The 144,179-nt window shown below is 42.3% G+C and overlaps 1 protein-coding gene across 2 annotated transcripts; it reads right to left on the bottom strand.

Moving 5' to 3' along the window:
* Positions 1-77,901: 77,901 nt before the first annotated feature.
* On the bottom strand, positions 77,902-123,183 carry GPATCH2L (G-patch domain containing 2 like). 2 transcript variants are annotated; one of them, XM_056492422.1, is made up of 11 exons: positions 123,113-123,183; positions 122,321-122,639; positions 121,541-122,211; positions 115,255-115,319; positions 111,744-111,920; positions 111,290-111,369; positions 109,177-109,244; positions 108,349-108,388; positions 106,162-106,247; positions 96,619-96,710; positions 77,902-91,605 (listed from the first exon to the last, which is right to left on the bottom strand). In XM_056492422.1, the coding sequence occupies exons 3-11, from the start codon at positions 122,197-122,199 to the stop codon at positions 91,433-91,435; spliced, it is 1,440 nt and encodes a 479-aa protein (XP_056348397.1). In that variant the 5' UTR covers positions 122,200-122,211; positions 122,321-122,639; positions 123,113-123,183; the 3' UTR covers positions 77,902-91,432. The 2 variants fall into 2 exon arrangements, with proteins under 2 accessions (XP_056348397.1, XP_056348398.1); XM_056492423.1 differs by having other exon boundaries at positions 121,541-122,208; positions 123,113-123,172.
* Positions 123,184-144,179: the final 20,996 nt, after the last annotated feature.

Raw genomic sequence — 144,179 nt, 5'->3', positions numbered from 1 at the left:
TGTGTGGTTTTTAAAACAGTTCCAGGACGAAGTTAGAAAGGACTGTAAGATTAAGCTGGTAGATCTGGAAGCAAGAGAGCTCTCAGGATAAATCCCTAAGGCAGAACTCCACAAGGAACAGAAGCACCAGGCTTGGTCTGTGAGCACAGACTTCATTTGCTGCCCTGACCAAATTCTCCTCTGGAATTGCTGCTCTCTCACTGCAGTCACCCTTTGGGATGACTTTCACAAGGCAGCCTCTGGCTTTTGAGGTCACCTGTTCTCCCCACACATTGTCCCAATGCAGAGCAACAATGTCCCATCAATATTACCTTGCACAGATCACAATCAGAGCACTACAGGTTGATGGAGTGATAGGCAATATCAGTTCTTTGAGACATGCAGTATGGAAAAAGAAAAAGAAAAAGAAAAAGAAAAAGAAAAAGAAAAAGAAAAAGAAAAAGAAAAAGAAAAAGAAAAAGAAAAAGAAAAAGAAAAAGAAAAAGAAAAAGAAAAAGAAAAAGAAAAAGAAAAAGAAAAAGAGAAAAAGAAAAAGAAAAAGAAAAAGAAAAAGAAAAAAAGAAAAAGGAAAAAGAAAAAGAAAAAGAAAAAGAAAAAGAAAAAGAAAAAGAAAAAGAAAAAGAAAAAGAAAAAGAAAAAGAAAAAGAAAAAGAAAAAGAAAAAGGAAAAAGAAAAAGAAAAAGAAAAAGAAAAAGAAAAAGAAAAAGAAAAAGGAAAAAGAAAAAGAAAAAGAGAAAAAAGGAAAAAGGAAAGGAGAAAAATAATTGTGATACATGTCTCTAATTTTCCTGGCTCTTCCAAGATATAATGGATAGAGACTTTCTTTAAAGACATTTCTCCAGCCTTTAGTGGCCAATCTGGCTTTGATAAATTAATGTTTTAGTTTTGGGTTTTTTTTCACTTTTATCATGGAATAATGATCAACTTCTAGCAAGTTGATGATTGATTGACAGAAATTTCATTTGGTCTAATATAGGAGTAACCTGGAAACCATGCCAAACAAACTTGATTTCACTTGTTGATAAGGTGCCTTTTTACTAAGGAAAATGCAAAAGAGGAAGAGATCTAGTTACTTTTAGGGTTTGGGACAGGTTTTTTCCCTCTTATGAAGGCTCTATTATTTTGTTTTCACAAGGAAGTGAATGAAATGCTGTCTGTACAGGGCAAAAAAAGATAATAATTAGGAGACCTAAGCTGGGCTGAGCAGTTTTGTGTATACACTTTTGAATCTTGTCTGCTGGGGGAAGAGGAGATTGATGACAAGAAATCTTTCCCAGCCTCTGTCTCATTTAAGTTACAGAGGGGTAATTGGGTTGAATTCAGGAGACAAGCCTTTCACACCTTTGAGGCCAAGAGAACTGCCTGACTTCACACAAGTCTCTGTGTTACATGCCCTGACCCCTCTGCTTTGCAGGGCTAGTAGCCCTAAAGAGAAACAGGCACTCTGAACATAGGTCCCTGATGCCTGGTAGGCTCTTAGAGAACAGCCTTCTTTATTTAGGGCTCTATTCTATTTTTCCTTACTCACCCAAACAAAGCAGTTTGTTCCCCCCACCAAAAACAATGTCTTCTACCAAACTTCAATACATTTTTTGTTCCGTAAAAATAGAATTTTCCTTGCAAACAATATGCTTCCATCTAAAGGTATCATGATGAAGCTCAACATCTATTTAAACAGAAAATAGTTTTTTTGTGTTGTGATTTTTAAACAATGAACACCCATTTGAACACCCTTAGATGTGCTTCAAACATTACCTAGTCTAGGGACATGTTTTAATTCACAACTTATAGACTGCCAAATCCTACCATAAAGAGGTTTTGTGGCTTGCCCCAGATCAGTCTGAGCAGATCTGTAGCACAAGAGTCTGAATATAAATATCTTAACCCTTACTGTCCTGCTTTAAATGAGAATTCTCTGTCCCAAAACTGTGACCTTAAATTATGTGCTTGGATATAACAGTGTTTGGAGCCCTGAGTTAAAACACGCACAGTCTCTACATTGCCAATGAAAGTCAAGGCTTTCTTTTAATTACCATTTATAACATTTTTGTGGGGTTTTTTTGGTATGTGGCCAGTGCTGTTTTGTGTGGCTGTAAACCCATTTTTGTCTATGCTAATGTTAATAGCAGTGTTAATAGCAGGACTCAGTTCTACAGCAGAACATGTTCATGCTGACACCTTTAATGAAAGTTCACTGCAGAAACACACATGCACAAAGACAAACCAGGTAAAGGAAATCTAACTTCAGTAAAATTAAAACAGAGTAAGAGGCAGGTGGAGAGTATTTTACCAAATGGGAAAGAATAAAAACAATCAGAAGAGAGGCATTTCTTTCCAGATTATGGAAGAATTTATAATAAGAAACATAGAGAGAGGCAGGAGAGGAAATTAAATAGATGGAATTACACCTTCTGCTCTTCCTTGCATCATCAGTTAGCTGGGGTATTTGATAAGAACTTCTATCCTACTTGCCCAGAAATATAGCAGTGTATCTTTTTTCATGTTTTGTCAACCTACTCCTTAGTCAGTCTCTGCCTAACTGTTGTTTAACTAAGTGGACAGAAACCTTCCTCAGAAAAGACAGGTAATTAGAGAGGTATGTTGATCTTGTAAGCTTAGAAGATTTCAATGGAGAGCTGTGATCCAGCTCCAAATTTGGACCGGTTGATGTTTTTTTTTCCATTATATATTACACTAATCCTCAGCTGGGCTACTGTGGTCAAGCAGAATATGGCCAGGACCTTGACTGGAAAGTGATTTTTATTCACACTCACAGCTACACATAATTTACTAGCACAGTAACTGATATTTCCTATACTCTTTCAGTTCCATTAAAGCAAAAATTAATCCTTCCCCTCCATGATCCTAGGATCCACAGGGCTATCTGCTCAGCTACCAGGAGGAAGGAGAACACAAGGCATTAAGGAATCTTTACCTCTGCTTAGCTGTTGCAAATCCTCCATCACAAGCATGGCCTTCCTAGAATGGTGGTTCATCCTGTCAGATGGGATATAAAATCAAAGAGCACCTTTTCAACTTCAGCTTTCCTAAAGTTACCCTAGCTTCAAGGACACTAGCTTCAAGTATTGCAAAAGGCCAAGGAGGAGGGTCAGTAGAACAGGGGTGCCTATTCATTGCTCTGACTTGGGGAGATGATCAGCTGGCTTCCTTTCCAAGCCCATGCACTCCAAGGCCATCCATTCTAATCACCCTAGGACCCTAATATTCACAGTATCAGCTTTCTCACTGAACTGATCAAAATAAATACCTGTCTTGTCAGGAGAAATAATAGTTACTTACTCTTATGCTGCATGCCAAAAATGAAAACTCTTTTGGCATGTGCATTGACAATGTTGAGAGTCTCAATCCAGAAAAGGAGTGGAGCTTAAAGAACCAAAATGCTTCAGAGTTACTATTGTTAAGAAAATATGGCTACTCAGGGTCAAGGAGAGCAAAGGGTAATTTTTCCTACTCTGTGATGGAAACATATGCAAGATAAGTTATTTCCCAGCAACAGCAATGAGGTGGCTGCAGTTTGAATACAATGATGTGACAAAAAACAGTGGGTAAGTGTGCAGGCTCCTCTTAGCTGGGTTCTCTGAGTAGGTAACAGAGTTACTTCAGAATATGAGGTAGGCCATTATGAAGAAGAAAAGCAGTGAAATTACTTTTCTTCCCAGGGTGTAAGGGATGAAGAAAGCAAGGATTAAAGACCTTCCTTTCCCTGCAGGAACCTCCATCTGGCCTCATCTGGGCACAGTTATAGAAGACTATTGACTTCACCAGGTCAGTCAGAGGAGCTCACCAACAGTGGATCTGTACAAAAGTATTTAACAGGGAGATGAACTTGCAGGTCCCAAGTGACATTAGCAAACTTGATATAGTTTCTGTCTGGAAAAAGCAGAGATGTCAGATAATCAGGACTGCTCTTCTGGTCACCATCTCCAGCCTCAGAATACTCCAGTTTCTAATAGTAAGTGACTACAGGTTTTGTCTAGAACCACACATGACAGGCCAGCTTCATTCTGATAGCCTGTATCAGCAGCACAACCACCTCAACTCTCCTCTGCTCTGAATCTCCAAACAGCTCAGTTAAGTACATGACATTTCTTAAGATTTGTTCTGTACTAACTTGAGTGTTTGAAGAACAATGCTAATTTTTTACACAGCTCCCTCTTGAGTTTATTTATTACTTGAATAACATTTATTTCACTTGTTGGACAGGACCAACTTGCTGTGGCAGATTATTTGATTAGACAGCTTTGCCAACAAACCCCATCTCAAACTTCTTAACATACTTTTAACTTTTAGGTACCACCATGAGATACATGTCTGCACCACATTCAGGCACCTTCAAGTAAAATGCATTAGGAAGCCACTGTTCTCTCTACAAATCATTAATATCCAAACACTTTGCCTACACACCATGAATGATCAAGTTTTTGCAGTACATTTTCAAAAAATAAAGAGGAAAAAATAACGAGAAAAATAATCCTTGCTTATACCACAAAGCATCACTTAGAAGAGGCAGGGCAGCTCAGGACCATATAAACCTGCCTGCTTTAGCTACACAATATATGAACATATAGTGTCAAAAGAGAAGCCAGTCATGAAGAGACAGGTGCTGGTTATCAGAAAAAAAAAGCTCTTCCATGCAAAGGAAAGGAAAGAAGTTTCACCAGCTCAGTTCTAATTCTCTTGTGCTGCTCTATGTATTCCTAAAGACAGTGATCTCTGTCATGTGTAGAAGTACAAGCCCCTGGATGTCTTTGAAAAGTTCTCATTGAATGAGTTACAAGTCTTAAAATTTCTCAGCACAGAGGCAGTTGTGGGCAGCAGTAAAGTCTTCTCCTGACAGACCTGAACATGTGTCACTGGATTTCAGCAAAAATACCTTCATCCTTCACAGTCACATGTTGCCAGTTTCACTGTTCCTATGGCAGCAGCAGAAAGGATTACTTTTCAGTATCATTGTTAAGGCAAACTCAAATCTCAGTCCCATGTGGGCAGAGGGTGACTTTGGTGCTGCAGCCTCCTAGCAACAGGTCTCCTTGGTCTCCACATCACTTACAAAAGATAATCCAGTATTGGTCTTCTGCTAATCTCTCAAACACCTTTATTTTAGTGCTGATCAATGACTACCAGTGCCTCCCCTCTCTGTTCCTCTGTTGAACATAGCAATCTTCCATTAAACATTTCCAGTCAGCTGAACTCAGTAGTACTCAACTCATGTTTTAGATCTTGCCCCTCAACATTTGGCAGTATTTCATAATACTTAACTACAGAAGCAATGCAGTAAAGGGTAGGCTTTTGTGACATATCTTCCAGAAGTTGTTGCTACCAGGTTTGTCCTTGGAACCATACAGTCTGGGGACAGCATTTCTTGTTAAACCCATTGCTTTTCCAGGGTACCAAGAAGTCAGACAGAAACAGAACAGAAGGGAGACAGTGGGAAAGACTGTCACTGCTTCAGATACAGAGTTTTTAACCACCCGTGATGTAGCACCCAGCAGACCCTGCCTTGCTAATGAGATAGAAGGTTCCAGGAAACAATAGCACCTTGAGATGCTACTTTGCTTCTAGGGGCTCATTTTATGAGCCATTCAACCATTTGGGTTGAATCTGCCCATTTGGCACTGCAACCCTAACAGGGCAGCTGCATTCCATCCAGACAGACTAGTGCCTCTTCCAAAGGCACTGTGGGGATGACAGTCATCAGCCTGCAACACCACACAAGGCTGTGCTAGCACACATCCCACAGGATACCTGGCCAGCTGTAAGGATGTCCAAAACATGCCTTGCATGTCCTACTGCCAGGCAGGCAGGTTCTGCTGCTGGAGGTAGTGCTAATACTTCTCTATAGACAAACCTAAATGACACCCATCAGAGGAGCAATAAATATTTCCAAGGGTTGCACTAGGATACAAACCAAGAACATTTAGATTTGACTACCTACTTGCTATTTAAGGAGCACTTTTTTAAAAATCTATTACAGTTTGTTCACACAAAGCACAAAAGCAACAATAAAAGGTCTAAATATTTGTCAAGCTGTCAAATGCCCATTAATGAAATGCTGTAAGTCAGCTGAACTGAAAAGTGAGAGCCTACACTTCTAACTTATGTTCCCAGACTTTTACCTACACATTGTGGAGCAAAGGATAAGCACTCAGATGTCTCAGTGATTAGCTCTCCCAACAGTAAAACACGTCCCAAAAATAAAGGGTCTTAAGAGTGGTGTAAGAGTTATTAAATGTTTGTGGGATGTCCATGAGAATGGCATGTGTCCAGTGCTCTCAAACAAGGGTTAATGCTATCTGCAATACCCTCAGAGGTGTCCTGTAGAGATTTATCAAAATAAGGTATGGGCAGCCTGAGAGAACCAGAGAACTGTGGCTTTGCTGGCACTGCTATACTATTGCACCCAGCCAAAACTCTTGACACAACATAAATATCCCCCAAGCCCCTCTCTCTAAAAGAAATTGTTCCTCTAAAACTAGGATGAGAAGCTGGGTCATCAGATGAGGGCAAAATTGGTTTAAAAGCCATTAAGAGGAAAGAAACCTAGGCATTCAGGAGCAATCACAGCTGCTTGGGCTGATCAGGAGAGACAGAGAGAATTATTTATTTATGGACTTCCTGCTCTCCCTGAGCGGATCTCTCCACTGGGGAAGCTTTAAGAGGAGTGGGGAGCAAAAGGCAGGTGCTGCTTGGAATCCTCCAGAGATTTTCCTGGTCTGGGCCTCAGGAGAGTTAAAGACAGTTCAAGCTCAAAGCATCCTGGAGCCATCAACTTATCTTTCTCAGAGCAGGAAGAGCATCACACAGATCTCTGCTGGGATGAAGCACATGGAGAGCCCCAGGCACCCAGACTGCCATGCAAGCTTTGCACAGCTTTCAGCAAGATCCCTTTAGAGCAACAGTGCTTGAGTACATAGCCATTTCTCTCTTCTTGTGGTTCAGCTGCTTCCCTTTAAACACAGACCAAGTGTCTCTAGGGACCCAGCAAGCATTTAACAGACCTGCCTGATGGAAGGACCTCCAATGAGAAAACCAAGACCTGAGACTCCCAATAGACATCCTCAATTCAATCCACGTCTGAGAAAGCAGCCCTGGAGTTACATGCAACCAGATTCTGACTGCACAGAAAGCACATCAGTCTAGTCTGTATCCAAAGCTCACTTAAACATTTTAAACTTAAAGGGGGGAAAAACTAGCAGAGTAAACATGAAGAAATATGTGAATTGAAAAAGGTCAGCATAGAAATACAGAATTATTGATATGGTATCAAGGATTCCTTTTCAAGATACAATACTGTCTTTCTCAATGCAATTTCTTACTGTTTCCCAAAACTGGAGGATGAGGAGGAGTTATTCCCTAAAATCAGAGTTGATAGTCTTCTATCAACTTTTAGTTCCCTAAAACAACACCATTCAGTATTCAGAGATGACTCTTCATAATGAACTAAAAAAAGCTGTAGAGACAGAGATCTGCCCAGTCAGCCAGATCTGGTGACAATCTTCTTGTTCTGGCTTTGGTCAGAGGGCCAGAGAGGGGTAGAAAGGTGTGTAAACTACCAACAACCACCAGAATCTTTCACTAGAAGATGCTGCAGAACTAGTGTTACAAGAGGTCACTGATGGGGACTGAACAGATTATGAGAGAGGTACAGCCTGCACTGTGTCAATTCATGTCTGCCTACAATTCATTACTGATGAAATGCCAGAGATTGAGATGAAAAGGGCAGGAGCAGATGGCAAACTACTGTTTTAGACACATCTCATTCAACTATCCCACTTTATTTCTGCTCAGCCTCTGCTAGTATATCTTGCATTACTCCACAGCAATAATGTTTTTCCTCCACTCTGGTCTCAAATTAGTACCGTCAAATCTACTGTGCCATCAAATCTACTGCAAAGGCAGTTCTGGTAGCAAAATACTCATTATGCATAAAGTGCTTTGGGAAACCTTTGAAAAGGAAAGGACTGAAGAAAAAGAGAGTATCATCTTCATCAAGATCAGTGATCCAAGATCAAAAATGCACAAAATCTAACCATGAGGGGTTTCAGCAAGTCCTAAGTGCCTCCTCCCCAGTCTGCTCCTCTCCACACATAAAGGGATTTCTGCTACTTGTAAATATATAAAACCAGATTTGTTCTTGCAGCTTATATTCCTCCAAAGGGCAGTATAAGAGAGATCCATTTTCCTTTCAATAAAACAGATCTTGGCCTCCCAAAAGAAAATTCTTCTGCTGCCCATTCAGAGACAGGCTGTGTTTTTAGAGTTGTGTAACCTTTGTTTCCTGCTCTGGGAAGCACATCATTAAGCACTGACAGCTACACAGCCCTGAGAGGGGAGTGCTCCAGAGATGGTTGCATCCCCCAGGGAGCTAGAACCAGCAAGCCAGGGCTCTCTGGGGAGCTGTTCTGCTTTGACCATTGGCTTGTGCCTTTACAGGGCCAAACCAAATACACTGCTAGTTCAAAAGTTCTGGGGTTATTCATTTGTGTGCTTTAACATACGTTGTTTGGGAAATTCAATTCATCCCTAGGTTTGCTAAATACAGTTTTAGGTTCTAAAAGCCTTCAGAGTCTGTAGTGTCCTTTGCCCCTTTATACCCATATGCCTTTTTTTATTTTCCTTCCAACTTGCTAAAACAAAAAAAATCCATTTTGATTCTGTTCCTGGCCACTCGACCTTGCTTTCAGAGCAACCAACTTCTCGTGATGCAATGGTCAGATTACAAAAACACAAGAACATTTTCCTCCCTACTGCCTGGGCAGCCCCTGATGGTATTAGTGATGCTCAGTGTTTACCTCCTCTCCTTGCAGGCTTTCTTTGCATGAGAATGTTACCACAGTATAATTCAAGGTACAATTTGAAATAAATTAACTTAAACTGCTGCAAGGGGCACTCATTACTATTGAAACTTAATCTATTTAGACAACAAATGAGCAAAAATAAAGCATTCTCAAACTGGCAGGAGAACATCCACAATTTGGATTTTCAGTAGTTTAAATGGATTGTTCCAAAATCAATGCAATTTAAAGTGCACATCTTACTTGTGTAGAAAAGACCTTCTCTGAACCAAGGAGACAACAGCACTGGTGGAATAAATGACTGCCTGTGCAAGGGTGCAACATGCATTAATGACTGCTACAAAGCAACATGAAGGAGCAGCTGAGGAGGAGGTAGGGTCACGTTCTTGCACACAACATGTTAGGAAACACTGCGTTCAAACTGACTGCCTACAAGCATCCAAGAAAGGGCATCCAGAAGTGACAGGTTACAAAAGTTTCAGAGACATCCCAGTATATTCAGGATCCTCCCTTGCCTGGGAAATAGGAGGGGAAAATAAAAATAAAAGCACACGTGGGTGCTCCTTTGGAATGTTTTCTGTCGCTCAGGCAGCACATGCATTACACAGAGTGCAGGGCTGCAGTCAGCAGAGGATGCAGATCAGTTCTTGTAAAGTGAGCAGTGGACAGAGCAATCATGCACATCTGCAGCCCTCCTGCCCTACATCCCTGCCATCCAGGACAGCCCACAGAGCCCTTTATGAAGGAAAACCTCTCAGAAGATGCAACAGCCTTTGTGAGAGGCTGTGGGCAGGATCCACTCCTGTCAAGCAGCTCTCCGGGCAGGATGTGACTGTGGCTGGCGAAACATGCTCGCTAATGAAGATTGAAGCAGGCAGGCAGAGACGATCCCTTCAGCCTGTTAATCCACTTAGGGAAGAGAAGGGAAACCTGAGCTGAATTCCTCTGTTCCTGCAAGGGACTGTACTGTCCTGGCTTCAGCACTCTAGGCAGAGCAAATCAGCCAGAGATGGGCCAGGGAAAGCTCTGAGTGCAAGACTAGAGCTTTTGGGAGACAGGAGCAAGAGCTGAGGCAGGAAACTGCAGTCCCTAGGGACAGAGCCAGGGCACGACTTTGTGTCCACTGGGAATTAATGAAGTAAATTGAGCTTTATTTGCCCTCTCATTGGGAGAAAGCAAGAAGGGCATGTAAGTGGGCTTTTACACAACAGCAGGGCAGGGAGAACAAACACATCTTACAGGCTTTTCACTGCGCTAAGAAGTGGTTCCTAAGAATCAGATTCCTGGGTTAGCAAATCAGAGTGAATATTTGCACCCCAAATACCCTTCCCAACAGTGACAGCAGGGCAGCATTGCCTCCTGTCCACCTTAACTGGCGGCTTGTAGGGACGATGGGCGCCAATCCCAGGAAATGTCAGATTATCCTTAACCACCAGAGGGTGCTCCCCATCTCAAAGACAGAGTCAATGTCACAGATGCACCCAGACAGCCAGAAGAACCCTGATTTCCAGCAGTCGTGGAATCTGAGCAAGGGAAAAATTAGAAAATTAATAATAAATAACAATTAGCGATTCCGATGCTGTGCCTCACTTCTGTTTTCCCATCCCTCCTGGCCAGGCAAGCTAAGGCCCCCTGTCCCATTTGTCCTCTGTGTCCTGCTCAGTCAGGTGATTTTCCTCACACTGAAGATTAAATCACTTTTATTCGTTCCTCCTGATCGTGGATCCAGAGCAGGAAATAAAAACTTTCTGCTTGGCAGGTCTGTAGGAGCGAGACTCCAGCTTGCCTGGCCCTGAGCAAGGTTAGGATCATACCCTCTGGTCAGACACAGTTTTTGCAAATGAAAGCCTGATCTTACCCTGCACTGCCACAATGGTGTGAGGGCCACTAGCCCTTATGGTCAGGCTCATTTACCCCCTCTGCCCTAAGCCAGTTTTCCAGAGAGCAGAGTGCCTGTTGCTTGGGATGCCTCAGGGTGGTGTTTTAAAACATCCTTTTGGGGGCACTAACACTGCCTAAATCTATCAGCAAGACACCTGTAGACTAAGACTGTTTACTTTGGTAATGCAGTGACCCACAGGCTCCCTTCCTGCTCTCGCTGAAGGAAAGCAGAGGTGTGTGACTGGGGCTGTACACTCATGAACTGTGCCCCTGGCAACCCACCACCCTGTGCCTCAGCTTCCAGCTTGCATAGATTAGGAGTAATACCCAAGAGTTGTATCATATGCGGAGAACAGAGCAGTTAGGATGAAATCATAATGGTTCTATTCCACCCTGAGATTCAGAAGAGAGCTTAAAGCATGCCAAGTAAGATCAGACACCTATGCAAAACAGACTAACTCTGCTGACGTGTCTGGCATAACATCTGTTTGTCCTAGCCCCAGCTTCCTTTGATAGCCCAGGTCTGTGTATCCCATGGGGAAATCAGCTCTCATTGATGGCTCCCACCCAGCAAACGTGCTGCCTCTTGCTGTCTGACCCCTACAAGAACAGACTGTTGTATTTTTTAAATTGTTCTTTCCTCTCCTTTTGCCACTAATGCCAGGCCCTGCCTAAGGAGATTTTTGTGAGAGTTCCTGCCTGGCATCACTTTTTTTGTGTTCTGTCTTTAAACCACACGGTACACTTATTTGATGAAACTGTTAAAACTCAGCAGTTAAGCCACTGCAAATGACTCATTCAGTCTCTTACACAGGTTAAAATATGTTTGATAAGTTTGCCTTACTTTATTTCCTGAATGAACCATTATCTGCAGCACATGTGGGAACCAGTGCTTTCCAAGTCATCAGCCAGCCAACAGTAATACTAGTCATCCTTGAGAGAAGCATCATATTCTGCAGCCTAAATAGGCAACAAATTCTTCTTCAAGTTTTTGAAATAGTTAATAACAGAGAAAAAGGGGAAAATATAAGACAAAAGATTTTATGTTACGTTTCTTAGACATCTTAGACATCTGCAATAGACAACCTAATTCTTACAAATAAAATGTAATGGGATGCATGACAGGGATACATGACAAAGGTCTGTTTCCTCTACTATTCATAACATTCTCTCTTCAAATTATAGCAAATATCAGACATGGCGTGGAAAGGTTAACCAGCATTAGGTTTGTACACTGATCATCTCAACACCACTAACCTTTTACTTCTCAACTTGATAGAGTTTAACACTTCTGCATTCCTAATACAGTCACTACATACTTCACAGAATCAAAGAATGGTTTGGGTTGGAAAGGACCTTGAAGATCACTTAATTCCACCCCACTGCTGGGCAGGGACACTTTCCATTAGACCAGGTTGCTTCAAGCCCCATCCAATCTGGCCATGAACACTTCCAAAGATGAGGCAGCCACAGCTTCTCTGGGTAACCTGCTCCAGTGCCTCACCACCCTCACAGTAAAGAATTTCCTCCTAAAATCTAATGTAAATCTACTCTCTTTCAGTTTGAAGCCACTCCCCCTTGTTCTATCGCTACATACCTTTGTAAAATATCCTTCTTATATTTGTTCTTAAACAAGCACATAAGTAGTCATCAAAAGAGTAGTTATTTAAAATTATGTACTTTGAATGTTATATTTCTGCATATTTTCTGTAAGACCTTAAGCTTTGCCATTCTTCCTGCACATGTTACAGCAAAGACTTCTAAAGAAATTTCCTAGCTTTAGTGACATTGTCCTCTTGCATACTGTTGCTGGGGGGGGTTATTGTTTTAATTACTGCTAGTAGGCTGTAAGTTCTCGAATATCCCAAACTCCTTCACTGTAAAGAACAAGAGCATCTGGGTGTCAGTTTTGCTCATGATGGCAAATTACAGGGTCAGATCTGCCTTTCTCACTCACACAAATCTGCACCTCAGTGGAGATTGCAACACGTGGAATACATAATATAGAAATGAGCATTTAGTTGATCTGCAACTGCATGAAATGACAGCACTTAATCCAAATGGAGGGGCTGGGACAAGATCATCTTAAGCTCACAGATCTGCAAAACTTGACAGGACTCATGAAACAAAGACAAAAACTGTGTGTTAAATAGAGCACGCTGCAAATGAAGTCAAGAGTTAGAAAAAACCACAATTGTGTTTACTTGTGAACAATACTCTTAACCCTCACGTACATATGCATTGTTTTCGAGTCTGTAATTACAGGATCATATTTTTTCACAGTACCCCATCTCAGACTGCCCTGGGAAGGGATTTTTCCTATGTAATGAGCAGCTGCTTTAGATGCAGGTTTTTGCTCATTGTTGAGGGTGTGGCCTCAGGCCTTATTTACTGCACATTATTCAAACCTGGCTCTAGAGATTTATTAATTTCCTTATGTGTTTTTCTATGGGCTTGTCATTACACTGTCCAAGAGCTTCGCTACCCCAAGATCATTTATTTCCACATACCTCTATGAGAGGAGAGGGTATTTTTATTCCCATTTTATGGCTGAATGACCAAAGATGGTGTTAAAACATATTTGCTAATTCTGGGTGCCTACTCCAAGACACCAACAGCCTGACTGATCTGAGCTTGTATAGCACCTTGGGTTTTGTGGACTCTCATTCAGTTAATTTGCAGCTTTAAGCACTCAGCATTTCTGTAAAGTAGGCCCTTTGGGATGAAAAGGTTCCCTATAAAATAAGGAGCACACAATTAAACAACCACTGGCATAGCAGCTGCTTCAAAAAAACCCTGAAAACTGTCATATAGAAATGGTCACATACAGAAAAGAAGTCAGGTCAGAATTTCACTGCCTCAGCTGTAAAAGCTTCCCTTTCTCTCCTGCAGCCCCTTGTCTCACTCAGTACACACCTGACAAATGAGGCAGGGGTCCTACAGATGGTCTCTTTCACTGTGCAACTCTGATTTACCTCAGAGCAGGTCCATCACATGAAGTGAATGAGGCAGGGGTCCTGCAAAGGAAACAGCACACAGTGATGTAGCTAAAACACGAGTTGTATCAGACACAGGCTGACAGAAGCACTTGTAGAGGATAACTGGTCTTTCTACATCATTCAGTTTTTGCATTAGTACCATGTGAAATGCCAGTTTTAGAGTTTGTTGTTACTTTTACAGCAAAGAAATCCTGTCAGGAAGCATCACAATGACACTTTTGTGGATTATCAGAAGGGACGAATCCATCACGTGGGCCACTACAACCAAGGTAATAGAGCAAACAGACTGCAAAGGTAGCTCATCCTCCTTTGTGAAAACTGTCATGAGGAGCATGAAACACTGAGAGAATTCCAAACCCTGGTGACAGCTGAGAAATAATGATGCAGAGGCTCTTCCAACCTTTCAATCCAAGTCATTTCATTCAATCCAGCCTCTGTCTTCTCTAGCCCACCTCCTTCTCTTCATTCTCTCTGCCTTCCCATGCTAACCCTTTCCTTTACCCTCATCTCACCCCTCCAAACACTATTCCCCCACACTCCATAGCCTTAGCCTCTTGCTCATCCACTGCTTTTAACTATTTGCTTCCCCCTCTCTCCTTTTTTGCCCAGTCCCCCTTGCCCTGTCTTTCCATTCCTGTTTGGTGGTCCCACTTACTGACACTACCTGATTTAAAGCTTAGTGAAAATAAAGCTTCTTGATTTGTTTTTAGAAGGAATGAAGGCATAATTCAGGACTTTTTCTTTAAAATATAAAAATTGCTGGTTTGGATAAAAATTTCCACAAAGAGTAGAAAGGGGCAGTGGAATGAGCAACTGAAATGAAACCCCACTGGATGCACTAGTAAAAAAAAAAAAAGTGCTACTAGTGCTGCTGCCATCTCTTTTGAAGACTTACTGTGGTTGGGTATATTAGCATTTGGATGGCAGGCCTGTGAAGGAATGTGGAGCACTTGTACTCCTTTGTGAACTACCCTGGTCCCTGATAGATGCTAGTGCTTATTTGATATAGGCACCTGCACACATCTCATGCTTGCATCAGCTGGACATACATGTCTTAACATCTCACAGTCACAAAAAAGAGGGCTAGGACCGGGTAATGTGTGAGATATATATTTCCATCCCAGTGGTTAATGCTATAGCAGCATTATTTTTTCAAAACAGGCTGGAAAAATATCTGTCAAAAATTTTAGCCTCTCTCAGACAATGTGTTCTAATGCTTCTGTATCAGTACCAGTTTGTAACATCAAACTGAAATCTCCCACATTGCAATCAAAGCCCATTTACTTCCAGCACTGTCAACATCAGACATAGCAAATGGCTTTAATCACTTCCTCTTGGACAAAGCCTCTTACTATTTGAAGATACATTCCCCAGATCTTGCCTAATATCTAGATTTCCAAGACAGAAATATTAACCTGTCTAAAAGAAACAAATTAGCACTTTAATTCCTAGGCATCCAAATTTATCATCTGAAAGGCCAGAAAGTTTATATGAACACCCAGAACAAGGCACAAGGTTGCAAGTATCCTGCTGGCTTGCACTAGACAAACCAAATTTCCCCTCACTTCCAGGGAAACTCACTGCAGTTTAAAAAAAAAAAAAAAAAAGGAAAGGGGAGGGTGGGGGAGAGGTAGGGAAAGGGAGAGTGCAGCAAATCTCACACCTGGATTCAATTTCTCACACTTTCAAAATCTTGATCTGGAATTTTGGGAAACTTGAGATATATTCTGATAAATCAAGTCTATCATGTGTTACATCCTCTATGCAGAACAGCAGAATTTCTTAGCAGTCTTTGATGAGGCTGAGAGCTGTTCCCATGGTCCTTATGTCCAGTGCTGTGCCTTGAGTACAAACCAGACAGATTTAATATAAAATGATTCCCTGGAAAACTGAAAGTCCACATCCATGGTGCATGTAGGCATGAGTATACACAATAGGCAGAATTGTGACCAGAAATGTCATAAACTCAAAAATGTGGGATTTAATATTAATGAGATTACACAGATTTGCCTCCAGTGTTACGAAGTGTGAGTTCTCAGAGAAGCCAGGAGCCATTCCATGAAGATAAGGAACAGAGGACCCTTCTCTGCCATAGGTGTTGTGATGGGGGAAGGTGAGCTGACAGCTCCAAGGCACAAGCAAAGGCTCTGTACTTTGTGTTTGCACAACTGCTGGGAGCACATCCCTCGGTGATGTTATTCACAGGCCTTGGCCCACAGTAAATAAGACAGTGGAGCTTGATTCATGAGGGATGACAGGAAATCTATAATGTGTGGGCTCTATAATCTGCTCGCTACTGCGTAGCAAAATGAAAGAACAACAGTCCAATTACCAAGTCCTTGCTGATCCCAAGCACATCCTCCAGATCTGGTTCTGCTCAGAGCAGTGGGAGTTTACTGGCAACAATGGAAACCAAGCTCTGGCATATACCATCTTCCATTTTGGGATGGCAACAGTATTTTGGGAGCATCAGACTGCCTTACAGTGGATGCAAATGCAGCCAAGACTGTGGCATGATCTTCAGAGAAAATTTGTGGAGGGTGACAGGTTGCAGAGTTTAGTTCACCAAAGGACTGCTCTCGGGAATACCATTGCTGCTTGGGCCAGGGAGCAGTGATCTACCCAGCTCTTGCTTTGGGGCACACTGGGAACTCCATCCCCTTGTCATAACACAGAACAAGCAAAATGTAGCTCTACAAAACTAAACAGGGCTGTGATCCAGCAGGACACAGCAGCCAGGACACAAATGATGACCAAACAGCACCTTAAGGGAAGGAGACAGAAGATGGGAAAGGTTGTGTATTCTGGGGCCAAACAGAAGAGGATTGGCTGAAGATAGTATTCATACAGGTGGAGAATTGGCCTGAAAGACAGCAGGGATGAAGTCCATGAGAGAAGCAGCCACAGAGCAGACTGCCCTCATACCAGTGCTGAAGGCACACGGAAATATGGAAGAAGGTTTATTTCAGACAAAACAGCCATGGTGGCAGTGGGAGGGAGGAGGGCTGATAGTTCCAGACAGGAGAAGAAAATAATTTTGCTTCCTACTGTGCAGTGTCAGAAAATCCACAGAAGCCCAGGGCTGGGAAGGCACAGCACCACTCAGGTGAGGATCCTGGTAGCTTAGAAGAGCCAGTTCTCTCATTTTTCTCTAACCAAATGTACGCTTCATTCCTTGGGTCTTTGGCCTTTAACACCTTTCAGATCTATCTTCTGCCCTCTAGGAAAGGGGCAAAGGGAACCTTTCCCACTCTGGCAACAGGTAAACAGCATGTCAGGGTGGGGAGAGCAGAACAATTTCCCCTGGATCCCTAGCAAAGGCCTTCTCTGCTGAGTACACACTCTGGGGACTGCTGTCCTTCCCCCCTTCCCCCTACAACAATCTCTGCTGCCACCTCCCCTCCCTTGTTATCTGTCAGTAAACAGTAATTAAAGAAGTGGCCTGCTTGATAAAGCTCCCGCCTGCCCTCACACGGTGCTGCCCTCTCGGACGTGTCTAATTAAAATCCTGATGAGAAGATGAAGAAATCCCAGCAGCTGGGAGTCTGCTGACTCTCTGCGCTCGGCCTCTTCATTACTGACGAGGCAGAGAGATATAAAGGACCCCGGGAAATGCTGGGGCAGGCCAATCGATGGAGCCTTTTGTGGGGCTGCAGCTCGGCTCAGGACTGCCTTTTGAACTGTGTGGATAATGAGGATGCTGGAGCGTGGCTGGCTGCACGGGGCTGGACTCCCCTATCCTGCTGCACTGCCGCTCCCAGGAACACACCACAGCCTGGCAGCCACTGCCACCATCACAACCCACACAGGTATAGTAACAGGGCACTTACCTGCCCCCACCAACCCAGGAATCATTGCAGTGCCAGAGCCCTGTCAAACCTCTAAGCACTCCATCAGTTCAGTGCGAACACAGGGCATGCATCTGTGCACATACAGCTGCAGAATCCTGGGAGCCAGCACAAACCTTCCCTAAGCAAAACCAGCACCACACACAACGTGCACACCAGTGTTTTAATGTGTGCTTATACAGGAGAATGCTGCGTTTCCACTGCTGGCCCAGGATTTTGTGCCAGAGTGAAAATGTTGGTGTGCACAAAATGGAACAGCAAAGATTTACATGATGTGCACAGCAATATCGTCATTGTGAATCACTCCAGCTATATTTAGACACACTTCACTTCATGCAAATATATCCACTACATGGTTTTATTCCTGTGGGAGTTTTTTAATGTGAGATCAACTTTACCTGGAAACAAGCCCATTTTCACTGTCCAATTCATGTTTATCTCAAACACTAGATATTTCCTTGCCCTTAGTTTCAAGATGAAAGGAATAGTAAAAAACAGAAGCAGATCTATACTTTCTAAAGTTTGAAAGCACATGTCAGGCACCTGCCTCTATGTCCCTTGTGAGACAGCAACAAGCCCACAGGAGGTACAGCACCTTGGGAATTAAGATCATGTGCAAGAGTGGGAGTGTGTACATGGTTTCAAATACAAGTGCAGTGTATGTGCATAAGGGACATGCACATTCCACATGTGAAATCAATAAAAGAGTGAGCTTTATTCTGTCTGAGTTCACACCTCTTGCTTCACAAACCACTACTGTTCAGGCAATCAAGTCCAGCAATAGAGTCCCATCTAAGTCCTTATATGCAGTTTACTCAACAGATTCGGTCACTTTGTTTCCCATTCCCTCAATTGCAATTACTTTTACAGACCTCATGTACTGGGAAAAAAAAACAAAAGCAAAAACAAAACAAACCAACCAAACAAAACAAAACAAACAAATAAGGAAAACCTTGAGAGAAACATATTTCATAAAAGTCTCATGAAGTAAAAAAATATTTGTCTCTTTACAATTTCTTTCTATTACAATTGCCATAATATCTCCTCACTGTCCTCCTTGTCTTGCCAGGTTCAAGGAAAAGGAACAAATCATTCCTGGACTGGTTTAACGCTAAGTTAAACTTGCCAAAAAACCCAAATAATCTCAAAACAAATAGTCAGTAGCAAAATACAATCAGCAACAGCAAGAAATGATCAGACAAATACAGAAGCTGTGGACTCAGTGTTAAAAGCCCTGGAATGCTACTGCAAAGGGGTTTTGGGGAGTCCACCGGGAAAGAGGAAGGAGGAGCAGCAGATGAGAGGTCCCATGGCAATGGTGACAGAAGCACTGTCACTGGGAAGCTCACAGCTTCTCTTGGCCCTCAGCCTCCCTTGGCAAGAGATGCTGTTGTGCAGATCCAGGCAGCAGCGCTGCACAGAGCTCCCCACGCAATCCCTCCTGTCCCACTACCTGTACTTGATGGAATGACACATTGCTGCAGCAGCTAATAAATAGAAGTAATTTGATTAGCTTTCCCTAACTAGCGATAAGATCCTGACAAACCCTTTTTAATGCGTTTCTGGAGCAGGATGAAATTGTTTCATTTGGCGAGCAGGGCCCCACGGGAGTTGCCTCCAAGCTCCTTTAGTGAGAGGTAAAAATATGCCAATCATTAATGAGGGGAGAATTACAGAGACTTTAATGCAATCAGAAAAGAGGAGCCCTGAGGCAGCTGGGGAATAAAACCTGCCCTTAAATCAGAGGCAGGCAGCCGGAGCATGGAAATAAAGGCATACACAAGCATGTACACGCACACACACACACCTACCACACACACACAGACCTTGCAGAGATGCTGTAAATACACTGGGAGCTTTGCCTGGGCAACAAACACCCATCTCAGCAAATGGTACCCATCTTCCCTCAAAAAGATTTTTAAAATCACAGTAAACTATATCTATTTGGCAGTCCCCTGCCTCTGCCAGGAGGGGACCACTGCCTGACAGAATTGCAGGTCCAAACATTTATAAAGGCAGAGCCTTTTGTGAAGGAAGCCTGTTGGCTGCTTGGCTGTCAAGCAGCAGCAGCGAAGCAGCTTTGCCAAGTGGAAAGGAGCCTCTCTCAGGGCCAGACTTGCTGCATGAACACAACATGTACAAACTGCTCACTGTCCTGCCCTCGTGCCAAAGGCAACATCTAGTACATGGATACAGGCAATTCCTCCCATCCCCTCTCCACTCCCTCCTCAACCACTTCAGTGAATTCCCTCCCTCATGCACAAATCATGTAATGTTTATTCCTTAGCTAAACAGAAGTCTTAAAGCTGCTGGCATTTTCTCTGGCACTGTGGCAGGCCCTAGTGGCCTGGCTGGTTCATATTTTGCAGGGGTGTGTGTGTTCTTTCAGGAACTCCTCCTATGAAAAAAAGCATTCCATCTTTCTGCAGCAATTCTCTAACCCTTGCTTGCATGATACAGACCATCAGCACAGACCATCTCAGAGAATGTTAGCTCCCAGTTTAATGGTATAAAAGTCAGGAGAGGAGTTTTCCCATATCTCTTTCAGATTCATCTTGTTTACTTGAAAATAATGAGCAAGAGTACTGGGATATCAAACACCAGACACCTTTTCTCTGCCAGATTCACAAAGCATGATGCTACAAAGGCTGGGCATGCAGTACCTCAGCCCTTTTCCCTAGTTTGGATTAGCACTAACATACAGAGAAGCAGCTGAACAGTGGCCGAAAACTCTAAGAGGAAAATCAGTTCTAATTTCTGGCTTTAATATACACTTGAGGGGATGTGAGACAGCTGTTTCTTCCTCCCATAACTCCTTCACTGTAGTGGGAGAGTGTGGCACCCCTGCCTTCTGCTAGGTGGAATTACTGTCCTGCTTAGCATGCACTGAAACAATGCACTCCTGCTCTGAGAAAGCAAGGCTGCTGCTTCTTCTGCCACTGAGATGTGTCAGACACCTCTGCCACAAAAAGGCTGTGCTTCTGCACTAGACAACTGTGGAACTCAAACACCAGGGCCAGTGACTGCCAGCCTCTAAAAACAGAGAAGTTACAAAGTCACCAAGACAGAGTGAAATATTAAGAACAAATAAAGAGGGAGTTGTCCTGAGACATGGAACTTGAAGCACAGCAGGTAAGTTAAGGTCCACAGCTAGCACAGTCCCAAATGTGTTAAGCACAGAGGTTCATGTCCCACTGCTAAATGATCATGGAATTCTGATCCCCAGGTAAGGAGGCCTGCACATCCCTCAGAAGCAACTTGAACCCTGTGATGATGGGCTCCCAAAGCAGTATTGCAAAGCTCTCTGTAGCTGAAATGAAAATTTTTCATTTTTGGAATGAAAACCATCTAACAAGCTAAGAAAACTACCAGGCTTCTCCCAAATTCTGTGTATCTAAGACTAAGAGATCAAAGCAATTGTTGGGTATATCACTCAGTAAAACAGAAACACAAACAAGTGAGAGGACTCTATCACAGAAATCATCAAGACTGCAAAAAAATAGCCAGCAGGAAATTCAGCATGCCTATAGCACAATGCTGTCTAGCATCTAGAAATTATATTTCTGCTCCTTTTGAGTCAGGGCCAATTTTGGTCCAAAGTTCCAGCTGAATTCAGTGATTTCTTCCAGCCAAGAGCTTTAGGCTATTCAAGACAGTTACTGTACCTCTTCCCTGGTTCCACTTCTAACGTGATCTAGGTTTTATTGTCACAGTCCAGCCTAGTTTGTGGTGGCACCCAAGCAAGCAGAGCAGCCTTGTGTCTCCCCTGAGCAGCAGGCAGAGGTCTGAGATGGTGCCACACACTGTGGCTCCACACTCAGGCCTGCCTTGCTGCAAGCAGCTCCTTCTCATTCTGGTTTGCTATGATTAAAAATGCACATCACCCAGCAAAGCCTTGGAGTGGAACTCAGCTGGAAATTGGATCATTAATATTCCTTCTCATGCCCACTGCCACAATTTCTTACCTCTCCACAAGCAATTGCTAACAATGCAACAATTGAGGGTCTCAGACTAAAAGTGAAGTCAAGACTAAAATACTCATTGTTACTTCAATTCATCAACCCTTGTCCCTACCCTGGCATCCCATCAAACTTAGGCCAGTGTGCTGCATGTCAGCTGTCATTCAACTCTTTGAACTGCCTTTCCCCAGTTTATCTACCAAAAGCTCTTAATATCCATATATTCTTGAACCATCAGAAACAGGATTCAAGATTATCCTCATTCCCAAGCACAAGGAAAGGAAACAATTAATTCAAAGAATCTGTCCACTCATGGTTTTAACTCTTGGTTGCCACACTTTCCACACAGTTAAGTACTCTAAATGGGTTGGAGAGATAAATTCAAAGCAAGGGTAGGACATACCACATGATGGAGAATCCCACAAATGTACAAAGGGGAATAATTTCTTATCTAGCAGAGTTATCTACATATTAATCCTATGTGCTGTTACTGCTTCAACTTAGTAACTGGGCAAACCAGGAGACATGCAAATCCCCCATCACTGCTAAAATAATCCTTTGACAAAAAGGATCCAGAGGCAGAGAAATGGCACAGGACACAGAGCAAGTCATTGAAATTCCCCATAAGTCTCATTGTATGCACTCATTGGCCTATTTGAATGTACCTTCCTGTATAGTCTTTACATCAGACAGCAAAAAGAACAACACAGTCAGGACTACAGCACTGATCATGGAAGAATAAAAATGAATAGGCATGTTTTCTCTGTGGACATTAGTACCAGGCAGAGGAAGTTTGTTCTTGCTTGTCAACTTTCTGAGCTGAAATTCCTTTGGCAGTGTGCAGCACAGTGTCCAAGAGGTTGAGTATCTGCTTGAGAAGTGGAGAAACCTGCTAGCCAGCAACTAGCATGAGGCAGCTGGGAAAACATCACTGCTCACAAGAATCTGGATGACAACAACTACAAATTCTGCTCCAAATATTTATTAATTCTCCATTACCTTACTCAACTATCTCCAAAATATCTCCCAGCAAACATTTTGTGTCTTGGGCAGATAAACTGTTTGGGACTCAAAGGATCTGTTACATATCACTGAAATGCCCCTCAGGCTGAGGACTTGCTTCATATCCCTCTCCACAACACAAATACAATACAAATATCTCCAGAATTAAGTGTTTGCTAATTATCACAAGGGCATGATTTAATTTCAAACTGCTCCTGCCACACACAAATTTGCATGTTTGGCACTTGTATTTTGATGTCACTGTTTCTTTAGTTTTATTTTATGTCAGAAATAATAATTTTCAATTTAAAAACTCTGACAGTAAAACATATAGCTTCATTGCCAGCCACTTCAGTGCAGAAACATGAATGGTGACCATCTCAGAGTGATGGGCTTCATGAATGTACCCAGCAGTATCAGCTCAAAGGAATTCAGAAAAGGAGCTGTCCCATCAGTCAGATGGAATAAACAAAACCCTGCCACACCAATTTGAGACAAGCACAAAGAAATAAAAGAAGAACTAGAGGGTCTGAAATTGTATAACTGGTCTTACCTGCTTAAAATATGCATACTTTTCAAAACCAAAAAACTTAATAAACTTACTGTGCCACATGACAGACACTTCCCTTCAAGGAAGGGGAAGTAGCCACCTCCACTGTCTGTTCCCTTTGGCAGCTCAGTCAGTCACTGGCATCTCAGCTTGGTGCTCTGCTCACAGGGGCAGAGCCTTGAGGCTCCTGGAAGCCAACAGAGCTCCAGCAAACACAAATCTGCAGCCCACAGAAGGACAGGCCAGTCTTACATACATTTAATGTATTTTAAAGAGACAACAGATAAGAACAAAGCTCTGCTACAGGATTTGTCAGCTCTGGACTCCTTTGAAGCTGTACAACATGCAATCTCCACACAAGGACCAGCGACTTCTTGTGTATCACTGAAAGCCACGAACTGTGGGTGCCTCAGTTACTCAGCCTCCTATCATTGCTTGAGTGTCAGCTTTTCCTGCTGAACTGAGAGGCAGCCCCTGAGTCTTCCCAGTCCTCCAAGCCTCAGCCTCCCCAGCACTCCTGGGGCCAACTTACACCCCTTTCTAGACATCCCTCTCTGTGACCATGGCAAGGGAAGAGCAGAGGGTGCTCGTGGCAGTCTTGCTCAGGGAGCACTGGCTACCATGCCACAAATTAACTTAACCCCAAATTTATTTAAGAGGGGGGCAGGCAGAAAAACCTTGAAAGGTTTCTTCTTTCCTGCCAGTTTTTCCCATCTTCTTCCTCTATTCTGGCTGGATTCCCCCTTCCCCCTGTCCTCAGCTAGCACTGCCAGGCTCAGTCCTCCTCACCCTAGCCCCCCCTCCCCAAGGACAAGCAAAGTTATTACAATAATGAATTAGCCAGGCTGCTTACTGCTGCCAGTGGCGAAGGCAATTATCCCACTCCACGTCCCCAGCCACCGCTCAGCTCCCTCATAAAGAGAGGCTTTTGGGGCCGCTTTGTGCTTTGATTGGAAATGAAGAGATTGCTAATTAGGGAACCCCTGCTGGGATCGGGCTGCCAGGAACAATGGTGAAGCGGACGGAGCACACGTCCATTTGGAGAGGGGGGAGAAGAGAGAAATGCGAGTCCCTCTGTAATGTAGTGCATCCTCTACTCACACCATAAACAACGGGGCAGACAATTTTATAGAGAATTTCACCTTTCAAAGTATGCTAATTTGTTTATAGAAAGCAATCATTTGCAGTGTGTTTGCATAGGTCAAAGCCTGTAGTTTTTGTGTACAGTACGCACTGACGCATGCGTGCGTACACTCACTCTTGAAGAAAACGCCTCTGGAAACAGCTGTGGGTATCTACTCAGCTGGCCATATCTTTCTTGTTATTCACTGGGCAGCAGGCATCAATCCTGCATTAACAGGGAAAGATGCTTAGAAAAGCCTGTTGATGAGTATTAACACAGAATTTTAATGCCTGAATTCACAAATCACCAAAGTTGAAAATGACTTACCAAATTAGTCAGTTCACCTGGGGCTTGCCCAGGAACCGCTTCCACTGCTTTGCCCAAGAGCTTTAAACAACAAGTGGACCTCCAGGAGGAGAAAATTTCACCATGAACACAATGTTTTCTTATACTCATCCTGAAATTTCTTCTTAATTCAATTGCTCTAAATGTCCATGGAGGGATAGAGGAGCTAAATTCACCTTTCTCATCTGACAAACTGTGCACCAAAAAATTAGAAAAGACCTCCCTGGCAGTGCACAAGCACACCTCAACAACTTCACAAAACTGCACCAACAGCCCTTATACACACAGCATGCTGTGGTGTTGGGGTGTAGCTACTTTTAACTCTTGTCAAAGAAAAAAATACCTCCCCCAACATTTCAACATGCAAATATCACCATTTATAAAATACAGCCTGACAACAAAAGCAAGTGTCTCACCTTTTTCTACTGAGCTGATAGAAAGCACTTGGAACCTCTCCTGCATTATTTGGTTAACTAAGTACTTGCATCAGGGGAATGTACAAATACCATGTTAAATTGAAAATACAGTTTTCAACCATATATTTGACTTGCCATGCAAAAAAAACTGCCTACTGTTAATTAGTGCAATGTCTAACTAGACACTAAGTGACTTATGTAAGCTAAAGCAAATTTCAAATTTGAAGACTGAATTTACATTTCAGAATTCCCTTGCAGATACAGAAGCATTTGAATATACAAGTGTGATATTCCCTGAAAATATTTTCAGTAAAGCACAGATCTTAACAAAAAGTGATCACTAAAGGCAGAAACACAGCTGAACTGAAAATGACTTTCAGATTCACAGACTATTTGTCCCTGCTGTTTGCTCACCTCTAGTGTTTATATCCTTCAAACAGTTGTAGGTAGTTTTCACGTTCCCTTCTTAGTCATCACTTAGCCAGCTTCACATATTTAGTTCTTTTGATCTTCCCTCATAAAAACAATCCCTCCAGCTCTGTTATCATTTTTGTTGTTCTTCTCTCACTACCTTCCAAGTTTCCTCTGCATTTTTGCTGCTAGTGCCCAGAGCTGAACATCTCACCAGAACACTCCCTCCCTGCTTCCTGGTGTCCTGCCTGCACACAACACAGTCCAGTCTCATACAAAGGCCACATTTGCAGCCCACCCTGCTCCCTTAGCCTGTCCTGCTACATTGCCAACACAGGTGAGACTTGTTTGTCACTACCATTCCCCCAGACTCTCTCATTCATTTTTCACCTGTGTTCCACTTACCCAATGGAAGTATTTCCTCTCGTGCAAGTATACAGCCAGAAAGTGAAACCCCGGCCTCAAACCATACTTATGGTTGCTTTAGGTTGCTGACAGCCCTGTAGTTACCTACTGCATGTATAAAACTTGACCACTTAAAAGCAAGGAAATATCTACCTAGTGACACCAGAAGCCAAACTGTAATGTGATGTGCAGTGGCAGAGCTCATTTACTTTCACTGCAGCTGTACCAGTTTACACCAGATGAGAAGCTATTTCCATAAGTCTTGGATTGCCCATATCACAAACAATCACAGTCAGAGAAAGTACAAAGAAGGGTACATTTCACTGCAGCAGCTGTTGCTCTGATGTATGAAGCCTCTTTACCTTGATTTCACAATCCAAGCATTTACATTGTAGAGATACAGCTACACTCAATGTACAAGCAATTCAATATACCTACCAATTGGTTCAGGAATTCTTTGGTAAAGCACTTACCATTGCACTCTTGATAATCAAATTCTTATTTAACAGAAAAGGAATAAAACTCATGGTAAAATTATGGATGGACATTTGAGGGGGATGAAAGAAAGTGGCTTTCTCATGAAATTTTAGCGGGCAGGGCAGGGGAACATGTTGGAAGAAATAACCAAATGTTCTGAAATCCTGAAAGACAGAAGAAAGCCCATTATCTCTCTTAGACTGATTCTATTGTGCCCTTAATAACATTCTACTGGTTCTGTCCTCATGTAAAACTCACTTTCTTTCAGAGCCCAACTTCCCTGCAGTAACTGTATTTTTAATACTCATGCCTGTGTAAACCCAGGAAAGTATGAACATAAAAGCACCCAAAGTAGGATCTCTTCCCCAAATTCTTCCTGAAGCAACATAACCACATTCTGCCACACAGAGTATGGGGAAACCCCAAAAGCTTTTGAGTGTATTGAATTTCTTTCTCTAGTGGATTTAAGTGTAAGATTTTGTATTTTAAATTACCAATGAATAACATCTCTTCCTGCCCTCTGCAGAAGTGTAGATTTTCCTTTAATTTGACACAAATATGTGTTACATTCACAGAGCATAAAACTGCTCTGTTCCTGCCTATTTGTTTCCTTTGGGAGCATAACTTTTACAGATTGAATTGTAGAAAAATGAAGTCCCTCTACATAAGCTCTGTAATGCAGCTCTGTTGCAGAAAGCAGAGATCCTACCATCCTTCTCAACTGAGCCACACTTGTCCTGCCTCCTCCTCCCTTGTGTTGTCACATGTGTTTACACAGCTCAGACTGAGGAACTGGTCTGGGTTCAAAATTCCACAAGGTTAGCTTAATTTAAACCAACCACAGGCAGGATTACTGGAAGTGGAGCTGAACACAAATACCTGTACATGGCATATGACATGCAGCAGTTGTGAAAGTTGTGAAACCATTAGCAGTGTCAAAGGGTTTCTTAAGAGCATTCATATATGGGGTATTTTTCTTGGAAAATGTCCCCATTTGTGTAGATAAATGATGACATGGTTGAGACAGAATGAGATTGAAAGACATAAGTTACTGAACTGGAAAGCATGGTGCTGTCAAACTAATACCTGCCTGAAACAAAACCTATCCAATGACAGATCTGAGAAGCATAATAAATTTAATTCCAAGAATAGGCTAAGGGTTGACCTGATCTAATTGTAAATGGGGGAAAATTTAATCATGGAAAGTTCTTTAATCTAGCTTTAAAAGAATATAAGACAAGATTATTCTTGGTATCTGAAACTAGACAAATTTCACTTAGCTGTAAAGACATTTTTAAACAGCCAGAACCAGCCAGGGGGATCACTTGTCATGAGGCATGCTGGTTATTCTATCTCAATGTCTCTAAATCAAGGTTGTATGTCTCCCTAGAAGATGTTGATGTTGAGAAACTGCCCAGACAAGTGCAGGAGTTACTAGGTGGATTTCAGATTTTAATGCAGTTAGGCTAAAACATGAGTAGTGTGGGTCTGCCTTAAAACCTGTTGAGACTCCTCATGGTTCTTTAGGAGTTGTAGAAAACAAAACAAGTGTTCAAAGACAGCATCTGCTTTGCTGAAGCTGTTCACTCAGTGTTTGAGCTGTTTGTTTGTTCCCAATAAGCTTCAGTTGAGACAAGTCATACATGGCTTTCATAAGGCAGGTTTTTAGGCATTATAGTAATGCTGCTATGAAAAATTACACATTTTTGCCAGAGGACATATGCTTTATCCACCAGAAAGTATAAAGTATATACAAAGAATGTGTAAAGGCTAATGGCAAATGCTGCAAACAAGAAAAGGGGTCAGTTAAATTCATCCATGTCTTGAATTCAATAATCTTTGGGTTGGTTAGAGGTGAGGAAAATGAGATCTAAGTTTCTCAAAATCTCCTTTACTGTTTTGAAATTTAGTTCAAGCTCCATAGAGCAAGTTGCCAATGAGAACAAATACTATAAATTTATCACATCATGGTTACAAAAGGTGAAGGGAGCTGCTTTGTCAATCAGTCAAGCCAACATGTTTGCCTTGCTATCAAGGTTTGCCTACACTCTACAGAACTCATTTTCAGTGTGGGTGCACTGAAGTCAAGCTGAGAACTCTGCTGTAACACATGCTCATAAACAAGAGAGGAAAAACTGTTCTTCCATTTCTCACATATTCTGCTAATTAACATGGCTCTAGTTTTAGGTAAAACAAATTCATCATTTCATTCAGATTCTTTCATAGTAGTGGGGGAAACACTGTTCTATTCTCCTCCATTCCATGTTCATTTAGTACTTTGTTGCCTACTGAAGGCTTCTCAAAGGCACACACTGCTGTTCCCCAACTCCCTCTGATTTGTGTCATTGCAGGCTGTGTTCAAAAACTGATCACCTGTCCCCTCTGCAACATCTCTCAAACATCAACCTTGCTTTCCTACCACAACTTACTGCCCTTGGCTCTCAGCAAGGAAAAGCTATATTGCCTTCTCTCTAATATGATCACACCAGCCTTTTTATCCTTCTGGATTCTATCTTTCCATAAGGATGACCCAGGACAATTTATGTTCACCTTATCAGGAAAGGCAAAGAGCTTACAAAAAGATATTTTGCATTTACTGAATATTTTTTAGAGTTTTCTTTACTCTGAAATGAAACTATTAAATACTCTGGCTGAATTCAGTGAGATGTCTTTTGAAATCACTTTCTGAAACAACTCATTGTAGGAGCAGGAGTTCTTGATTATATTATTAATTTTCAGGAAGCCAAGTCATACTTAACATCTGAAAAGCTACACTAGCATTGCTTGAGGAAAGAGAAGACAGCAACCATCAAAGTAATTTGTGGTCTCAGTTTCAAGTACCTGACTGAAGCAATCCCTGAATCCTGGCAGATGCAGACTGCCCTTACAGAGCCCCAGTGATGCACCCATGAAAGCTGCAGCAGGGCTGGCCCAGACCATAGGTGCAGGACTTGCCTCTTGAAAAGGTTCTTGTCCAGGCTTGAGAGAGAATGTCCTCCTGCACACAAAGAACTGCTGCCTTTGACTGGCCTTGAAGACAGGTTTAAAACAGAGAAAGGAGTCACCAAACCTAAAGAGTAAAATACTCTTAATAGAACCACAATAAGGATTATACAGCAGTTCAAGAGATGGATGCAAGGTTGTAGCAGGGGGAAAAAAACAACCCCACAGAGTCTACTGGAGGCAAAGAGCATTTAGAGACAGGACTTAAATCCAAAAAGAATCAAAGAGTGTAAACAGTGAGGAAGGAACTAGGCAACATGAGAGAGAATTAGGGAGAAGAAAAAAAATAGGAAGTCCTTTTAACTGTATAACTATGGAAATTTCTCTTGTAATAGAAGGAATTTACCTGCACAGCTGACATCCCAGAAGTGAACAGGAGTGAAAGAAAGCTATGCAAGAAAAACAAATCAAAGAGAACAAAAGAAATTGAATAACCCAAGAAGCTTTTTCACCTCTGACTGTTTTGATCTCACAACCTGGAATATTTGGTAAACTTAGGAGATTTGTAGCTACTGTCACAAAACACACATAGAAAATGGAGGACCAACACCTCCCTACCAAATCAATGGTATGTTACCTTTAAGAAACAGTTTTCCATGCTCAGAAGAGGTTATAGGCTCCTCCTTTAAGGGACATTTAACTATGGGACTATTGTTTCTTCCCTAATGATAGGAGAAGGAAGTGAAGGAGGTCAGAGTCCTGTAGACCTCTGTGCACTCCTATGGTCTAGTTTAGGAGACTTGAAAGGATTCAGACTAACTGGGGTGGCTTTGTTGATTACACACAGAGAGGAAAATGACCCCATATGGTAAGTGTTTCCAGGACAGCTGCTCCGTTGGTGAAACACTGCTGCATTCCAGAAATAAACTCCTACAGTCAAATTAGCAGCTCCAGCCCTCTCCACAGAAATGTGCCTTTACTGAAGTTGCAGCATTTCCCAGATGAATGGGAAACCAGCAGCATAAATTCCTGCTTAGCTCCGCTTTTAAATAGAAAATGATACAAAAAGATGTTTGTGCAATATTAAATCATTCTTCATAGTCACATAATTGCCCCACATTATTGATGGGCTCAAAAAAGAAAGGAAATTTGGAATATTTCTGGCTGAGTTGGAGAGCTAAACCTAGCATGGTTCCCCAATGCTTCAGGCCTGTCACAAGTTTCCCAGGTCTGGGGGTTTATCAAGACTTCAGCGTAAAAGATTTTGGGTTGATTTCCATGCACATCAGTACCTACCAGTGCAAAGTACTGAAATATGCAAAAGATTACAATCTACATGTGAAGCAGGATAGGAAGCACTGCTGCCCCTTCCCTGGCCTCTTCTAGCTCCCAAAAAGTAATGCTCAGCTGTCCTCTCACCACAGAGGTGAATTCTGGCCCACGAAAGTAAATGTGCTCAGGAGCCCCAAGGCATACTGAAGACATAAAGCAGCAAAACTACATGAGACTACATGAATTTCCAAGTTTACACAGGTTCACAAATACAAATTTATAGATGGCAGCATTGGTAAAGGCCCAAGAAATCCTGGGGGGAAAGAAGAAAAACAAAAAGCCAAAGCACCAAGCCAGAGTTTTCAGCAGATCAGAGGGCACATCATCAGGACTCTGGGCTCACAGGATAGATGGTGCACAAGAAACATGCTCCACCACATAACCACTGAGTGCAAGATGTTTGTGGTCCTTCCTCTCTCACACTGTCCTCTCATCTTAAAAGCAAAATATCTTCTTTGTGTCTCTGTCAGGTAAAACATGTTCCCATGTGCTGTGCTGCAGAAGAAGGCATTGAGGGCATATCACCCCCTCTCACTCACAGATGGTAAAGCTGAAGCCAGAAGCCATTGGCAAAGTGACAAGGAACAAGTCAAAGCCCTGCTGGCTGTTCTAATGAAGTGACCATTTGCTTCAAGAAACCTTGGCCAGCTGATGATACAGCAATGCAAACCTCCTCTGCCTCAACACACCCCCAGACCAAAACCCATCAGGTGACTAAACCTTCTGCAGAGCTCAGCCTTACAGGGCAAAGGATGTGACACAGAAACAAACTCCCAGCTGCTGCAGAATGTGGTCTTAAACATAAACACCTGAAAGGGTTCTCTCACCCACTGCCTCTTTCCCTCTGAGCCTAACTTCTGTCCTGAAAATGTTACCTCAAGAGCCATGCAGTGGGAGAGAGCACAGCACCATTCAGGAAGATTTGTTTCTGCTTAGCTCAGTCTTGCTCCATGGCTGCAATCTTCTCTTCACTGCTACTTTCAAAATGGCACAGCTCTTCTATCCTAGGGACTTTAGCAGCTTTAGAAATGCTAGCTATAGCAGGAGAAAAACATTCAGGGTAAGCAAGATGGGATGTCCCAAAATACAGATTCTACATGTCTGTAACAGAGCATCCTGTAAACAAACAACTGCAAAAAGTGACATCCAGTTGCAAGGAAAGTAATTAGCAGAGCTGCACAGGTCAAGTTAAGGTATCACTTAGTCCCATATTCTACCTCTGATATCAAACACTAACATGATCTCAGGGAAAGACTATAAGAAAGGAGAGTTTTCACCTGTTCTTAACCTTGGTGGACCTTTGCAGAGCTCACAATCAGTATGTTGGCAGCCTGTGGCTTAGAAAGTTCCCTCTAGACCACAACATGTACTTGCCACTAATGAGTCCACATGCCTAATAAATGCCTTTATGGGGATATCTTTTTGAATCCACCCATGGTTTGTCACTGAGTGACACAGAAAAAAAATCACAAGATTAATATTATGTGATACAGTGTTTCATTTGTTTTATTTAAATCACTCCTTTTTAGAGAGAAAGATGACTGCCTCATTGAAAAAAGTGATGAAAAGATGTATGTGTGTAAAGACACTGAGAACATGTAGCAGAGCTCTCTTCTTAACTAAGAAAGTGGAGGTGATAATTTTGCAAAGTAAAGAATTAGACAAATGTTACAGAGGAAAATATATGCCTATGTTCTTTCTGGTATCTTTTTGTTAAGTTCATATCAAGCAAAGCCACCTGTACTCCCAAGAAGCCACATTTTCAGCAATACATTACCACAAATTCCTATCTCAGTTGCTCTCATCTTTCCTCTAGCCACAGACTTCATGACTGACTGTACCCCTTGTAATCTCTTGTTTTGAATCAAATTGGAAGCTCTTTCAGACAGAAGCTGTCTCATGGCTAAATGCAGCAGCCCCAGATGTAGGGAATGTGTCATGATGCAAACAACAAGAGCAAAGCAGAAGCAACCTCCAAAGCTGCCAGTAGAACTCATCACTATAGTCTGAGAGCTAGTTTAAAAGAAGTAGAACAGTCACAGCATGAGATTTATTAAGTAGTAGATAATAATTTTGCATTACATAACATATGATGTTGCATACTATATTAAATTCATTATTGTGAGCCTCAAATGTTCAGCTACTGATCAAGTCCCAAAAGAAACATAATTATATATTCTATTATGCATTGGGGGTTATTAATATAACCTCTCTTTTTTTCTTTTTCTTTTTTTTTAAGAATATAGCTGGCATTGCTTTTTGGTTGTTCCCTGAAATCTTGTGGTATAGACACTTTTCTTCTTTAAAAAAAACCTGTAATTTTTCTCATCATCATGTTTCTCCTGGTCAAGATGTAAAGTCAAACATCAAGTGCTGCAATAAAGTTGTTGGCAACATCAAAGAGGATGAAGTACAGAAATGATATGTAGGGTAATTAAATGGCTCTGTATTTTATTTGCATATCTCTATATTTAAGCTGGTCTGACTTGACAAAGAAGCATTTCCCAATAGCCTTTTGGCCCTCCTAGCTTTGTACAAGATTTTGCAACATGCTCCAAATGGCCCCAAGATTTCTTGGTCTTCTGACCTTGCCATGGGAAACTGCAAAGACCTGCCTGAGTTCCTCAAAAGACAACAATACATCCAAAAAGAAAAACAGTGCAAAGCATGTTGAAGTACAAAGCAGAGAGAAGAGGAGATAGGGAGCATCATGAGCAATCTGCTCATTTATTTCCACAGGTGAGAGTCCAAAACTTGCAGTTATCAGCAGTGGTCCAGCTAACAGTGGGAGCCAAGCTCAGTTCATCAGTTGCTTGCAGCTGATGTCTCAGGGGCAGCAGAGTAAGGGCTTCCCCAGCCCACTGTGCTAAAAGGAAACTGAGAGCCCAGACAGCCAGGGCCTCCCCTTCTCACAGGCCCCTGGCTGTAGAAGCACCCAGCAGATGCTCAGAGCTGAATTCTGCAGTGCTGTGCCCCTGGAGCAGGTTTTGTCCCTCACAGGGGTGGTGTGGCTGAGTGACTGAAAGCACTGCTCCTCCAGCTGCCCCTGCAGCAGCTGGGTGCTCCTTCTTCTGCCACCCTGAGGCCAGAAAGAAATTCCTGACTTCTCAGGGCAGGTTTGGTGCATCAGTGCAAAGGAGGTGGGATGTTTCATCATCCACTTCCCATCGGCCCACACAAGTGGGCTGGCTCCTGGCTAGGAGCTGGCATTGGGATCACAGGATGAAAAGCACTTGGACCACCCTGGTTCAACTTAGGAGCAAGCCCAACTGAGTGGGGACTGCCAATTGACCAGAAAGGTGAAGGGAAGGGAAGGGATGGGAGAGATGGATATCCTGAGACATGATAGCCTGAGACTGGAGAATCACAGAACAGTTTGGGTTGGAAGGGACCTTGGAGACAATCTAGTCCCCCCAGTGCTTCAGACCAAGGCACTGCCAGCAAAGCTCAGTATGGCAATTCACAAGCTACCATCTGCAGCCAATCTCCATTGAGCACTGTAAAATACAAACATGTTCTGAGCTACTCTGCTCAGTCACCTCTCCCTGGGAGCAGACAGACAAGTGGCAAACTCAACATGTCTGGCATGGTTTTTTCCTGGAATGAGTTAGCAACAGTGCAGGTCTTCCTTTGCGCTGTCCTAGGTAAACAGAGGCTGTTGCTGGTACAAAGTGCCTCAAAGTGGCAGGAACAGCATTATCACTTCAGTGCTGTTTCCTGAAGGATCAATAAGCCAAGACAATCAATTCTTCTGGCTAGTCCTTATTCCCCAGGAGAAGCTGTGACTCTCATCCCCCGTCATTTAACTCTTCACAAACATAGCAGCAGCCCCATTAATTCTGTCCTCCTTAAACACACATTTCCCAAACCCATGTGCCAGGAGAGATTACAGGGCTAGAACTGCTGTATCCAGGCCAACATGGTATTACCAAGAGGTATGGCCCATCACTTCAGCACAGTAGCAACATGTCTAGATATACTTGGAGCACATGGAGGCATCCTCACATCTGATTCCTTTGTACAGGACAGAGGGCCCAAAGAAGCTGTAGCTCTCTATCCCCAACTACTTCTCTGTGCAGGGAGTATAAGGCAGCCCCAGAGCACCAGGTGACACTCACAGAAAGGGCTGCACAGGCAGTAGATGGCATGAACAGTCATTACAGAGAGTCACAAGAGCAGAGCCTATTTGCAGACACAAAAGTGAGGTTCAATCCAATGCAGCAAAAAGAGAGTAAGAAGGATGGGAAGAAAGTTCAGGAAGAATGGCAGAATAATGTGATTATCTGCAATGTGAAAAAGGAAATAGAGATTACAGGGGGCAAAACAGGACTGTACTTGAAGTCTGAAGTAACACAAAGCTTTTGCTGGGATCATGCAATTCTCCATAGACAACTGGGAATGGGGAAGCAGGAACCCAGTTAGAGATGGGAAAAACACATCTCATCAGTGAGGAGGCTCACCTTGAACTGAACAGGGAGCCTGTTAGGGCTAGACTTGAAGAACAGCAGTGATACAAACAGTCTAAAGATCAGCATGAACATGCTTAAAGCTGCACACAGCAGTTTCCACCTAAAAAGCAGTGGGACTTGAGATAGGCTCTTCGAATGTCTTTCTGAGCATTAGAGAGGATGCTGATGCAAGTAATCTCTTCCTAGCCAATGTTGTACTCAGAAAATCCTTGTCTCCCTTTCCCCTATGCAAAGATAGCATTCACCAATATTTATAACTTGAGTGTTGCCACACTCTCAGTGCTACAGACTGTAGATCAAAAAAAGCATGACTGAGAAAATCCTATTCACATGATCTCTTCACCAATCTACTTGAGTTCACATCACCAACAGGGAAAGTTTGAAACCCCCTGTACCAGGCCCTGGGGACATGATGCAACAGGAAAAAAAAATTCTTATTTAAAGGGAAGAAGTATAAAACTCTGCTAGTGATAATAACTGCAATTTTAAAAAGTCTAGGAAGCCTGGGGGGGTGGGGGTGTGGGGGAAGGTCTAAGGATGAATAAAAAAAGCAAACAAAAAAAAGGCAAGCCTGGTGGCAGACATACTCTCTTCTCCCCCAGAAAGTTACCCTCTAAGCCCTGTGAGCTTTAGGGGGATGTCGATTAAATGCCTATTTTAGTCATGGCTAAAATAGATGTCTACCAGCCATTGTTCAGGCCTACTACAAAGAGGTGATCACAGAAGACTGGAGGAAGAACTTGTGGAGTGTATTTCCTGCTGATGCAGCAAACACAATTATGAAGAAAAAGAGAATCCATTCTGAGAGCAGCGTGAAACTCTTGTGAGCAGGATCATTCGCATCTCACATGGTTGAGGGAAAGGAAAGGGCAGCAACTCCTTTATGAATAAAAATAGCCACTTATGCTTCCTTCTCATATATGCTGGGCATATGCTCTCCAGTATCCAAACAGCAAGAGTTAGTTGCAAGATTCACCCCTTCAAAAAAAAAAGTAATTTCCCCTAAAGATGCATCACTTTTTCTAGAGATTTTCAGGAGTGCTGAGACTTTAAAAGTGTCATTACTTTGAAGATATCATGTCAACTAAACTATGCGTTTAAAGTTTCAGAACTACAGTATCTCCTTCCTTGACATTTCCTATGCTACTATATTTTTAAAAGTAGTTTGTAGCATGCAAGAACACAGTAGCTTTCTTGGGAAAATTGAAGAATATTTTTCAGCTTCCCAGTTCTTCATAAACTGTATATATGCCTAGCAAAGCTTCACTGAAATGCAGCCACCTTTAGGGTAAACAGAAGCAAGTCATTCATAAGATTCAGCATAGCACTGGAAAGGACAAAAAGAGAAGAAGGAAGTGTATTTTGCCTGAAAGGTCAGCAAGGGAAATCTAAGTATAAACTGCTAATCTAAGTATAAACTGGCCACAGCAGAATAGTGCAGGAGAGGAAAAGGTTGAGGCAAAAAGAAAGGAAACTGCCATGGGAAGGAGAAGGCAGGAAAAAAACATGCTACACAGTTTTCAGCTCAGCCACAGAAAGCTTCTGTTTCAAAGTGATCTGCTGTAGATTCCAGTGATTAGAGGGAAAGAGCACAATTAATATGTATTTCAAATGCATTTGGTAAAGTACACTCTAGCTGATGGTGCTCTCCTCAGCAGATCCAGGCACAGAGCACAGAGAGAAAGGGGCCTCAGGCATTCACATCAGGTCGCAGTTTTAAATAATTTTAAAACTAGGGCAAGGTGCCAAATCTTACCTCAAGGTGCTACATCCAGATAGACATGTCAGCAAAAATGCCAAGTTTGGTGCATACAGGATGACCATTGATACACATGGCTCCAGATGAAACAGCAACTTACTTTTTTAGCCAGAGTTTACCACGGAGTAATAAACCTGGAGCTTCATCTCAGCAAGGGTCACTAAGACTAAACTCAGACCGAGTGTATAGGGTACCACCACTGAATGTTACATGAGATGTTAGTCTTCTATTTGCTTGTTATGCCAAAATCAGGAAACCTTATTGGTGGCTAGTACAAAATGTATTTTTAAAAGTGCAATCAAACAACGACAACAAATAAAGTGAAGGAGAGCAACTCTTGTTCCCAGTACAAATCCTCTTGCTTTCAACTATGCACCTATGTCAGTGATTTGCAGTTTTTCCCATGGGCAAATCAGCCACTTGGGATTTATACAAGATTGTTCTTTATAGATCTTGGAGTTATTTTGATGGCAGTCACATATCATTTTACAAACAGGGAAACTGAGGAACGCAGAGATATGACTTAGCCATGGGTCAGAAAACAACAGGTTTCCAACTCCATTCCTTTCCAGGAGTTCTTTTCAGAAAAGAGCAGGATCATGGCACAGTCTTGATTTTGTGCAGTTTGCCTGCTGCAGATTTTCTAAGTCCCAGCTCGGAAGACAAAGCTTATTGCTGGCTAGTTCACAACACAGCAGGCCTTAGCAGCACAGAGGTCCTGGGCTTGCTGCAGGCAGGCAGGCGTGCTCCTTTTCAGCAACAGAAAGGTCTGCCCGAGCTGCCCACGCATGTATGATGAACTCATCACAAAAGCAATCAGGCATTAATTTGGTCAATCATTCCTGTCACAGCAAATACAGTTCTTCAACTAGACTATTTGATGCTAGACTCCAGCTGAACTGAAGGACAGAAAAAATGCCTCAAAAGGTACCAGTCTACAGAACAGAAGTAGGACAATTTAGATATTGACCCACCCATACTCCCTTTTTAAAAAAAAAAAAAAAAAGAAAAGGTGACCCAAGAGTGAAGTAGAAACAAAAATAAAAAGCATGAAAAAATTAAATTGTGTCTTCCAGGCATTAATAATAAAAAGGCAACCCACCCTCCAATCCTTCTCATTTAGAAGAGTATTTATTTGGAGTTTCTGTTAGGCGGCTGCATGCACTGCATGCATCCTGCTTCACTGAAGAAGAGCCTTTTTGAAGCATCACTTGACTTTGTTTTAAATATCTTGCTACAGTTTCCATTTTAGCTCGTGAGATGATTATTTTCTCTCAAACTGAAGTTATACAGCAGTTGAAAATGCTGATGGCTTAACTGGTTTCCTTTTTTTTTTTCCCTCTCCACAGCAGCCCTGAGGGGTTTTAACTCTTTCTTGCAGCACTGAAATCCTGCTTTTAGAGTTCAATGTTTAACTCGCGCTGGGAGACTCATAAATATTCGGAGTCACTCTCTCCCTCTCTGTTTGATTAGGAAATGAGCCTTTAACTCAATGTAATCCCCAAGCCATTAACAAAAAAGCCCTCAACAGCTCCACTATTAGAATTTCACTCCTAGCCCACAGAGGATTGAATTAGATTAACATAACTACCCGCAATCTGAGTTTATTTTCTGTGCCAGATAGAAATGTGTCTTCAGGAAAGGAAAAGAAGAGAGCTGGAGAGCAAGCACAGCATAATGAAATGTAAAAATAGATGAGAAATAGATGGACAGATGTACAGGTAAAGAGATAAAGAAGGTAAGAGAGAGAGAGCTACACAGTCTGTAATAACTGGCTGCTGGCTTTGGGGGGTTTATGCAGAAGGCCCCTCAAAACACAGAATTGTTTCAGGAAGAGTATTTTTATCCTGCTTGTGTTTACTTCATATTCTCGGGGATTTACAGTGAGACACCTGAGCATGCTGTACTCCAGACACCTGTGCAGCAGATTTGGCACAGGTTTTATTTATAATTCCCAAGAGATGTCATACTCAGCAATGAAAGGAGAGGCGTGGAAAAGAGAATCTGCATGTCAATCATTACTTTGCAGTCAAAGAAACAAATAAACTGGGATGAAACAAAAGATGTTTGTTGGGGTTTTTTAAGGAATGAAGAAAAAAATCATGCAACAGCATATGTACAAGCATAAGAGAGTTTGGAGGTTAATAGGTGCTTAGTCCACAAAATGTGAATCATTAGTGAAGCAGAAACTAAATAACAAATAACAAACCCTTTCTACTACATAATGCATTGGTCTTCTCTTTAACCACAGGTCACTCCTTCCCTCCAAACAAAAGTGGCCCTATGAAGCTATATGCTATATAAAGTCCTATATGCTGCAGGACAGTAGGTGCCTGGTTATTTATTTCAAAAGCAGTAACAAAAAGATATGGCAGGTAAGAGAGCAAAACATATGGTTGAAAGATAAGGATAAAGTCCAGCAATTATGTGGACACAACTACAGAATAGTTGAAACAAATTCTTAAGATTGCCTAATCTTTTATATCTTTATATTTGTAAGACTTCTTTGGGAATGCTCAGATTTCTGTGAAAATGTATGGTAAATGAGCGGGGGGGGGTTGCAGTAATTTCCAGTCATGCTAATATTGGTTTTGTGTAGGGAAGAAAATAATGAAATCTTCTTTTTTTCAGTGATGTCTCTTGGTTTTTAATTCTTAGAGGGACTTCAGACCAGCTATATGATAGAGTCTCTGTTAGTTACAGAGTCAGCAATTTAGTCCTGTAATACTTTTCAGAAAAATCTGCTCTCCCTTTATTACAAAATAACATTGCATTATTACAGAGAAGCAATAAATGTAATATCATGGCAAAACAAACAGAAAAGGACTTAAATAATTTAAATATGTTCATTTTTAAGTAAAGCAAAAAGCTTTAATAATCAAAATGAAGCTTCATATGATGACAACGATCACAGTTTTGTGTTATTTGTGAGAAAAAAAGGTTCATAGCAGGTAGTGTGTTGTACTGATCTTTTGGGGCATTATTTGGGGCTTATTAATTCACCTGGTTTAACCATATTCTCCTAAAAGCCTTCCTTATATCAGAATGATGGAATATTTATATCAATGTTTAAAAACTTGAAAATTGTAAATATGTAGTCAATATTTTTTATTCCTAGTACTTAAGCTAAATGCTCCAAGTATTATAAAATATAAATTGAAGAAATGCAAAATAAAGAACTAAAGAAGAAACCTATTTGTCACCCTTCTACAATCAATCCAAGAAATTAATCTATCAAGTATTTCTCATAACCTGATGTTTTAACTGTGAGGCAGCTTTGATTTTATTATTCTGTTTTTATCAGACACTTTTTTCTCCAAATTATTTTAAGCTTAGCTTAATTTTATTTGTTGTTACCTTCAAAAGTGGTAAATTGTGGAGGGGGAAGGTTTTCTAGAACATATATTTAATGAGAAATTAATGCTAAAAAATTTGACGTACCAAAATTAAAATCATAATATTAAGGTTTTGGGGTAGACATAGCAAGGTTATTTTCCTAAACTTAGAAATAAACATTAACCTTAAATTTTGTAAAAAGATATAACACAAACCTCTGAAGGAAAAATATGCAATAAGAAAAACCTCTTATATTTTGACAAAAATATACTAAAACCTACAGACAAAAAAATTCAGAGTCCTTATTTCTTCCATCTCTTCATATTTCCACTAAAAGCCATTAATTAAACCTATTTCTGACTAATTATTGTTCTCCCTCTCTTAATATTTCTCTTAATAAAAATACTCCAAAAATATATCATTGTTGAAACATTTTACATCTTGGCTGCTTTAAAGCAAATATCTCGTTGGTGATGAGAGAGTAACTTCCCTCTTTGATTATCACTGTGCCAACTTTGCAAAGACTTGCACCCCTCTTTTGTCATTGAAGAACTTCAGTTGCTTTGGGACTTTTAAAATTAAAGAAACATCAAGTGCTCATGACAAATGTCTTCAGTAAAAGAAAAATTTCATTGCATGTGCCTGATAAGAAAATATTTGCTATGCAGCTGGGGGGAGGGTATTGGGTTTGGGGTTTTTTAATAGGGGAAGGTTGTCACTTGGTTCTTTTAAGACAGGGCTGCTAAAGTTTCCAGGTTTGCCTTTACCAGCATGGGATAAATAGCACCTGTCCTTGGTAAGCCCTTAAGCAGAGTTACGTTATACATTGACCTTTTTGGAATGCCAGCAAACCTGACTGTTTCTATTCCCAAAACAAAACTGTTCCACTCAAACTTTCATTTACTTATTTCCAGAGGAAAAAGCCACACACAGACAGAGAAACTGCCTGATTTCTACAAAGTTCTGAACCAACTCCTCTCCTTGTGGGTCGCACTGACCTTCCTTTAACAGAGTGAAAATCGAAAAAATTATTACCTTTAACTATATCAAGAAGCTGCCATAATTTTTAGACCAGATAAAGGGATTTGTGCAGAGCAATGCTTTGATTTAAAAAAAAAAAAAAAAAAATAGAAACAAAGCACAAGCCCATAACCGCAATAAAAGATAGAAGTTCGCTACTTACATGCTGCAGGCTGAGAGATGAGGCTCGAGGCTGGAGTAGAATTTCCCTTGCCCTCAGGTGTTTCTAATTGCTGATTAAATATCTTTTGGTTCTGCCTGCACCAGCCGACAGTCCCCTCTGCGTCTCTGCCTCTCTTTGTGACTAGGACACAGTACTCCGAGTCCCAACCTATAAATAGATCCCAGCTCTGTGATTGATATAACAGGCAGCTGACAAAAAAAAAAAAAAAAAAAAAAAAAAAAAGAAAAAAAAAAAAAAGGAAAGAAATAACCAGGTCTTAAGCAAGGCAGCAGCAAAAGCTGGGCTTTTAACTCTGCACTGTGCCCAGGGAGGAGTCCCCCACAGTCACCCGTGGGCATCAGAAAGAGAAAGTGCAAGGCAATTACTTTCCCAGCAGCATTACAGCAACTTGAGGCATGTAAAGCAAATGAACAAAATTCACTGCACAAAGAAGGAGAGGCAAAACACAACTAGCAGACTGCATCCAACTCTTTTGCAATTTAACAAAAATAAATGCCATTTTCAAAACAAGCTGGGAATTCTATCAGAACGAGAGAGGAGCTCAGAGCTGAGTTCTGGGGGTTGGTCCAGGCATGCTTGTATTTCTGCTGCAGAATAAACTATGGGTAGGTTGGCAATTTAACAGCTCAGCAGCCTACTTAGGGTCTCTGCCCACAAACATTATTTGATGAGGCTGTTCCTGCAAACAAAACTGAGGGCAGTGATGGTACCTCCCTATTGACTCAGCAGAAGTTGCTTAGCTCTCAAGGACCTGAACCTTCATTTCTGTTTAAGTCCTTGGCTGCCAGGAGAAAGTAGTGAGTTAGAGATATCAGCAAAACTCTTTTACAGAGGCTGAGCTGGGAGCCCACCATCTGGAGAGTGACGTGAGAGAACACATCACAAATTCTTCTGGTCTGGTCCTCATTACCTGACACAAGGGCAATGGTCCTGGATTTTCCCATATTTAGTCCCTACAGATTCTTCTGTTGGAGCCACAGTTAGGTAAGGCAAATTTCTCCAAGCCTTCATCAGCTTCTAGAATTCATGATCTCCAGTAGAACCTTAGTGATAGGGATCTTCATAGCAAATGTATTAAAAGGCAAGGCAGAAAATTATGAAGACAGTGGAAGAGTGAGGAAGAAGAGGGACAATAGCAGACAGGGAGAGGCAAAACAGCTTCCATGACACTGCTGTCTTTGGCAACATCTCCTACAATCAACCCAAGCACCACACTCACTTCTGCCAGAAGTTGTCCTAGTGCAGACAGGGTACCAGACCCACCAGGCTTCTTTTCAGAATATTGCTAGGCTTGCTTGAGCTGAGATGGTAAAGAAATTCTAAACCCATAAAGAACAGGATAAAATCCTCAGGCACCAAGCCCATGCTGAACTCCATGGTTCTTTGGCTCAGTGGCTAGCACTACCTGAACTATTTAAGCTAGTTTAGGCATGCCTACACCACACTGCAGCTGCTGCTCTTACTGGAGTAAAGAAAGTTAGTTCAACTAGAGCAGCTATCCCAAATGAAGGCAAGGACCCACCACATCAGAGCCATGGTCTCTTTCAATTTCAGCTACTGATTATATAGGAAGATATAGTGATTTCCTCTTTTTTGGCCAAATCATATTGCATGCTTAATTCACCTCATGTCAGTGTCCTTTGTGTCTGAGCTGGTAGGATTTAGTAAGGAGTTTTACCAAAATATGCTGTTTTCATTGGAGAGGGGTCTGATGGAGCACTGAGCAAAGACTCATGATGATTAGTCATTTTCCTCAGTTGAGCTACTGTCCTGTATGAAGTCTGGCTTGTCACTTTACCACAGCTGCATATCCCTCAGCTTTAAAAAAACAGAGATAACAATGCTTAACACTGTGCTTTAAAGCACTTTGATATCTACAGATGAAGACCTACAAATGAAGAGGGTGAAAAAAGTATGTGACAGGCTGAGCTCCAGCATGGAAACACACCCTCAATTACCTGCTGGATTCTGGTCCTTCACCTAGTTGAATGAGATCTCAGATCAAAAATTACCTGATAAACAAAGAAAAAATTTATTTTTGCCCTCTCATTTGGGCTGGCTAGTACAAGATATTTTGGGCTTTAATACTAAGAGCTGTAAAACCTTTCACACTACCCATTGCCATCAGAAGGAATTTTAGACACTCAGTACACAGAATAATCAGGCTGAGGCATGGCAGATGAAGGTCCCAAAACCTAAATCCAAAAGTCACTTTTGAAAAACTCGGCTTTAACTGTCAGACTGCTCTTTGCTGTTATACATTGCTGACATCTAAAGTTCTTCAAATACTACTCTGTCAAGCTTTGTGGAAAAGCATTCCCTGCCCCCTTACATTGTCATGGGCTAAACTGGTGCTCTGGTGGGAAAACCCATGATGTAGTCTGAGTCACAAGAACTTTTTGGGCACACCTCAAGCAGGTAGCTAGGAAGTTCTATTCAGTTCTCAGGTCCATGTCCAGTTATCACTATCATCTTGTACCTACACAGCAGAAGTAGTCCTGGGCATAAACTAGTACCCCATTCTTCCACTTTCTGCTTGCAGGGTGAAGGGAGGAGCTCTTGACAGCATGCCACAGTCAACTAGTATGAATGAACTTTGAATGGAGTCAGCATTCCTCCATCCTTCCTCTCTGCCTTTAGACAGCAGGATGTATGACTCTAATTGCACCCCAGTGGGGTACCCAGCAATGCAGAGAAGATCTGCTTTAGATAAAACTTCAAACACAAGTTCCCCACCCCACTATGCACAAACACCACCTAATTCCAGACTCCAGACTCAGGGCGAGGCAGGGAAAGGATCCAAGAGTGGAGGCCATGAGACTGAGTGCCCACTCAAAACACTGCAAAAAGAAATCCAGAAGGTTTCAAAAGCACCTTCAGATACAAAAAAATTTACAAAGATAAACATTAGTGACTTGTAGACCCTAGAAAGGTTCACCCCTTTCCTTGAGGAACTCAAGTACAAGGTATTACAGAGGAATGAAAAATATACTTCTCTTTTACAGACAAAAAACAAACAAAAATTCACAGATACCTTTTTTAGATAGGGCCAAACAGTGGAAGCTTGAAAATACTTGTCCAATCAATGTAATCTTCCAATTGCCTCCACCCCTACATTAAACCATACAGGTAATCTTTGTCCCTTCTCCTGTGTGCCCCAAATTGCCTTAGTGCAAATCTCATTTACAGGTTGTAAGTTTAGAGCTCAGAGTCACTGCTCCTTTTATATCAGGAAATGCAGGTATGAATACAAGTATTAAAAGATAAACTGAAAGTCAGCTTTGCAGTTTCCAAGGCTAGCCACAAACTATGAAGAATAATTATAACACACAATAAGAAGTTTCTTCATCAGTCATGCTACTTTGAAAGATCCTCACAAACCCAAAATTTCTAAACAGCTGCTTTAGTGCCCTGCTGGATTTAGGGTGGTGTGAATTGCACAGATTTCAAACAGGGACTACTTACACACCAAAAAATAACTCTTTAAAATGTTTGTTTGTTTGTTTGTTTATTCATAGTGGAAATTAATGTAAAAAACCCCAAACCAACAAACCTCTTCCAAGACTGTGAAAATTACAAGACAAGAAGTAAAAGATAAAAGAATGAAAAAGTTTGAGTAGCAACTCTCTTCTTGGCACATATAGTATGACTCATATCTAATAGGAGATTAAATATACTATGCATTTTGATACAAAGTAGTCTAAAAAACAGCGATTGCTCAAGAGGGAAATGCTGATATTATTGCAAGATTAGTGTTTTTTAATTCCTTATTTTATTTTAATGCCATAAACTTGATAGTGCTTCAATATTCTTTTCCTGTGCAACCAATAGCCATAGCAGGGCATTTTTCTTGCACACATTGAACACAAAGGTCATATGTTTGTATCCAGTTTTTTCATGTATCCTCCAGGATGGTTCATGCCATGTTACCATGTCAAGCCTCTGTCATCAGCAGGGTAAGTCACACTGTTCTGTTAATACACTTGCAAACTTTGCTCCTTCTTTAGTTCCTATGTATTTTGCTATTTTTCAGGAATATAAAAATTACTAAGATTTTAACACAGAGCCCCTACCAGATTTAACCATTCCAGCTAAAGACGTTAGCACTGTCCAGCTGCTGGCCAGCTGGAGATTAAGACTAACAGTTCTGTGGCAGGAGGGAATATGCAAACTTTCTGAATAGATACAAGTAAAGCACATCAGGCTAGGCCTAAGGAACTTCCCTGGATTAGGCAGCACCCAAATCAAGTCAAGAAAAGTCTTCACATGGCACAGCTATTTGTAGAATTAGACTGTGGAGAGGCACCATCTGTGGCTGCTCAAGCAGAGGTTATGCCGTTGGCTTGAAGAACAAGAGCAAGCACAGAAGAATGCTCCTCTCCCTTGTTTTTCTGAGACCACCAGTAATAACAATGCACTTATGAAAAATAGCTTGGCCTGAGCAACAAAACACATACCAGAGTGTGTTCAGAAACTACCCAGAGCAAGCATTCAGTTCTACATGTACACACAGAAATAAAATCTGTAGGGATTTAACTAAAGCCTGCAAGCACTGGGACAATCATATGCTGCATTACATTTAAATACACAGCCTTTGTCAGTCTATCACACACAGTATGAAAATACAGTCTCTTCTACCCTTACCTCACTTAGATCCATTCTAAACTTTCACTCCTACCACACAGCCTGTGTTTATATCCATGAAAAAAAAAAAATTAAAAAATCAAAAAACCAGAATAAGAATTCTTGGATGTACTCCTGCCTAAATTATGCAACCACAATATTCCCTCCCTGGAAACCAGCACCATCCCCTTCCAGCAGCACTGCACTCCTGCAGCGCTGGGCTCTCCACTGCATCATCTGGGGCAAGCGCCTTCTGCACTTTCCATTCTCTGCAGATGTTTGCAGAAACTCATCATGGCTGTTGTACCACTTGCTCAGGACCTTGTTTAGCACCAGCAAGTCCACACCTGTGCTGGCAGGGCATTAGCTGTGCTCTCAGACAAATCTCAAAGCAGCCTGGCAGCCCAGGGTCGGCTTCAGGCAGGAGATTCTGTTTCATGTTCCCAGTGACCTTGGAGTGGTGGGGAGGGAGAGGAGGCATGGTAAATGTCATAACAGGGCTAGTACCAATTCTGATGTCAGCACAAGGAGGACAAAGTGAGATTTAAATCAACTCTAGTGCCAGATCAAATAGAGACCAGGACTGGCAGAAACAGCTCCCCCTTGGGCTTTTGTTTTGTTCTTAGTTCAGATTCCATCAGACAACTTCTACAAAACCCAAACAACTACATTATAACCACAGACAGCCTAACCATGATGTCTGGCTCCAGATCTAAACTCCTTACAGCCAGACTGTTAGCTCAGCTTCCTTGTAAAATCATCACCATTTTCCAAATTTGTGAGTCAGGGGAGCTGTTGGTGCTCTCTCTTCACCTCTCCAGGGAAAAGCTCCATATTCTTTGTGCATCTTGCTTGATTAAAAGGTAATTTTTAAAAATAAAAATGATGGGAAATAACTGAAGTTCCTCAGAGGAAGAGGATACTCTGCCTGCAGACCCCCAGAGGAGGAATAAGCTTTTCCAGGAGAAGCCTGGAAGAAGGGGTGTCACCTGCCCCCATTCCCACTGAGGACATGCCAGCAGGCTGGAACATCTCAGCAGAGCTCTCAAAAGCAAGTCAGGTGCTGTGCAAATTCTGCAGCTTCTAAAGTGAGGAAAAACTAATTCTGCAATGGGTTCTACGTGAGTTCACTCCAAAGCAACACCACTGATCTCAGTCCTGCCTGACCTCCCAGCCACACTAATTGTGTCAGAAAGAGCCCTCATCTCTGCACCAAAAGAGGGACTCTCACCAGTCTAAGGAGAAGATGCAGCTCTTACCCCTCAAATACCATCAGCCAAGTGTCATTCAGCATCTCCACACCAGGTGTCTGTGGCCAGGTGCTGGCTGTGGGGTGCAGGGCACCCCAGTGAGGAGAGGCTGTTCTGAATGGCTCCAACCCACCCACCACGGGCACAGCAGAGCCGCTTGGACAAGCTGGTGCTGCCCAGGGGAAAACATGTTTAAGAAAGGGCAGAAAACCCTGCACAGCCCCACTGAGGTCAGAGCAGGAGGGGAGGAGGCACTCAGGTGCTGAAGCAGACAGGCCCCTCATGCCCCTGCTGAGGGCATGGTGCAGCAGGTGGATATTCCCTGAAGGAGCTGGAGCTCACAGTTGCCCAAGCTCAGCCCACCACAGTGTGTCACAATGCACAGAAAAAAAAAATAATCTGCTTCATTCAGTAACTCTCCCTCTGAATCCAAGACCTGACAGCAAGTGCTCCTGGCCAGGTGATCTCTGGGTGATATTCCTAGGGCTTTTGTGCCAGGCTGGATATGCCACAGGGACATGTAGGAGAAGACAGGCAACCAAAAATAACCCTGAACAGGATGAGAAACTGTCTTGATATTATGGGAGAGACTGTTCTCCCACACAGATCACACCAAACCCCTAACTACAACTCCTGACTGATGAGGACATGAAACAATTGTGTTTGGGAGGCACTTGAGGGCACACATGGCTTCCACAGACACAGCAAAGTGTATGCAGATGCCTGCCTCCATTCCCTTACTGGCAGTGAAGTTCTGCCACCATAAAACACTCCCTCACTGTGGGTAAATCAAACACAAAATGGCTGAAATCTCTCTAGCACATAAAGCTACTATAAGGTTCCCTTGCACCTCTAGGGGAACAGGAACCTGCATTTCCAACTAAAGCCTCTCAGCTCTGTGCCATCTAAAACCAATTCTGAGCCCAGTGTCTGGCTGCCAGGCCTTTGGCAGGGAGCTCTAAACCCTTTTAAAATGTTGAACAGGTACAGACCCAGGTACTATCCTTCTCTCCCTTGTCTCTCTTTCTTTCTTTAGGCTAACCACAGCAAGTTCTGCTGAACTTTGGCTCAGCTTTCTCTTAGAAAGTGAGGTGGTTTCTTCTTCTTCCCTGCAAATCTGTTGCAGTCTCCTTTGCCCACTCGTTCCATCACCTCAGGTCATTTTTCATCTCAGTGTTACCAGTCACATCTGAAAGCTCTCCCAGCCTGGACCTTCCTGCTCTGCAGCCTGGAACACCTCAAAACTCAGAGCATTTCCTTTCTTAAGAGAGTGGAGAGAGGGAAGGGGAAAATGGAGAGAGCCTTTTTTTAGGTGTGCAAGAAGGAATAGTTCCACAAAAGGAATTAGCATTCCTTTCCTCTACTCTCCAGGCAGCCAGAAACTCAGCTGCTCAGCATGGAGCTCATCCCACCTGAAGGAGCAAGGCCAGAGCACACAGAGGGGACAAGCTGCAGGGAAGCCTGTGCACTGCAGGGCTTTACTGTTCCTTCAGTCGCTCAGGATTTGGCCTGAGGATGCTTTGAGCTGAGAATGGGAAGGAAAGGACGCACACATGGGCCCAGCAGAGAGGTGGCAGTGCCAGGGGGTACCAGGACAAGGTGCCAGGTGCTCAGACAAGTGCACACAGCTGTCCCCACAGCCCAAAAGAGCCACGTGCTGCCAGCCAACAGAATGTGGCTGAGAAAGAGCCAAAACACCAACACCATCCCCCTTGTAATGCCTCTGTGGCCTTCTTCCCCCTCCTCCTCCCCTTCTGTGCCCCTGGAAGTGCTGTGGGTCACTTCTGGGCACAAAGCTGTCCTGCAGCTCATCACTAACTATGCAAAGCTGCTGGAACCTGAGCTGGAGGTCAGGTATAGCACAGCCCATAGCAAGCTATGCTGCCCTCCACACCCCCCTCCTCCTCCCCACCCCACCTACCCCCTGTAAAAAGATATTACATTCACCAAGGCTTAACAGTGAGAAGGGGGGAAAAAACATGTCAAATTCTTAACTGCAAGTGGATTTACCCAGAGCCCCTTGGAAACAGCAGCTTGAGGAAGGTTTCTGTCGAGCCTGTGTTCCAGATGCAGACATTTGGTTGCTCAGTCCCTTGCTGTTGCTTTAATCTGTGCTCTTGCCACACCTGGACATGTCCTCACCTGGAATAACCAGTCCCTTCCATCACTTCTGCCTAGGGCCCTGCTGCTGTTGGGAGGTGAGGCCAGCTGCTCTTCTGTTCCCTCCCTCAAGGAATGTGTCATGGGGTGGCCTCACACAGTCACAGGCTGCCCTGCTGTGACTGCCCACTGAGAACGGGCAGGAAGATCTAAAGCACTCCCAGCAGCTTCTGCCCTGACACATCATGTGCCACACAACTGCCCTGTGCTTACAAGCTTGGGGGAAAAAGCCCACCATGACATCACAGCCTTCCTTTATCACCTCTGTGCACAATAAACTCTGTGCCAGAAGTGTTGGATTTGCCCCACTCGTGTTTTCAAGGCTGGGCAGCAGAATCACTCTGCAGCTAGGTTACAGGAACTCCACTAGTCCTGTTTGATGCCACACAGCAAATAAAGGTACATTAGCAAAACAAAGCTGTTTAGGGCTATTTGAGCACACTTCTAACAAGCTGGTTTGGATTTCAGCAGAAAGTCAGCCTCATTCATTTGGATTTCATATCCAGATGAGATCCAGGCTGTATTCATTCAAATGCAAATCACCACGAGATTGTATCAAGGCTGAGTTATGACTGAGTTAATACAACTTAAGTAATATAGACAAGAACAGAACCTCTCTTTCTTGAATGTGTTATGTGCCTTGCCGTGAGATCCTGGGATTCATTTGCCTGGTGAAACCCCATGAAGGACAGAGCCTGTTCTTCAAAGCTGTTGAGCTACATATGTGTCATTCTCCCAAAAAATTTTTCTTTTTGCCACTTTATCAGATGACACAATTTACATTTTTAAATTTGTAATAATGGGATGTTAGAAAACATATAGCCTGCTGAAATGTTTTCATGTCTCCCTCCCTAAGTTTTCAAAGAAAACAGTTCCTGTTTGGGAAAGAAAAAATGTTAATTTCTTTTCCATTTTCTCACTGGTCATTAGGCAGAAAATGGCATGTGGACTGCTCTTTGTAATCATGGGGCATTTCATGTTTCTTGATGGTATTAGCAAATTCCTCAAGGAAATATTTTCCTAAATCTCTGTGGTTCTCTCACGAAATTTAACAAAACATTCGATTTTTAAAGAATTATTTGCAAGTCTTCTGTTAACTACTATTGTGCTGAGTGGTGGCAGTAACTTGGAGAAATTGTTACTCATTCTAGAAAATCTTAATCAAAGAGCAAACAAGCAAAGAAGACTTGATGCCCAAAGCCACAGGGAGGCAGTTCCTTGTCCTGCACTGCTCACTGATTCCCTCCTTCAAAGGTGATTTCTTCAGCCAGGTTCTCCATAAATGCAAACTCTTACTCAGGTCCTTCTTCAGGATGTATGAGACTGCAGAGAAACTGCTTCTGCATTGCTACATCATGTTTGCAAAATGTTCCCTGCTACCCTTGCAAACATTGTTAAGTGAGTCATGGGCAGCCTCAGTGCTCTATGAAATGCCAAGATTGCAAACAGAAGCTCTCCAGCCATTACCTTTATTTGGTCTTCAGAGCAGGCAAAAGTAAGGAAGTTCATGGACAAAAATGTCATTAAGGCTGTGCCAGGACAGAGATGACTACATAGGTACTGTTCTTCTCTGAGACAATGTTTCCAGATGCCTCATAAATGGTAATTTTTACTTCAACTAATTACAGACACGCTGTGGTGACTCCCCAGACTGACTTTTAGGTTATTGGTCTTATTATTATTATAAGCAGCATTCAGAACCTGTAGTCCTTTGACACTTAACACCACGCATATGTAAGTATGCAAACATAGTCTTTACTGCAAACACTTTGTAATTTGAGGCCTGGTCTGCATCAGTTTTGTGCAAGTGTAACTATCTCACTTCACAGGAATGATTTTACAAGAATATTTCACTGAAAAAAATTATGTAACTATAACCACATTTATGTTAGTCTAGCTTACTTCTCCAAAGAACCTATGCTGAACTAAGTATGTCGTACCAAAGTAATATTCAAGGCAGAACTGGACCAGGTTGACCATACTGGGATCCAAAATCACAGTGAAACCAGTACTCAAAGAGTCTGGTGGAAACTGGGGCACACATAAGTTGGGGGCAGAAGATACAGTCAGTACAGACATCAGCAAGTTTACATTTGCACTTCAACTTCTTTAAGAATCTTCTATCTGAAACAAAGATGCCTTGTTTGCAAGAGTTTTCTCTGTTGTGTTTGACTGGCTTTTTAACTCTCTTATACTGAGGCTGCACTGTTACTCACCTCGTACTAAATTCCAGGGAATCCACATGAATTAGCAGGATTATGAATGTCCAAAAAGAAGGAAGCTCATACCTTACTATTCACTAGAGAATCTGCAAGACACTGACCAAACAATGGATCCTCTGATGCACTCACAGTAAGATGTGAGCCTCAACTGAACTCTTCTGTAATTGGGGCATTTGGACAGTCCCTGTCCCATGTGGATTTCCTGAACTCTAATAAGCATGAGCTCATCCTGCAGTCTTTCCCTAAGGTATAATAACAAGGTCTCTACCTGTCACCTGTTTCATGAAACTTGTCTGAACTTAAAACCTTTCAGAGTCTGACTGGGAGAAAAATGCATTTGAAATTAGATAACAGATTAAAAAGCTACACAGACTTAACCAGTGCAATCACATACTCAGTATTCCCTTAGAAAAGCAGGCCTAATAATAAATTCAAAGCAAAGTGACAGGGCATTTTTCTAAGGAACACAATTATCTGTATTAATTTTCTTTGAAAACAAAACAAAACAAATCCAGACAGACAAGTGACACCCACAAGGAACCAAGGCCAAGAAGAGCTGGATGTGGAATCAGGAGCCCTCACCTGTGCAGTGCTCAGCTTCTTCCTGCTTCCCTCTTCTTGTGCTGCCATATCCCTCCTTGCTGGTGAGCATCATCCCACCTCAACCCTAGTCTGCCTTACAGGAAGCACAGGAAGAGAGTAGGCAAGGGCTTCATGAGCACTCCTGGATTCTGTAATTGGTGGCAGATTTGGGGCTAACAGTTTCCGTGGCCCCCGAAATGAGCATGGACTAACAACAATCTTTCACGTGCTGATAAATTGTCACCACTGTGCACAAACCTCTGAAACTGAAAGCCAAATTATTCTTCCAGATTTAGTGCTTCTTTTTACCAGTTGCTGTGTTTCAAACCACCCCTGTTCAGTCTAGATCTCTTGAGGATTTGAAGTGGTGATGGTATCTGCAATCTGGAGAGCTGTTTTCCTTCTGTGCTCTATTAGTCCAAGGAGGGTGGGTAGATCCTCTGCATGTTTCTTGGACATGTTTCTAGACAGGTTTCTTGGAAGAAAATGCAGCAGACAGCTACATTCTCTAGAGGCAGATCACAGGATAAATAGATCTGGATTGTGTTGGTCCCATATGAGGTATCAATTCTATGTCTTTGTCTTATCACTCCATTCCTCCTGCTTTGTAAACCCAAAACACTTTCTCTGAATAATCACAACTGCACTGATCTCTTCCCTCTGCCAGGGAGCCAAGAGCCTACACTGATATTTTTAGGTAACCCACTTGCTCCATTTTCTGTCCCCTCTGTGAATAGATCCTTCACTTATTCTAACCCATAATCTCACATACATTTCTCGTCTCTTTCTTGTTCTGGCACTCTCTCAGAACTGCAAATGCAGCACCTCCTGCTTACATACAGGGCTAAACTATTGCTTTCTGCTGGGGTTTGCTTGCATTCTGCCCTCTCCCAGGACAGAACCAGAAGTACATGATCAGAAGTACAGAGCTAGAGACTGCAGAAAGACCTTGATAAGAGTACTAAGTGGTTGGATATTATATAGAAAGCCAAGCAAAAATTCCAGTGAATATTATGATTATTCATCAAAGCTGATAAAGATCCCATTCCAAAGGAAGGGGGGTAAAAGACCCAGCCAGTAAAGGAAAGGAATCTACAGCCAAAGAAGTTTCTCATCTAAATTCTCTCTTGTTTCATAGTGACATTTGGCATAAAATATCACTGCTCTGACATGAGGAAGCCTTGGTGCCAAGTTTGTGGAAGCATGAACAACAAAACCAGTAACAAGGCAGGAGAGGATCAGTCAGTCCTTTTGTGGCTGTGTCCAACCCATGCTGCTGCTGTCTCAAAGGAGTTCCCCCTTTGATTCTAACCATATCCTGGTTTTTCATTTTTCTCATCTTCTGCTTTGGGAATCTTAGGAATGTCTTTTTACACATACCTCTTTCAGCCTGTGTGCTTTGTCCTACCCATCTCATTTTTTTTCCTCATGCTTTCCATTCTCGATCCCAGTCTTTCAGTTTCTCTTTCCTTTTTATTTTGGCCCACAAACAACCCCCTTCCCCTGCATGTCAACAGCAGTGGGAAGTAACCTAATTAATGGTTTCTTGATAGGCTACCCCACACATGCACACACCCATCCCCCCAGTATCCCACTGGCAATTCAACAGCCCTCTCTCAAGAAAGGAAAACATTTCCATACTAATTAATAACAACATTGGGTATTTCTGGGCGGAAGGATCTGGGATTCCCATCTGGGCCTACATCTCTCGAGCTGATGGAACAACTGTACCTCAGAGCATTTCCTTTGCCAAATCCTTGTGTTATTAACTGTTTACACTATTCTCTGTATCAAACATCTTTTCAGCCTGGCTTCTGTGTTAGCTGGTGCTGAGTTCAGGCTGAATTCCTTCAGCACTCAGACTGTGCCTCTCCTTTAGCACATGGTACTTCTTCAGAAACCTGCAGTGCTTCCCTTCTCTCTTCTCCATCAGGATTCACACAAGCCAAGCACCTTTACATGCTGTGGTTCTCAAAGGACACAGATGCCCCTGTATCCATTTAAAATGTCTTTGCTGCTTGACTTCCCCTGACATCCACTTTCTTGTCTCAGTTTCTGCCACAGCCACTTGCAAAAAAAAAAATTAAAAAAAAAAAAAATCAAGCACTGTTTCTGAAGTATTCTACAGAGAAGGAGTAGTTCTCAGTGCTGACTGAGCTACAGCACAGATTTTTTTCTCCAGATGTAGTAGGATAGTCCCACTTCTGCCCTCACCCAGGAGAGGGGAAAGGTAGCAAATGTGTCATTAAGGACTGTGCTCAGACATGGGCTTCCAGAGAAGAGAAGAAACATATGAGAATTTTACTGTCCTGTATTGGAATCACCAACAAGGGGGAGTTGTGTCTTCTCCTAGAGGTGACCTGCCACAACATGACTACTTGCTTCTTCTGCATCACAGGCCAGAAGAAAAAAAAAAAATAAAATAAAGTGTGAGAAACACTAGTGCTTCTGGAAAAAAATGCAAAAGACAGAACTCTTCCCAGTGAGAAAAAACAGTACAAGTGCTTTACCATCTACCAGCTCCTTAAAGCTATGACAAATATATTTCCTAGAAGCCCTGCACAGACAGCTTTGTGTTAGGGGATACAGTATTGAAGCAAGACAGCCATTCCCAGCACTGGAGGTTGTCTCCAGGGGCTGTTGAAGAAGCAGAAACACCAGCAGCAGCTACAGAAAGGTTCACAGTATGCAGGAAGACACCCACAAGAACAGGTCCTTCTCCTGTACAATGTGACCTGGAAAAATACTTCCAGAAAAATACTTAGATAAAAGAAATGTACAAGGAGAACATTTACCAAGAAGCAGTGGGCCAGTGAAAGGCATCTTCAAAACAGAGAAAATGAAGATAAGTGAGATAAGTGCAGTGCCCCCAGTTATTCTGTCCCAGCAGTGCTGCCTGCTCAGCCTTCACAGCATCACATCCTCACATATCCACTTCCCATGCCAGCCTTCTCCTGAAGAGCCTTTCACCCCTCAGCTGCTGTCCAAGCCCCAGTGCATTGTCACTATCCCCACTGCCTGCTTGGCCACAGTGTGGCCCAGTCTGCCCCATCTCCAGAAAGAGCCACCCTTGTACAGCAAAGCACACATGTCCATCCACAAGGCTGAAAGAAGGAAGGATGGAAGGAATGAAGGAAGAAAGGATCCCTCTTAAAGAAGGGGGAAGAAGGATGGAGACAGAGGCAAATAGGAGGGAGAGTGAGAGGGGCCATAAATTCCCTTCTAATTCCAAATAATTCCGATTACACGGATGAGTAGTTTTCAATCAGAAAGATAATCTCAAAGATAGATGGCAGGATAATTGCTCGTCGGCGCGACGTAAATATTGTGTCGTTTCTATTAATCTCAGCGAATCGGGTGTCAGGGTTGTCACTCATTCATCAAAACAAATTAAAAAAAAACATATTAAAAAAAGACAGAGATGCTGGAGGGAGGGGGATGTGTATCCAATAAGCAGCTGAAGGCGTGCAAGGTAATGAATGCTGCTTACAAGCTGTTTGCATTTTTTAGTTTATCAAAGCTAAAGGTAACTCAGGCAGTAGATCTTTATTAAACTCTTGGTAGGCACTGCAAGGGGCACTGCTGCATGCAGAAGTGAGCAATAGGGATGCAGAATGGGACTGTGGTTGTGAAACAAGGGAGACAAGGAAGTGGACAGCACACACTAGATATGGGGCTGAATAGTCTGGGCATTACAACAGGCAGGAGGTACTGCAGAATTATAGTATCTGGAAGAAAGGACAAGATCACAGCACAAAACAAAGGCAGTGCCTCCATTGCCAAGTATAGGAGTGGGCAGGCAATGGAGAGTGGAGAGGTCAGCTAGCAGGGCACAATTTTGCCACACTGTCTGCAGGATGACAGCAAGTCACTGTCCACTGTTGTATCAACCTGTCTGCCTAATATTTCATCCCCAGGCATCGTGCACCTCCTCTCCCTGCCCTTGCAAACCACCTGGCCTTAGGCATCTTTCTCACAGCCCTTTGTTCCCCTGGCTCTACCATGTTAGCTCATTACTGCTGACCCAGCAGGACTGACTCCCCTGTACCCCAGCACTCTCCCTCTCTCCTGAAACACACTCACTTGCCTGGGATAGTGTTCTGGTCTGGGACCTACAGGTAAGAGCTTTGGTCACACACTGGTCAGTCACCAGTGTTTCCCCACTGACTACACTGAAAATTCCTTGGGAAGACCCTAATTCCATTCTGACATCCCTTTCCTGAGGGCTGACACCACTTTCTCCAGGTCAGGAGCCCTAGACTCAGCTTCTGTACAAGAGACTTTCTGTAATGGATGCTGTGCTGAAACTACCACTCACATGACACAGCTGGCACAGCTTTACAGGTAGAGATCAGGTAGGAACAAATAACCTCAAAGAAAAGGCTCCCCATACAACTTCTACCTTACCTAAGGATAAAGTCATATCTTTCCAAGAGTGGAAAACTTCTGCTTGACATTAGCCTCCAGCCATGCCACACTTTGCTCCAGTCCACCAGAACTGGTGAACTGGTCAAGATTAGCATTTGAACAAATAACTTCCCCAGAAAATTCAGCCATGGGCAGGAGCAGTGGATAAGTGTGCAGGAAGGTTCTCTGAGCCAGGGCTGTTTGAACCTGCTGCTCACTGCTGTGATGCAACAGGGAGGCCTTTCAGTACATCATGGTCATCTGTAGTCACTGAAGTGATGCTCTTCAAACAAGTCACCTCACTTTGCTCTTGAACAAAACTCTCTCCTTTTCCTTGCCTGTAGTCTGGAGCAGCCAAAACACTACCTGAAGCTTGTGCTCTTGACTGGTGTATCCTAAGCACCTTGAGATGAAAGAAATGCAAAGCTATTAAGTTTTTAGACCAGACTTAGTTTGTCAACAAGTCAGACAAGTTTTGCCCTCCTGAGCTCCAGGAAGAAGCTGACAGATTTTGGCTGTAAGTTAGCTTAGTGCTTTGCAAACAGCCCCCTAACACAAGGACCTGAACCAGTGCCCGGGGGCTGTCTTCACTAAACGGATTTGAAAAATGCTAATATTTCATCCTTGGCCACATCAGTGTTCCTGTTCATTTACTGCTGCTGTTTGCTAAGTGAATTTATTTATTTAAAAAGCCATTCTATTGGTAGTTTCTGTTGAAATTTGGAAACAAATTCTCCATGAACATCCTCCTGCCAGGCTGTGACAGAACTGGTCCCAACGTAGGACAAGATTCATTAGGACTGAGTGCTGCTCTCACTGATTCTCACAATCCTCTGGGACAGAGGGAGCAGGGATACTTGTCCCAGCAGCACATTTAACCTGTCAATCCAGCCAGCAACGCAATATCCGCTGGGATTTCAGTTGCTTCTGTGATCCTGCCTTATCTCCCACATCCCCGGCGTGCCCACCGCTCGGTGAAATGTCACTTCTCTCTCCCCTTCTTCCAAGATGGAAGTGAACTTGTGTGCCTGGCAGGGGTCTGACAGACATGAGCTGAAAGGCTGTCAAGGACCCACTGAAAAGCAGGCAAGCCACACTGTGTCAGATTTCGGGGTGTAACACTGCAGCCTTCTGTCTGCTCTTGGGCTAGCTCTAAATGGAGCCTTTGATAGGCAGCCAAGCAGCTGTCATCACAGGGTGAGCCTCAGAAGCAGGAGGGTATGAGCACCTGGGAGGCACATGCCAGTGAGCAGAGAATAGCAGCAGTATTGTAAGGCTCAGTACTGCAGGGAACCAGGAGCACCAGAATGAAGGGAGAGTCAAGCATGGGATTATGAAATAGACCTAGGGCATCCATCCATAAGTCCTGAAAAAACCTCACTTCCAAAATGACTTCTCAGTGGTGAAGTGTCCCACAAAATCAACCTTCTACTAACTCCTGGCTGCTCATTTCCCTCAGAAATTAGCCTAAGGGAGACTCCTCAAGGAGAAAGACTGCAAAGATAAATCTCTTCAATAATCACCCAGTGTTATTTTTCACATCCCATGGGTGAGGACTATACCAGCCTCTGACTCCTCTGTGGCTGGTGTCAGAGCATCTAAACATGACTTAATGCTCAAGAAGAATTTGCCATTTCTCTGTATGTCACACCTTTCCCAGTGAGTCCCTGGATGGCTCTCTACAACAAATGACTGAGCTAACCCATGAAGGGTGTGAGGGAGGAGTCAATCCACACTGAAGGAAAGTTTTTCAGTTCCCTGACTCAATGGTCTGGTCCCTGTGTCCATGGAAATTGGAGTTAGAATTATGAGCTTAAAGAATTAGAACTGTATAGACTATACACAACAATATACAAATAATTAACTTACAGTACTAATTTAGTCAGTGCACTCACTCCTGGACAAGAGTTGGTCTTTTGTTTAGTGGACTTCTTTAAAAGTACCTCTGCAACAGCTTTGAGAGGTGACAATCTAGACCTCCAGGTAACACTTTTTTCAGAGACATTCTTGGAAAACCAAAATCTGTGGAGTGAAAGTTGTGCCACAAATGAGAAAGTGGATTAAACTGTAAATGTTAGTATAGAATGAACAGCTACTCTTCAGAACACATACAGCTGAAAAACTTAGTCACACCAGGGTCTGAGCTGGAGCTACTGAGGAATATTGTGAGTGACCCAGAAACTGAGAAGGATGGGGGGTAGAAAAATGCAGATGACAACTTCATTTAAATTAATCAAGATAGAAGTGAACTCACAAGAACCTCAGAGTGACAAAGCTGGATAGAAAAGCAGAAAACTGTTGGTGAAATTCAGCATCAATCAAAGCCAGGCAATGCTGACTGCCCTCAGAGAGCACTCCAATATGCCTGGAAGTTCAAAATTAATACAGGAAACATAGGCAGTAAAATGGAAATGACCTTTCACTTCACAATGGTGGCAAGGGAAAAGAAAAAAAGCAGGAAAAAAAACCCACTACTTATTCAGATACACCAGGAAGGAAATACTAAGTGTTAATAGACAGGAATGTTTGTCCCTGTGTTCTGTGCACTACAGTAGCACTGTCTCCAGTAGTATGCCAGGGGAATGTCTCAGGAGAAATGTTCTGTTCTCCATCTTTTTCCTTCCTTACACACCATCATAAAGAACAAAAGGGAACCATGCCCTGAGAGAGACCCATAATAACTGGTTAGCACTGAGTATCTTCTGGAAGAGAGCAGAAACAGGAATGCAAAGCTGAGAGAGAAAAGTTTCTGGAGAATATAGAACATATTAAACCACATTAACTCATGGGACTTACCCCACCAAGTAGCACTGAGTTAAGTAGCACAACTTAAGCAGGATTAAAAATGGTATCAGATAGATATTTGAATTATGGTGTGATCTATACAGGTTCTTCAGTCCTGCTCACTGACAGCAGCCAAAATTTGCTGCAAGAATATCACAGTAGTTTAGAACAATCTGCCTCCTCACATAAAATTATCATCAGGACAGTCAGAGATTCATTTAGAATTCATAAGTTGGTAAAACTCTGAACATCAGTGAGTAACAGTGCACCCAAGCCCACACCAGTGACTAGATGTCACCTGAGGGAATATTCCACAACCTCCATAGATAAATTGGGTGGCAGCTCTTTGGCTTAAGTGGTGATTTGTCTTTAGGGCTTGTGTACTGACAATAGCTGTTTCTATATCCAAGTACTTACAAAAAGAGACGAGAATATTCAAAGCTGTCCCCTGAGCTTGCCAATGTGCCACCAGCTGGACCCACCTTCTTGGAGAAAAGCCAAAGAATACCCAAAATTGGAGGCTGAAATAAACCTCAGACCAGCAGACAGAGAAAAACACCTTTCCCCCAAACTGGACTCTTCTGAAGCATCAGCCAGGCTGAGAAACAGGACTTAGGAGCAGGGAGATAATTGGTACAAATTGTCATGATAACTTGTATACTTGTACATGTCACTCCACCTAGCTTTATGTCAAGTGCTGGATGGCTCCCTTCTGTGTAACTCCCCTGCATCTCCTTATAGCTACACCACCCTCCTTTGTCTCTCTAGATGAGGAGAAAGGTGTGGTAAGGTAAGGTGTGGAAAGGTGTGCTGTGTTACCCAGAGGCAGAACAACTGCACTGGCCACAGATCCAGTTGCAGAGGTCAGGCTGGAAAGCACTGCAGGGTAGAAAGAGCCATCAAAGGAAAATTGATAGGCTTCCCTCTTTTCTCTCTCCATGGAGCACAGTCTCAGGTTTCCTCCAATGGACAGCAACTTACCAGCTTCCAGACACCAAATAAACACTCTGACATGCAGCATCTTCTTCTGGCACCATGTTTTTTTAGGTTTCTCGTCACACACCATGTTCAATGTAGTTTTCTTTTACTTCCACATGTTCTGGCAGCAGCGACCTTTCTTTCTTATTTTTGCTTCTAATTTCAAATCCTTTAATATCTCCACACTGCAGGCATTGGTTACAGTGCTCCAAATTTAGTATCCTTTGCACATTTAATTAATGGTCACTTTACCACCTCTTCCCTATCTAATCAAAAGGATTAATCATGGTGATTTGGTGATTCCTGTCCCACCTCATTGGCCAGTCAGGCTATTAAACAACCAGCTTTGCAATGGCAAAGACCAGATCTTTCTATCTCAAGCTTATATAATTCTTTTACAACCATCATCATAATTTGATGAGTTTTACCCCTTTCGTTCCTCCTCCTATCTGGAGAACAACCACATATTGCTAATGGGGTTTCATATATTTGAATCAAATGTTCACCAGTGATCAGATTCCTGTAAAATATTAGTCAATGAAAACATGAGTGAATAAGCAACAACACCTGAAAGCCAAAAGCACTTTCCCAACGCAGTTTGTTCTCCATGCAATCTTTGCAGATGCCCTTACCTGCCCCCAAGATGTTCTACATTATTCCTATTTCTTTTACACTTCAGTTTCCAAGGATATACCTCCACTGCAAGAACCCAAATCCTTCCACCATTCCTATGAGTAATCTCCATCTATCCTCCCTTGAGTACATTTTTCTTGTGGATGTTCTCTTACTGTGGGTGGAAATAAAATGGTTTTCAAAATATGTTAATTACAGAAGGCAGAGCAGAAATAACACTGGACAACTACAGAATGAGGACAGTCACCTCACATACAGGGACAGAGACAAGACAGAGGTGTTCAAGGCTTTTTTTGCTTCTGTCTTCAGCACTGATGATGGGCTAAGGGAAACACAGTGCCCTGAGCTGGAGAACCATGACTGGAGAACAATCAGCTTCAAGCTGACATTGAACTTGTGTGTGATCTGCTGTTCCAGCTGTATCCCTGCAAGTCTATAGGGCCTGACAGGATTCACTGAGAATACTCAAACAGCAGCTTGATGTCATTGCAAAGCCACTTTCAATGATTTTTTGAATGGTCTTGGGAATCTTCCAGTTGACTGGAAGCTGCTAACACTATAGCAATTTTTAAGTAGGGCAAAGAAGATGATGCTGGAAACTACAGGTCTATCAGTCTCTCTGCAGTGACTGATAAAATTATGGAGAAGATTATTCTGGAAGGTGCTGAAAAACACCTGAAATACAATGCAGTCATTGGTCACAGACAGTATGGCTTCACAAGAGTCCTGTTTGTCAAATCTGATTTCCTTTTATGAAGAGGCAAGCTACCTAGTTGATCAAGGGAAGCCACCCCAATCTTGTTGGATTTCAGTCAAGTTTTAGACTCTGTTTCTCACAGTATCTTTCTGGGAAAAATGTCCAGTATGCAGCTGGATAAACAAGTGATGAGATGGGTACACAACTGGCTCATGGATGAACCATAAAGGGTTATAGCAAATTAGTCTCACAGGGCTCCATCCTTGGTCCAGTCCTTTGACATCTTCAGGATGCTGAAGGTACAGGACTAGGAGGAGCTGTTGACTCCCTTGAAGGCAGAGAGGCTCCACAAAGAGACCTTGAAAATTATGGAGATTTTCAAGAGGTCCAAAATCCAATAAATTAAGGTCAATCACCCTCACCTGTGTCCTTGGGAAAATCATCAGTTAGCCCCCTTAGAATGTATTTTGGGGACACGAAAAAGGTGAAGGAGGTGATTAGGAACAGTCAGTGTGGATATTCCAAAAATAAATAATGCTTGATCAACCTGATTCTCTTCTATGATAAAATGATAGCACTTGAGGACAAGGGGAGAGGCATGGAAGGCATTTACCTTGACTTCAGCAAAACATTCAGCACTGTTTCCCAGAATGCCTCAAGACTGACAGTAAACCATTATGAGTGGACTATCAGATGAGTTAAAAACAGGTTGGATGATGAAGCTCAGAGGGCCAGGTTTATACCCTACCTGTAGGCCAGTAACAAGATACATGCAGGAGACCTGTCCTGTTTAACATCTATATCCATGACCTAGAGGATGCAACAAAGCACACTCTTATCAAGCTTGCCCATGACACCAAGCTGGGGAGACCAGATGATATGCTTAAGGCAGGGGTTGCCATCCAAAATGCCCCAGAGAGGCTGCAGGGCTAACATGAACCTTACAAAATTCAGCAAGGACAAATGCAAAGCCCTATACCTTGGACAAAATAATCTACTGTGACAGTGCATACTAGGGTTTGCCTGCCTGGGTACAGCTCTGCTGAACAGCACCTGGGGGCCTGATGAATCTTAAGCTGAATATGAGCCATCCGTGTGGCCTGGCAGCAAAAACAGCCAACAGTGCCCTGCATGGTGCTCAGGGGACCATAGCCACACAGGTTCAAGGGATGTAGTTGTTCCACTTCACCTGGCACTTGCCAAACTCCATTTAGAATATGTTATCTAGATTAGATGTCCCATTACAAGAGAGAGATTGATAAACTGCTCCAAGTAAATGAAGGGAGAGTGAGGGGATCAGCAGTTTGAAGCATTTGCCCTGTGATGAGAGACTGAGGGACCTAGGTTTGTTGAGCCTGGAGAAGGTTTTAGAGGGACCTAACATCAGGTTTTCAATAAGCACCTTATGGAGAACACAGAGACAGGCTCTTTACAGTGGGTTCTGCACTGGCAGTACACAGCACATACAACTGGAAACAAGAGAGGCTCAAAGTGGACAGAGGAAAAGCTTTTCCAGCCTGAGGTCAAGTAAGCATTGAAATGAGCTGCACAGACAGGTTGTACAGCCTTAGTTTTTGTAGACTCAAATAAAGATCTGAGCAACCAAGTCTGAATTCAGCATTGATTCTGCCTTAAGCAAGGGACTGTATCAGAAACCTCCTGAAATCCCTTCTAACCCAAATTATTTTGTAATTCGGTGATTCTACAAACAGATTGCAGAAGACATTAATCTGTTGCAGAGGTATTTCTGGAGTAGGAGCAGGTGAGGAAGTGACATGACCTGCCTGCTACTTCCCACCAGCTCTGCAATTACTGCCTCTGGAGCAGCTCTTCCCATGGCACCCATGAATAGATGGTCCAGGACCAGAGAGAAAAACAGCTGCTCTGAGATGATGGCCTGCCCTGGCCACCCCCAAACCCATCCAACTACTGCCATTTTTTCTAGTGTCAGTGAGGGAATGGCTCTTGCCTCATCAGAGGTACCACTGACCACTCTGCCAGCGTCCTGAATGCAGCATGCTCTACAAATACCAACTTCTTCACTATGTCTCTCCATAAGAACACAAATCCTTCAGGAGAAAACCCCTAAAAGGCTATTTGTACCAAGAAATATGCAAAGCTATTTCCATGAGAGCAAAGTAAACTGGGCCTTAAGCAGAACTGCATGACAAGAAAGTTTGAGCAGTTTATTTCTATCTTCATATCTTTTAAAAAAATTTATTTCCCAGCATCACACACATAGACTGTCTTCTTATAAAACTAAATATTGTGGTAGAAAGAATATCCTTTTCTAGGCCTAGACAGTTGGAGAGTTGGCAGAAATCTGTAGTTACCAATTCTCTCTAAAACGCAAAGAACACAAGATGGCTCATGCCATATATCTTATGATGAAGGAAATCCTTTGTTTTTTATATTCAAGACATGAGGAAGTATCTTTCAAAAGTAAAAACTTGCAATTGGAACAACTCAAAGAACTCCAAAGAACTCACTAGTGATATCACTTAACACCTTTTTAAAAACAAAAACCCCACACAACATGAAACATGACTGAAGTAATGATAGAGAAAATCCTGTAGCTTGAGAAGAACAAAGGGGATGTGGGCAGAGAATTCTAGATCAGTTAAACTTGATCTCAACCTGAACAAACAATGAAACAGTTAATACAGATTTATACAGGGAAAAATAAAATCAGAGGCTAAAAATATAGTGAAAAGTAGGTCTTGCTAGGCTGCTAGCCTCTCTCTCCAGTTCTTTCTTTTTTTGTTGATTGGGGCTTTTTTTTTTTTTTAACATGAATTCAGGCCTGTTAGGCAAAGGCAGCTGTGCTAGTGCAGCACACCTGGACATCTACAGCAAGGCTACAGCCATGGCCATTCAGGTGTCACTTCACATGTATTGTGCAGGTCCTAACATACTCCTGGCCCAGAAACCACCCTGTTGAGTGCATGCACCAAGGTCAGCCCCAGCTGTGGCAGTCTGATGACAGTGGCATGCTGGCTGCAGGGGGAAGGCACTGGGAGTGCTGCTTTCACTCAGTCTGCCCAGTGCATTCACTCTGCACATCCTGGAGCCACAACAAGCTCTGGGCTGGGCTGCAGGAGACAGGAACACAGCCCCTCTGTCAGAGGACTGACACACAAGAATGGCAGGGCAATCTATGTTCCCATGGAAGGAAAGGGATGGAGCTGGAGGTTTCTGGTTATGGGCAGGCTGAAGCCCCTGTCTCTGGAGAAACAAGTGTCATGACAGACTTGGAGCAATGTGACACAGAACAGGCAGGATACAAAAATGTGCCTTGGTCTGGGACAAGGAAGACACTGTGCTGAGTTTAAAAACAGGCTCCCCATTTGAGACTCAAGAGCAATTGTCAAGAGTAAGATGACATTACACACAGGCACGAGCAGAAGTCTGCACTGACCCATTGCAATTCCAGCTCATTTGGTATTTGTATAGGTTGTATTGGTACAACCTACAGATGGGTGGGATGAGTTAAAACAAGGAAAATAGGTTGCTTTCAATTACAAGACTCACATCATTCTCTATAACCCAGCAATGCACAGTCCAATGCAAAATACAAAGCTGGAGGGACAGATGGTGCAGGGGACTATTACAGAGATAAATTTGGGGCTCCCAAGCACAGCATGAGCTCTCATGTAACCCTAGGATCTACAATATGAGAAAGATTAAAAGCACTGTGTAAACATCTTGCTTACATCAATGAGACAGTTTCTAGAGCCCTTGTCCCCCATAGGTGCAAGCTTTTTATCCCCTTGACTAGTCAAGACTGAGAGAATGTGCTCACCATGGTAAAGCACCTGAGAGCACAGTGCCAGTCTTGTAGAAAGAACTGTAAAGAGATACAGAGCCAAAAAGCTGATGGATTCAGTTCAGAATGAAATACTGCCACACTGCCTCCTAATGGCAGGGGAATTATACACCAGCCAAGGGAGAGGAGAACTCACTTTTCTGTGGCTTGCATGAGGTAAGTTTTTTTTCATGAGATAAGTTACAACATAGAATTGTCTTCAAATACTGCTTACCAATCCTTGCAGATGTCCTGGAAGAAATTCTGTTGTAGGACTCTATTTTCACCTGATGAGAATACACCATCTTGGACTGCTGAAAGCCAAACTGTGTCCATCTGAGTACATATTAAAAGTCACCTATCTACAGAGGACCTGCAATTCTAGAGGACTCTAGAGATATGGAACAGATCACACAAGATTAGTAGAGACATGGCTGGATCACAACTGTATGGGAGGTTTCTGATACTTCAGCTCCCCAAAACACCCGTCATCATTAGCTTTCAGTAATCAAAGGACATGCAGACACTGTCCCAGAAAACGAAATAAAAGCTGTTTCATACAACAAATTTTATTTTTCCTTGAAGCCACCACAAATTGTCTGCAATGCAAGTCCTCTTTGATAGGTAGGCAAAGAGACAGAGTAGCTCTGAGTGCCCTAGCATCACTCCATAAAAGCACTGAAGTCTTAGGCTGCAGAAACTATCACTAGCTCTCTATTGCAACAGTTCCCATCCAATTTCCCCTGCTCCCTTTTGTCAGGAGGCATTGTCTATTCAATCCTTGTTGGGATGTTTTTTGGAGCACTGATCAGCACTGAACCAAAATGAACCAAAATCGTCCAACCCTTGTGGATCTTTTTTTCCTTCCTACTATCAGAATGAGATTTCATCTTGATGTTCAGAGCTTGGAGACCCAGAGGTCAGAGGCCACCACACGATCCACTGAGCCACCCAGTCCCTAGATCACAATGTTAACAAATCACCATTTATCTTTGTTACTGCAGCAAGTATCCAAGGCAAAATGGTGCCAAAGATCATATCTGTTGGGATAACCTATTGATTTGTGTCATATTCTGCCCAATCCCTATTTTATTCTTGCTCAGGCAGAGGTCAAGACAGGTTAAAAATAACTCCTTCAGTCTGAAGTGCAGGACTGAGGAATTTAAAGCCAGGCTATTCTTCCCAAGGTGGGGGGTTCAAAAATCTCCAAGACAAGCAACAGAATCAGAAATCTACAGCAGTTGTGAGCAAGACTTTGTAGTCAGGGAACTCAAGCCATGGCAAAAAGTTTTGCAGCTTTAACTATGAATTTTTTTTTTTTTTTTTTTTTTTTTTTTTTTGCTGTGAGAGGGAATAAATCAGTCATCTTAGTTCATTCAAGCAACTAAGCATTACAAAAGTTTACGTGATGTACATACACAGTAAATGCTTTGAAATACCAGTGTAGATTAATGCAGATGCTGTTACAGCATTCACATCTCCTAGCCAAAGTACACTGACCAACATCAGCATAATTCACTGCCCTTATTTGACAGTAAGTTAAAATTTTGACCTTTATTACAGGGGTAAAAAAAATCAAAAATATCAGAGTTGAAGCAGTTACTGCTGTTCCTAATGTTCATGTGCCATTTTTGTCAGAGAACTCTCTAGGTAGATGCAAATTTTTATTTAGATTATTTTATCCCATTTTCAAACCTTGGAGTAAAATTGCCAACACTTTAGAGATATTTTTCCTTCCATTAACATTATGCCCTCCAGAAAAAGAAAATTTAAACTAATACACATTTACTCTTCTTTTTCATTAAAGAAACATTAGGTACATGCAAAGCAAAAAACATTTCTTTATTGAATCTATATGATCTCCTGAAAATTTTGCCAAGTGATGCAAAAGAGGATCTTACTTTTACTCTGGCTTCATATTCCCTCTCATATATAGATTAGATGATTAAGAAAGGAACAGAGTTTGTTGCTGCATTTTCTAAAAAAAGAATTTCTGACACTTTGACTAAAGCTCAGCTGACTTTAAGGGCCCTAACAGGTGGACAAGTCCCTTTCTTCTCTCCACAGAGAGATTTACATTTGAGTATCATTAACTGAATGGCCACACTACTACAGGCCTTGGAAGTCCTCCATAGAAGAAAGAAAATTAAACCAATCCATGCTACCAGGTGATAAAAATATGGATTCTGAATGACAGACAGAATAAAACCTCCCACCAACTACCAGCACCTCACCTGTAGAAGAAGAGGGGATATCAGCTGTGCAACAGGTGTCAGAAAATTCACTCACTTTCCCAAGCAAAGGTCAAAAAAATATTGCTTCCTTTTCTATGTCATCCCTGGACCTGAAGAGACAGTATATTTTAGGAATATACATTAGTCATTAAGGATTATGGATTAAGGAGCAATTAAGGATTTCATTGCCCTGTGCAAAAGTAACATGGAAAGTGTGTGGCACCTCCATGGGAAGTGAACAGAACAGAGACTCCAGTTCTGCCAGGACAGCTCCCCTTATGGGATGAGAAAAATCTCTGTATAAAGTAGTTTACTGAAATAGAGCAGCAAAACCATCCTAATGTTGTAGCAAAAAGCAAAGGAAAATCAGGAGGGGCTGAAGTTTTCCTGGGCTTACAGACTGGCAGGGGAGGCAGGCTGGCTCTCTGCACACAGCATCCTGCAGTTTTGGCAGAGGAGGGCATGTGAGAGCAGGCAGGGGATACTGAGGCAAAACCTCACAGCACAGACACTACTGAGAAACACGAGCATGTTCATCTCTGCCCTGTCACAAAACTGACCTGCCCCATGGCAGGCTCAGAGATGACTAACCTTGCTTTCTCTCTGTAACAGCCAACAGGTGGAAGAGCCAAAGGGCAGTTTAAGTCTCAGCAATAGTGTTACTTGTATGATCCATTATCCAAAGCTGTCCCTTCCCTACTATGTTCTTTCACTGCCATTTCTGGAGCAGCAGGGCAGAGCCCCACCCTGGGCTGCAGGAGCTGGCCACAGGAGCCATCCAGCTGGGGCTGCACATTGGCAGGTGAAAGAGCAGACCAGCAGCACAGGCAGGAGTGGAGCAGGCAGGGCAGGAAGCAGCAGAGACCTGGCAAAGCCCTCGCCTCCCTGCTCGCTCTCTAGTGGTTCTGCAGGCGATTACTCCAGAGCATCCAGCCATACCAAAATCAATAAACAATTTATACGCAGCCCAGGGAATTTTGCCACACTTAATAAAAGTCTCCAGTCACAGTTATGGCTTCATTTCACCTTAACATCTTCTTTAACTGTCCCTTCTTTTCAAGATCAATTAGAGGCACGTGCAAAGAGAAAAACAAACAAAAACCACAACCATACAAACACACAAACCGAAAAATAGGGGAAAAGCTAAAAAGCAAGGTCAAACTGAGCAGTCCAGCTTCTCACCACTCTCCTGAGGCAAACAGAAATCCAGGGACTGACAGATAACACATTGGGACACCTTGTTTACACATGCTTCTTGCAGCCTTTGGCTCTGGGTACAGATCAGCAAGACAACAGCTTATTTAGGAGAGCTGGAGTATTTGGTAAGACTCAGTTCAGCCTACAGAAGACACCTGTGTTCCCTGCAATTTCAATGGAAATTCAGCACCTCTGGAAAATTCCAAATACAATGGGTGAAACTCTGCCTATCCTCAAAAGGGACACAGATCAGACACCTTCAAATAGCTCTTCATCTTTTGCTAGGATGATCCAGTCTCACTGTCCCAGGCATGCCTTGGCTTTTGATAAGACATCCAGAACCCTGCCACTGAATCATCTCTACTCCAGTGATTTGCAAGAGGAAAGGGGTAAGGAAGGAGGGTAATTTCCATTAATAGCAACTAGGGGAAAATAACTTTTGATCTCTTTTTCACTTTCTGCAATGAGGTGCTAATATTGCTTTGATGTTGTGTATTTTAAAGTATTAGAAAAGTTGCCTGTGTTTTCTTGGTAACTTGTTTGAAAAAACTGTCTCTGCACCTGGGATATTTGCTCTTGAACAAGACATAAAACAGTGGAGGGCCTGTCCCATTTGCCAGACTTTCAGTCTGTATAAAGCTTTTTGAGTTCAAGTGCTTCCTCAGATAGAACCTAAAGTTTCTGTCCTAGCTAAGCTGAGCCCATCAGCCACTATAGCTGTTGCAGACAAGAACAGCTGAAACATTTCTTTTCATTGTTTTACAACTTTCCAGACCCAGGCAGAGGAGGATTCAAGAGCTCCCTGCCCCTGATGCCAGCACTGCCTTTAGGTCCTTTACCAGAAATGTACAGCAGAAACTGGCAGAAATCATTACAACTCCTCAATTCTTCTCACAGCTGCAGGAATCAGCCAGGGAAGATTCACTTTGCTTTCCTGCCATCAGACACAGGAAGGAATCACCTGAGAGCAGCCCTGGCAATGCAACACCTGGGGCTACTGACCTCTTCAGGGAAGACCCTGCTGAACTGCTGCCACTCAATAGCATGGGCCCAGAAAATAATATTTCACAGGTAATAGTTTGGCCTCTTACACTGCTCTTAGAAAGAGGGACCTATTAATTGAAAGCAGTTTTGAAATGCAAATAATGGAGACCACAGAAAACAGAAAAACACTTACCACCATGCCACTGTCACCAGCAAAGCACCTCCCCAACTCAGGCCTCAAATCGGAGCAGGATCTATACTGAGTCTGGGTCTCCTCTTGTGCCTCCTTCACCAAAAGAAAGAACACAAGGGAGGAAGCCAAACACCATTCCCTAGGGGCTCCCACTGTTTTGGTAGGGCATACACAATGAAATGCATGCACACAGTCAGCAGGGCAGTCTGGCTTTCATGGTTAAAAAACCCAAAGAATATGACAATAGGTTAAGATATAAGGAACAAAAAATTACTCATCTTTTGACCCAAAGCATATTTCTCTGTTAACATCTCCAAAATGTGAGCTCTATTCTCCAGCTAGTTCTCTATTCAAAACATATCTCTCTCTTATCTTGGTTCTTCTTCCTGTGTGCACATATCTTCATACATGTATCTTCCCTGATCACTTTCAGTGTGCCTTAGCTAGCATCATAAGATGCTCTGGCTCAGCTCCTGAAGGTTAAGGACAATTAATTCAGCAATCAACAGTTTAGCAGTATCTCTTTTTTGCCATTTCATTCCACATTGATGTCATAACAGATCATGTATCATCCTGCCCTTCCTCACCTTTCTACTTGTGGCCTACATCCACATCCTTCTCTGCTTGGACAGTATGTTCTCTGAACAGAAAATGCTGCTATTCAAAGTCTGTAAAGGCTTAGGGGCAGATGGACTTCAATATTGACCAAAACCTTCTAGGGACTATAGGGGTACAGAAAGAGAGGAAAGACTGAGTTTACACTGGTCCCACAGGCTACAGCAGTAGCTCAGGGCACCTTGATCCTCAGATTCTTTGAAGTACTACTTTTCCAGAAGGCCAGTTTTCTTCAGACAATCTTTCTTGGAGGAGTTTAGAGCTCTTCATCCACCACTCACTTGATACCGTGCAGATTTTTCAGCACATTCACACTAAAATAACCTAAGTTTGGATTAGATGGAGTGAAGCATTTCAAAGAAGGTTATGCAAACCTGCACCTGTTATATCCTCATAATTTGAAGCCTCTCAGGGAACATCAAGATCACCAATATATTAAAGCACACATCAGAAACTAATAGGGTGTTAAATATTTCCAATTGAGAAGAGCCTGCATGTCTGGGAGAAGACATCTCCAGTAAAAAAACTGGATGCTGGTGCATCACAAGCCTTTGGCAAGACAAATAATTTTCTTACATGCAATATTTTACAGATTATTCAAAGCTAAAGAAAATCTATCTTCATTACTTAAATTCAAAATATCTCAGTGACAGCCTGAGATAGAGAACTGGTCATCACCTTGTGCCATGGTGCTACTGCCTGTGTCAGTGGGTACACAGCAAGAAGCCCTTTAAGCTGGGACTTTCAACAGAATGCAGTCACTAGCTACTGGATTGGTTGGGAATGTTTGGAGGAAGAGGAGGGGTCTAGACAGAGTAGACATGGAGAGCAAATAATGAATGGCCTAAGTTAGTCACTGCATAGAGCCACTAAAAGCTTGAAACAAAAGAATTCAGTCAGAGTATCAGCAGGACAAAGGTGACCAGAGAGATGAGGTCTCATAAACCATCCACTGGCAGGAGTCAGAAGGGAACCTTCTCCTCCACAAACACATTACTACACATTTGTTCCACAGCATGTTTATATCTGCCTGGAAAGCAGCAGCTAGAAGCAAGGCAATCTCCCAGGCTGTGACAAAGCAAGCTTTCCACTAATAATCTGTAATGCCACCAAGCAAAACAGAAGGACCACAGCGTTTTTAGAACCACTCAAAATTCTCACCTGCCCATGAAACCCAGTTTTGTAAACACAAGTAAGCTGATAAATTTTTTTGTTTTCACTTAATGTCCAAACACTTGGCTATATCCAGCCAAGGTCAGGAGGCAACCATGAGCAATAACAGTTTCTTAAACACTTTCAGGGACCTGATCCTATGGTGATTAAAAAAAAAATAAAAAAGGTAGCTTCAGGAAAAAAAGTAAGAGGCCACTAACCACAGGCTTTATAAGAATCAACTTCTGCAGCTGTGCAACAGTGAGACCTATCATGGCTGAAGCACTTTTTTGCTTTTTTTTTTTTTTTTTTTTTTTTTTTTGTATAATAAGCAGACATGCCATATAGAAGCTTCCTCCTTTTGTATATCCTGAGAATTTCCATATTCAATAGAAAATCCTTCTCAATGCTGAGCAACTAAGAGTGCTTATCTAGGGATGGAAATGGAGGCCTAGCAGGATGTGTAAATGGAGCTAGATCATGTAGCCAAACTGACACCCAGGTCATAATGACATGGTATAAACCTGTGCCAGAATACAAGGAAACAGACCAAATGGTTTCCCAAAGGGAGACATGCATTAGGCCTGGAATGGTGAAAAAAACAGACTGAGTCTAAGCTTCTAAGCACTGCATTGCATTCCAAGGGTACAAAAGGGAAATGGAGGGGCTGCTTGAGAAAAAAGGTCACTTTCCCCTGATTCCCCTACTGCTGGCAAAGCTGTGATTTTATACAGGAAAAACTGAGGTTCTGGAACAGAACAGGGCACAAGTCTTTTTCTCCCTGCCAAGATGACAGTCCTAAGGGTCCACCAAAGCAACATATTTGCTTTTTTACTCTTTCAAGGATCTCTTCAGCTGTAGCATTGCATTGGACCCTCCCATCCAATTGGGACTGCCTTCTATATCTTTAATTGAGAGGAAAAAGCATTTAATACAGGAATACTCTGATTTTATGCCTTGCCAGAGAGATGCATGAAGTACTCCAGGATGCAAAGAGGCCTGACAAATATACAGTGCCTTGGGACAAGGTGTTTTTTCCTCTTTACGGGCTGATGCAGTCTCCAGAGGTGGAAGTGGAACTGATAACCAGCAATACAGGTCATTATAGCAGCTGAAAATAAGACCATCCTGCCATTTAAATCAACCTGCTTATTCTTTCCTAGATGCAAAAATGTAGTCACATGCTCTTTCCTGAATCTCAGACCTCCAAGCCCCAGGAGTGGACAGTACCTGCACTTCTGCATCCAAGTATTACTCAGTGCAGCTCATCTCTGTCTCAGAATGGCAATTGCATTGCCTGGATTGCAGCTGTGACTACATCTGGGTGCACCCAGGCACACAGAGGTCGAACAGCACTGAAGCACTGGCACTGCTACCCTGGACCTGGGAGACAGGAGAAAACAGAGACCTTTCTGGATTGGTGTGCACACCCCAATCAATCAGATATATTTCAGACATTTGGTGTTTGTGTTTGTTTGTGGGGTAGTTTCTTGGGTTTGGTTGGTTGGTTGGTTGGTTGTTGGGGTTTTTTCATCCTTTATAAAAGGCAGTTCTTTTCCTTGTGGCTTCTTTTCCAGACCCCAGAATGCTTCAACACTCCCATCTGACAAATTTCCATCTATCTAACCTACTAAAAGGGAACAAGAAGAACAAAGCATTTGTGTTCAACAGGACAGATGGATTTGCAAAGTTAGATGGTGCAGGGCAAGCTGAGAGGTGTTTGTTGATGACAGAGAACTTGAGAGTGGGCTCAAGTGACAAAAATGTAAGAAAGTGATACCTGCATTACCCAATGTATCCCTCATTCTGTCTCAGACAAGTTTGTCACTCCTGTGAAATCCTCCCTTGGACATTCTGTCCTTTCCTGGTGACTCAAACACTTACCAAGCATCCCTGCTAGCAAACCCTAATGCTCTCTTTCACAAGTGGCAGACTGCTGTAGAAGGCCACTTTACCAGGCAATAACACCTGCTGGAAAGAAAATTCCTGTAAGCAGATTCCTTGTGACTGAAGCAGCAACCTTGACCAGTCACTTCAGAGCCCTGTTACATCCATAATGATACTGTCTCCACCTTTCCCTTCCCCCCTGCATGAAAGATGAGTGGCTGTGTGGAACGAGTCCCCGAGCTGTGATGGGAATCCGTCTCGCTTGGCTGCAAAAAATATATATATCCTGGTGTGGCTGTGATGAATCCTTTCATTATTCATCTGCAATTGCCCTGCTCCTGCTGCTGTTCTGTTCTCACTCTCTCTTTCTTTTATAAATAAAAATGGAAATAGATTAATGACAAATATTGACAGAGATTGCTTTTAAAGAGCCACACCTGAATGTGGGCTATGGGGAAGAAGCAGTGGCAGAGCAGCATCAGAGAGATGAGAAGACCAGGAAAGGCTAAGTAAGAGATGGGAAAAGATAAAGATGCTCACTCCAATTAGGCTAGGTGAGTACTGACTGGAGCAAGGTGTCCTTCTGGTGATTTGGACCTCAATTTGCTGCAACAAATGAGCTCTGGATTAACAGAGCTGTGCATCCAAAACACCTGAAGTAACTAGAAGCAGTCAGCTGCACTGTCAAAGATACTCTGGAGCAAAGTTTGCAGAGACTAAAGCAAAATATTTGCAGGACAAAACCACAAAACACTGAGAGGCAGTTACACACAGATGACCTGGTGATCAATAAACAGTACCTGAGAATGCTGCTTGTCCCACTTCACTCCAGGTGACCAGCTAACATCAAGGTTCTAGTTGGCTCAACTGCCAAAGATACCTGTATTTCAGTAGTGTGACTCAGATGGACCAAACAAATCTGTAACCAGTCAGGTCACAGGTTGACACAGTGAGTGAGTGCATCCAATGGAGGCAAACCTGGCCTCGTGCTACCCTTCCCCCTCAATTCCCACTGTGTGAAGAAACATGGTATGTGTTATAATCAAGTAGCACTCCAACAAGATTAATTGTTTACTCCTATTTAAAATTTCATCCCCCTATTGAAGAAAATAGGAAAGGAGTGACATAGATGGTACCTAGCTCCTAGAGAAAGAAAAATCAACTCACTATGGATTTCCTTCTCATCTTAGAATAACCTGTTGTAGCCATTCTGAGCAGATGGGCTGCAGGAGATAGAGCTCAAAGTCCTGGTCTCTTATAACCAAACTATACCTGTTTCTTGTAGATCCTGGCACATTTTATCTCATCACACAAACAGATGAAAGACCTGACCTACAAAATGGTCAACTGAGACTGCTTGTTGTGCCACACACTCCTGCAGTATCACAGAGAAGGGCAGAGATCTGCAGCCAATGCACTTGCCTTAGTATTTAAACCAGATGTCGCATCTTAAACCTCCTAGGTGCTGTGTAAAACCCACATATTGGAATAAGTCTGCTCTCCCAACTGGAGGGCTGATGCCACTCTCTTGTTCTACACACCTACTGATGCCCTTCAAATCAGCTGGGGGTTCAGAGATTACAGGGTTTTTTTCTCCATTCTTTCTGCTTTTAGTCTCTTTCTCATCCTCCACAGACAGCTTGAGTTCTCTATATATTTCTATCCCTATGGTGATCTCCACTAATTCCAGTCTCCTTCTCTTAGGTCCCATGCTTTCTAACTCAAGCACCATCTACGTACCTGCCTGAAGATATCATGCCTGCCAAAATCACCTTCTACCAAACCATTTCCAAGGCTATCTCCCCTTCCTGCCATCGATTACACTTCCTATCCAGCTCTTTATTCCCATCAAAGTGTTTGGCATTACATATGAGAGCAGAGATGTGCACAGACTCATTGCTGCTTGCTCCTTGCCAGCCTCCCACTTAACTAAACCCATTTTCATCCTTCCCTCACAATTGCTCCTGCTCTTTTGGTGCCAAGCCACTCTCCCACCCTCCTGTCCTCCTCAGAGCACACTGCTCCTTGGACTCCTTTCAACAGCAGCTAATTCAAGACATTACAGCACAGAAGCCTGTGCCAACATCCAGTGCATAAACAAAGATGAGATACATGAGAGGAGAGAACACACTGTCAGCATTTAATAACAAATACTAATTGCAAACAGGGGGATGGACTTCTCCATTCCTGTTCTCTCAGCAGCCTAAAGTGATCTGAGCCAAGGGACGTGCCCATTCACAAACAAGGATCCATTAATCACTAAATGACTCAGTAGCTGACTGGTTGCCACCAGCCTGCTCAGTGTCTCACTGATCTTCTGAATGGAGGGGATCTTGGAGTTTTATTTGCACCTCATTAGTGTAGGGACACAGAAATATAAGGCCTCTAGTGATGAAATTACGAAAGCCTTTCAGGTCTGTGACAGATCTGCCGTATAATCCTTGCAAAATTTTAACTTCTCTCTGTGCCTCCTGTTTTTCCTGAGAAAATTACCTTATATCAGATCCCAAAAACCTGCAGAGCAGGCTGTGGGCCTCACCATTTCAGTACTTCTACTGAAAGCTTTTGCAAAAGATGGATGGTGTTTTTAATAACATTCTCATTTACCAGAAATGCTGGTTCTCATCACATGCAACATGATGTAGAGAGACCAAGTATTTTCAATAATTTTGCCCCATTATTCATTGTGCTTCACAGATAAACAAATCAGACCCCAAATGAGAAGACATCCATGTAAATGTTGCTTTGGGTTCTCTAGAGCAGGCAAGTCCCTTTCAGCCATAATCCCTATTTAGGAAGCATCTGCAGTTATGTCACAGGAAATGTCCCTTCTCAACTAAAGAGTGTTAAAACCCTTAAGGAGCATCTGGGAGAAGAGGCATATGCAGTTTTTGGCCATGTGGCTTTAGAACCCCCTCAAAGCCCCTCTTGCAGCCTTGCACTGTGTGGATTTCCTATGAGCTGCTGGATCCCTGGAGACCATGGGGTGGTGGGCACAGACCTGTAAACAGTTGAGTCAAAGTTAAAACCTTGGTGCTTGCCAGTTGTGTGTCTCCCTCATTCAAACCATTATTGCCAGGACCTTCTGCCAGCCCACCCAACTCCCCAGTCCCAGTCCTGCCATCATGCCTTGGGCTGCCCCCAGCACTCTTCATGCACATAAATCAAGCCAAACCAACTGACAAAACCAGCAGAAATCAGGTTTAAGTGGTTGAAGTGGCTCAGAGGAGTCAAAGGAGGGAAAGGTAAGCAGCAGGAGCTTACAGCCAAGGATGCAGAAACAATGCAGTGGAGATGGAAGGATAAGGCTTTTCCTTCCATCAGTCATAAACTGTTTACTTCACTTCATGGCCTTGCATCCTGTACTTCCAACGAAAACAAAATCCCTGAAATTTCAGTCAACTGCAGACTTTTTAGGGTGTTTTAGAATGTGATTTGATTAAAAAGTAGTGCAGAAATAGAAATTTCCAAATTTCTACATTTCAGCTCCTACAGACACTCAAGGTGATGTTGGAAACCCTTTGAGTGCATCTGCACCCGGCCTCACTGTACCCTGATGTATCCAGCTGCACATGCATCATACACCCTGCTCTAGTCCTCATGGTACTTCTCCACGGATTTTGAGCTAGACAGCCCTTCAGAATTCAAAGTCTGTCTCCTCAGTACCCTCCCCTCCTCACGTTCTGGGGCCAGTAGTTGCAGTGTTACTTGTGTATGTACTTAGGGCAGGCTTATGAAAGAGTTTCAGCTGTTGTCTTGCCTTGAAAACTTTATTAGCTTTGATGTTGCTTTCCAAATGAACACCCTGCATTAACTCACATGATGTTTTAGCCTTTACAGCACTGAGCAGATTTGAACTCTGGAAAGACAGAAGATCTGGAGTTTACTGACCTTCACACCCCATTACAAAGTCCACCTTTCACTCAAGCTTATGTTTAATGAGATGACATGAAGGGCTTAAGTAATGGGGTATAGTATTCATATGGATATAAACTAGCCAAGCAAAAGCCTACTCCTGACTGTCTTTTCTTCCTCCTTTATCTTGCCCCTTGTGTCTCACAGCTTTGCCCCTTTGCCCTTGTTCTGACTCCTTCCTGATCCTCCCACCAGGTGACAATTTGAATTTTAAAGCCATTTACATTCCAAAATGTGCATAATCAGATTTTTACCCTGTACTTTTCTGATGTGACTTTTTTATTATGACATCAAGTACTGACCCATAATAAGGATGTAAATGCCCACTTTAATGTCTATTAGCAGTATCTGCAGATGCATATAAAATTATAGTATCATCACATAACTACATATTAACCTCTTGAGCTCCATGATGAACTCTCCAGGGAACACTGTATTCCAATTTTCAATTACCAGCAGTAGTTCAGTGACAAGCAGTAGAAGTCGTACTCATCCATATCCTAAACACTTGAGGTGCTTGCAGAATGACAGAGAGCAGACATATTCTAAATAGACCAGTTCTGATGCTTTCAGTTGCCAGTTATTTGTGACAAGCATTTGGGTTCTTCCCAGAAACAAATAAACACATTTAAGTATACACAGACGTGGGATGTAACTTACCTGAAATAAATTTGTGGCTTTCAGCAAAATTGTTTCTGAGTCATATGGTACCATGCATCATCATCACTTTATCCATAGCGATTAGCAGAGAGAAGGTAAGGTATACAGCAACATAACATGTGTCATCTTTTATGCTTCTGTTGAGCAAACAATGCACTTTGCTCAGAAAATGCCCACTTAGCACAGGTGTGAGGTGTAATGTGTGAGCAAGGAATGATGTGGACTGCAGTACTTCACTGCAAGGATAAGAAAATCACAATTGCAGCTATCTGTCTAGTCCCAAAATGGTATTAATGGAAATTCAAACATTCTGATTTTCATGTTTCAGCTTAATAGAATCTGTTTACATGAGAAAATGGGTATTCAGCTGCAAACAGAGCCTGCCAACCCACATCTAACAAACACACACAAGAAAGCTTGTAGAGGGAGGTTGTTTGTGTTTGTCTTTTTGGTTTTTTTTAAACATGTGCTAATTTCTCTAGAAGATGTAAACCAAGAGTCCATGGAGAGAACAGAACAAGACTGAGGATAATAAAGACAATAGTACCATTTTCTCTTTGTACCCTTCTCTTTTTTCCCAATACAGCACAGTCAGATGATTGATTCTGGTTCTAAGGGCATTCTTCCCAAACTAAACATTAAGACTTCTGATACTTTAAAACTTTGCTGAATTGGGCATTAGAAGGCAGCCTATCATTTGCTAAACAACAGTCAGGTTTACTTCACTAGATAATCATTACTCTGTGGTTTAGAGAAAAGAATCAAGAGGACAATACTTGAAGTATCACTGCAAGACATTCATCCTATGATGTTCAGGTAAAAATTTAGGAAGTGTGATTGTTCCATAGCAAGTTTTCACCTACCTATTCCTCTTTCTGGAGGTGTAGCAGACAAAGCAGCATAGCAGATTCTCAGCAGATTCTTTAGGATACTATGCATTTGGGGCTGCTCTTTCAATTCCTTTCAAATCCAGGAATCATAGTATTTCCAGAGACAAAACATATTTGGGGAAATTAAAATACCTTTGTAAGGAAACTCCAATACAAAGTGAATACACACCAAGAAGTCCTAGCTCAAAAATAAATAATATATATGCACAGATACACATATATCTGGTTACAGATTAAAATACTCAAAAGGGAAGAAATCCCTTTCCTGCCATCCTAAATTGTCCCTTGGTCCATACACTTTATAATAATGCTAAATCAAATGATTACACTGTTTATTTTTGAGACTCTAACTTTATACAGAGCATAGAAGGCATGTCTCCAGAGAGGTGAAGGGCAGGAACTGAAGGAGATGAGCACAAGGGAGTCAGACCCAATGACAGAAAGGACAAAGCAGGAGGCTGTCCAGGTTCTCATGATGAAAGTGACTGACCACCAGCCCTGGAGAGATCCTGCCTGCTGCCATCTCTCTGTCAGCTGAGAAGCCATGGAAAGACTTCAGCAATATGGACAATGCTCCTCACCTTATCAGTAATTGGGGCTGGATGTGCAGAAGCTCTGAGCACTTATAGCTGCTAAGGAAGTTTGTAGGAAATGTGATTTGAACCTACAAAAGGGTACAAAGTCAGTCCCTGAAAATTGCCAGTGTCTGCGTATCTCATCTCAGGCCCCTCAAATTCAGAGATAACTCCTGGGTTTTGCTTCAGTCCCAAATTCCTCATTTATGCAACACAAGTGATGATAACACCCAAATGCTCAGCACAGAAATTCATTAACATTCTAAGCTGTCATAGCAGGAGGTACCCTGATGACACTAACAAGGAAATTACTTCTTTCCTCTTCAGAGTGGAGTCTGGATGCTGTGCAGTAAATAAGGCTTGAAGTCAGCCTAAGTAAGGGGAAGAAAAAAAATCCAAGCCAGCAGCTGTACATTCAGAGAGTCTCAGCTGTCCTACACTAAGGCAGGAAGCTTGTGTGAAAGGGGGAGATGGACAGGCTGAGACACACAACCCTCAAACCCAACAAAAAATCATGCAAGTGCTTTATTGCATTGCACTGTCCATGCAGAAGGGCACTGGTTACAGCAACATGGGCCACTCAAATTGCAGCCTTGTCATCAGAGCACAAATCTTCTGATTTGTTTTATTTGCTACTTGAGGGGTGGGTGGGGGTGCTGAAGATGATTCTTGTTTAAATGTCTGAATACATATCCAAGCAGATGAAGCCCATGGTTTAGAGTCATGCAGCCTATCAGAGTAGGGAGGGGGGTGAAATGTCACCTTGCCCAGGTAGCCCCTGCACTGTTTGAGTGCAGGACAACAGCCACACCTCACAGCCCTTCTCCCCACCCAGCAATCAAACCCTGCATGTCAAGAACCAGCAAGGGATAAAAGATTGGCAAAAGCTCCCCTTGCTGTTTCACTGGGCAGCCAAGAAAGAAAACACAGGACTTCTTTCACTCACCATGCAACATTCAGCAGTAGGTGTCTGGCTCAAAACGGGAATGTGTTTCCCCATGGAGGAGGGCTAGGTGAGTCCAAGCACTTAAAAACTATGTTGTGAAGCAGGATGAAGATCCCTAAGGCAACACTGGTGAACCTCTCAGGAAGCTGGTGTCAAAATACCAGGGAAACATTGGTGTCAGTGCTGGCATTATCAGTTTATCAGAACCACTAGTCTGCCATCACTGCACCTGCAGGCAGTCTGTGAGTTATGGCACTTCTCAGAGGAAGATTTCTCCAATCTTTAGGTACAATTCTCCAACCTCCAGGTACAATTTTTAAAGTGTGTTTTGAAAACTCTGTTTGCTACATTTGCCCTATTGCAGCAACTCCTAAGATCTGCTCACGTTCTCATATCTAAACACCTCCCTGTCACTCCCCCAATAAAAATGAATTAACTTAATGTAGTTTACCACTTTGAAACCCTATACTATATTTCATTGAAAAACTAAGTATCTGTTATTACTGGGAAATTGCTCTATGCCAGTTGAGAACAAAATTTGTATCCCAGATTTGAAACAGTCTTTTATTAACATGTGAGAAGTTCTCCATTAATACATAGGAAATCTACTTGTATTCATCTGTAGTTTCAGTTGATTTTTATGAGCTGGAAAAGCATGAAGAAATGGTTTGAAAAATATCAAAATTGAAAAATACCATCACAGTCAGCACTGTTATCAAACTTGCCACCAGTTACTCAAGCTGAACTGAGAAAATTCTTAGCCCTGGGACATAAAATTAAGGACATGTAAAAAAACCCCACCATTCAGCTTTTCCTTTTGAAATAGAAATTAATCCAATTAGTAGATGAAATGCTTCATTACTCAAAATTTTAAAATTACAAAATTGCAAGTAGGTGTAAGACTGAAACAGCTAATTTTTAGACACGGCAATTTTTGACATTACCAACAGTTTGCCAAATCTGAGCCCTTCCCATAAAAAAACCTATTGCTCCTTGTTCCAACTCCTCATACCTAACAAAAATCAGCACATTTCACTGGGAACACTTGCCAATTCTCACAGGTGCAGCCTGTAGATGAGAAAGGAAAATAATCACTTTTAAAAATTGAATAGCCTTCTTCTCCCAACATGGAGTTAAAAACTTGAAGCCATTTCCAAAGGCTCTTGATCTTTTTGTTTAAAAACATTCAGTCCACTTTGGAACTAATTTTTACAGTTTATTCATTGGAACAGTTAAGGTAAAGGGATTCCTCTGTTGTTCCTACCACAAATATGCATAACTATTAATACTGGGACACAAAAAAAATTCTAAGGCAAAAAGAATTCTAAGTCCTCTGTTCATTTGATCTTTGAAGTCACTGTTATCATGGTAAAAACCAATGATGCCAGTCTATCTTAAAAGGATGTTAGTGTTGGCAAAATGAATTGATATCCATTAAACTATCAATTGAAACTGACCTGCTCATTTAAATGAAATCCCATTTGGGACTGGGCAGATCTGAAGCAGTGGCTTAGAAATGAAAGGCTATTTAAGAAACTCTGGAATTGTTTCAAATTCCAAACAGGGAGCATCTCACTTGTCTAGAGACAATGTCCTGGCAAACTGGGAAACAAAATCATTACAAAAAAAACTCCAAAGAACAGACATGATAAATTACCTCAAGTCCTTCACTCAAGTTTGCAATTCAAAGCAAGAAAAGCATAGTAACTCCCTAGAGACCTTCAGATTACAGTTTATACTTTCTACTTACAGGAACGGTCAAGGAAGTTTGCAGACTAATGGAGAGCCCAATACTGTAAATCTAGTCAGATGTCAGTGGAACCTCTCTTCCCCACTGTCAACTCAGTTCACTTCATATCAGATAAAACACTTCTTTCATATATTGATTTATTTCCAGTTTCTATAATCAGAACACAGATTCTCATTCAGAGAATAGACATCTTATTTAAAACAGAGGGATACAAGCAGGAATCTTTCTTATTTACATGTTATCCTTAAAATAGAGTCCCAAGAACCCAGAGTCCAACCCCTATCAAACAGCTAAATCTTATGACCTCATAAAATATTTGGGACATGCACAACTTAGCTCTTCACAGACTTTGAGTAGAGCTGTTTGTGGGCTATCTCTAGAAGAACCCTCTTTGACAGGAGGAAGAAGTTAAAATGCAACTGATGGTACCTTTGGCTCACTATCTGGTGTTGTCAACTCCTGAGGGAAAATTCAAGGACTTCAGTAGTGCCCAAGGGCTTTGGTCAAGCCAGACCAGACTCTGATCATGGCCCTCTTAGAAATGCCTCCATCAATGAAATCTCACATGCACAAATCTAGGCAATCTAGGCAACCTAGGCTTTAGCTCCAAGTTAATTTTTATGCCCATCTGCAAGACAAAAGATGGTTTATTACTTAGTATTTCCAATGTCATAAAAGGTTTTCTACCACACAGGCATGACACCTCTGATGCTCTTCTGATAAAACGAAACAGACTGAGCTCTTAAATATTTCAAATTATAAATATGATTGGTACAAAACTGTGCTATAATAGTGCTAAAGGAAATGCAAGAAATTTTTGAGTTTAAAGAAAATTTCTTACTTTCTAGGACTTTGTACATTGAAAAGCAGTGGTAAGAACTTTAGGTTCAGACTCAACTGCCTGAATATCACCTCCTATGGTAGTGTTACAGCAGTATGTGGGCAGCAGACTAGCAGCATATTTGGATATATGAGTATATGAAGCCTGAATAGCAATATTAGAACACTCTATAAGGAGTACCATAAGTGACTCTTACAGTTACTCTGTAACTCTGAATATTAATATAAAGTAAGAATACTTCAAATGTAGACACTAGAATTGAATGTATACAGATGTGGAATAGGGGATTTTCATGCAGGAGCACAATTAAAGGTTAAATGACAAGTTTTACAGTATGAAGCTTATGAAAAATGATTTATATGGGTTAGTGGATTACATAGGACTTGTTGACTGGGCATACAAATACACGTCAAAGAAGCCTCATTGTAAAGAAGGAAACTTTTCAACCTTGCTGGGGAAAAAAAAGCATTATAAGAAACAATGTCAGGATGTTGCTATTAAGGAAAAAAAAAATCCAAGAGAAGATGTTATTTACTTATAAAGAGGGTAATTAATAAGAAAACTCATTACAAACAAATATATGCTAATCCTTACTTGATGTTTTCATCATCAGGATGTGTCCTTGTAAAAATATATTTAAATCCAGTTGTAGGATAAATACTATAACCAGAAGTTCAAAAATTTTTTCCCCAGTCTTGAAGAAAGTTTGTACATCTTTCTGAGGCAGGATACTGGGCTAAGGGAACACAAAAAAAAATATCACTATATTACTGCTTCATCTTTACAGTACCCCCCAGGTATCCAAACCAGGTCACTGTGAGAGACAGACTATCCAAACAAACCTTTGGCCTGACACAGTACAGCCTTTCTCATGCTGTTCATCCCATTTCCTTCAGAGGTTACTTGGACAAGAGGGCAGCTTTGCACAACCCTGATCATCCTTGTAGTACTGGCATCTCTGCTTTAGCACACTGAATACTCTAGCTCATAACACACAGGGCTCAACAACACTTTTCCTGAATATTGTCTGCAAGTATATATATTTTGCATCCTTCTCTGATATAACAGGCTGTACCAGTCCACTTTCCAGTTTTACCAATTTTTAAGTTGGTACAAGAATTCTCTTCACACAGCATGCCAGTGAGCACTTCTTTTCAATTCACCAGACTCACAGACTGCCAATTGGGAAGGCATTCTAGCCACATTAAAGTTGAGAAGGATGTTGAAAGTTCCTTCTGTCTCTACAATGTAAATCTGTATTGTATGTCAAGTGACTGAGGCACAGCCACACGTGGGTCTCCAGGCACTGGTGCCAGTTTAGTCTCCCTGCACTTGCCTGTGGCACTATTTACTTTCTTTAAAAATGAGATGCTTTGGTATAATTAAGACATTATGCCCTCTGTGCTGAGTTCAAGCCTTGTACTGGGTAAATTTAATGGCCTAAAATAATCTTGTTTTACCTCCTGTATAGCAAGTGTCCCCTTATGCTTTCTGCCTTAAAAAGTATTACTGTAAAGTATCTTTCCTGCATTTGATGGTACAAAAGGATGTCACAGTCACAAAACACAAACTGGAACAGAATACAGGAAACAAAGACACAGTAATGAAGTACCACAATGAGAACAGAAGTTCATCTTCCTTGGATAGTCTCCTGAGAAACTATTAAAATACATATTCTGAACAAATGCAGTATCCTTCACTTTTGCTTCACTGAAAAGTTCCCTGGTTACAAACTGTTCCTCAAGACAATAAAGTTAAGTTCTTATCCATTTGACATAATTTCTTTTCAATATCTAGGCACACATACTGTTGTTTGTAGCATATTCCTTCTTCAGTGCAGAAGGGGTTACAATAAAAGAGGCACTCCATCATGCTTCTTGCTGCCCTTCTTACAATTTCCCTTCTCATCCTCTGCCCACTAAGCAAGTCTCTGCAACATCCACAAAATAATAGCAAGAGCATCTACAGTTTGAAGGACAGCACTAACCTACTCAATGTCATTATCCAAGAATGAAGCTGGCAAGACACACCTCTGCATACCACAATCACAAAGCTAATCTATCATTCAGTAGCACTAGTCCCAGCCTCTAACAAGCTTCTCTCCAGCTTCTGTTTTGCTGCTTTCTTCACCCATTACTGTACCTTAAAATCATAAATCCATCAGGACAGAAACTACACTCTTTTAATTCAGTCTTCTCCAGTACCTACCAAACTGGGCATTAAGAGCTCTAGAGCTCACTGGAACTACTGGAAATGTGAAAAGAACAACTAGAAAATGTGCTTCCCTCAGCTCTTGACTTCTCTTTCACAGAATGTCCATCTTCTCCCTATACACAGAAGTATATCATTTTGAGATTGGTCACTGCCATCTATGAAAAACTTTTGCAATTGCATGAGGTCCCCAGAGACAAGAAGGGGTATGTATATATACATCACCTATCTAAAAAGACAGGAAGGAGTATTGGTGGAGTCATAGGCTAGTCAGCCCTACTTCAGTCCCCTGTAGCTTTATGAAGCAAGTTTTGGAAGCCATTTCTAGGTGTCCAGAGGACAAAGAGGTGACTAGGAACGGACAGATTAAATAATGGAAAATCAAGCCTATGAACCTGTCTTCTGTGATGGAACAACAGGCTCTGAGGAGGCATAGAGGGCAGTGAATGATGTCTCCACTGACTTCAGTAAGCCTCTTGATGCAGTCTCTCATAGCACCCTTAGAGCCAGATGGGGAGGTATGGACTGGATAGCATCCAGTAAGAAAGATCAGAGAGAAGCTGGCCAGGCTAAGCAATCAATGGTTTGAAATCTGCATGACAGCCATTTATGAAAAGCATGCCTTAGAAGACAATACTGGGATTAATAGTGTTCAGACATCATTAGTGACCTGGTGGAAAAAGACAGAACATACTCTCAACAAGATCAGAAATAATGGCACGTTGAGAAAGAGAGCCACTGATATGCTGGAGGGTGGGGATACTACCAAGAGGGACTTGGACAGATTGGAGGAATGGAAAGACAATAACATCATGAAGTTATGATTAAAACAAAATAGTTCAACCTAAAATTAATAACTAGTGCGACTGATCATTTCAGGACTGAACAGAAATTAAAGTAAGGGCATTGTCCAAATGTCTCTTAAACCCCAGCAGGCTTGGGGCATCAACCATCTCTGTAGGAAGCCTGCTCCAGTGGTTAACCATCCTCTTGGTATAGAAGTGTTTCCTAATGCCATGTCTGAATGTCCCTTGGCACAGCTTTTAACCTTTTTCATATGCCCTGTGACTAGATACCAGGGAAAAGAGACCAGTGCCTCTCTTTCCACTTCACCCCTCAGGAAACTGTAGGGAGCAGTCTCTTTTCTCAAAACCAGACAAAACCAAATTCCTTCACCACTTCCCACATAATGCCTTCCAGGTCTTTCACCAACTTACTGTTTATTATTTGCTCTGATTTAAAATTTCATCATGATCTAGTAGAGGAGGGGATTATCCTGCTCTGCCCTACACTGGTGCAATCTCACCTTGAGTCCCATGTGTAGTTTGGGGTGTCACAATATAGGAAGAATGTAAAGCTATTAGAGAGCATCCAAAGCAGGACTAAGATGGTGCTGCTACTGAATATATTTAAGAAATCCCTTTTAAAGCATATCCAGCCTTCCCAGATTCCTCTGCCCTTCGGGTCTGACTCCCAAGGGATTCTGTCAATCTCCTAAACAGGTCAAAGTCTGCCCACTGGAAGTCCATAGTGGAAGTTCTGCTGGTGCCCTTCCTTACTTCACTCAGTATTGAAAACTCTAACATTTCATGGTCACTATGCCTAAGACAGCTGCCAACCATCACATCACCCACTAGACCTTTTTTGTTGGACTTGATGATCCCTGTGGGTCCCTTCCAACTCAGAATATTCTATGATTCTATGATTTTAAGGACTTGAAATGCCTTCAGCAGCCCCTAGTATGATCTCCTCTATAATTTTTCCAGGTACTAGGGCTAGACTAGCATGTCTGTGTTTCTTGGGTCTTGCTTCATGCACTTCTTGTAAACTGGTATAATGTTGAATAGTTTCTAGTAAGCATGGATCTTTCCCAGACTCCCAAACCTTTGGTAGGGACTGAGAGAGGTCATGCTACAACAACCACCAGCTCCTTCAGTACTCTGGGATGAATCCCACTGGGCCTCACAGACTTACATTCAACTGGTCCCTTATGGTCTTCATGTACACAAACAGAAAGTTACTATTCCCACAGTAACAGTCCTCCAAATCAGAAGACAGGGCAGCCCAAGATCTGTCAGTATTAGAAGAGACCAAGACAAAAAAATGTACTGAATGCCCCCACTTTTTCTTCAATCCAATTTGTCAGGTGATCATCTACAACAAATATCATTCCAGTATTTTCCTTAGACCTCCTCTTGCTATTTATGTACTTCAAAAAGCCTTGCTTATCTGACACAACACTGGCCAGTTTCAACTCTAATTAAGATTTGGTCTTTCATATCTTCTCCCTGCATATGTGAACTAAGGCTCTGGAATTTTTCTGTGAAACTTGACCTTGCTTCCAGAGGTCACACAATCTCCTTCTCTTCCTGAGATTCAAGAGGAATTCCTTGTTCAGCTAAGGTGGTCTTCTGCATGGCTTGTTTGACTTTCAACACAGAGAGATCATCTGCTCTCGTGCTTTTAAAAGGTGATTGCTAAAAACTGACCAGCACTCAAGGAACAGCCTGCTAGTAACAAGCTTGCTGCGTCACCTAAAATTAGCTCTGTTGAAATTCAGGGTAGCAACTTTACTGACTGTTTTCCTCATTACATCAAAAATTTTAAAATTACCCATTTCATGATTCTGTGTCAAAGGCAGGCACCTACCATCATATCTCTCAAAAGTCCTTCTTCATTAATAAACAACAGGTTTAGGAGGGAATCATTCCTAGTTGGCTCACTGAGTACTTGTGACTACAAGTTATCTTCAATCTACTTCAGGGACTTCCCAGACTTGCTTGTCACAGCAGTATGGTATTCCCTGTTCCTGTCTGCAAAGTTGAAGTCTCCCATAAGGACAAAGAGAAACACAACTGGAGAGAAGACAAAACTGAAACTGGGGAGTCCTAATGGACAAAAAGTGGAAAATGAGTGAGCTGTGTATCTTTGAAGCAATAATCACATACTGGACCACCTTCACAGAAGCACAGCTACCAAATCAAGCCATGTTATTACTCCTTTCTACTCAAGTAATCTACATGGGAAGCAGCATCCTTCACACTGAGTACTGTGCAACAGAGTTCATTCTAAGAAATCTGCCTTAGATGAAAAAAAGAGGCAAAAAATGGACTTATTTTATTCATCTAAGAATGCTGTAGATATTAAGTATCAAGTTACTGAAGTCTGAAGATATATTTTGTTAAATACCCTGGAGTAACAAGATACATGATCCATTTAGCTTGCCTACCACTCAGGAGAATCAAATTTGGTTGAGAATCTGACTGACTTGTAAATGGATTCTAACCTAGAAATAGGAAAGACAGGGCAGCTGAAATAATTGGAGTCTCCTGGAACTTCCAGAAAGTTGCCCTAGCAGGAAGTATGGCTTGCTTGTCAAGACAAGATCTGCCACAGCTGCTCTTCGGTACTGCCACAGGTACAATCAGCCTTTAAAGGCAAGAAATACCTCCTAGGAGCTTACAACCTAAGTAAGGGCTTAACCAGGTAACACTGCAACTGACCTCAATAGGATAATCTGATCAATTCTCTTTGCCTGCCCCCAGAGAAAAATCACATGAAGCACTGCAACCCACCCCTCCACCACCACAATGAGATGGAGGCTCTTGATTCCCTAACATCTTTCTTGGAAAAGATTTTAAAGCATCCTGAAATCACAGAAGAGGAAAAAACTACTGTAGACAATACTCAGAGTGTAGCAAGATATATCACAATTGATTTTTAAAGGGAATACAATGGCTAAAATATAAAATTTTAGCTGAATGATCAATAATCTGAGTAACTCTGTTGAATAGACTCAGACTAAGAGAGGTTGTGGAGGATACTCCAGATTAAATCACTCAATTTCACAAATGCTCTTTTAGGGAACCCTCCCTATCATCAGAGCAGCATGCAGTGTGGATTACAAGGCTTCAAACTCTAAATTTTATCTGCAAGTTGTCAGGAGAACGTGGCCACCTTTCCCATTCACTGTATTCATGAGTACTAGATAGTCAAGCTACTACTCTTCAGGTTTACCTTCTCTTCAGATGTTTTAGATTACAAGCCCTTCAGTGCTGAAAATTGCTGTGTTACCCCTTAGGCACCATTGTTCAAAATAGCTGCAAATAAGACAAAGCCATGACAACTTTAAAAACAGGAATACTTCTTCCTTCACAAACTGTTACAGCTTGTCCTGTATTCTAAAAGGACTACTGTATTCCTTCATTAAGGTAAAAAGGAATTTCCTGTTCTTATTACTTTTAAAATATACCACCCAAATAAAAAAAAAAAAAAAAAAAGAGAAAAGAAAAAAATAGTTTTGAGAAGGATTTATAGTGACAGATCTGACAGTTTGCTTGTGCTGCGAAATATAAATCCAATTTGGATGTCTCCCCAAGAATAAGTAGGTATTAGGGGATCAGACACAGTGTGCATGTAGTATAACTAACCATATTTGTCAATCATGATTTAGCAAGTAATTTAGTTTCTGTTTTGTGTATATTATGACCATTTCCTATTTTAATACACATAAATCACTGCTTCCTAGTCCCCCACTCAAATCTGTCCCTCAGTCATTTGACTCATAAGAGAGCAGAACACTGCAAAATCACTAAAATCACACAAATTTTGTTATGTGTTTAAGAGTGCTAGATGCACCGCCACAATCAAAATTGATTTTACAAGTTTAAATGCTCCTGTCTGAAAGCGCCACATGAGGAAAGCAAAAAGTTCCATTCATACAAATAGATCCCATTTTTAAAGGGCTTAAGAAGTTGTGAGGCCACCTTTTCCTTGGCACATGCTATACAGGTACATATTCTGAAAACAAGATAAGCTCCAGAGTTATTAAAGTGAGGGAAAAATCCCTGTCCATATATTGTGCAACACAGAAGGTAACAGCAGACCAAGTGGAAGTTCTATGAAGAGAATCTCTTTAGTGTACACTGCAGTGTAATGTGCAATCATCAGCATGTGGAGACACCTCCACTAGGTACAGCAGACAATACTTTTGAAGGGAGAGAAAGCATAATACAGAAGGAGTTTGATCTATACCCATAATGCTCTGAACTCAGGTGACACTTCAAATGGCTTTTTTGTTCAATGGCATGTTAACTTCAACAAGCATCCTTTAAAAACACTAACAGATATATTTTAATTTATATGCTAAGATATGGATGTTTTGTATAATTTTCTACCATACTGCAACAACATTCAAGAGTCCAGGTTTCTATCCAGGACACCAGCTTGCATATTTATGTCCAAGTAGTTCTCCCAAATCCTTATCCAGTAGGAGCTTTAGGAATGAACATGCAATACACAAGAAAGACTGAAGACATTCAGAACAAGGGAGAAGGAAAAGGTCTAATGGACAATGCTGCCAGTGAGCTGATGGCAATTTCTACGTGGACAAGCACCGTATTTGCTTTGCCAGAAGCAATGTGATTTGAGTCCATTAGCACATGGCCAGAAAACATTCTGCTAATACAGGATTCAGGTTCCATGTTTCAATGTGTTAGTATTCCCTCCTCATTCCCCACCCAAGAAATCCCTTTGGCCTGGAAGCAAGCAAAGGGAGACTCCTGCCTCCCTGAATAGCAGTGGGACTTTCACCCTGAAAATGCCAAATACACAAACAAGCAACATGTCCAGGGGGCAAAAAAAGATCTGAAAACCAGAAGAATCTGTACATGACCCATTACATGTGAGCTGTAATCAGGGAAAGAGATGAATTCATAATAAATACAGTGATAGCAGGAAAATTTCTAAAAGCCACTGCAGTCCCAACACTGATTACCTTTTCTTAAGCATAGATACACAAACATGACTTAGGTGTGTGAGGCACACAGACCAGCCTGGATGATGGCAGGCATCACGCACCAATACTGGAGATAGCACTACTGCCAAACAGGATGTTTGGTGCAGACAAACACCAGAATCAAACACTTCCAAAATCCAGCAAGCTTTTAGAGTTGCAATGCTTCCTTTTAGCTGTATCCAGGGCTCTTCTCTGGTGGCATTTTAAAAAAGTTACTGGAGGCAGCAATAGTAGATTTCTCAGCTGCTGGTGTTTTCCTAGTCCACTCAGAGTTCTGGGATCTCAAGGATGGTGTTGCTGGTAGCTCTGATTCTGCTGCATCCATGTGGACAGATAAAGTTGCTGGAATATAAAATTGCAGGAAAGGGGGAACAGAGGAAGATAGTAAGAAAGGGCAATAAAAAAAAAGTTAGAACAACTGACTTCATGGCAAACCCCTCATATATATAATTTTATTTATGAAGATATTATTTATGGAATTTCCAAAAGTTCTCCATCCAAATTCCTTTGAAATAGAGGTTCTCGATAGCATTAACAATTTTGCTCTAATGAATCACACATTCAAAACTCCAAATTCCCAGTCCACTAACTAGTTAGTTCCCTTAGTCAGAGCTCCTGTTGAAAATCAAAAGTTTTAGCTGTCCCATATTTAAAGTGAATCAATTCACAATCACTCATCTTAAAATAACTTGGACTCCTTGCAAAGACTCAATTAATTCTCTACTTGAGACTTTCAAAGTCTCTGAAGGTATGGCAAATTTCAGGTTGCTTAGCTCACCTAAAGAGTAAAACATACCTCTTCTCACCCAGTAAGGGCAGTACCATGAACCTCCACATATATCCAAAAGGGTACATCAGCATATTATGACAAGAAACTACTTGCCAAACTAGGTTGACATCCATTCTCACTGCTTCAAAATGAGACAGGCTATAAGAGCGAGAGAGATTTGCAGATCCATAGCTCAACCCATAGTCACCCAAATTTCCAGAAGGATTGCCAAAAACCTAGAGATATGAGAGTTTACTCCAATTCTCAGTATCCTGGATCACTCAATCCTCACAAGCAGAACAGGGCCAGGTAAATGAGTGTAATTGCCATAGGAGTCTTTGGGGAAAGTAGAATTTTTTTAATAACTACTTCAATATAAAACATATTCTTTATTGTAGTCCCACAATAGATAATAGCTGTTTGTATGTTTTAATTACAAGTTGCATCTGCTGTTCTGTAGTGGATGAAGGATAAAGAGGCCACAGCAAGCCTCAACTACAGAACAGATTGCTTTGAAGTTTAAATAAAAATTGGTTCATTTGAGGTTCCACACTCAGTAGATCTGGAACCCCAACAATGCTGCTTCTGTACATCCAAAACAGTGAGTCATTCCCATATAGCTACAACACAGCTGATAAAAGTACCTTGCAATTTTACATCCAGCCCATCATCTTCTTCCATCTCAAGGTCATATGAAACGTGAAAAAAACTCCAACAGCTAAGTCAGTCTTTAAACTCACAATCACCACCAATACTAAATAAACTATATGCTCTTTGCTAGCAGCCTCCCCACTCAGGCTCTCCATCTTTCCTTATAAAAAGAAAAGGACTGAAACTGGCTTCTTGTTTCTGGGTATGACAACAGTGAATAAATAGCAAGAACAGGAGAGGGAAAATTCACCAAATTGCTACTCCTCAGACTGTTCGCCAGTAAGCAGTTTCACAGGCTGCTAACTGTCATCTTTTTTACAAGCTATGTGTGAACACATGCCAAGGCTGACAAAAATCTATTTACACAGATTTTTACCCCAGACTCACTGTAATAGCTGATTAGGATGTCAGTTACCACGTGCACTGCTACATACATAGAGGATTGAACCACATGAACATTAAAAACATCAGTGTAGAGATCCGTAGTTGTTCACCATTTATTGTACAACCATCTGTACTTGTGGCCTATTCTGACAAAATGAAGACAGAGATGACAGTCTTCATCAGATTCCTTTCAAACCAGAGCACACCTTCCATAAGGATAACATTTTATGCAGTATTTCTCAGACAAGCTCTACTGTGCCACTGGGGATAGTATTCAAAATCTACTGTACTGCAATGGAAAGTAACACTAAACACAAGGACATTATCCATGCCATGGAAGTCTCAGATGAATGAAAAGTCAAAGGACTTCCACCACCACAGACCTTCTTCCTCCTTAGGCACTGGCTGTTGGTCACTGAGCTAGACAAATCTGTGGTCTAATCCAGTACAGTCAGCCTTAACTTCCTTCAGATTTCCTTACTCTACTGCCAAATTACACTAGCCAGAATTTTGTTCTTATCTGGTGAAGGCCTCATGCTTCAGGGCTCACACTGTTTGACTGTGTAGTATGGAGAACATTAAATTTTCAGTCTCTCTGAGTATTTGCTTAAGTTTGACCAACTTAATTTTGATAAAAGTCGTTTCCTGAAGTACAAATCAATTCTGAATTTTCTACCCACTTTTTGTTGTCCTCAACAGCTCAGTTATTTAGACCAGTTAGTCTCAAAGAGCAGGATAAATATCAGAACTTTAATAATATAGCAATACAATAGAGACCCAAGGCACTTCTACAGTAACACAGTTTTTTGATGTTCATACAAGGGTCTCTGGGAAAAGATACTTTACCAGAACTTATAAATACTCACATTCATGAAAGTATGTGAGAAGACATGGAATAAATTTAGTTGCTTGGTTCCCAAATAAACATTATCTCTAGCTGCCTTTTCTCATTCCTGCACTGAGGAGTGAAATAGCACCCACATCTCATCTGCCTTTTATTAGCATCTTCTGATTTCAGCCAAATTCAACTCAAAACTTTCTGCGGATGGTGGGGGGGGGGTGAGGCGACAGGGGAAGATTTGTAGCTGCATGTTTAAGAAAGAAGCTAAATTCATCACCATGACAGGGGATAGTGTTGGCAGAGATTTGAGCTATTTATTCTTTTAGGAAAATCCTATAAAGAATGACACGAGGAAGCCTCTATCTGCAGTCTTGTTCATCACACTGGTGAGGAGTCCGATAACAGATGTATGCAGTAGCGTGATTTAGTGCCGGGAGCTGGCCCCTGATGTGTATTAATACAGCGGCAAAGCGGAACGAGCCCCTCTTCATCACTCATCTCTATAAAAGAGGTGGAATCCGAGATGGCCCGATGTTCGCCAGAGCAAGCCCATTTGTTCTGCTGACTGATGAAGCCAGCTCAGGCTGTGTCCTTCACCTCCACGGGGCACTCAGGTTGCAAAAAAGGAGATCACTGAAGCAGGACCTGGTCAACAAGTGAGACGAGAGCAGTTGGACGCAGCGAAGAAGCTATTTAAAGGTGAAGAAATCCAGCACTCTGTGCCTGCATGACAGGCACAGGCCCTGCATTTTGATTTACATGTGCTTCACCTTTTGCAAAAGTAAAACACCAAAACATAAAAAGCCCCAGAAGCAAAAAAAATGAGGCTGCCATGACTCCTCAGGCACATGGAAACCCCAGTATATGACATTTATATGGGGGTGAGTAGATACATGCCAAAGGAGAAAAATCTTTATCTCATCAATATCCAACAAATGTAAGAGTGTCCAATTAATTCTACATGATTGCAGAATAATACTATGTATCATTTTAGGCATTGGTAATTCCATAGCAAAATCTCCTTTGACAGAAATGACATCAGATTCCAGAAGTTTCCAAGTTACATGTCCAGGTTTTGCTTCAGCTGTAATTGGGAGTCTGTAGTAGAACACTACTTAGGACACAGCTTCAGTCACCCAATCATAAAAGTTTCTTTCCACAAGCCAGTGGAAAACTTCTCTCCACAAATGCAGCAAACCCTGCCCATGGATGTTCACTTGGCTGAGGATATTTCTAAACAGGGTCTGAGGAAGAGATCTTTACCATTTCTTACCATTAAAGACTTTGCAGACCTTGTCTCTTGATGATCAGCATAAGCACACTGCCTTGTACTTTACTAACTACACTTCTTCCTTATTTTGTAACACATAATAATCCTCTCTCCCACATCCATAATAAGAAAGCTTTCCAAAGCCCTGTGCTATTTTCTAGAGCTAACTTCCACTTCAGATGCACTCTCAACTCTTCAAAAAGTGTTCACTATACAATTTGCTTAATCAGGTAAGTACAGCTTAAATAGTATTTTAAAACACATAGGCCTGGAAACAGAAGCTCTTCTTACAGAAAGTGACCAGCAATGCAGTACAGAATACATACTCTGAATTATAAATAAATAGACAGGTAACAGGGGACAGTGAGACATTAGCACTTATACCAAGAAAATCTAGTATTCTAGAGCTAAGATTCTGTGGTTTCAAATACTATCCCTTTTACTACAGAAGTTCAAACATCCCAAAATGGAAAACTTATAAGCCAGGAAAGAATAACTTAAATAATCAACAATAGAAGAGACTTCTGCTGAACAACAGATTATTAATGTTCTTTTCTCTTCTTTTTTAATACAGAACCTTTCTGACAGTTTGCAAACCAGATCAGTGGCCTGGAGAGGAAGTTCAGCTTTCTTCTCTACTTCATTACTGACTAGCCACCAGCCCAAGGAAGAAACACAAACTTCCTCCTATTAATCATCAGTTTATTTGGTCTTCCCCACTGTTTTCACATCTCCATTTTTTTCCCATCATCTTACCCACTATCTTGTTACTGGATTACAAGAATAGCTATCTAATAAACTTATTGTAAGAATATATGTCAGTGGATAGCCACAAGACAGGGTAATGTGAAAGGACAGAAAACCCACCATGGTCACCAGATTAAAGCTTTTTCATATTCTGGTGTCTAATCAGTGACTTTTCAGAGAATAGCCACATGAAAATTGACCAGCATTTTAATACTACATCCCCATAACAAGAAAACACTATTTTCATCCAGAAGAATAAGACAACTCCCAGGGAATAAGTGGTTTCACCCAGAGATGATACAAAAATTGCCAGATTTTTGCTCCTGTAAAATTGTCTACAAATACCCTGATAAAGGGCATCAGAGCCACCACCTAATGCCAGCCCAACACTGAAGGAACACACTGTGCATACTGATCAACTGCCTATTACCATGAACTACATAATTTAGGACAGTGGAAATAACGCCTCATGAAGAAGCAGATTACTATTCACAGTAAGGTGAAGGACTGCAAATTATATTAACTTAACATTGCTACACTGCCAAAAATTTTTTTGGTAGGCAGCTTTTGATGCCATGCAAAAACTCATGATATGCTCTCTCACACATTTCAATTTCAAACCAAAGTAACACTACTTTTGCCTATGGTGCTTTGCTCAAAAGGGACATGACTATAAAAATGCTGGCAGGTTACCTGATGTTGGGCTAGACATGGAGGCTGCTGCTGGCTTTCGTTTCCTCTTGATGTCCCTTGAACATGGAGGTCCCAGGTGCACATTTGCTTGCCTATGGAGAAATAAAACAAAATAAGTTCCATTCCAATCTCCCATTTCTGTAAGACTGACCACCCACCTCCAGCTCCTACCTTCCCATCAGCTTCTTAACTAGTAAGTAGCCCAACCCAAAAGTTTCTGAAGGAGTTTTGCTAAAATTCTTTGTCAACATAAATTATGCTTCCATTTCCTTTAAAAGCTTACACACAAAATGCTCAGAAGAGTAATTATTTCTCAGCTGTTAAAGGATCTGGTTTTATATTAACTCCAGACTAACTCATTGCATACATAAAGATGTGATCAAGCAGTGATATGACATACATCCTACCATTACTTCTATGCTAGAATAAGAAGTGTCTGCAAGATTGTTCTTTATATAAAATGTATGATACTTGCTCCTTCATCAGAAATTATTCTGCAATCTTTTTGGTACTGTAGAGTCATCTTAGAATGTACCTATAACGCCAAATGTCCATGCATATTGTTTCATTGTAGTAGTAAGTTCATAAACTTAGGAATGCAAAACTCCCTCATGTTTTTAAAATGATGATTTCCTTATCAAAGCAGTGTGCAAACAGCTGAATCTGACTAATGGCAATCTTGCTGCACCTCTAAACTGACTGAATCTATTCTGTTAATATCAACACTTAAGTCTGAAGCCTAGTGATGGATGTTTCAGTTTAATCATTTGCCAATTAAGAAAAAAAATCTGTATTTTTGGAACTGACTTGAGCTGAGAACTTCTCCAAGTCATATACCTGTAGGAAGCAGAGAAGTTTAATTCAGAAATAACAGTCTTTGCAGCAGACCAGAGAACTTCCTCAAATACTATCCATAATGAATATAAATGCATAATTTAGCAATGACATTGGGTTCAAATCCCTTCTTTGTCCAATATAACAGACTTCCTTTGGCAAGTTCCTTGGTCACTCTTATCATCACATTTGATGTGCAAAATGCAGAACTACAATGAACATAAAATCAGTTAACGACTGTGAGCAGCTTACATGGTGTAAAATTTGGAACCATATAAGTTTTGATGATTTAAGTGCTGAAATGCTTCAGTCTCTTCAAAGTTTGTTATTTTGATTTTTTTTTAAATCCTGAAAGTTTATTAAACACGTTTATTACGTACTAAAACCTTTGAAATATAACAAAGGAAAAACTTTATGTGTTTTTATTTCCATGACAAAATTCTACTAAAAAAAACTAAATCCACATATTTACAATATGCATCATTTTAAATGTTGTATTTTTGCAAAACCAAATGGTGCTATTGTATCTATACAGAACAGTGTAGGAACCACAAAGAAATTCCTATACTAGTCTTTAAATCGTTGAATGTTGCTGGGTCTATGTACTCACCTAAAAAAAAAGTGCAACCACAAAATAAAGGAAATACCTACTGTTCCATCTTCTCAACAAAATTCAAAAGTTCTACAAGAAGTCTCTAAGATCTGTCCTATAAATCTGACATTGAAGAACAGTTTCAAAAATTTCTAAATTGTGCTATGTTTCACAGACAGCCAGTTTTTCAAATCTGGGATCACATACTAATACAACCAGACAAAGAAGTCTCCTGAGGGGATCGAGTGCACTTTCACTTAAGCTCACCAAGACCAAGTGCAGGGTCCTTCACTTTGGCCACAACCCCATTCATTGCTGCAGGCTGGGGAAAGGTGGTGGGAAAGCAGCCCAGAGGAAAAGGGCCTGGGGTGCTGGTCAACACTCCCAGGTGATCATGGCTGAACAGGAGCCAGCCAACTCCCAGGTTGCCAAGGCAGTGGACCCATGGCTTGGATCAAGAATATTGTGTCCAGCTCGACCTGGGAAGGGATCCTTTCCCTGTACTCAGTGGAGCTGCACCTCAAGTCCTGTGTTCTCTTTTGTGCCCTTCACTACAAGAACACTGAGGTGCTGGAGCGTGTCCAGAGAAGGGCAATGGAGCTGCTGAAAGCTCTGGAGCACAAGCCCTATGAAGAGCAGCTGAGGGAGCTGGGCTTGTTTAGCCTGGGGAAAAGGGAGCTCAGGAAAGAACCTACTGCTCTCTACAAGGACCTGAAAGGAAGGTGTAGCCAGGTGGGGGTCGGTCTCTTCTCCCAGTCAACTGGCAGAAGAATGAGAAGACACGGTCTCATGCTGTGCCAGGGGAGGTTCAGGTCAGGTATCAGGAGGACTTTCTTCAAGGAAAGGGCTGTCAAACATTGGAATGAAATGCCCAGGAAGGTGGTTAGAGAAACCATCCCTGGAAGTGAAAAGCTTTCAAAAATACTGGCACAACTACAGAATGCACATAGAAATCCCATTTTTGTACACTGAAGGGACTCACCTCTAAGTAACTTTGTGGATGCTGAAAACTGCTTTTGTACATAACTATAATAGTGGCTATACAGTGTTTAACATAGCTGTAGCCAAGTATTCTGAAACATCTAAACACACAACTTGAAGAAAAGAAACAATTTTTTGTTTTGCATCAGTGACACATCATTAGATTACTAACTGCAAGACTGTATACTTGTATCTAAGAATCCAATTAATTTTAAATAACAATAACAACAGAAATAATTTTAAAATGTTCCCTTTTTAATTTTATGGATTTATACTAACCAGCTCATCCTTGGTAGAGAATCACTATGGACTAGGAAAGAAGTATGTACCATCATTTCCAAGAGGCTTTATGCAATTTTTCCCAAATCACAAATGTTACAGCTAGATTTTGTATAAGAGCTCCTGGTTCTCAGCTACATACTCAAACATATACCCTTACCTGATGATTACACAAGAGGTAAAAAAAAAGAAAAATGAAAATAAAAGAATCTCAGAATCCATTCTTGTAGTGAAAGTAAAAGCAAATAATCCTTCAGTTGAAGACTGCTATCAAGAATGCTGTATCTAGTAGCCCTGCCTCTAAGATACAAAGGCTTAGTGGTCATAAATTGTCTCTGTAACATGTTTTTCATTCAGGTTTATCCCTTATTGATCACTCTCACTTCAGTTAGTAAATCAGGAGCCTATTGATTACTCACTGGCTCTGACTGACCCAGTGGTAAAAGTGTCATCTCAAGTGGCTGGTGAACTTTATAGGCACCATAAATCTGCATGCAGGGAATCTCCAGGTGGTAAGTACCTTGGGAGAGAGAAGAGCAGAAGACTGCATTCAGGGATGACAGTCCTCATTAAGACATGAACAGAAAGGATGTCTGAGGTATAACCTGTGAAATATGCAGATTTTTGGTAGATATCACACTTTTCAATGTAAATTTCTAATCACTAGCTCGCATGAAGGTGAGATATCAGTGAGAAAATAGAATTAGTAAATCCCAATGTAACAGCAGACTCCTATAGACTCCTACAAACACCACCACCATTAGGAAAATCAAGTCATGGATATGCACAGCACGCAAAATAGTGGATAGGCTGAATTATAAAATGGGAAAATATCACAAGTTGCAATTATGAATTAGCTCTCCTTCCAAAGCTGAATTTTAATGTCTCTTCTGAACAGTTAAAAATTACTCTAAAGTGGACTAGAACAGGAAAGACTGACAGAAAAATGCATATTTGTGCATTGTCACAGCCCTCTCTGTGAAGAAGTGTGAGACCAGAACTTTGTGAGATGAAAGATCTGGGCCTAAACTTACAAACTAGAATTAAACTTACACTGTCCTTACTAGCCTTCAATCTCTTCTGCTAGGCCTCCATGCTTTCTTCAATGTTGCCTAAACATGTAATGAGAAAATAATTCCCTGGTTTCTTCTGGACTATGACAGGTTTATCATAAGAAAAAAACAAAGTCACAGTGCTTAGTTACAGGTGGATCAGTCAGATGACCAGAGACTAAGAAGAAAATGTGGTTTATAATCTAGAGATGACTGAAATTCTAACCCTGGAAGAGAAAAAGGAGAACATACTCAGAGAAACATATCAGGATCAAAAATGTGGCTGTTTTGTTGGCTGCAATATATTCAACTCACACAGCAGTCACTGCCAGGAGTTAGTGAATGAAAAATTACACATGTATAGGAAAAATAGCTTTCAACAATATGAAAAGTCTATAGTGTCTTTTTGACAGAGATAATATTTTTTGTAATCACAAACTAGAGGAATTATTCAGGAAATACTTGTTGTCTTTTGTTTTTGTTTTTAACACAGTACTTATGGTACCCAGTTCTGCATGCAGGTCATGCTGGAGAAAAAACAGGCTTTGTTATGCAGCAAGATGAAATTCATGGTACTCTCTAATGTGTCAGAAGTGATGCTTCCTTTCATTTATTTTCCACATATTTATTCTATGACTTGTTTACATGCTTTTTAATGACCATTACTTGCACATACAGGACTCCCATTGCACTTCTACAGTTTGAGATGACCATGCACTGGAGCTTGCCACTATTTTACATCTACTGTGGTATTTCAACAGAAAATTAGGATTGTCAATATAATCGGTGGGAGACGATACAGAGCACAAGCAGACACCAGCCCACCAAGAATCTTTCTGAACAGCATCAGGACCCTGAAAACTTCACTATCTATGAAGTCTAAATTGTAGCATAAAGGCCACTCTTTTAAAATTCAGGGTAAAAACCAGCTCAGTCTCCCAACAAAGGTCTCTGAAAAGACCATACAGAGCTAAATGTGACAACCTGTGGCCTTCTTGGAGGCAAGTGTCACATTGCACACGAGTGGTGTGTATGCCTCTTGCTGCCATCTCACATCATCCAGCTTGTCTGCTTACACTCTTTATTCCAACCCTATCCTCAGAAGAAGCAAAGCATGTGGATTATACAGTGAAAGTGAGAGCCAGTCATTAGTCTATACTATAAAAACAAGGGATGTTATTATCTTCATGTTAAAGTGAATGCTAATAGAGACTGCCTTTTAACAAAGATACTGCTACTAGAACTCCACACAGCCCAGCTGTTGCTGTTGTGATGCTGTATTCAGAGCAAACACAAACCAAATGAAAGGCTCTTTCTCTAAGCCCTGAGGTGTTACCTGAGGCTGTTGATGGTGGCTTCACAAAATTAATAGTAAAAGCAGAATTCTTCCTCCTCTTTGACTACAGAGCCAGATGGGCACCAGTCTAATCTGCACATAACATGTGTAAATCAATACAAGTTACTCATCCCATCTGCATGCAAAGCTCCCACACGCACAAGTGGTTCTTGCTATCACATCCCAGTGTAGATATTCCCGATGCACAGCAGTCTCCTATGCCCTGCAGAGCCTCTTGGGAAGGCTTGTAGAGCACATTTTCAGATTCCAAAATCTCTAATAGGTCAGCTCATTTCTTCAATCATCCAACACTCACAGATCTTCAACAGCAGCAGTCTGTTCCCCAAATAAGCATTATAATAATGTGGCAATTCCATTCCTAAAAGTCTGCATGTGGCAAATGCAAGTGAATGTGTTTTCTTCTTGTTTTCCATGTAAGCACTCTAAGCAGAGAAGATGTGATCCCATATATTATATTCCCTATTTTCACACTGAATCAGACTGTATCTGTGCCAGAAAGACTACACTGTTTGCCAGATTTGCTGAGTACACAGATTTAAAATAGGAAGTAAAAAAAAAAAATTCTGAAGCCAAGGAAAATTTATTTTTCACTCCAGAGAATTAGGTTTCATCAAAATGGGAATATTAGGCTCCAGTCAACTGCATGTGACACTACACTGATAGCTGCTGTTCACTGCATGCCTGTCAGAAGAATTCAGTTATATTCCCAACTGGAATATTAGCCAGCTTTAGCAAAGGAAGACATGAAAATCCTCCAATTAAATGGAAATAAGAGTAAAAAAAATAGGGAGAAAGGTTGCCTAGAATGAACTGGATACTGTCCTGCTCAAGCAGGAAAGTATGAAATTGCAGACATCTGTTCACTCCTTCAGTTGCCTCAGAAAAGAGCTGACATTGCAGGCAATTCCTGTATCTCCACATGCTTGGGTAAAAGGCACAAATATCAAGATCTCTGTGCACAGATACAGAAGTGACAGAATAATATTTATTTTCACATGAGTATTTCTAGAGCTGAAACTAGAATTTGAGACATTCAAGTTTGTTCAATTTAACAGCATCACCAAATCCAGAGCATGGGGCAACTTGGAGTAAATGAGGAGATCACTCACCCCTCTACATCTTTATCCCATGTTCCAGGCAAGATGACAGACTTGCTCCTAAATCAGATTAAACTCTAGATTTACAGTTAGTATTAACAGAGTATATGCAAAGCAATTTTCTTGTGTTGTTAAAAAGTCTAATACAATTTTTCCACCTTTAACATCTACCTGTCGTACAAGATCCACTTTTCCTATGATCTCCAGTGGGAATATTTAATTGTTTGGTGTTTTTTTTATTTTTTCACTCATAATCCTATTTTTGAGGCTAGGCAAATAATGAATGGCATTAAAGACAATTTATCTTCTACCTTCCTCTCTTATTCTGCCTATTCAAACTAAAGGGAACATTGGCTCTAGGCTCTTCTGAAACTCTTCCCCTGCCTCAAGGGAATAGCATTCCATCTACCAACAACCTACGACATCATCTCAGCTACAGAATATTGAATAACCAACATCTAATAAGATATTCCACTTCAGCCTATACAAAATTCTCTTAAGTAGAAGGAGCTCAACAACAAAATTCTGTTCAGACCGCTCCTCCCAGGGAGGCAAACAGGGAGAGGGGAAAGAGGGAAGGATCCCTTGAGTTGCCCATGTAAGTCTCTACTCACTTACTTTTAGCAGTCTGCATCATGAAGTCGAAACCTTAACAGACAAGACATGATTAGCAAACGTTTTGTGCTCTTAAAGGAGAGTAATTATAGGCATGTGAAAAAAGAAGAGATCCCTGAGGTACTCTTCCCTTGCATGCCTCCCGAGAGGCAGTAGAGCCATTAAAAATTCCATGATGAAGAGGAAAAACAGTCTGGGAACAGCCAGGAGGCAATACAGCAAATTAATACACCAGCCATCCCTTGAGAGGACTGCAAGAAAGCAGAAAACTCTCCTTGCTTCACAAAATAAAATTATACCACTAATGATAACAGTCACCACACACACAAAACTGCTTCTAATGATGGGTGTGAAATTCCCAGTGCTGTGCATACACTTTGAATGAAAGCTCTTCTCATCACAGACATAAATCAAGAAAGGTAGTGTACGATTTATACTGCCTTTCAAACAAGACTTCCCAAGGAACCTTCCACATAGGCTTGTCAGTGTCAAGGAGGAGGTTCTTTCTCAGCTGTGCTCAGTATTCTGGCCTTCAGCTCTGCCTAAACTAAAGTACTGGGTTACCAGTTTCCAGATAAACTGCACCAAAATCCACCATTGAGACAAAGAAAACAGTTCCATACCAGAAAAAAATACTCCACTTGGTAAATATACTCCACTGGACACACTCTGTGATAGCACAAACAAAGCAGAGCAAGGAGATTTGAATGGCACAGCAGACATCAGGTTGAAGAAACTGGATGGTCACATCAAGACCATTTCTAATATGTTTCATATTATTTCAGAGGATTTGCTTCCCACACACACGCATCCCATTATTTCGGCAAATTTCTGCTCGACAAATTTCAGAGCAGAATTGCTCCAGGATGAGGTGCAAACTGTTAGAAGCTTCCTAAAGCACAGACTACTAATATTGATTCCATACATGGCAAAAGCAGGAGATGTTAACTGGGGCAACAGCTTATCTGAGCTTAAAGAGAACAGCTGAACCTCCTGTAAGAAAATGGACTACTAACGAGTACATTTCGTATGTAAAGCTAAAGAACTACTATCAAGAAAATGTTTCTCTGAAGGAACATCCTCCTGTGCCCTTAGCAGCATCTTTACATAAAGCAAGCTCCTTGCTCCAAAGAGTTCAACCCTTGCCACATACATGGGGCCACAAAACACATTCAATCTTTTCATATTTCTTTCTCCTATAAAGGTTCTTGAGCACATTTCAGACTAAAACAGGAACTATTTTCTCAAATTTCAGGCATTTAAAAACAATACTGCAACTGGAATGGTAAAATTTTATGTCAACTCAGTAACAATTCATCAGTGATTATGTTTGTCAGGACACCAGCCACCTGTCCATTAGAGGAGTGAACCAAATATATATATTAACTGGTTAACTAGACTATACGCCCAGAAAAACTTAGCAAACACAATTTCTCCAGGTTTAGAAATCCCTTACAAAGAGCTTGGCTTTGGAAAGGGCCTTTACTGTCCATCAAAAAGGTAGAGATCTTGCCCAGTTTGAATTTGCAGGATCTGTCCAGCTCACCTTTCTGGAAGACAAACTTCTATAAAGCACCAAGTAAAACACTGGAGGTAAAAGAAAGGTTATCCTAGCTGAAAATGAAGAAACCTTTCAATCTTCTTGGTTCACAGGCAGAAAACATCCCCAGAGTGGGGCAAAAGCACAGAAAGGAATCAATTTGCTGATGCACAATCTTCTGAATTCTTTTCATTCTCATCTGTTGAACATTTAAGAGAGGATTTCTTCCTCCCTCCTCTTTTCCAGCTTTAACATGCTGGCTACAGCAGCATGAGGTCATGGTGCGACAGCACAAAATTCCCTGCAGAAGCCAGTGGGAAGAGAGGCTTTGCTGGGTGGGTGCCAAGCTTCTGTTCAGACACATACAACCTTAGCACATTTTTCATGCTCTATTTGCTAATTAACAAGGGAAAGAAAGCCATGAAGCTGAAAGTCCAGACATTTCCTTCAGATTGGGTCCCTGGTACAAGCACATAAGCGGCATTGTGTCCAAAGCAAGGCTTTGTCTACTTGCACAGAGAAAGAGCTCAAGGGCACATTACCTTTAGCTAGTCACCTGCAGCACAAAAACAGGAGTCACCTCTAAGGCCAACACTTGAATTTCATTTAGGCTTAGTCAGCAGAAGGTGCCTGAATAGTATATTAACCTGAACTATGCAGACTCAAATATACCTAACATCTGGTCAAACCAGATCTAAATTTCAGCTATTGCTATAGAGAGATATCAAGCCATTAGAGGTCACCTCAGGTGACTTCTTAATCTGCCCAGAGGGTCTATTTAAGACACCCAGGAGAGCAAAATGCTTCAGCGTGTCACCCACACCAGTTTGTCAGCATTTTCCCTCTCATCTTGTTCCAAATTTAATAATGGGTAATGATACCATGTCCATTTGTACCTATAAAACAGACTTGCAGCAACTCATCTTACACTTCAGAATACACTGCAGTTATTTCTAGAGGAACAGTACGTTCTGCCTGTCTGTTATACACTGTTTCATATACTGTAAGCACTAGTTCATTGAAACTCTCAAATAAGCTGCATTGCTACATTTTGTGCTAAGTTTGGACACGGACTGCCCAGGGAAAAGTGTGTTAAGTTCCAGGTTCATGAGTACTGTCCAGATCACACAGTACTACTGAAGACATCCAGGAGAAGGAAGTGAGACAACCCCAAGAGAGCAGTGCAAGGGAGTTACCTGGCAGTGCAGTGTGCTGGTGAGCATCTTCGGTGGGAAGCATCAGCAAGCACATCCAGAGAGTACAGAGGAGATAATGGATTGAACTGGAAAGTCAAGAGATTTTATTTAAGCAAAGCATTAAAAGAAATAGTGTCCAGATAAAGCTCCTCAGATCTGTTCTGTTCACACAGTGTAAGGAGACCTTTCTGGCACCTCAAGGGTTAAGACTAGATGAGAACAGACTCTCACTGCAGTCAAAAGGCTAGCACAAACAGCAAGTCTCATAACCACCTTCTCACAACAGACAGCCTCAGCACACTCCTCCTCTTCCAACCTACATTATTAAAAATGCTGGTTGACTAAGAGCATAAGTGCTCTATTGCTGCATGCCATGCTTCTCTTTCAGAAAGCCTCATGTCTACTTTCACATTGCAGAGAAAAAAAGTCACTGTTATGAATCGTGCAAGCACAGAAGTTTCCATGGAGCAGTTCCTGTATTCCCAAGGGTTGTGTATATCACTGAAATAGACCTCTAGAAGACTCAGATCCACCAGGTTAAGTTCACAATGAGCACCCAATTCATTCCCTGGTAAGTGAGTTGCTCCTTCCACGCTCCTCCAACCTCACAAGCTGTCTTTGCAAACTGCTTAAAACAAATTTTTGAAACAATGCATGGTCAGGCTAATCTAAGATATTCCATTAGACATACATTAGACAAATCTTGAAGGCATCAAACCTGCACAAGACTACAAGACTGTTGTAGAAGATGCAATGGTCAGGATTTCTAATGGTCAGCACAGAAATTGAATAATCTGGTTAATCGATGCATGGAACAAACTTTGCTTAATATGTAAACAGAAACTTTAGACTGGTAGTTTCTCTGGGGTACCTGCTTTATAGTTCCATTTGGCATTTCCTCTTTATTTATAATTAACACCTCAAGCAGGAAATGAATTTCAATCTGCTTTGCAAAGTGCTACACCAGTCTCCAGAACACTTTTCTTGTATTACTAGGATCACTGGTGCATTTTTAAATAAGGACAAAGGAACAATCCACACCTGTAACAGGACTCATCATACCAGCTATCTGTAACTTCAGAACTCAGTACTAGGACTTTTCCCTCCACCTTTCTGAGAAAGAAGATGCACCACAAAGCTGCTGCTATCAGGGAGCTCCTCTCAAGTGGGACTGCCCATTTACTGTCAGTGAAGTAACACTGCAACTGCACAGTACAGAGAATCACCAAGAGCCATCTCTTACTGGAATGGCTGATTCAAGTTCACTTAAGACAAACAAAAGTAAAAAACTTTTGGTAATTTTTAATTTTATGTAGTTACTCTTATCTTTAGCAATATAAAAGCAATCTGTAAAATGTTGCCACTAATGGAAAATACACAATTGCACAAAGGCTTAAAAATTATTTCTTGCCATATACACATTTTTAGTCACCTGAAAGGTAAAATAAATTTCAGTCCTACTGCTCACCAACCATAAAACAACTCACATAGTAATAGAAAGGAGTGTGCATGGCCAGGAGCACTGTTACAATATGCTGCTCAAATGGAAGAGTATTTTTTTGATCTTTGCTATTAAAAACCTGAGCTTCTATATCTTAAAGTAAAAAAAACTCCTAGCACTCAAGCTAAGAAAGACTCACTGGAAAATATAAAAGTGCACATGCAAGAGTTTCAGTTACAAGAATGCCTGTTTCTCTTGCTTATTACCTCTTATATTTTCCTGTTACAGCTGCTATTTAACTACATAATGTAAGATCACAATTTTTTCCCTTCTCTGTGAATGAGACTCTCGGGTAGAAGCCTCAGCCAAACAAGGCAAAACGAAGCATTTAAAAAGAGAAAAATGTTCCAATTCCTATGGAATTTTGAGAGGCCAAAGCTCCCCCTGTCAGGAGGCATTTTACCTCCCACTCACTGCCAGAAAGGATGGCCTACACTAACCTGAAACAGGGAGATAAATAAAAGGAGTTCCTGAGCTATTCAGTTTAAATAGACAATATGACGCCTGAGAAATGGGTTGTGTTCAAAGCCCAGAAGACATCAGTTAACAAAATGAGAAGGGACAGGTCTGCCTTACCTCAAGTGCACAGGCAACAGTGTGTGGGAAATCAGAAGCCAGCACTGTGCTCTTTCTAGAGAGAAGGAAACCAAGAAAATAATAAAAAAAGAAAAGCAGAGTGACCTTACCTGGTTGCGATCTCTCTTCCCCATGGATGGTAACCAAAAACTGGAAGGAGGCGGAGTCGAAAGGACAGGTGGGAGCAATGCCAAGGAATGAACATGGGGGGAAAAAATGGGAGGGTTGGGGATGAGAAGAACAAAGATGGAGGAAGAAGGAAAAAGATTAAATATCATCAGGAGTCATATTAAAAACAATAAATTTCACATCCAAGGAAGAAAATCAGGTATCAACAGCTGGTGAAGGCTGGACCCACTGCACTACAGTCAAGACATGCCATCCTTACCTACCCATTCCCCAGAAAAGCATTAGGGAGATGCCAAAGGATAAGCACCATGACTATTTCCAGCTCTGACTACAATTTAAATACACTACTTGGGGAAGGAGACATAACACCAAAGAAAGAAAAAGTAATTTCACAGCTGCCTTGTCAGCATCACTTCTGCAGTCTGGGTATGCGCCCATAGAATAGCTCCACAAAGAAGCATTTTTAAAAGTTAACACATGGGGCTCAGTCTTCTCTTAATGTTCAAAAGATCTGCAGTTACTGCAATGGCACATTTAAGGGAGGATGAAAAAAAAAGCTGACTGTAAAAAAAGGCATTTGAGTAGCACCTACACACTGAGGTATCTTTATATAAACATATACATAACAAAGGGGAAGTCAGCCAGCAATCGTGAGTAAGAAAACAGAGAAGCCATCAGTAGAATACTGTCTCCCATTCCACAGGTAATGTTTAAGTGTCCACCCAGCTCTTCACCCCCAGAAGAGAAGAGGATCCTATAGCTCTTCTTCCCCTCCCAAAGCTCTATACAACAGCTCTTAAGGGCCTTACTCTTTCTGGCGTGGATCATTAACAATATGACCAAGCCTCTCGGTGCCCAGAGTGCTCATGGAGGTCTCCTGAAACAAAGACAGGCAAAAGGTTGCAAACTCTCAGGCAGTGAGCAGAGAATAGCTTGCTGCTGCCAGTAAGAATAAATCTTACTCCCCTTGGTCACATCCTTTCCTTACCAGCCCACTCTCAGCTAAACAAGTTCACTCCTTTCTTTTAGAACTTTACCTGAGATGATTTAACTAATTAGAATGGCAGAAAATCATTCCATTTTATTTATGAGGCTTGTTTATTATTTTTAGCGATGATATTTGTTTGCAGAGGAGCACACCATAAACTGGACTAGAACAAAGTATGCAGCACAAGGATGCATGAGGGTAGGGGAGATGGCTGGGGAGTATTTCTTTCCGTGTTACTGGGCTAGAAACAGGCTGAGATAGGACACTACACTCTTCCATTAACAGTGGGGATTCACCAACCACCAGTGAATAAATTAGGAGTGAAAGCATGATGCTTTTGCCCTTTCTGAAAACAGCAATTCAGCAGCAGGACCTCTAGCAACTAAAGAACAGGTAGGTCCTAGGAGGAAGTATTTGCTCTAGGAGCATGTTGCTTCCTGCAAGACACTGCCCTGTGTATGTGCTCGATGCTGGCACACATGTACACACACAGCCTGAAGCACCAGCTGTTCACATCTGCATAGCAACTGCCTCCAAGAAAGAAGCATACTTTTCAGGAAGGGGCTGAAGATGAGGGCAAAAGTATTTCATAGGTAAGGTTAGTTTGTGCAAGGTATATAGGCAAAACACGCTTAAGATTTGGGGGCAGCTGTAGCAGCAGGGGTGAAAGATGGGCTATTTGTTACAGCAGGAAAATTATTAACTTAAAGTGCCATAATGTTTAAATTTACGGTTTATTACTGTGTAAATTACAAGCCGTACTTTTGGTAATTAGCAGCTCGCTGGCGGGGAGCTCTGAATGAAACTCATTATTTATGATTACAATTTCGAGAGAGATGGGGAAGGGGGAGCAGTGACCTCCACTGCAAATGACAAAGATCCCTTTAAGGTGATGAAGATGAATTAAACAAGTAAATATTATCCTTCTCATTTGGATCATTAGAGGTGTGCCGCCAGGCCCAGTCACTTGCAGGTGGCCTCGGGAACCCTACGTAGTCAGTTTCTTGCCAGCTGACGATTCATATTTTGAATGCCGGTTACAATTAAGCAAGGTGAGTGGAAGAAAGAAGGGGCAGACAAGGATCTTTCAAGTATGACTGAACAGAAGGCAGCTGTCACACTCCTCTAGACTCCAGGCCCCCCTAACACACCTTGTTAACAGACTACAGCCAGCCAGTTCAGAACTTATGCCAATGTTTTCAAAAGCACAGAGCACATTACAATGAAAAGAAAAGCCAAACACAGCCAAATACTTCCTTCTCAGAATCATCTTTTACACCAAACAGTAGTGCTCAATACTCCATGATGCAGACCAAACCAGGTGTAGCCCTCTCTTTTAGACAGACATCTGCAAAGTATTGTTTATTCTATCAGAAAAAGAACAAAATATTTTGTTTGGTGTTTGCCCTACATATAATAAAACTAGTCAATGACTTTGGGCAGCTTTGTCTGCATTTACTGCATATACCTTTATATGCTCCTGTCTTCCCACTAAAAATGCAAGTGATAAAACCACCTTCCTTTGCTGCCATTCATATCAGTCTTCCCTATATAAAATTTGGCCTTCCTTCACCTTTGAGGCACCTCTCTGCCCTTGTAGTCTCAGATGAGCATGCACAGGTCTCATGCCATCATCATTTTCTCCTACATTCTGTCTAAATCTTCTTGATATTTATGCTCCCTGTCATTCTTCTTCAGGCCTCCTTTCCTACTGCTTTCAGCACTGATCAGCTGTCTTGGTCATTCCAAATGTGCCTTAAAATTCACTTAGTCACTCAATCATCTTCTGACAGTCAAAGCAGTTAAACAAATCATGAAACAAAAAATATACAGGACCAGTTTCTGCAGAAAACAATTTACATGGTATCTTAGAATAGTACATCAGGACTGAACAGAATTTAAATATAAAATTACCATCTTTCAAAAGGGCATACCTTGCTAACCAGCCTCCTCCGACCTTTACGGAGACAACGGGCAGCAGCTCCTGGAAGGCGATTCAGGCGAGCATGAAATCCTGAAAACCAAATGCAGAAAAACCGAGCAATGAACACAGAATGTTCTTCCTGACAAAGCCACCAGGAAAACTCCTTAGTTCACTAATCAAATCACATCCTCTGTCTCTTCTTTTTCAGTCTCTAAGATGTAGATATGCCAATTTATTCACAAATCAAATAAAATCCTTACTTTTAAAAAAAGGAAGACTGCCAGTGGGCAGCTGGTATGACTATTTCAGTAAACTCACCAATAGTGCATCTTTTTCTTAACTTGATCTTAAAAAAAAATACCAAAACAGATCACCAATACCAGTTTAAATGCAACACCTATGAACAGAATTTATTCTTGCCATTATATCAAAAGTTCTCAAACACTATTCCTTATGGACCTCACCTCTCTGAGCTGGCCCTGAGGGCAAAAGGAAGGTGGAAACAGAGAGTTTGTCCAGGCCTGAGTCAATCCTCTCCACTTCAGATCGGTGATCAGCTCCCCACTTGGGAAGAAGGTTGGGGACAGTGAATCCTGGAACACATTCTCCTTCATAAAACCAATCACTTTGCTCATCATCTCCTAAAGAAATAGGATAGAATTAGCCACAAATAACATCAAGGTACCCTGTGACAGTCCCTCAAAATACAAGTAGGCATACCTGAATGTGAAACAGCTGAAGTCTCATTAGGAATTCTTGAAGAGCCTTATATTTGTATTCTGTTTCAATGATCCTCAGTAACTATGGGGCCTCACTAAATGCTTTAAACTATCCAACTCATCAGTCTCCACAATTTCCCTATAGAACAAAGCCTCTTTATGGACCTGCCTAAGGCAGGTTTAGCACTCTGTTGCTGCTGCATCTCATCAACCTTAGTTCAATGTTGTGTGATGTCTTATGCAGTACTCTTTCTCTGAAGTAATTACTGTGACACCGGTAGAGGCCAATCATTTGGCACATGTTACAGGCTGTCACAGGAGAGACTTCACAAGAGGGGAAGACCAGGCTCACAGAGTAAGCAAAAGAAACATACTGATGAGAAAGACCCCTGGTCTCCTAAGACAGCAGCTTAAGACGAAAACACATAACTATCAGAAATGGTCACTCTGAGTGTAAGTACTAACCATGCTGTGAGTTGCTCTCAATCAAAATTTCTTAGAATCTCTCAGAACTACAAACCCTCTGCAAAACTAAAGCAGCAGCAACAGAAGTCATGAGCAAAGTCTCCATGGAGATGGGTCGCTGTAGTTAATGCAGTTGCAGTCTAAAACTGAACTGCATCAGACACTGCTCATGTAAATCTGCCTGGCTAGAAATTCCTGAGAGCAGTAGCACACGAGCAGCATATGGAAAAAAGCATATGAAAAAAAAGAACCTGACACACATAGCATTACAGTAGCCCAACTCACAAACAGCCCATGTAATTGCAAGGTGCTTCATCTTGCCTTAAAAACTAACACACCTACCTTACAGAAAATTCTCATTTGCCTACCATTAAGTTTCAACTCAAGCATCCCCACTTACTCTCTTTTCCTCACTAAGTTACATTATTCCTTCCTTACCAAAGCCCATTATGCCTACTCATACATCTTGCTAGGAAAAAAAAAAAAAAAAAAAAAAAAAAGAAAAATAGAAAACAGAAAAAAAAGAAAACAAAACAAGAATACAAGAAAGTAAAAAAAACTCACCCTAGTAAGAATGCTGCAATCTTGCACATAACAGAAGCAGCAATGCACAAAACCAACTCTAATCAGCAACAGGTAGGACAGCCAGAACACTTTATCCCAAAGCTCTGACATTGTTTTTTCTGTCATGTATCAAGCTGACCTACCAGCTATAACTTAAAATATAAATATCTCCACTTCATTAAAACTAAGTAACATTGGATAGTTCTTCTAAGGGATCATAATTCATGCAAAACTACTCCTATAAATTTGGGTCTATGAGTATAGTCCCCTGTTCTACCTCAAATCACTGTTTTCACAAGAAAAACTTCAACAATCAGCATCATAAGCTAATATTCAGTAATTTTCACTGTGAGAAATCCCAATGCATTTAACAAATATAAAACCAAAAAACCCCCACTTTATAATGAAATTATGAACTAGGATCATTCTCTGCTCATAGAAGTATGCAGTTGCAAAGACGATTTATTTAGTTAGCAATGGGGAAAAAACTGCATTTCTTTAAGAATGCTGCCAGCTTAAATTTCGCATGATTCAGCCTGGAATTGTGCTGGAAAACTATTTATAAGCTGATCTGTGACCAAGAGCACTCTTTTTGTGCTCTCTCCATCTCAATACCATGGAAAGCCGTTGGTTTTTTTATTTACTTTATGACTAAGAATTGTCAAGAAAAAAAGAGAAATTAGATATTTTTTATTTAGTCTGAAATTGCAACAATATTTTTAACCATTTTAATATAACTGTAAGCTAAATCATCTTGGCCTGAAAGCTACCACAGTATAAATTGTTTGAACACAGAGAGACCCGATGACAAGGATGTCAAACCACTTCTCTTACCTAGAGAGGGAAGGCTGTTGGACTTTATTAATTTATCTAAGTCATATTTCTACATGTTCCCATATATTGAGCATCCTACTTCTAGTAGCAGCCAAAAATTACTGTCTAAAACAGGGTAAAAAAATCAGGGCAAGTATATAGGGCAAGCATATAGAAAAGTATGTATATACACTACCTAGTCTCCATCAATCTTGTCTCAGATGATGAAGTAAAACACTTCAGTCACCACTCTGCTTCATCATCTGATATAAAAGTGCTCACTAATTTCAGCTCCCCCTGAACAATCATCAATAAAAAGAGAGGGCGAAAGATTTTACTTTTCTGTTGCCTTTGAAGAACCAGAGTCTGGAAACACTTACTCTTTCAGCAATGGTCAAAGCTGATATTTGAAATCCCTACTCTCAAGGAAAGTTTTATTCCCCTAAGATCACAGATTGGTCCTACAGCCTAAAATACCATCAGAAAACACAGAAGCATGTTTGCTATCATTGTGCTGCTTCACACAGGTACCTGGGCCATTAACAAGCTAGTGGAAGCAGCATATCCTATTAAGCTACTGGTGCTACTTCCTTTAGCACTCATATATTCCCAGAAGAGACCTCATCCAAATCTTAGCTTGTGAAATGTGACAGAATCAGAGTGCAGAGAATTGCAGGTCTCTAGGGTCACATTCCACATGCTCCAAATGTAATAGTCCTCAATGCCCATGTGCCTACTACAACCTATTTCACACTTACTTCTGCCACATCCCCCACCAACTGAACACTGTGATGTGGCTGATAAATAAAACCAGATTGCACTTCACACTCAAAACTCTTAAGATACCATTTTTACAACAGACATTGAAAATACCATGTTCAACTAACACACACAAAAGCAAGGGAGGAACACATATTTAAAGAAATAAAACCTATCACGTGTTACCATCATCTTCTTAGCACAGTCTATTAAGTGACTTGTTAGTATTAAGTAATTTTTTTCCCCATCTTCTCTTCCTGCTCACAGAGAAAACAACTAACAGATTCAGGTACTAATGATGGGTAGACAAAATTTAAAACACCTACAGAAACAATCATAAGCTGTGCTTTTTCATTATGTAGAGCTCTCAAATTCCTCTTGTATGTCTGTGCCTTTCTACAAAAATAGCTTCTTATACAACAAATGTTATGGATCTGATATACAAAGTACTTCAACAGGAAAAATGTAGTGTTATGAAAATCATGTATTTGTAGCCTTCACCTCATTTCTTAACTACTAGCCACTCACTCCCACTGGTTTTTCCTCACATAAATCCCTCTCTGTCTCTCTTCAAACATAGATCTTTCTTAGCATTTGTAAAGAAAGTAAGAAACTCTCTAGCAGCACATGAGAAAAATCACAGGACACTTGTTACCTTGGCGGCCTTCATCATTGGTGAACAGGCCAGTATCACTGCTGCTGCAAACACTGCTGGTTTCACTGGAACAAAAACAGAGAAAAAAACCATGGTTACAATTGCATCAGGCACAATATAAAAACCACTCTGCTACATTTTACTAGCTTCTCCAAGATCAAAATGCTTTACATGTCTCACAAAAATTGCATTTCAGATACATAACTGGCTCTAGAACAGAACGTAACTGCTTTCCATTAAAACTTATCAATGCTGCATCACTTGAAAAAGAGTAGAATCCTGTATCTAGTCTAGTTCTAAGTTATCAAGAAGTCATTAATAAAATGGCATTTGCCTGGGGTACTAGAATTAATAACCTACCTATGGCATCATCTGGAATACTCACCAGGAAATCAAGCACAGTTAAAAAACTGTCCTTGGGTCACTTAACAGCTACTGAAAACCCTCTTAAGTTCAGATTCCTTTTCCTCAAAGATGTTACACTGTCACACAAACAGCCTCCCCACGCCCACAACTTTTATTTTATAAGGAGTAAAGAGCAGCTGCGACATCTACAACACTCCAGCTAAATACCTTAGCACAGACTTGCTGCTGCTGAACACAGCCTTGTCACAGCATGCTTAGCATTTGCTGAAGTAGTTAGAGGAGATTTCATTCTTGAACAAAAGAATAAAGCTAGAAATTAATGTGTAGAAAGCTATTAATTGACTGCAAAGCTAGATGAGTATTTGTAGCAGAAATACAAGCTCATGTCAGTCCCAAGCATCTGAAAGCTTTAATGCTGACCTGAAATCATTCCTTGGACACTTCAGGCAATACTTTCTCCGATTAAGCTGAGAGATATTAGGACAAGCAGAAACTACTTACTGCCTACTCCCTGAGCACTAAGACCTTAGATGTGAACAGCAGGTGTAAGTCAGCACTAGAATCAGTCTCCAGTCAGGGAAGGCTGTTTGAAAGTACCTCTGGATGCCGCTTCTCCAGGGAAACTGGATCACACTAGAGACCAGTATCAACTGGAAACTCCTTGATTGACAAGGCTGAATTATGAGGGACCACAAAATATGTCACTCCAAAGAGTGACACAGAAGAAAACTCTATTTTGTGAGCATATTGTTGTTCTTAGAAAATGCACTCTTAAAGTACAGCCAAGTTAACTCATCATGCTGGATATCTAAAACTCCACGTCTTCATCATTGTATAAAGGCCATTTATACTTAAAGGATGAACAATCTGTACAGCATTCTCACCTTTCAGCATGTAAGTTAATATCAAATTCCAAATTAATCCATTACAAAGCTTGGCCATGCATTCATCCTCCCACATATACACCACAGCAATTAAGGCCAAGGACTGAGAATCACCAAGTAATTGTTTCCTCCCAAGCTCTCCTACCAACTCACTGTACAACCCTAGGCCAATCTCTTAGCGTGCCTGCTTTCCCTTTGAAGCTTGGATAAATAATCCTTATAAGGTGCAGATGCAAGGACCAAGTGATTGCTTCATAAGGGTTTTAGCATCCTCAGAGGAAAAGTGCCTGAGAAAGGAAAAAGCACTGACAATAATCCAGGTCATATGAACAGTCCTTTAAGCATCCTGTTGCACTGAGAGCTCTTTAGTTCCTCATAGATAAGCATCGCTGCCAGTGCTTTACAGGAAAAAACTTTCAAAACTTTCAGGTATTTCACCCTCTTCACTCCCCCTTCTACACTGCAGGGCTGAACACAAACTAGACTCCTATGCAGGCCTTTCTGCAGGTCCAGTAAGCACTGATTAATGACCTCCACTTGCAAAGGAGGCTACTTACCTTAACCATGAAATAATGAATGCTATTGATCCGACAAGCTACTGCTATAGAGTGTTATTGATCACCCAATCTTTGGTTAAAATGGTCCTCATTTAGCAATTTCACTGTCGCAAACACCTGGAGCAAAGCATGCTTATAATTAAATAGTTTGGGGGAGTTAAACTGAGAGGTGATGGACAGAGATCTCAGGTTTCCCCCATTTATTCTTTTGCCTGAGCTATTGTTTGTGTCAGGAGGGATATTGATTTTCTATAAAAATAAGAAAACAAGAGGCACCGAGGGGCTGCAGAAGGTCAGGCTGGGCTGGAGAAGGAGGGGAAGCGGAACACTCTGTCTTTGTCACTTGCCTTCCAAGAGAGAGGAATTTTTTTCTTTTATGGAGAGATTGGCCTCCAATTCATCAGCTTAGCCAGACTCATGAATACAACTGCAGACTGTCATCAAAGTAGCTCCCTTCCAAAGGGTAAAGGAACTTGACTGGGCATTCAGGATGAGCGATGGTCACATTCTCGGGCCCGAACATTGTACTGGTTTTGGCTGGCACAGAGTTAAATTTTTCTCATAGTAGCACTTTGGTTCTATCTTTTGGATTTGTGACCAGTGTTGATAACACAGGGATGTTTTAGTTATTGCTGAGCAGCACTTACACAGTGCCAAGGCTGTCTCACACAGCCCTACCAGTGAACAGGCTGGGGTACAGAAGATGATGTGAGTGTACACAGGCTAGACAACTGACCCTAACTGACCACAGTGATATCCTTCCTACATCATATAATGTCATGCTCAGCAATAAAAGCTGGGAAAAAGAAGAATGAAGCCAGGGACATTTTGAGTTGTGGTGTTTGTGCTCCCAAATAATGTTAGAAATTATGGACTTCTGCATTCCTGGAGATGGCTGAACACCTGCCTGCCAATAGGAAGTAGTGAATTCCTTATTTTGCTTTGCTTGCACACACAGCTTTTGCTTTAGCTACTAAACCAACTTTACCTGGAGCTGAGAGTTTTCTCACTTTTACTCTTCCATTTTCCTCCCTCATCCCTGCAGGGGAGTGAGCAGGTGGCTTTATGGAGCCAAGCTGCATATTCAGGTTGAAGCACAACAAATACATCAGCATTAAGCCAACGAAATTTCACAGCATTGGTGGGGCAGTAGAATCCCAGGTGAAAACGTCACAGTAAGAGTTTTGCTACTTGAAAACACATGAGACCAACTGCATATCTTTCACAAGTAAATACAGTATTCAAAGGGATTTTTAGACAGCTCTTGTACTATAGTTTGTTCTGCCCAAACCCAGACCATTCTGGAAGTACTCAGCTTAGACCAACAAGAGAAAAAACTTCAGCACTCAATATATAATTTGCCTTTGTTTATTTATGGCTGGAGGGCATCTCAAAACATTTAGGAACAGAAAGGCATGTTACTTCTAACAGTCTTAGCAGCTAATTGTCACCTTTGTACAAATATACAAATGACTGCTTAAACTAAAACCACTTCTTTCCTTTGTTGTTTCCACAATTATTTATAGATCAGGCATTGAGTTATATCATTACCCAATTCAGAACCATCATCATTTCCTTATAGCATTCCTGCACATCCATCCTTCACTCAATTTATTTTCACCTTTTGCTATGTTTGGTAAACAATTTCAAAGTCTTCATTACATGCACACTTGAATCACAATACTGCAGCTCATCATCCTCCAGCAAAAAATTGGACACAGTCCCACAAGCAAGCTAGAAAAAAAAACATTTCCTCATTAAGAACCCATATCCAAGACAAGTTAATGAGAGTTTATCAACTGAATAAAAAGGTCTTTGACCTGACTTAGGATAAGAAGCCTTCTAGAAAGCAGATAAAGTTCTGAATATTCCTGCATTTACAGACTCATTCCTGCATAACAAACCAAAGAAATTGTCAGTGTAGGGGAGGAAAAATAAGGTTAAAAAATATCCATTCTGAATACACAACTTAGTTTGCCTGAAACCCCATTTCAATTTGTCACATTCCCTACTGTTAGAGGAGTGAACAGTAGTGGAACCAGTTCAGTATGAAAGTTTTGTAAATCACCAGATCACCACAGATTGCTTCCAAGTGCCACAAGCAGCATCAGTCACCTTTCGTCCCATCAGCTTATGATGACAACCACACCATTTGCTCTCCCAGGCATCCAATTTTCTTCTCCCTTCATCAGGATATGCCCTTGTCACACATCTGTGAAAAGTACTTCTCTTACTGTACCAGAAAAAACAGCTAGAGCACAGTGGGAGTGAGGTAACCACAGCCAGCTTCACTGTGCTGCCAGCAGCAAAGTGCTATATTTAGAGCAGGGGAGACCAAAGCATGATCCTGGACTGCTGTGAGGCATACTCTGCAGTGAAGAGGGCTGTATGTATTCCTCCCTCCAACTGTGGCCCTCCCCAGTGAGTCACAGCACAGATCACACATGTGGTGTTGGAGAGGTCAAATATTCCAAGCACTAGCTTTCCAGAGAGAATCCCAAGGATTTGGCAGCAGATGGTAAGTGTCATTTGATGCATACACTTGCACAATAATTAGTCTGAGAGCAAGGGACAACTGAGACAGAACAAAGCCATCTCCCAGCATGGTCCACAAGTAGCAGTCTGCACACAGCTCTTTATTTACTCTTTCCAAGGCTGGCACAAATAAAGGCTGGATGAAAGCCTGCTGGTTTAAGTTCAAGTTTAACATGATGGAGCAGACTCTGACTGGTGTTAAAAAAAAACAACTCAAGGAATACTGTCCATCCCTGCCACACAAGGGTATCTCTCAGTCCATCACCACTGACATGCACTATTCAGGAGCTAATCAGCACACTTATTTTCCTGGACTACTAGCAAACAGCTTTGAAAAGATAAAACTACTTTAACAACTACTAACAAAGTTTCCATGTACAACTCTCTTGTAAAGTTCCTCTTCACATCCACTTTTTAGCAACAGCCACTCAGAAAAGACAAAAGCAGCCACACTTAAAAGTTAAATGCTACAAATCACAACTGACCCAGTAAAAATGCAATAGTGGCTCCTTGGACCACAGGGAGGGCTTACTATAACCTAAGTTTTTTACAGGGGCCCAGAAAGCACCACTGAGAAGTTTGCAATTCCAGCTATTATCCACAAAGCAGTAATAATGAAGTGCCACATGTCCACTCTGACAAACTGCAGGAGCTAGACTGTCACAACACTTAATTGAACCTCAACATATGAACAATCATACTGTATCAAAGAGTTAGACTTCCCAAATCCACTAACCTTTCATAGTGATTATTACAGTGCTTGGGAAAAGAACATGAGAACATGACAAATGCAGACTTATCTGTATGTTCCTCTAGAAGTCAGCAATTTAAGGACTTTCTGAGCAGGACTTTTCATCTGGGCTGTAATGTTTAACAACCCCTGATATATCTATGCTCCACATCTCCCTTCTGAATGTATTTCAATTTTGACCTCTAAAATGTCCTGCAGTAGAGTTCCAGATCTCATGTTTTGTGAAAAAGAATACTTTTTGTTTGTTTGTTTTAAATGTCTCCTCAATGTCTGCTGTTCTTACACAATAATAATTAGAAAACCAGCAATCATGTTTGCTTTTTGGATGCCATTCATTAAGAAATTTCTTCCATTTGATTCTTAGCAGTTGCCTCTTTTCAAACCTGAAAAATCTCTTTGGACAGAAGCAACTTTATGATCCCAAACCTTTGACAGAGAGAATAAAGGTCACACTTGTGGGAAAAAAAATTCCCAAGGGCAACACAAATTTAAAGCATGACATTTACATGTCTCATTTTAATCCCTTGTATGTGATTCTGCCACAAATTCATCAAAATTCTCCAGAACTGGACATCAAGACATCAGACTCCACTGCTTGCACAGGTAACATATCCTGTAAGTAACACAAGTTCCCCTCAACTTCTTCATCATCTCACCACATTCTCCCCATAGCTAAGCTTTGATGATCACATCAGGAGTAGAAATGTAGAACTGCAAGCAAGGTTAAACAGGTTCACACAGTACCTGCAGAGAGGGTGAGCAGTAATGATGGGAGATCCAATCTGTTATCTACTACTACTTATAGTGAATGCTGAAAACAAGAAACTGAGATCAGTTCATATCAATCAGCCAACACAAGTGCCAGCTGTGGGTTTACTCCCCAAACCATAGGCCACAAGCATGCCACGTTGTGGCTGACAGGCCACAGACATTTCAGAGAACTCCTTGTGTAACAGAAGCCAGAAACCTACCAGCTTGCCAACTTTTCTATGGAGCATTCTGGGTCATCATACAGTACTTGGAAAGACTTGGAAAAAATCTACAGTTTAGAAGCAGCTGAGATATTTCTCATCTTCAAAAAAAAAGCAGCACTGAATAATTTTAAGAACTTCAAAAAGCAAGGCACAGCATTTACAAGCAGCTGCAAACAAGGCGGCCATCTGACTAGCATGGGGAAGAAACCGAGATCTCACCATTCTGACATGTTTTCATCTGAGCCCTGCTTCTGATCATCAGCTTCACACTCCATCCGCTCCTTCCTTCCCCCGCTGCTGAGGAAGGGCCTGTTCTCTCCTGATTCACAAAGGCCATGACTGGATGATGTCCAAGGGGCATTTTCTTTCCAGCGTGAAAGACGCTGTTTCTTGGCTGACTTGAACCTGCAGCCCCTCTCATAGTTCCACTCTGACACCCTGAGCTTCTGCTGGAGACTGGCAGCCACTTCTGATGTCACACGTTTGACCTTCCGTCGGCGCCTGAGAGGTCGACAGGGTGCATTCTCTGTAAAGGAGTCTGACTCATGCCACAAGTGTTGCTTGCTCCTCAGGGTGGCACTAAGAGCTGGATGTCGTTTGACCACTGCCATGTCATCAGAGTCACTGAAATTAGCTGTCAGCACCTCACGGCAATCCTTGACAGCTTCGTCCAAGCTGGACTCTGAGGCCTCGCTGTAGCAGCAGGCATGTTCTGCCTGATGTGTGAAGTCTGAGCGCCGTTTACGACCCCGTCTCTTGCGAAGCTGACGCCGCTGCTGCCGTGGGCTCAGCGCCATCTCTTCCCATAGCTCATCCAGTTTGTTTTGCTCTGAAGTCTGCTCTAAAGCTGAGGCCAAGTCGTGCACCAGCTCATCCATTGGCAATGCCTACTAAAAATGACAACAAACAATCAGCACTAGACATAAATGCTGCTGCCAACACATCACTGGACTGTAGTATGCTATAGCCTTTGTAACATTAACAGAGTTAGACACTTACTTTGAAGTTACCTGGGAGGAGCCAATGCAGGACAACTGCCACTTCCTGGGCTACCACTCACTTCTTTTTGCAAGAGTTAAATCCCTCTTCTAGCTATGGTGGCACAGGTCTCTCTCTCCTGCAGCAGCTGGGTTGAGTGCTCTGTGTCTGAAAAGGCCTTAAGGTTCATCTTTTGTGTTGAAGCAGCATGCTCAATTACACATCCCAAACGGTACGGAAGCCTGCAACTAGTTTTTGCTACTCGGCGTCAGTAAAGCCACAGAGAAGGGTCAGCCTGCTTGACAGATTGAGTCTTCCAAAAAGTAGACAAGCAGCAAAGCTAGGAGTAAAACAGATAGTAAAACAGGTAGTTTGCAAGCTAGCATCACTTCAGCAGCAAAGCAAGGCGCGCGGGACCCTGGGTCCTTAGAACAGGGCGTAGGAGACCAAGTCCCGACTCCTACTGCCGAAAAATACCACCCCTACCCCTCACGGCTGTCAGTGCGCCAATCCCGAAGTCCCGGCCAAACCCCTCACCTCACAACACCCCTCTCCCTACCCGTGCCTTGCAGGCGTGGGATTCTCTCCCCACCGGGCTCAGAAACGCCCGCACCCCCCAGCCCGGTGAACCACCCGCTGCCGCAGGCCGCCTCTCTTAGTCCTCAGCGACCCGGCCGCACTAACTCCCTCTTCTGGGGAGACGCCGCTGCTTCTGCCCGACACCCGCCAGCTCCACCAGGTGAAGCCGGGAAAACTGCCCTGACCGTCCCGCACGCGCAGCCTCCTGCCGGGCCTCCCCCCGACCCCGCTCACCGGCCAGCGCCCCGCTCCGCCAGCCCCTCCTCAGCGCCGCTTCCGGCCTCCCCGGGCCACTTCCTCCGCCCGCCCCGCCTGCGGGCGGGGCCGCCGAGCCCTGCCGGCCCGCCCGGGACAGCGCCGGCCCGCCCCCGAGCGGGGCCCGCCTCCGAGCCCGGCCAGCCCAGCGCCGGCTCGCCTCCGAGCCCGGCCAGCCCAGCGCCGGCTCGCCTCCGAGCCCGGCCAGGCCAGCGCCGGCCCGGCTCCGTGCTCCTCTGTGTGGTTGCACTGTGCTTGGTGCCGGCAGTGGAGCCATTCCGGATCCCTCACCTGCCAGCGGGGCAGCCCTCCCCATATACGTAACCTTTGGCTGCTTGGTTATCGTATCTTGTTTTTAATGGACAACAAATAAACTTGGTACCCGAACGCCTCCGTTTCGTTACTGCCGCGCTAGTTGTGCGCATCCTAAATTAAACTTCACAGTGCTACTCCCCCCTCCTTAAGGCTTGCATCTCTTTTCCTATCATGCCAATTTACACAGCAGCAGCAACCATCAGAATAAAGCTAGGTGTGAACCTGCCATCGTCCACTTTTGCGTAACATTCTCTTTTATTTCTCAGCTTTCACGATGCGTCCTCGGGGGATTTTGAGTGGGGTTTTTTCTTTTTTTTTTTTCTTTTTTTTTTTCTTTTTTTTTTTTTTTTTTTTTTTTGTTTTGTTTTGTTTTGTTTTGTTTTGTTTTCGGGGATTGTTTTGCTGGGATTTTTTGTTTGGGTGTTTTTTTGGCTTTTTGTTTTTTGCTTGTTTGTGGGTTTTGTTCGGTTTTTGGGTTTTTTTGGGTTTTTTTGGGGTTTTTTTTGGGTGTGGGTTGGAAGTGGTTTTTTTATTTGGGTTTGGTTTAGCTTTTTTGGGTTGTTTGTTTTTGTTTTTTTTTCAGAAGGGTGTTTGGGGTTTTCTTAAGTGACATAGCCGCACTCACATTCAAGCCAATACTAGCTCATTTTTCATGTAATGTTTTACAATGCAGCATATAAGGTTTTGCTTGAGTCCATATCTATATTATGTTCGAGGTATTCTCTGCATTAATTTTGTAAATCAAATCAAAAGAAAGTAATCAGACTTATTTCAATGTGATTTATTCTCTGTAAATATATACTGCTGCCTATTGCTCACAGATCTCTTGTCCTTTGTATTCTTACTTTTTCCCCCCATTTCTGTTTATTCCTTCACATTGCCAGGAAGAGAAGTTCCTCTTGCCAAGACCACTGCTGCCTCCCTGCTCCCACCACAGAAGACCAGCACTGTGTTTGCTCTTCCTCAGTCCTCTGGCACCCTCCCTAGTTTGTCAAGATACTTCAAAAATTCCTGAATCCTTGAGTTTGCCATTGATTCCTACACCCCAATAGGACAAGCTTCATTTAGCTTTGCTGAACTTTCTTCATGCTGTTTATCTAACCAGTCCTTTATGCCAGTCTGAGCTGTCACGTTAACATTTTCATTTCCTTGTAGTTCTCAATTATTTTCTTGGAAAAGAACTATTAAAAGAAGAAAAGAAGTCATTAGGTAGATTTTTTTTTTCCCATTTCCAGTAGCTGACTTGATTAAAGTTACTTTATGTGCACAAATTTGCCTGTAAAATTCTGTCCTTTTGGGTTTTTAACCCTTTCTGGGGCAGTAACTCGCTAGCAGCATTTTGTTTTCCCTGCCAGTTTCCTATTTCCAATACAGGGGTTTTCTTTTTACTCTCAGATCTGAGAGAAAATCCCTCCTAAAATCTAATCCTGTTTCACCGCTGCAATCCTTTTTCATGCTTCAGGATATAAAACAGCTACAAAATGTCTGGGTTAGAGAGAAACTCCCCTGATGGGAAGGTTATTCTGTAAACATCACTTCAGAGCTTCTTACCCCTTCATTTCAAGCACTCGATACTGGCTGCCGTTCCAGGCAGGATAACAAACCAGACAAACAATTGTGTACAATAAATCCTGTATTCAGATGTCCTGGGGAGATGGAAGCAGATGCCCACTCTGATTTCTTTTATTTTCCCCTCATTTCCCAACTAGTTCTCTGCCATTTCTGTAGGTCAACAAAATGTTTTGCAACTGCTATAAATTTTACTTCACCTGTCCATTATTTTTTTCCACATTCAATACTCAAACCCAAATTTCTGCAGATGTTGTCAGCATTTGGCCTGGGTAAATACAACATACTGACATGCAGGGTCTGTTTTCTATGAGAGAGATAGGGCAAAAGCAAGAGACAGGGTGAAAGTGCTCTTGCAGTTGCAAGAGTCCCAAGAACTAAAAGGGTGCCAAAAAGGAACACTGATGTGTATGGGGAAAAATCAGAAAATTTGGAATAGGAGTTCAAGAAATATAATGAGACAGTTGGGATAATCTGGTTTTGACCAGTTTATGGTATTTCTGTCCAGTCTTACAGTCTTACCCCTGACATGGGTCAGCAAAAGTAAATTTTGAATCCACATTCAACTTCATCCCACATCCCTGGCAAATTGTTTACTCTCTATGCACTTTGTAGGTTGCCTGAATGGGAACTACTTTTCAGCAGTAATTTTGCTCATTGAGTGCTCCAGGGATACAAAATGTTCATCACTCTTATCCCACGTGGATTGTTATCCACCACTGGGCTTTGTAAGGATGGGGTTTTTTCCTGCCCAGAGGCTGCGGTCACCCGTGCTGCACTGCTGCTGGGCCTGGAGGCAGGAGAGGGTGTGTTAGTGGTAAGGGACATTTCTGAGGCAAGCAGGAGAGGAAGCTTGGCTGATGCTCTCCTCTTGTCATGGCAGTGCCTTGGCCCAGCTCCCTCCCCAGCGGGCAGCGAGAGCCATACAGCCCAGCAGGATGGGGAGAGCAGCAGGGTCATTGCTCTACCCCAGCAAATGCTCTGCCTGGTCCCATGGCACTCCTCAGAAAAACCTTCCAGGGGTTAAAAGGAAAAAGAGAGACAGAAAGGGGACAAGAGACAAAGGGAGGAATAAAGTCAAAAAATGTGCCGTGAAGCTTCTTGCAGCAAAATGCGGAGAAAGTCATTTCCAACTTCTTTCATCTCAGAGATGAAGCCACTAAATAAAAGGGCAGCGCAGAACACAAGGGCTTTTAATCTGTCTCATCTCCTTCATAATAACTGCAAATTTTCCCTGGGCTCCTGGGAGTGAGCCTCTTTCCTCTGTCTTTGCCTTATCTCCCCCCTCCATATTTCACAGCCGGCTCGGCTCCCCTCACTCGGCTGCCCCCGGCCTAGTCTCCGAGAGGCCTGTGGGAGCCGCCAGCTCCCAGGGCCTCATTGTTCCCGGCTTGGGAGGAAGCTCAGGGAGGGAATTGAAGGCAAGTCAAAGGGAAACGGCATCATCGCTGCTTCATTAATGGGAACCTTTCAGCAGAAAACATATCAGAGCGAGGTCTTTTCAGAGGCAGTAATTAGCAATTTGGAGCCTTCCCCCCTCAGGAGATGCAGCTGCGATCTAACAAGTGGGAGCAGTGCTCGCCTCCTTTTACGCTTCATATTTATTGTTTTTCATTTTCTCCATCTTCCTTCCATTGTCCAGCCTCCTCCTCATGGCCAGATAAGGGCCCTTTATTAATCACTCTCTTTTAATTCTTCATTAATGATAATAACTTTCTCTGGTGTGCGAAGAGGAGTTAATCTTTCCTGGGTATTGAGAAAGGACAGGGCTGAAAGGGAGGGAGGGAGGGAGTGAGGAGGGAGAAGTGCACGGTGGACAAGGCTGTACTGCCACGCTTCCTTCCTGCCCCACCACCCGGAAGGAGTTTCTCAAGACTTTGGCTGTCAAGTTGAAAGTTGCCCGCTGGAAGATCTTGGGCTGTCAATCTGTGTGGGTGTGGTGGGATGTACCTTCTCTCAGAGATCCAGTCCTTACCAGAAATAGGTGTACATTGGCCAGAGGGAGAGACCTTCTCTGTGCATGTTTGCCAAACACTCCCCAGCATCTTGGCGTGACTAATCAGCTGTGTCTACTTGTCTTGGAAGAACACTCCCTCAGATGCCTTCAAAGCCCAGTTTCCCAAGTCCAAGTTGAAACAGCACCTGAAAGTAACAGAAATGGCATCTGGGAGGCTCTGCACCCTTCTAGGAACTTCTCCCAGGAGCTGGTACAGTCTGCCTTGGATTGCTCCCATTGGAGATGCCAGTCCACCAACGTGGACATTTGTGTGAGGTGATCAATGCCAGGCTGGCTCAGCATGGACAGCCCATGACAAAAGCTGGGTGAAAATGGCAAGGAAAGGACAAGGCTTTCATGGAGGCTCTGGCTATGTATGTAAGGCAACAGTCAGTGAATATCAGCCCCAAAAACATAGCTAGGGAGGACAATCCACACAGAGCTCAGCTTCTTTTCTGGTGTTTTGTACCATTGGGTTCATGCAAACCTCTGCAAGGAAAGGCCATGCAAATGGATCTAGTGATAGCTTTAGTGGTGAACCTCACAGTAACCCTTTCTATGCCACTATAAATTAAGAATATTTTAGTACTACCAAATATGATGAAAAAGGGGAAGAATTTCACTGTTACCAGGATAGGTGGCTTCACAACATCACTAAGGATTATCAGTTTGGCAACAGTGAGAAACGCTGATTGAGAACAAATAACATGCGGAGAACCCTGAGCTTCAATGAAGAAGCTCAAGCAAATCAGTCAATTGCAGAGACAGCTCTGTGTCCTTCCTTTACAGAGTGAGTCATATCCTAGCTTCACATTCCCATATCATTCCATGGGTGTTGCCAAAGTAGCCAGTAACAGTTCAAATTAGTGACTCCCATGGGCCTGGAAAAATGAGTCGCCACATGCTCCTGTGACACAGGTTACCCCAACACCACCAACATCACTGTGTGCTGATCTGAGGCAGTTGTTTGGCAGCACTGGGAATGGATGGAGAAAACAAGCTGCTGAGGGAGTCAGGGCAGGAGTGGAGAGAGACACTATGGGAAAAAAAAAAAAAGAAATTTGGTGTTTTCTCTTCTTTGGTGTCATTTTCAGGGCAAATATCCAATCTGCATTTTTTTACAGACCATGGAAGTATATACTTTTTTTCTCTACAGTCAAAGCTCTTGCTTTTGGCCCAACATCAGGATTCTTGCCAGAAGTTCTGGAACAGACAGGGTCAGTTTATTTCAGGTAACTGCTCTACAAGCACCAGATGGTGTTTTCCTAATATGCTCTGGTTCCCAAGCATCTTTGAGGGTGCAGTGAAACTCAGGCCTACATTTATGTAATCTGCTGCCAGCATCTTTGGTATCCATTTAGTGTGGACTTTAAGGATTCCTGATAGTCCAAATGATTAGGGATGATCATTTCAACATCCTTTGACAGGCCTGTGCTTAATTTCAACATCCTTTGACAGGCTTGTGCTTAATTTCCAGTGTCCTCAACAGACTCCATGGAGATATCTGAAAGAACTTCCTAGCGATGAACTTGAAGTAATACAGAAAGTGAGGCTGGCTTGTCTGCAAAAGTTGTTTTTTAATCTTGCAGTGAGTCAGTCTAGTCACATTAAATGTGGTCTGGATTTCAAGTTTTATTTTTTTTCCCACAGCACCTCTACATGAGGGCAAAAGACTTCACTTGTGCCTGGCAAAAGAAAAAGGTTTTCACACTGTACAGCAACAAATTGATTTTGTGTTTTAAAACATATATCTTTTCTTCAGACTCACCGAATCAGATCTTCTCTGGTCTAACACTGTTCCCCTGCACTGGAAGGCCAGTCGGGTCTACCAAATTTTCCTCCACCCTTTCTACCCCAGTAGGTGCTTTGGACCTTCTGGGACTGGTGCCTGTCTTCACACATGTGGCAGAGGATGGACAAAGTCTGCATGGTGGAGACAGAGTGAGCTGAGGTAAGGGGAGCCAGAAGGTTTGTGGGACCTGGTTTGTATCCTTCCAGTATTGTGTGCTGAGCATGAATAGCGATGCAGATCCTACCTCAGTGAGGATTCATGGGGACTCCATCACTGCTAGCAGTTGGCTGAGCAATTACCATGTGCAGGATACAGTGCTGGGACTTGTGACAAGGTGCCACTCCTGCTGATATGGCCAAGTCAAACTCCTGATTACTGTGAAGAGCACACTAAATATAGGTGTGAGGCAACATAAAACAAACGTGATTATTACTGTGACAGGCGAGAGACAAGGTGTCACAGATGCAGAGCTCCTCCGGAAATAAATTAATAAAATGAAATTAGCTTTACTTGGATTCCTCCATAGGAAGGACAGCAAGAAGGATGTAAATGCTGTAACTTGAAAACAAGAACTAAATAAAAAGAGAAACAGAGGGCAAGCAAGGCAGTAACTAAAGAACCACTAAATAAATTGCAGGATTCCCCTTAATCTTGCAACAGAAAGTCTGGTCATGAAGCTACTCATCTCTTATCTAGCATGTTTTATTTTATAATTTTGCTTTATTAGACAGTTGATCAAGGACTTCTGTAGGACTGGAATGATCTGGATTCTTACTGGAGTGCCTGCCTACCTGCCACTGCTGGTGTAAAAACAGCGGCCTCAGAGACACCTAGAGGGGCACTTAGCAGTCTACCAGCCAGCCGCAGGGGCCTGACTAAATCCCCTGAGGATGTTCAGAAAATAAGTACATTTGCCATGGCAGCAAAGAGCAGGCAGTGGTACCAGGGATGCTGGTGAGGGCTGGAGCATTGTGGATGTTAATGTGGCTGGGCAGGAACTGAGGGTTAGCTTGCCTGGAGCAAGAACAAGCGGTGTTTCAAAATCTATAGGCCTCAAAGCAACCCAGCACATCCAGGTGTGGGGATCACCTGCAAGGACAGGTAAAGCCTCGAGGAGGCTGGAATTATGTCTTTTGCAGTTATAATGATTGCAGATTTTGCTTCCTGAAAGTCCTCTACAGCCTCTCTTGTTCGTTCCTCTCCTGTTGTCCTTGCATCTTGTGATTATCTGCCTGTTTGTTTCAGTGAGATCAACTGGTACAAAGAAGAACTGCAGGTCTTATATAAGAGCTGTGGGGCATGTCACAAGTCTGCATGAAGTGAGCAGGCAGGGGTTGCCAGAAGGCCTTATTGAGTGCATTGTCATTCCTTATTTGAGGGAAGGTGAAGGTGCCCTGTTCCATGGGTGTGTGAACTGGGCTGGGTGTTTCATCCAGGAGCACACTTGTTGGTTGGGCTGAGCCAGATGGCTTTTTTTAAAACATGGAGATATTTTACATATGGGACCCATCAATGTGTAGTTTTAGAAAGCAACCATAGGACAGCGTTTTCTCAGTCACACACAACAGCTACTACATCCCTGCCCTCCAGACCAGCCTGCAGCTAGGGCTGGCCTCCCTTAACTCCATGTATTTGTTCATTCCCCTACCACTGCTTTCTTTCAGCACAGCCTATTTGTATTTGTCAACTTCTTGCCTCTTGCTGCTCAAAACCCAAATAGAACTGCTGCAAGCCCCTGCCTCTGGAGAAGTTCCTACTTGCTGTCTTTCCTGTCTTTTGCCTGCTGGGTGCTCTGGCCTTCCACAGCCTTTCCCAGCACTGCACCCAGGCAACCCCTTCTTCTACCTCAGACTGGGATGGCTGGGGAAGCCTGGGGTGCTGACATTGCCAAGCCTTTCGGAGGATTGAGAGTACTTCATGGTAAGGAAGAACGCAGCAACATGAATCTGTGGGGAGGGGGAGGGGAGCAGTCCTGACAATCCCCTTCGAATTATAAACATATCCTCTTTAAATACATTTCTAAGGATAACATTTGTATTACTGCGTCCTGTGGCTGCTGATAGGGCCCTGCTTATCGCCTCGGTCTCTCCTCCTTTCTCTGGGCTCTGCTGGGAAAGGTCCCTATCTGGAACCGAGCTGGCAATCCTCCGCCAAGCAATTGTTTCAGTCCAGGGGAAAAATTAATTTCTGCCTATCGTTAATTGAGAGAATTGTGTGGAGAACTGGAAGGGGGGTTGATGGGGGAGTGGGGGATGGAGTGGGGAAGAGAGAGATCGTGTTATTAACAGTGTCCCTTTCATAACCAAATACCCTGATTTCCATCAGTGAGATGAGAGGCTCATTACAGCAAGAAGGTGATTAGAGAACTTGGAGGAGCTATCAGGCTAAGCAGGAGAGTGGCAGGGAATTCGGGAGGGACTCCCAGCAGAAGGGCAGCTGCACCAACCAACCATCCCCTTTCACCCTCACTGCCATCTCCTCCACTCCTCTTCTCCAAGTCACCACCAGTCACCCTATACTCACATCAGAGGAAAAAGCAATGAAGAAGTACCAGAGACCAGCAGCTTTAGTGGCTGAAGAGATGCTTTACATGGTGGCAGAGCCTGCACACTCTAAACAAAAGCCCACTGGAGCTCTTCAGCTCCTGAAGGGCTATCTGACAGCTCATCTTAAATGTCTTGGCCAAAGAAGAAGATGCGACAAGTGTTGGCCTCCCCACCCAGCTTCATGAGGAGGTCATGCATGGCTATTCAGAGTGTCTCGCATTAGCTGATCCCTCAACAGGTGGCTAAAAACTAGGACCTCTGACTGAATCTCTCACAGAAATTATGTACAAAGGAAGGAAAACTACCCCAAACTGTACTGTGATCCAGCTTTTGGATGACTCTTTCTGTGTGTGCCTCCTGAGATATTTCTTCTATTCTAGAGGTATCACTGCTATGACACAGCCCACCAGCCCCCAAGCCATCTCATGTACCATGTTTATGTCTTCATGAATTTCCTGTCCTTCAGCTCACAATCACTCCCCTGACAAATAGCTACAGAATCCCCTTGATTCCTGACATTGCTAGAAATAACTTTCTCCCTCTTTGTGAAGGTAAGCAGCCTTGAAAATTCATCCAGCCCACATAAACACTAAGGGATGAGACTAGGATAAAGAGTTGAACTTCCACCTTGAATGTGAATGATTCTATGAAAAAAAAACCGTCACTTTGATTTTCATTCCTTTTTCAATATAAAACTTTGGTATCCCAGACAAATTTTGAGTGGACAGGAAGATAATAATGTTTCTGCTAAATTAATAATGTAATATAACCCATTACTCCCACAGTTAATATTAGTTAATGCTTTAGTTATTATCATTTTTTTTATTTTTAGTCTATTGCCAATAATGTACTTGAGACTGTCAAAAATCTGGTTTTGAGATGACAAAGGATCTTTGGCAAGGTCCATACAGGAGAGAAAAGCTGGAACAGAGAAGTCAGAGTGTTGACTGAGCAGCTGCAGATTGAAAAAAACGATGGGGTCTGAACTTTCCTCTTCCTCTAACAAAAGCCATTCCTCTAGATTCAAGATGAGGGGTGGATTGTCCCATTCTATAGGCTGCAGGAAAACCAATCCAGCTTAAGATTCAGAATAAATTGATGTAAAACCAGAAATACTTCTCACTAGATCACACAGGAGACCATGAAGGCAGACAGAAGTGCTCACTGTCACAGTGTATAAAGTTCTGCACACAGTGGCACAATTAATCTCTCCCAACTCCCAAACCAGGCAGATCTACCCCTTCTTAGCTTAATCCCATCTGTGTGTGACCATATGTTGAGTTCTAGTAATCTCCAGCTCCTCAGGGCAATCCAGACAGAAGCAGAGAGAAGCAGACCCTCCACATAAGGCAAGGCCTCCCATTTAGCATCAAGTTTCATTGCTGACAAATAGAGGACAGGTCGAGGAATACATGGTCCCTTAGAAAGCAAACTGGAGGGTATAGTAATCAACAAGATCCATTCCATCCTTAGCAGGTTCTCTTCATGCACTTACTCCCATGAGGAAATTGTTGGCAATGAGCAAATCATTAACAGACTGTTAAGAGTAGGTCCAGAACCAGAGTTAGAAATCTTTGAAGCCAGAATGATTTATGAAAGCCCATACATTTAGCTTTTTTTAACAAAGTGCATATTTCTTGCTGTTTTCTCTTGCAAATCGCCAGTAAAATGGAAAGGAAGAAAAATGTTTATTATAAAAAGCTTGCATGTTGAAATTCTGGGTTACTCTTGTTGTCTTCAGTGATGTTGAAGCATCAGCTCTGGACTGATAAAATTGATAATAAGGCCAATATAGGCTTCATGCCAGCCCCTCAGCTAATCTGACCTCTGGCCAGAGGGGTTCTAGAGACAAACTACAACAGCACAACAGGCAATCTGACCCAGGGGCTAAGCACTCAGTCCTGGCAGTTGAACCCAAATGCCCTCTCACCAAGCCTTAAACAGCCAAGACTCCATTGAGACTGCTATAAATTGGTAGCCTCCAGCTTTGGATACCCAGTCTGAGCTATCATTCTGCACTCACATTGCGCAGGTTCTCTTCAAGTGAGTAAGTCTAGGCTTTGCCTCTCAAACAAAACATGATTGAGTATTTAAAAAAACCCTCTGCTACTATATGTTTTCTTCCTTAGTATTCTGTCACCAGCTTTGCAAGGCTTCAGCAATGAGGTCTGAGGAAAAGCTTGTACAGCTGCTTCCCATCTCTCCCTCTGTAGCCCATCAGAAAACAGAGAAGGGGAGAGATTGCATGGTTAGCCTCGAGCTAAATCTATCCCAATTGAAGGCTGTGCTCTGTCAATTCAATGACTAGAGTCAGCTTTAAAGAAGAGAGCATAACTGAATGCCACCAAAGCGTTTGGTTATATTTTAGCAAGCAAGAAGGATGCACCCCCCCCACCACCCCCCACTCCAGCCCATCCTCTGAAACCCTTCCTGGTGCTCGCACTGCTTGGGGACTGCTGGTTGCTGTAGAGGCCACAACAATAGTTGGGTGAGCCCCTGGAGAGAAGGGGTAAGGGTGGTAGTACTGAAAATGTGTTCATAAGGCAACTCCATGCACTGATGATCTCTGCTGTTCCAGGAAATCCCAGAGCAGGGCAAAGTGGGACAGACCCTGTTCTGACATTGGGAATGTGCATTTCCCAGCATATTTCTTCCAGTTTGGCCCAGAGAAAAAGGTGAGATCAGCCAAGGTTATGGAGTGAAAGAAGGTATGACACCCATACAAAGAGGGACAGGTAAGCAAGCACAGAATGTGAGAGAACTTCAGGAAGAAGAGTTTGAAGAAGAAGATGTGTGACTACGACAGTAGAACAGTAAGGGTGAATTAGACAGAGAGAGATAGAGGAAAGAGCATAATGGGAGAAAGGAGGGGGCAAAGTCTGAGGCACTCAGTGAGTTCAGAACAATCTCTATTCTCTACAGCACTTTCTGTTTAAAAAAATAAAAAAGGAATGATGGAGAAGGGGAGAGAGTCAGACAAGTTTAATGATGTGTGTTCAAAGCTCAGATTGGAAAAATGACAGAGAAAAGCAGCCTGTTTCGGCTCTAATAAATTGTTCTTTGCTGTAAGAGACGCCTGTCGCAGCATTAATACAGGGCCCTAATACACGGGTCAGGGTTAAGTAATTTTCTCCGGCAACTTAAGCGAATAATGAAGCTGGCAGCGGCTAGTGGCGCAGTGGGAGAGATGGCCCGGGCCGCCGGCACTTTGTCTTCATTTATTATGCCAGCTCTCATGATTTGGGTACTGGCTGCAGCGACGGGAAGCCTCCGCCGAGGAGATATCGCTTCATTTCGGCAAGGTAATGAAAGCTGGGATGGGGGGAGGATAAACCAATTTGCTGGCTGACATGGGAAGGAGTGATTTGCAGACCTGGGTAGGGGAGGGGGTCGACCAAGCAAGAGGAAGCACAAGGCTAAACCAAGGGGGGTGCTCAAGGCCCTTCCTTAGATAATGGCACTATGTGGGGAGGGCAATGGAGCAGGACCAAGCAGGAGGGGATAGTGGAGCTGGAATGCAGCAAAAGTCAGAACCTGAGAGTGTGGGGAGGAACAGTGGGTGCAGAAGAGACTGATGGAGGAGGAAGGAGTAGGCACAGGTCCAAGGGCTGATGGAAGTGGTTGGTGAAGTAAAGTAGAAGTTCATGTAATGGTGGGATGATGGAAGACAAGCAGAAAGCAGACATATGGGGGGAGGCAGGAGCAAGAAGCAGGGTGAAAGGGAGGGTAAGGAATGTTGTCCTGTCACTGTGGGAAAGGGAAAAGCTCACAAGCAACTTGTCTAAGGCATAGATACTCAGGAAATGCAGTACTGGAGCTCACTGAAGTCTTTCCACACTAAGCCCATCAGTCTTCTCATGAGGAAAAAGCTCCACATGAAGTTTAAGGCAGTCCTGTGGCCACATCTGTCCAAGAAGAGAGAAATTCATTCTCTTGCACTCCATCCCCACCACATGGACATAGGAAATCCATCTCCAAGTGTACTCCCTCAAAGCAGATTAGCGACAATCTTGTGGCTTAATTCCCAAAACATGTCACTCTGACCAACCTGGGTCACAGTTCTCTCTGATTACCCCTGCATTGCAATCCTCACGTCTCAACCTGAGAGGATATATGCCTAGCAGCTAGGATGGCATCTTAGTCCCTGCTTTAAAATACATGGATCATGCAGAGAACATCCCTAAGTGCTGCAACATCCATGCTGCCCATTCCCAAAACATTCAAGGGAAAGGAGGAATCAGAGCTCTGACAGAGTCAAATCTGGAACTCTTACCCTTTCCTTCCCTCCCCCTCTCCTCGATGTGGGTTAAGGATTTCCAATAAGGACCAAGTGTTGAAGGCTTAACACTGCAGTCTCTGGAGAAGCAGGCCAATTTCACACTAATCTTCCCCATGAAGGGAGAGAGCATCAGAAGCAAGAATTACATCAAAGAGAAGTTAATGCTGAGAAGCAGACGACAAAAAGGAGCTGCTTTCAGTTTCAAATGAATACACACAGCTGGATTAAGAGATCAGGCAGCTCAAAGCCTGTATCACAAGCTTTGGTACCCAGGATTTAGCCAGCAGGGAAGAGTTCTGATCTGGGCACTCTTTTGAAAGGAGAGGAGAATCTTTATGGAGCACTGCAGGTATTTGAGAAGAGCTGGGAAGAAGACAGGAAGGCTGATCTCTTGTTCTGGCCTCTGTTGACCTCTTCTAATAGATATTATGTCAGACTCAGGTAATGAGGTTTGCACAGCCTACATAACTCCTGAAGTATTTTAGTGAGTGAACAGTTACCCCATCACCTCCCCCTGCCCTGCAAAGCCCTCCTTCCCTCTTTGGTCTGGGGTGTTGCAAGTTTGCATGGGGAATAGCTCCAGGTGCTGAAATGCAGGCAGTCCCTTCCTGCATAGCAAGAGGTGTGTTCAGCTTCAAATTCAACTCACAAAGGCAGCTGAGCTCCCTGTAATATAAAACACACCCTCCAGAGGACAGGAAAGCAGAGGGTGATTGCAGTAATGTGTCTGTTGTCCCATTTTAAGCGGTGCCAAAGTGAGTCCCGGCGCGCTCCCCCCGCGGGAGCTGACAGGTGTAAATCCTGCGATGAATGAAGGCACCGAGCCCTATAAAGCTGGTGTCTCTCCACGCGTCTCCGCTCTGATTGACTCGCCGGCTCTCTAAGGCTGACTCTATCAGCTCCTTGCTGCCTCCAATTCCAGGCGTGATTTAGCTTGGAGATGAGAGGTGACAGTTAACATTGGTACTCGTCAGTGTAGATCAGACACAGTCACGCTGTCTTCTCCTGGCTCACTTCCTCACCTCCCCCCATGCTTCCCACCCCTCTGGTGTCTCCCACTCCTATCTGTTGCTCTCATTCTCCCTGCCTATCATCATCCAGTCCCTCTGTTAACTACCATATCCTTTTGCCTCCCATCACTATTGCCAGAGCTCATCATCAGTAAATTTTCCCTTTCACTCGTCTTTTCTCCTCTAGAATAAGAGACTCTAAATGCCTTCTTCAAGGAAACAACTTTTGTGCAAAGACCAGGAACAGCTGTTTTGGCTGTCCTTTCCAGTCTCCTGTAAACCTATGTGAGCAATATCCAGCAAACACTCTATTTGCCAAATTTAGCCCATTTCTTCACTGACTGTTTGTTTGTTGCAGTTGAATTCTCTTAAGTGTATTCGCTATTTGAAATTCACCAAATGTATTTGAATCTGGGTTTGAAGACTAAAGAAAAAAGGGATTTTGCACTTACCGTGCAAGATTACAACTGATTTGCTTGGTGTGGAAGAAGTCTTTCTAGTCCACATGCTGTAATGACCTAGATCAGCCCTACAAGCCAGGTTTCCAACACAAATACTCAGATTTCGCATCTGCAACTCCTCCTTGATTTAAAATTTTCAGTTTATCAAACATTTCCTATGTCACTGCCTAGAATTCTTTTAGAAAAGGAACACAAGGAATCACACTTTTTATTAGAGTTCAAATCTGCAAAAGATTTATTCACGCAGGTTTTTTTAATTCAAGTAACTTTCTACTCTTTCCCTTTTGGTCTCATATTTCCCAAGCCCATTCAGTTTCAGTCCTTACCACTTTAAGTGGCAAGATTTCTTTAAGCCACACTAAAAAAAGGCATCTATTCCAGCATCACCAAGTAGGAGATGACTCAGTGGACACCATTAGGTTCATCCTTTTCATTTCCCAGTTCCCACCCTTCACATTTTCAATATCTGCTGAGCTGATTTCCAGTATTTCTTGGCCCTTCCTTGTTCCCCACTCTTTACTGAATGTCAAATAGGAAAGCAGACATTCCAAAAGACTGCAGGGAAGTTAAAAATAATGGTTGGAGATTTAGAAAACCTGGCCTACAGGGAAAAGGCTGTAACCAGGTTTGTTTAGTCTAGAGAAAAAGAAGACTGGAGGAAACATGGTGGCAATTTTCAAATCTGCTTTGAAGAGGCAGGGTCTTTGAAAGGTAGGAAAAAATTGTAGCTTAAACTGCATGAAGGGAGATTCAGAAGGCTCAAAGATCTTTTTAGTTACATATGTAGTACAGTCTAGAAATAATTTGTTTAGAAAATGTGTAATTTTTCTTAAAGACCAAGGTAGCAAAGAATTTGGAAGGAATCATGTAAGAATATAATGGCTGAATTCAATGAATTTTTAGCATTCCTTTCTTCTATATTTTCTCTTTACCTGTAAATACATTGACAACATTCTGCTAATGTGACAGAGACTACCTATTACCATAGTCCCTTCCAGAAATAAACACCAACCTGAAAACCTACAGTGGAGCCACAGTAGCACATGAGTGGTGATGATAATATGAGGCATTGACTAAGTCCTGTCTATGCCTCCCAGCATGGCTTCGATGAAGCAAAGTAGAGAGAAGAGACACTGTACATGTACCATGATACTGCTGAGAATCTGAGGGAATGTGTCTAAAGGAAATGTTAATTTCTCTGCATGAAAGACAAAGATGCCTGGCAATTTGGAGCCTGAAGATTACCTACTGCAAATATTGTTGAGTTTATTTCTAAGTTTAGGTAATTTAATGATAAATTAAGTTCTGAGCTTCAATGAGGTGTGACAGTAATTCTGTCCAGAAAGACAGTGTTTAGAATACACTTATCTTTTAATTCAGACTGCATGAATAATATTTACTTTAGCTTACTCAGTGATATTTTTCCTCTAAACATAAGTTATTTCTGGCCAATGGAGCTTCTTAAAGAAGTTCCATCTCTGCCTCCAAGAGACAACTAGAGCTGTACTGATGTACATATTCACCCCTGAGTATGAAGAGATGTTATTCCCTGTACTGTTGAAAACAGTAATCAAAGGTTCAAAATGGCACCAGGTACAGCTGTCCATGTCACCATCATCCAACTACAAAAGTTTAGGGGGACACCTTAGTCATGGGGCACATGTGTCTGTCTCATGAATCTTGCTGTGACTCACAGCTCCTGTTAGAAGATGGCTATGGGTCTAGATGAACCACATCCTATGGGGGCATTCCTGTGTCTCACAATTCTGAAGGCATGACAGCACCATATGTTCTTCACCACCTTCCCAGGCACAGTCCAAGAGCCTAATGCTAAACTTCAGGTTTATAGTGAGATACCCATGGTATTCTATGGCTCACCAAGACACTTTGAGTCATTGAAACCATGGGAACCAAAAGTAATCTCATGTACACTCTTGGAGGCTGAGAGTATCTAAGTCATATCTTAGGAAACACCTTGGTGACGTAGTTCCCAGTTACGAGACCAAACAAGAAATTCAAGTTTAAGCATTGGAACCTTTGAAGACACAAACAGAATCCATGCAAAATTTTCATACCCTGGAATTACCCAAGCCAGACTAGAGACAGAAACAGCGAACTCTCTTCTCACTTCTTTCCCCAAAGCTCAGCAGTGCTGGAGTCTAACCATACTCAGAACTATGCTCACTGCTAAGACAGTTCTCAACATCATCTTAGACTCTCCAGCCTGTATCTGCCAGCCAGCATTCTTAATCTTCCCATTGTCAGAATCTAAATTATTTCTCTCATTTATATGGCTTTATGATAGTTTTTCTCCAGTTCTATCTAAACTCCTCTTTTCCAGGACAGAGATATTTACCTTCCAGAAAGCCTCTGCCTCCCATAACCCTACTGCCCACTCTAGCCTTGTGTCCATCCACTCCCCCTCCCTTCTCCAGCACCACCCTCCCCACCTCCAGCCCGGGTGACGATCCATGAAAGCCCCCAGCAGTATGTCACAGGAGTGATAATTACATCCCCCCGCTCGCATCATGCCGCCTGCTGCTGACCTCTCACCCCTCCTCTCTTTTAATCACCCCCTGGCATCAGTCACTGTGACAGGCCAGCAGCACTGGACACGTGACCTGTCAGCCCAGGGACATGACTTATAGGGCCCGGCTGGTGGACAAAGGGAAGGGAGATAGGCAGCATAAATCTCCAGTAGGAATAAAAGAGAGTGATGGGGCATTCTGCCGGGGCCTGCGTTAGCAGATTCTCGGCCTCTTGTTATTCAGCCCAGAGTTATGGTGATGAGGAAGTGGCCGAGAGTGACACGCGCTGGTCCCAATCAACCTTGCAAAACCTGCCGAGACCTAGAGGAGCATTAATGTCACACATGGCTGGAGAGCCTCAGCAAGGTGGGCGAGAGCCAGGGGAGCAGCCAGAGCTGTCCCCACCCACTAGAGGCATCTGATCAGCAAAAGCTTCTGCAGTCAGCAAGGCTCTAAGTCACACAGATAAAGGACCCTACCTCATCTCTACTGACCACAGTTGCAGCAGGAGCTGCACATCAGAGCACACACCATTGGCTCAGGTTGTAGGCTTCTCCCTAACTGGCACATTCCTCCAAGCTTCCCACCAGCCCTCTGCTCACCTGCAGACTGCCCTGCCATATATCTCTTTTCCATCTACTCCCTCGCACTCACCTGTTACTTGGTAGGATGAAATCACTGGTACATCAATCAGCTGCTTCCATTAGGAAGTTACAGGACATCTGGAGTTTCCACCAAGGACTGGTCCTCCATCACACCTCTGCTGGGACAGAATTGCTCCTCTTGGGACCGCAGAGGCCTTTAACTTTTATATGGAGCGCTGGAGGAAGTGTGTTTTTCCACTGACACCTGCTATGACAGGTGCTGCAGCAGACAAAGGGCACCAGGAAGATCCATCTGGATCATCAACTTCATCCTATAACTACTCAGGTCATCTTGTTCCTCTCATCCAGGTACTCCTCAGGAGGGAAAGTGGCAAGGGAGAGCTTATGTCCCCAGTAGTGCTGTAATCCCTCTAGTAGTTAATTTTCAGAGAAGTCAGTAATTTGAATGCAGAAGGAGTAGAAATGTGAAGGAAGCCCAGAGAGAAGGACTGGAATAAACTGGAGAAGAATATACTGAATATACTGGAGAAGAAATTAGGGAGAGTGTAACATGTGGGAAGGAGACAGGGAAATTTTAAGTACATTTTCCTTCTTTTGTTTGAAAACTGAAAGTAGTATCTGAAATTATAGCTCTTCAGCTGAAACCCAAAAACTTTGATGACTTTCCTTTGTTCATCATGGAACGGAGTAATGAAGTCCCTTTCCAGTTTTGGGTGCAGTTGTTTCTGACTGAATATAAGAAAGATGAATTCCAGCAACCAGGAGGGATTTGGCTCCATAAACATCTGTATCTGAGAACTACCTTGGGTGTTCAGAAATGTGACAGCATTGCAGGCAGAGTGGGAATGTAGTGTGCAGACCTTTTGCACTGGTGCCATGTCTCCTGTCCTGCACTGGCAGTGGCTCCTCTAAAACTTCATGTCTCATCTGCATAGTGAAAACATCAACAAAGCCACCTACTAATGCTGGCTGTTCACCTCTTGACCGGCTCGTCCTACTCTTCCCTGAGACCTACAAACTCCAGCATTATGAAAATATCTCATTCATAAGAAAATTGCTAAAATGAGGGGTGTGTCCAGACAACGATGGGTGAAGGTCTGCTTGTGCCATTCCCTGAGTCAGAGCCCGCTTTTGTACACTAAGATGTCCTCTCACTTGTCACAGGTGAGGGGCCCTAGACAGGGCTGTACAAACCATACAGCTCAGTACTAGTGCCACCACTAAATAAGAGAATGAAGAAAGGTGCTGAAATTTTTCTCCTGGACTAAGCAGCCACATCAGCATCCTACACATATCCTATGCCCTCCTCTCCCATCAAGTACCTGTGCTGCTGCCCTCCTCAGTTTCCCTACCACTACCTGCAGCCTCCCAGTCCCTGCACAGCATGAGGCAGGGAACACTCTCTCACACAGAACAGACTTTAAGCTGGAACCTAAGGATTAGACTGAACAGGACCCCACACTTTCCTCCCATCCTCCCTGAAGGCTTCTTCTCCAATGGCAACTTTCTTTTGGGCAGAGGGGAAAGCCCTGAAGCCCTCAGCCTCCTCACCAGCTGGGTCCTACCCTCTGAGACAGGAGCACATCGCTCCCTACCCTCCTCCCCCACATCTGCCTTTTAACGATGATGGAAGCTGCTGTCAGCGTGCTGCGACAGTAATAAACACTCTTCTTAATAACACAGGGTGTCCCTCTTATTAAAATGAATAGACTTCAGTGCTAAAGCCAGGCTGCCTGCCTTACAGTCTGGTGTGGACAGCAACCCTCAAGCAGAGCAGTTTATCTGCTGTAATTACCACAGCAGCTTTGGCTCCAGGACATTCCTGGTTACAGCACTGTACTGTACCCCCAGGCAGAGACTGGGGTGCATGGAGATGCTACCAACACATGAGCACACAGAAAAATGCAGGCAGATAATTGCCTGTGTGCCTGCAAACTTGTACAGTCATCTCTGAGATGCAAGGACACAGCAGAGTAGGGTTAAATATATCTACAGCTAGAATTTTAGGCTTCCTAAACCCCACTGAATCCAGCAGCAGAAGCTGGTGTCACTCTTTCTGCTTCTCTCATACATAACAGGCATATTTAGACAGCTGTGCATAAACCACACTGCACTGAAAGCAGGTAAAGAAAGGCAAGTGCCTGCTCTGTGAGTGACAATCCTCTCTTTCCCCAGCTCACAATATATCTGCTCAAGTTTTCCAGTTCCCTGGTGGATGAGAAGTCACAGGAGAAATACGTTCTGGTTTTACGTACGAGTGCACCACATTAAAAAGAACAGATGTGGCATATCCCTTGTGCCCACCCTTCCTGGGTCTTGGCTCTCAGTTGATGCACTGGTTTCTCCCTCTTTGGGAAATTGTCCATTTCCCAAGCAACAAATTCATATGATCTTTGTATCTCAAGCACTGACTCTCTTTCACCCTGCATATTGTAGCCAAACACCAAGTTTGAAATCCACAGGTGAAGGACACCATCTGACATGATTTTTGCCAGAGGTTCTTTTGGAGGTATGTTTGACCTAGCTATTACACAGTGCAAGAATTCTTACCTGGGAAAGCAAAGCACCCTCCTCCCCTGCAGATCTAGTTTATGTTCTTAGCGTTTACTAAGCTGGCTGATTCTGTAAATGATTCTGGGTTGACCTGAGTGAGGCTACATGTATGCAGAAGAAAAGTTGCCCTAGGAACCATTTTCCTCCTTTTGAGCTCTTTCAGACAGAGATTATCCAAGGGAAAAATCTATCAGAAAGACAAATGACAGTAGCACATTCCACCATCCACTCTGCTGCCAACTCAGAGCAGTTCTCTGGGCTGCAGACCCAGCAGTACCAAATTTGGTCCCCTGCACCTCACCCTTTCAGGAATTAGCAGAGAGGAGCAGTGCACAGCTATTGTATCATTTCTCTCCCTCTTCAGTGCATTAAGACAGGTTTCCACATTGCTGTCACCATCAGGCCTCACACACTTCTAGGATTCCAGCATTCAGAACACCTAACTCCATCTCACCTTGCAGTGCTCCTCAAGAAGAGCCAACAGCAGGATGCAAAGGTAGTGGTGGGCAATTTAGCATATTTGCCAAAGGGGTAGAATAAAAATAATCAATTCATGTACAGCTAGGAGAAGCAGATGGCAGGACCTCACCATGAGGAACAGGACTCAGGTATGTCTACCTTTATAATCTATGAGAGATAACAGGCATTTGTTAGCTCTTCTTAGAAAAAATTCCTGGCATGGGATATTACAATCTCACTGGTTTTGCTGGCATTTAGCACAGCACAAGAGCAAAGGAGCAGATAGTGAAAATATGAATCAATGAACAAACCAGTCTATTTCAACCACTGTTTTGCTGGGCTCAGAAGTCAAATGCATCATAAGAAAGCTGCAGATAACTGTTTCTTCATGTTTCCTAAGTCACTCATATGCCATTTCATGAATTGTCCATCTTTCTGCTCAGTGGCAGGTTAGCAAGGATATATCAGGGCGAGCAGCTGATGAATGAAAAACAAGACAAAGATCTAATCTAAAGGACTTCCAAAAAGCCAGTAGTATCCCAGAATCAGTATCTCTAGCTACATGCAAACAGACTGCACCACCTGTGTCTACACTACTTTCACCTTTCTAGGCCGTGGTAGGGATTCTCTAAAGTTCACTTCCCCTACCAGGCCTAGACTTCCAGATCCACATGGCTTGTCTTGCTGAATCACTGCCACCAGGGGCTACAGGTCATCTTGGGGGGTGGCAGCAAGGCTGCTAGTCTGGGCTTTCAGAGCTGCAAGCCTGTGTCAGTGAAGAGGGCTGAACTAGCAGTAAGCAGCTCAGAGAATACTGGGAGCACTGAGAGAACTCAGGAACAGCCTGGCTTTACAGTCTACCTCATGTATGTATGTCTTACTTAAGCAGAAACATTTCATCCATGTCTCACCTTAAAAATTAAAAGAAAAAAA

Source organism: Oenanthe melanoleuca, chromosome 5 (assembly GCF_029582105.1).
Source record: "Oenanthe melanoleuca isolate GR-GAL-2019-014 chromosome 5, OMel1.0, whole genome shotgun sequence".
Taxonomy (NCBI): domain Eukaryota; kingdom Metazoa; phylum Chordata; class Aves; order Passeriformes; family Muscicapidae; genus Oenanthe; species Oenanthe melanoleuca.
This window is presented reverse-complemented; position numbering and strand designations above follow the sequence as displayed.

Excerpts from the sequence above, each read along its gene's own strand:
- GPATCH2L (XM_056492422.1), bottom strand. The coding sequence starts at position 122,199 with ATGGATGAGCTGGTGCACGACTTGGCCTCAGCTTTAGAGCAGACTTCA. Across the intron at positions 109,245-111,289 it reads GGAGGAGGCTGGTTAGCAAG|GAGACCTCCATGAGCACTCT; the intron begins GTATGCCCTTTT and ends TCTTTGTTTCAG. Across the intron at positions 91,606-96,618 it reads CATGTCTAGCCCAACATCAG|CAACTTTATCTGTCCACATG; the intron begins GTAACCTGCCAG and ends TTTATATTCCAG.